We start from the raw sequence: 144,179 nt of genomic DNA, 5'->3' as shown, positions 1-144,179 counted from the left end.
GCTGCGGGATGAGCCACCTTGTTTTGCTTTGAAAAACCCCGCTTTGGGATAAAAAATTTAAACTATGTCTTTAGAATATTTCACTAACAAGTTGAGAATTACAAGCACACTCAATGGCTAATGAAACAAACGAAAGAAAAAAAAGTCATAGTTTAAGTCGTTTAAACAATAGAGTTTTCTGATCTGATTTATGACATTATTTTTTCGAAGAGTGCCCCTGGGGTATTTTTTATGAAAAAATATAGAACACCCAAAATTCAATATACATTTTCGGAGACCTATGAATTGTAGTACAGAAAACGTCTTCCTATTCAGCGGCGAACGCGAAAATGGCAGTGATATTTTTTATGAAATTTCGGCAACTAAATTCTTTTTGTTTTATTTTCGAACTTTTTCCAACAAGTTTCTAAGATTTTTTGCATTGTTAAATTTACAAAATTCATGGAAGTATTTTCTTAAAACATTGAGAATAAAACTGAAGGAATTTAGTTGCCGAAATTTCATTCAAATTATTACTGCCATCCTCGCGTCCGATGCAGTATAGGTATATATGTATTTTATTTATATACATATGCACATATATTCTCTGACATGCACCTCTTGAGGATAAACGTAAAAAGAACTTTTTGATGATTCTGTGGTTTTGAATTATTTGTTAGGTATTTGAAATGATGATTGACTTACTGAATGCACCCATGGTGCATTGATTGACTGAAATTATGTGCGTATATAAAGGTGATTGTATGTACAAAACGACGCACAGTCAAAAGAAAGCACAAAGCTTTATTATCGGAGAGATTGCGGTAACAAAGCAAATGTTTATAACACACAAATATTCATTTGTATACAATTTGTTTAAATTTAATTTTATTTATTTGTAAATTTGTCAACGAAATCAAACAAAAGAATGGCGAAAAATTTCAGGTGGGTTATTTGCCGAAATATATAAAAATAAAGCTTTGTGATTTATTTGCAAAATTTTGAAATGAAGTTATGTTTTGTTTGTTTGCATTATGTAAAATATTTCACTTGAGCTCACAAATGTTTATTCAACTGAGCTCTTAAATAAATTTGATTTCTTGTAATTCCCAATCACTAAGAGAAATCATCGGCCTAAACACCCGCGCTGTTAGTTCCGCTTACTCCAAACTGGAAAAAGAAGCGGTAAAGATGGGTTTGATGGTGAATGAGGACAAAACGAAGTACCTGCTGTCATTGAGCAAAGAGTCATAATTTCGTAATAGTAAAAGACTTCGTTTATTTGGGAACCAGCATCAACACTAGCAACAACATCAGCACTGAAATCCAGCTAAGAATCAATCTCGCCAATAAATGGTACTTTGGACTAGGTAGGCAATTGAAAAGTAAAGTCCTCTCTCGGCGAATGAAAATCATACTCTACAAGTCAGTTATCGTACCCGTCCTGCTATAAGGGGCAGAAGCATGGACCATGACAACAGCAGATGAAGCGGCTTTGGGAGTGTTCGAGAGAAAAGTTCTTCGAAAGATTTATGGGCCTCTACGCGTTGGCGATGGCGAGTACCGCAGAAGATTTAATGATGAGCTGTACGAGCTATACGCAGACATCAACATAGTCCAGCGAATTAAAATGCAGCGGCTGCGCTGGCTAGGTCAAATTATGCGAATGAATGATGATGCTCCGGCCAAGAGAGTGTTTCTATCGGAAACGGCATATGGAAGCACTCCGTTGGAAGGACCAGGTGGAAAACGATTTAAACTCCCTTGGCGTGACTAATTGGCGCCGGTTGGCGGAGCGACTGGCGCGCCTTGTTGGACGGTCATAACCCTTTAGACGGTTAAGCGCCAATTAAGTAAGTAAGTAAGAGAAAACAAAATATTAAATAACGAATAACCGTATCAAATACATATGGCAGGGGAGAAAGCATCGAAAACCCCAAAGACAGTGTGAGAATTTAACCAGCGCTAAAACTTCTACCGTTTTAGTACAATTTCTCCGCCGTACTACCGCTAAGTATTTCGTGGGGAGGTGGGTTAAGTACTAAGCTCTACGTCCGTTCTGTTCTGTTTGAAGGCAATCTCTCGGAGCCTTTCCCTGTTAATCATGGTGTTCGCCAAAGCTGCCTCTTAATCCCAGTTCTATTTGCTTTGTACTTAAATGACCTAAATTACTATTTGTGCGGGGGTGTCAGGGTTAATAACATTAAAATGATGGTGCTTATGTACGCAGATGATCTGGCCTTACTTGTGGAATAACCTGAACAGGTACAGGAAATGATAAACTCCCTTTACAACTATTACAGTTAATGGGCACTAAATGTCAACTTGAACAAGTCAAAAATCATGGTATTGAGGAAAGGTGGTAGAGCCCCCGGTACATGGAAATGTATCTGCGGTAGCGAGGTTATTGAAGTAGTTAACGAATACAAATACTTAGGTGCGCTTCTCACTTGTCAACTATCTTTTAACAAACATTTGGACTCAAAGCTAGTGGATGGTAATAATTCAACATGGCTGAGTTATATTAATAACCCTCGCATCTGTTTGTCGCAGAAAATAAAAATCTTCGACGCTGCTTCCAAGTCCATGGTTATGTTTTATGGCGCGCAGGTGTGGGGTGCTAACAAATTCGACCAAGTTGGGAACTTCTAAGATTTTTCGTAAAGAAACTGGTCTTACTTCTCTCTAACACGCCAAAATACATGTTTCATCTGGAAACAGGCTTGCAGCCCCTATATTTACATACGCGTCGCCAGCACATGCTCTATATCGCTCGTTGCTTTAGCCTATCAGTATAATACAAATAGGTTCCCCGAAATGGTTCGGAAGTCTACTACCCACGACCTTTACCCGGCCCTAGTGCCGTTGGAGGGCTTTTATTTCACTAATGATTAAATCTAAACGCAAGAATCTATAAAAACATATCGTCTCCACTTTGCACAGTATGTAACTTGCAGGAGCCTGAAGACGTTTTTCACCTTTTTGGCACATGCCCGATGTATAACAACATTCGTTTCCTTTACTCTGGTGAAAGAACTTTAGATATGGCCAAGGTGGTTGCCAGTTTAAATGGATTTAACTTCGAGGCTTTGGCCAAGTTTCTCGGGGATAGCTTTAAAATTAGGGACTTATTATTAAATGAATTTTTTTAGCTCGATAGTATTTTATTTAACAAGTGGTGCGACACACAACATACTCTGTTATTGTCGCTAGTATCTACCTTAATTTATTTATTTAAGTGTTTCGATGTTCGCAAAAGCATAAGTCATACTCTGTATCTGATTTTTTCGCAAAAATAAATATATACTACTAGTACAGCGGTTGGAGTCACGAGTACTTTCTCAGTGGCACGGCGATAGGCGTTGAATGAGCTGGTGCTAAAACCCTTATACGTATGTATGCGCCAGTTTATTTCCGCCCTTGCTAACTGATTTCGTTCATGTCTTGAGCGGTAAAAACAAAGGAAACGTTACTTAAACGTTACTCCAAACCCAATATGTATATGTGATTAATTTATTTATAATTTTTTTAATTCTCTAATAACCCTGTTGTTCTAGCAGTAGCAAGATACCAATACGACAAGCACTTTCTCATTTCCCTATTACCATTACTCTTTATCAAGCCTCTTGGGTGAATATTTCTCAACATATTTAGTTTACAACGTGAGCGATATTGGAAAATGGTACACCCTAAAGTCCGCAGTGTATGCCTCTAAAATGGGTATAATAATTCTAGTGCCAAGTGGCTGATCTGCGGAACTACAGGGAATATATAAACTTACCTGCGTGTGCTTATGGTGCTTCTTTATTGCTATGGTATTGAAAAGTGCATCGCATTGATTCAGGTTCACTGTTGGGATGCGCGTGCTTTTTTTTTTATTTTTTATCAATAAAAATTCCAGTTCTTCCGTGTGATATTGAGCGTTGAATCCTATTTTAAACAATAAGAAAGTAAAGCATTAAGTGCAGTTTTGCATAATATACCTACAATTTGAAACTTTGTTGGCGGATAATACATTAAACTGAGAATTTTTAGTTTTTTAAATTTTATTAGGTAGACTGAACAAGCGGATCTCTTAGCCCGCATCGGTACAACTGAACCGGATGAAGATGGCTGTAGGGATTTCGGGATCCCGCTGGCCACCTGTGGATTGCTCCTCCATAGCTGGGACTCGAATCAGCTCAGCAAACGTTGGTCGGATACCACGTCTTGCAGGGTAGCAAGATTTTTCTGGCCAAAAGTGGATGGCAGGAGGTCTGCTGAAATAATTGGGTTCACTAAGGCTCACCTATCAATGGTCATTGGGGTTTTGACAGGGCACTGTCCCATGGGTATCCGTGCAGTACGTCTCAATATACTGGAAACTCCATCCTGCTGCAGCTGTATGGAGGATGATGATCACTTTATGCTTGATTGTCCAGCTTTTGCCAGAACTAGGCGAAAGTACTTCGGTCGCGACTCATTTGGATATCCCGAAGATATATCCAAAGTTGAGATCGGTATCATTCGGAGCTTTATCCTTAACCTATCCTATCCTAGGTAGACTGAATGAGTGTGAAGAATGTACATGGGGACATTTGGTTTCTACCTACTTGCGCAAGGAACTTAGGCATATGTTTAGGACTACGTATGAATGTAGGCCTTAGGTAGGAAACTAACGAGGTTAAAAGCCCTTATCAACAGTTTAAAAGAAAATTATCATGTATCTGAAGACAACTTATGTTTCATCCTCAATGATTTTCAAAGATATATTATTCCTACTTTTAATAAACGATGGACAGAAGCTTCACGAAAGAAGGATAAATTTTTAGTGAAAAACAATAATTGGTTAGAATCGGAATATTCAGTAACTTTGCCGAACACTGAGGACGTTGCAACCGACTCCACACCATCTACTTCTTCTGGAAAACGTAGGAGATCGTGCGTATCTTATCCAGATTTGTCAGAATCCAGTAAAAGAAGAAATAAAAAGATAACAAAAAAATTTTAAGGACTACCTTTATATAAATGGACCAAAAAATAGAAAAGCAATTTTTCCTTTCATACAGACAAAGTCTTGTTGAATTTTGACCAAAAAACTTTAACAACAGCTCCTGTAAAAGAATTTTGGGATTTAAAAATATAAAGGTGGAGTGCAATCTTTCAATTTAAGACAAACCATATACTTGGGATTAACTAATTAATTATTTAAAATTTAAACACACCATTCCGTTCTTGTCTCTTCGCGCGACTGGACGTCCAGTGTCATCCTCAACTCAACGTCGATTTTTTCAGACCTTTTTGCGTTGAGTTGAAAATCAAAATAGGCCTTAGGGTTGGCTTCTGTGCTTCCCTCGGGCTTTTTGGCGGAGTTAGGAGATGCAGTGCCTCCCTGACCAGGAGTTAGGGCGGTTTATGCACTCCTAATAGGAATCAGTTACATTGAAAAAATGGCGTGGTGCCAATAAAAAACCTAACCTTAAATTTATACATACATACATAAACTAACGGAATATCTGGCGTGACGCCATAAAAATCTAACTAAATACATATATATACCCAAGTACAACCTGGCGCTATACGGATACATAAAAATTCGTCCCATCATCAATACTCACAAAACGAGTATTCAAAGCTGGAAAAAAAAAAAATTTAAACACGCGCTCTACCTTTATAATTTTAAATCCCAAAATTCTTTTACAACAGCTATTGTTAAAGTTTTTTAGTCAGAATTCAACAAACTATGTCTGTATTAAAGGAAAAATTGGTTTTTTATTTTTGGTCCATTTATATAAAGGTAGTCCTAAAAAATTTTTGTATCATCTTTATATTTTTAATTTTTTAGTAATGCCTGCCAAAAGGCAATTGCAACTTTGATTAGTAATTTAAGTAATTCCTAAGTGAAAATTCTTATCTTTATTTATTTGTTCAAAATAGCAAGATTTAATAGAATTAGTGGAATTTTCGCTGACAACACTGGCGAAAACAACAGAATTCCACTTCGCATCATAACAAGAGAATTCCACCTCGTTTGTCAGCTACTTAATTTGCACAGCTGAAAATCGTGGTGAAATTCGCATACGCCTGAAAGTCTAAAAGAATCGTGGTTAAAGTCGCATACGCCTAAAAGTTTGCAAGGACGTGCATTGAGTTGGGCCTTCAACGAGTTTTAATTCTACAACGCCTGCAACAATCAGGAGGCTAGTCATGAAGGTATGGCCTAATCTTCTAAACAGTTCGACTTGTGCGTTACGTAGTTCAAATTTTTTGATCAAGCATTGCACTGTCACAAAGTTTTAAACTATATTTCAGGTTTCAAGTCTCTAGATGTCCAGGAAGTTAGTTAAAAGTCGATTACAAGATTACCAATTTAAAATTAGTTTTCACAATATCTCGATCCATGCGCTACCTAGCGGAATTTTTATGATAAAATATTGCATTGTCACCGGTTTCTGACTTACGGCCCAAGTTTCATGTCTCTAGCTCATCGGGAAGTTACTCGAAAATCGATCGCAAGATTCGCCCCGTTTTTAAAGGACTTGCAGTTATCTTGACTAGTGCGCCACCTAGCGCAACTTTATTTTCTATAAGTTGTATTTTCATCAGACCTCGAACTAAGTGCCAAGTTTCAAATCTCTAGGTAACCGAGAAGTTAGTTAAAAATGGATTGAAAGATTCCCAAATTAAAACTGGTTTTCTTACTATCTCGATCCGCGTGCCACCTAGCGAATTTTTTTTGATCAAATGTTGCATTGTCTCCGGGTTCTGAACCGCGGCCCAAGCTTCAAAACTCTAGCTCACCGGCAAGTTACTCAAAAATCGATCGCAAGATGCCCCTCGTTTTACAGGGATTTATAGTTATCTCAATTAGTACGCCACCTAGCGGAACTGTGTTTTCTATAAATTGTATTGTCGCCGGGTCTCGAACTATGTTCGAAGCTATAAGTCTCTAGGCAACCGGGAAGTTAGTTAAAAATGGGCTGAAAAATTCCCAAATTAAAATTATTTTTCCTAATATCTCGATCCATGCGCCACCTAGCTGAATTTTTTTGATATAATATTGCATTCTCGCAGGGTTCTGACTTACGCCTCAAGCTTCATATCTCCAGCTCACCGGGAAGTTACTCAAAAATCGATTGCAAAATGTCCTGCGTTTTTTCAGGGATTTTCGTTTATCTCGATTAGTCTGCCACATGGCGGCATTTTGTTTTCCACGAGTTGTAGTGCCATCGACTCCCAAACTATGTGCCAAGTTTCAAGTCTCTGGATCACGGAGAAGTTAGGTAAAAATCGATTGCAAAATTTCCATTTTAAAATTAATTTTCTGTATATCGCGATCCGTGCGCCACATAGCGAATTTTTTTCACTTGCATTGTAATGTCTCTGAGATCTAAACTATGTCCTAAGTATCAAGTGTCTAGCTCAACGGGAAGTTACCGAAAAAGACTTTTCCGTGGGTCAAAAATTCGTATGGAAATGAGGGGAAAAACATGAAAACGACTTAAGATAAAGGTAAAAAATACAAAGCTACTTAATCAATATGGATTTGAATACATCTATAATGCATATCTTCAAGGGTTACGTTCGATAGCAGAAGGAACAGAAGCTAAACTTGTGGAAACATTAAGGTTTGCTGACAGTGAAAATAAGACCTTATTCTCGAGTCTCATAGAAGACGCATGGCAGACAAAAATGTTAACGGATAAAGAAGCATTGAGCGTATCTATTTACTTGGATTAAAAGATGCACAAGATTGGAAGATGCACAAGAATCTCGTAATAAGGATTATGAAAAATTTCGTCTACATCCTGCTAGACAATGATCAAGATCCGCTACAAATGAGGACGTCTTTCACACTCTTCTTTATACTTCAGAACCCTACATAACCAGCATTAAAAAACTATATATTAACAAGTAAGGAAGGCTAAGTTCGGGTGTAACCGAAAATTACATACTCAGCTAAGAGCTTTGGAGACAAAATAAGTGAAAATTACCATGTATGAAAATGAACCTAGGGTAACCCTGGAATGTGTTTGTATAACATGGGTATCAAATGTAAGGTATTAAAGAGTATTTTAAAAGGGAGTGGGCCATAGTTCTATAGGTGGACGCCATTTCGAGATATCGCCATAAAGGTGGACGAGGGGCGACTCTAGAATGTGTTTGTACGATATGGATATCAAATTAAAGGTACTAATGAGGGTTTTAAAAGGGAGTAGTCCTCAGTTTTGTATGTGAAGGCGTTTTCGAGATTTCGACCAAAATGTGGACCAGGGTGACCCAGAACATCATCTGTTGGGTATCGCTAATTTATTTGTATATATAATACCACGATACTGTTCCTGCCAAGATTCCAAGAGCTTTTGATTTCGCCCTGCAGAACTTTTTCAATTTCTTCTACTTAATATGGTAGATGTGACACCCATTTTACAAAGTTTTCTCCATAGTTATGTTTTGCGTCAATAAACTAATCCAATTACCATGTTTCATCTGTTTTTTTATATTTGGTACAAAATTATAGCATTTTCTTAATTTTTCGTAATTTTCGATATCGAAAAAGTGGGAGTGGTCATAGTCCGATTTCGGCCATTTTTTATACCAAGATAAAGTGACTTCAGATAAGTACGTGAACTAAGTTTAGTAAAGATATATCGATTTTTGCTTAAGTTATCGTGTTAAGAGCCGAGCGAAAGGACAGACGGTCGACTGTGTATAAAAACTGGGCGAGACTTCAACCGATTTCGCCCATTTTCACAGAAAACAGTTATCGTCATAAAATCTAAGCCCCTACCAAATTTCACAAGGATCGGTAAATTTTTGTTTGACTTATGGCATTAAAAGTATTATAGACAAATTAATTGAAAAAGGGCGGCGCTACGCCCATATTTAAATTTTCTTTTATTTTTGTATTATGTTGCAGGAGTTGAATTTTGACATAATTTACTTATATACTGTAAAGATATTAAATTTTTTACTAAAATTTTAATTAACAAAAAAAAATTTTTAAAAAGTGGGCGTGTTCGTTACCCGATTTTTCTAATTTTTATTTAGCACATATATAGTAATAGGAGTAACGTTTCTGCCAAATTTCATCATGATATCTTCAACGACTGCCAAATTACAGCTTGCAAAACTTTGAAATTACCTTTTTCTAAAAAGTGGGCGGTGCCTCGCCCATTGTTCAAAAATTTACTAATTTTCTATTCTGCTTTATAAGATTAACCCACCTACCAAGTTTCATCGCTTTATCCGTTTTTGGTAATGAATTATCGCACTTTTTCCGTTTTGCGAAATTTTCGATATCGAAAAAGTGGGCGTGGTTATGGTCCGATTTCGTTCATTTTAAATAGATATTTGAGATGAGCGCCCAGGAACCTATATACAAAATTTCATCAAGAAACCTCAAAATTTGCTCAAGTTATCGTGATTACGGACGGACGGACGGACATGGCTAAATGAATTTCTTTTTTCGCCCAGATCATTTTGATATATAGAAGTCCATATCTATCTCGATTAGTTTATGCCGTTACGGATTCGCGTTATGCGAACAAAATTAATATACTCTGTGAGCTCTGTTCAGCTGAGTATAAAAACGTGAAGAGACTTGATGAATACACCTTAGATCTTTTGAAAATGAACGAATTAATTTTAGACCCCGAAGTTCATCAAGTATAAATATTATTATGTTATATATATGTGCAATAACAATAGTAAACATTACAATTAAATAATTAATATGTGTTCAATTGCAATCACCATTTTTTGTGTTTTTATTATTTAAATTGATTTGTATTTTGATGTCCGTACTCTTTGATATTTGGTTTTTGTAGGCAATAAAATAATAGTATTCATTGTTAAAAAATAAATATTGGATATTTTTGATAATTTTGAATTTCTTTTATTTTTAAAGGTATGGTTTTAAATTAAATCATAATATATCACATTATATTTGAAGCCATATATCCTATTCTATATTTTTGCAAAATTTTAGAACATAATATTCAGAAATAAAAAACTTATTGATTTTTAATCAGAAACAGGCCTTTATTTTCCATAGTGCGTTGCCTGGTCGCAGCTTTTCGAGGTCTCTTGGTCACTGCATAATGTATGCAATGGCTTCGCACGCCCCTGTCTAATTTTCATGACTCTCGGAGCCTGTGGTCTTCTCCTTAGAAATCATCAGTGCTTCATTTTCCAGTATATCGACCGAAAACATTACAGCCATTACTAAGCTGCTACTTCAGATATCTTTATAAAAGCGATACAGAGTACGTGGCTGCAAGTAGCTGACGCCGTCTTTGTTTTGCATTATTATTGATAAAGACGTTACTGGTTTTTGATGCTTTCTCATCATGATATTCCAGATGAATTTTGAATGATTGTCTTTCATAGGTATGTATGTACTTTATTATTGTTGGTAGCGTTTCTATGTGATGGTTTTTGCTTTTTTAGTGACTTACTCTACCTCCTTTCTGCTTGATATAAGCACTGCATGTTTTTTGATCCACAAGTTGAAATCTGTGTTGCTTGAGCCACGATTTTGTTGTCTTGGGTGCTTGGCTGTTACTAGCAATGTTGTAATACTCCTCCATTCATACATAATGCTCCATAGCAGTGCTTTTTGAAGGTGAAACGTAAGGCTGCCGTCTGGAGGGGCAGTTTATATTGCCACGAAAGTCGATGGTTTACCCTAATAAGATAGAAATGTTTGATTGGAATATAGGTTAATTAAATACGTTATAGTTCTTCTTGCTAAACGACTATCTCTGAATGCCATGATGATGCATATTTTAGCAAGAAACCCTTTTTTTGATAATTCAACAAAAATAAAATTGCGGATTAAATAGTCAATCTTGAATACCACAAGTACGTATAAATAAATATTCTCCTCAGCATCCTACGTTACTATTGTGTTCATAAATCAGTCACAAAATAAGGCAACAAAATCGCAAAACAATTTCACAAAAATGCTCATTGTCTTTACTAACGAAAAGTTGCCCAAAAGACAAACAATAACAAAGCAACTACACCAGAGACACCAATAAAGTAAACAACAGATCAGAGGCACGTAATCGGGATGCAATAACATTAAAAATGCATGCACAAGTCGTCAGCAATGACAACAATTGACAAACAAAGAAAAACAAAAAATAAAAACAGAAACATTTACACATTAGGACGTTTAAAAAAAAAATTGGTTTTTCACCAGTTATTCTTAGCTTGGGTGAACGTCTTTCCTCACGGCTTGGGGGCATCCAGTGGTATGCTGTATGGATGAATATAGAATAGAAATAAAGAGTGTAAAAGTAGTAAGTATGTGCGATAGAATACAAACTGGGGAACATAAAATGTAAGTTTAAATTTAGTTCACTCCTTTCATACATTAGGTGGATCGTTCATGAAGAAAACTCTGAAATAGGGCATTCTTCAACCGAATATTGAGACAGAAAGTTTTCGAAGCCAATTTTGAATTCGAATTTTATTGAAAACTATTATCAGATAGTGCGTTTTCGAGCTGGCAGCTGATATAGGATAATATTCAACTCAGCTGTTTACTTGTTGCCTATAAAATATAAAACTATTTGCTTTCGATCAATAGACGCAAAATTGTGGGCGCGAGAAGGAATAAGGCAAGTAAAATATTGAGCTTAATGACTGAAAAGTGAAAGACTCAATTTTTTGAGTAAAAAGAAAACAGTTTGTTTTTATAGCAAGCTAGCCACCTTTAACCTCAAAGTTCTAGTCTAAGCAATTTCTCGGTTTTCATGCACGAGGCTCATACTTACTTATGACGTTTTCTTTTCTGGAAAAAATGTTGCCTACATGTTGCATTCTTAAATTCGAACTTTTAAACTAGATCATCCAGCGTTCTGCAAAAAGGCTCAATTTGTAGGGAATAGTGCCACTTTTTCTATTCAGTGCGAAATATTTTGTGAAAGGAATATACAAACTTACGAGAGAGCTGAGAAAAACCATACAGGCTAACATTATTTCCAAAAAAGCAAACGCTATTAGTTTTAGAACAGGAAAGCTGATATATAATAACTTTGAAAGTTTTCTAGGTACACTTTGATGCGAAACTTTGAGCCCTTTTTGAAAAGGAAACAAAAATACTTCTTTCTGAAACGGTCTAATTGTAAATATACCAGCAGCTGATGGAAGCAGCAACTGTAAAATCAAAAGGTGCATAATGCCAATCACAATATCCCGAACAGTGGCTGATGGCAATGAAAAAGAAAACAAACATAAAGATAATAAACCACAATAACAAAACCAACAATGAGACATCATTCCGACCATTTAAAACTGTAACTTTGACAATGGCGCCCAGGAAATACCCAATAAGCCACTTAAAGCCGAAAGTTAACCAAACGAATGGGTTGGTGGAATGAAGCTCCTTAGATCCATGGTAGACAACTATGTACTAGGTATGCCATAGCTGTTTCTAACAACAATAAACCAAATGTATGTACTTAGCACCCGCACGAACGAATGCTTGGTAAGAATTAGAAAAAAGAAGAAGAGAAAGAAAAAAAGGTAGGTTGACTTTACTTTATCAGTGGAATTAAGTGTCACGCTTGTAGTCGTCTAAAGGTTGGAGTAAATCTTTGTATTGGCGCTGGCTGGAAGGTTTGAAGGCCGTGGCAGATTGCATGCTGTGAAATTTCTCACAAAGCACGTCGTATGCGGCAACGCATTGACACGGTGAACGTGAAAGTTTTAATAAAGCAAAAAAATTAAAAAAAAAAAATCAGCTAAAAACAGTAACGGTATCAATTCTAAGAAAATATAAATTAATTTTAGCCAAGTAAATACACCGATAAGGTGTAAAGAATTAAATAATGGAGGGGAGTGAAATACCGACCAATAAGTAACGAAATGAAAAAAACATCACAATACCGAACAGCTTGTTAAGTGTTTGGGTACTGCGGAAGAGATGTAAAAGATAGAAGATTGTAATGAAATTAAGATGAAGCACGAAGAAAGCTTTATCACCTTACACAAATAATGCGCAACATGCAATTGATAATAAATGTGCAGATGGCGTTTATTGTATGCCGGCATAAAATAAAGATTAACAAGTACCTTTTTGCCAAGTAACAAAAAAAAAAGTAGAAACACTCTACTCGAGAGGTTCTTCCAACTCTGCTATGTCTCGTTACTATAAACGATATTCTAGCGAAACTCCACACAAATATTTTGAAGATTGTGGCGTACGCTGACGATGTGGCGATCCAGATTTCGGGTTGTTTTTGTTGTTGTAGCGATAAGGAAACTCCACGAAGGCCATCTCGGGAACAATTTGTTATGACCACATGCGACCTTCTAGGCCATATCACCCTCCCACCCCAACATCCACGAGGAGTTCGGGGTGCCAGACAAAACTAAGTTGGAGGGTCAAGGGATGTAGACTTAGGCTGTTCACGAGGAAGTACAAACCACGCAATTTCCATTACCAAAGTTTAACGGCCAGAAATTAATCTTATCAAGTAGTGCCAAATATCTGGGACTAACAATCAACTTTTAATTCAACTAGAGGAACATATAAGGAAGGCCTGTATAGCTGTCTACATCTGCAAGGAAATGTTACGCCGACGATTCCAAAATGGATTGCGGCGAAGGAGCTTGTGTCTTCTCTGAGCAATTTAAGGTTTCGTAGTCATTCCATCCTTTCGGCTAGACTTGTATCTTTCAAGCGGAAAGTCTTGTGTCCAGAGATCACCTATCCGTAAGCTCAAATAGCCAAGCAGCACTGATGGCGCTTAACTCTCCCATTACTTCGTCTAAGGCCGTCAGCAACTGCATGCAACCAACTTTGCTATCATCACACTAATATGGATTCCTGGTCACATGCACATTGAGGGCACCGAGAAGGCAGACGACATTGCGAAGGAAGTGGCATTGTCTAATGCTATGGAGGCGGTCGAGATGTGTCAGCCACTCACATCAATTAAAAGTAACATATGTTATTAGCAGTTTAAAAGAAACCGATACCATAGCAGGAGAACACAGAACCTGCTAAATAGGTCAAAAAGAAATCTCTAGGACCAATGTGTCATCCTCACCTACGCGTGGCAAATCCTGATTCTTTAGCAGGCGAGGCTCGCATTTTTTTTTTTTTTTTGTTCAGTACTATTCTGGGACCAATTAGGGAGTATGTTAGGGAACATTTCTTGTTTGTTTGCACGACTATTTCGAGACTTTAGAATTATAGAATTTAGTAACGCTCCCTTGCTTAGTAAAAATTAGTGATCCCGGAGAATGAGGCTTTACGCCTACTCTTTAGTCTTATGTTTATAGTTCAATTTGCATTCTTAAAAAAATTTTGTGATTAGATATTTGTTTTATAGCAACAACATTACTTACATGCATTACATTTCTACAGCCACCAGCAGCCAAACAAAGTTGCAATGGCAAAAAGACAAATGAGATACCTTAGATTGCATCAAAAACAAAAGAAACCCAGACAAAACGAGTTTTTCGAAAACCGTGGCTCAATGGTAGAGAAGGAAGCATTTATAAATAACGTAATTAGTTATAGGGACAATACAGCAAAATGTTACGCTATGGTACACTTACCACTTACCGGTTGCTGTGCCGCCAGTAGCACTTACTTAGCTGTTGCACGTTGCACATTGATGACGTCTTCGGCAGAGAATATAAAAACAAACAAAAAAACAACTACGCACAATATAAACTTGCTACACGAAGACAAAAGTTACTGCAACAATCAAATGAAGATTTAACGGGGGAAAATAAACTAGTTTGGTGTGGACACATTGCAACGCTGCATGCTACCAGTAAGCAAGGCTGAATGGCAACCGCAAAATTTAATAACTTCCAGTGTTGGCCAACTTCATTTTCATATTCAGATAAAGTAACAGCACCTACAACGACAATAACAACATTGAATGCATAGCAACTGACGTCTACTAAAATTGACCACAACTATACAACAACTAAGTCAATACAACGATATCAACCACAAATGGGTGAACCAAGCATAAAGCCGGTCAACTGCAAAAGTGTGCAAGTTTTCTATAACGAAAACTTTCAAAATTCTATAATGTCGCAAGCGATAAATGCAATACTCCTCGTTATGTAAATGACAAGTTGTAAACAAGAAAAAAAAATTAAGAAGTACTATGAAAGAGTAGAGAAGTTATGACATAACAAAAAGTTGGCTTGGCTTAAAAAAGCTGCAGTTCCAGAAAAAAGTAAACGCCCCGAAAGGAAAAGCAGTGAATAAAGTAGGCTAAGCCATCATAGATAGATGGGTCTTAAATAGCCAAATAATTTAGGCAGCCCGCCTATTATCCTTTTCCGGCTATAAATATAATGCCAATCTTCAAGTGGCTGTATACGCCCATCATGTGCACAGGACCCGGTTGATTTTAACCTTAAACTTATTTGAACCAATAAATGCAAGGTCGGGCCCTTCCGTTTATTTACCAAAGTGATCCCAAGTTACTCACCGAAGGAGGGGGTTGGATAAACTAAGAGTTTCAACGTGGTCACATCAAATTTTAAGCAAAATGGTCGGGTTATAAACTTAATGGTGCTATTTTCCGGAACGTATCTGATCTGTACCCGGAAAAACACTGTCACAATCGATTACACTCCCCATAAACTTCAGGTATGGGGATTACCGTGACAAAAAGAAGAAGTACGTCAGGAGATCCCAAATCACCTCGGTCGATCCACAGTTCAACCCGGAGCTTTAAAAGCTGCTTTTCGAGTAGTTGCAATACTTGCTTATCGTGCTCGGTTTTCACACCGGTTATCACGCCCCAGGAAATTCAACGCCAAAGTGTGCCAAGAAAAGCTTCTTAGTGAAAATTCATCTGCCTTACAGATGCCGTTATTTTTATTTCAATAGCGCAGTATCCCTCACTAGGGTAGGCATCTTTTTCAGGGTGTGAGGACTTAGCCGAACTTCGCAGCGCCCAACTATGTGGTGAGCCGGATTTAGCAAAAACACAACGGGTTTGCACCTACGCTGTTTAGACTCATAGAATGTTATGCGGACTATGCATGTTGGATGACTTGCCGCCAGGAGGAATGGTCTACTATAATTCAAACGAGCTTTTCCCATACCGGCGCGCTTTGTGAAGCAACGAAGTAACCACTTTTGCAATCTTGAATTCTAACTTTTGAACAAGGTCCCCTGGCGCTTTATAAAATGGCTTCATATTTAGGTAATGGTGCCCCTTTTCATATTCTGTGGAAAATATTTTGTGAAAGAAACGCACTAACTTACTAGAGAAATAGAGTGCGTTAGGGGGCTTAGAATATACCCGCAGTAGGTATGTGTGTCGTAAAAGGCGACTAAAATACCAAATTGATTCAAGGGGTTTTGTAGCGCAACCCTCTTAAGGGGTTGCTAGCCCAATATATAGCTTCTCCAACCCAATTGTCAACCTCACCTACCCGTGGCGAATCCTGTTTCATTAACAGCCGAGGCACTGGCAACCCCGAACTACTGATGGATCTAGGGTGGGCAGGATGGCCAAGAAGGTTGCATGTGGTCATACCAAATCGTTGCCGAGATGGTTGGGATAGTACCTTTATGGTTCTTGTTAACGGGAACGTATCCGGCAAAGGACCATCATCATCGGTAACACTCCCCAAGGTCTTCGGGGAGTATCCTGTTCGCTACGACAACAACAAAAGCAGGGCGACATAATTTTCAGAAAAGACAACGCTGATAGACCGCTGTCCTTGTCGGACAAGCAGGAACAACTCAAACTCGTATGTCTCTAAGGAGGAGAGAGGAAGAAGAGAGACGACCGCCAAGGAAAAAATAAGCGCTACAAGTGATGCATCAGACACGAGGAGTAAAAGTAGCGCAAAATCAACGACCTCCGTGCTGGAATGGTACGCGTAATCGAACGAAGAATTGGCCAACGCTTAGAGCCAACGGTTGAACCAACAGACCTGGAGAGTGAGTACCTGGAATGGTCCCGTGAGGTGGAAAATAAGGTCGAATGCTGTTCAGTAGTTTTGCAGCGAGAAACTTCCTCTACTGTAATCGGTATCAGAAGGAAGAAGCTTCGAGCGGCAGAATGAAGGCGAAACGTTCGACGGAAGGCATAGAGAACGATGTATCAGGGCCGTGAGGCATGCAAGTCGTATTTGCAAGACAAGTATGTGTCCAGCTTATGGACAAAGGGATCCTAATTGTTAGGTATTAATTACCTCTGAAGCAACAACGTCAAAAGCTGCGACTCAGAAAAAGGCTGTTTCCGAGAAGTTGATTACAAGGCTATCAAAAATCATCAATAAAACAGAAATATTTTTACAATTGCGTCCCTCCATTATATTGTATTCTTTGAAAGCTCTCCTGCCTTAACAGTCTTGCCTTCATGAAAGCTCTCAAAAAGGGTTTTCCCAAAAAATTTTAATCTGTCTCAACTGTGTGCAGGATCAGATTTTTGCCAATATGTCCGCTGTATTGCGAACGCATCCTCTGTTTAAACTTGGGGTGTTCTTATTTTACAGGCTCGATTTTAACTGTGAGTTTCCCATTGGATAGACTCTTAGTTTTCAAAGTGTATTTTTGCAAGCAGATCAAATATCCTGTTCCTCTATCAGAGAATAAGCAAGAAAGCTGTGAGTAGGAATATTGGCAAAAAAGCTTTGGTTATAACTATTTTCAACTTGATCGATAGTCAGGCCGTGATGAAATCACTTAGCGCCATTTTGTGCAATTTTAAACTTGCAACAACAAAAACGATTTAAAAAAATATGAAACATATGTATGTCGTCGTCATAGTTTCTCTACCAAGCATCGTTACGAACTTGCATGACTCAATCGAAAGTAAAAGTGATCCCAATGCAAAAGCATGCGAACCTCGAGGCAGACAGGTAAATTTAAAATTATTGCCGCACATCAATATTGATGATCTTTTATGCAACCACAAAAAAAATTCCCAAACTGCAGTTTGGAGTAAAGATTTCAAGAAATGGTATGTATATATTAAAGCCATAAACTGCGGTCCTAAAATGCCAATGGTACATATGTAGCTAAATTTAACTTAACAAACCTGCTATATTTCATTATTCGATTGTGACTTAACACTTGAAAACCAATGGAAAAGAGCCGAAAAAAAAACAAAAATCGAAACTATCGTCATTATCGTAAGTCGGAATTTTTTCACCCAATTGTTAAACTGGTTCTCTATCACGCATTCACTTACTCAAATTTAAAAACACGTTCACTTCCCATTCCGCGCATCCTTCATAATTTCGTGTTATAGCGCATGCGTGCGCATTGTCAGCCGGCCAGTGATAAATGAAAATTGCGAGAAATTTGCATGTTACGTAGGAAATATGTTTGTACACTTATATGTTAAGTGAAATATTTCACCTTTTCAGAGAAAAAATGTTGCAAAACTAGTTATGGATATTGCGCGCTTACTCATCTTTTTTACCCCATTACTCCATTCGATTGTAAAATTTAATTTTCATATTGTTGGCATTATTATTGTTGTAATGTTTTATTGTTTTTATTATGTTTTTGCTGTTTTATTTGATAGCTCACGTTTCACCTTAAGCATTGAGGAGCGAAAAGCCTCATTTGCGATGCCTCTTCGCACAGTGGTATGGAATTAAAATACAAATGTGTAAAATTATAGTTTGAGAAATTCGGTACAGCTTTAATTGTGTGAAGTACTCTTGCTAAGGCAGAGGACTTTTTGCTGGTAGTTTTCTTATGCAGAAAACTCTGAAATTTCGCCTACCACAGCTACTGTTGATGTTATTCTCATGATTCTAGAACCAGAAAATTTCCCTCTACCTTACGCTCTCGTACTCCCTTTGCTCTACTGTGAGTTTGCTTTTAAATTTGTATTAATTTCGAATGTTTAATTTTCAGTTTTGAATTTCGATTGAACTTTGAATTTTAAGTTTTTAATTTCAAACTTTGAATTATGAATTTTAAATTGTGGCTTTTGATTTTTGAAATTAAAATTTTGTATATTAAATTTTGAAGTTTGTATTTTGAATTAATTATTATTATTATTATTTTTTATTTTGGGCTCTAAATTTTAAATTAAGAACTTCGAGGCTTGCATTTTGACTTGACTTTGAATTTGAGTTTTACATTTTTTAATTTTGAATTTTGGCCTTCAAATTTTAAATTAAGAACTTTGCGGCTTGAATTTTGAAATTGTATGCTCAGTTGAGCAGAGCTCTCAGAGTATATTAACTTTGTTCGCATAACGGTAATCCGTAACGGCATAAACTAATCGAGATAGATATAGACTTCTATATATCAAAGCAAGTAAGGAGGCTAAGTTCGGGTGTAACCGAACATTACATACTCAGCTGAGAGCTTTGGAGACAAAATAAGGGAAAATCACCATTTAGCAAAATTAACCTAGGGAAACCCTGCAATATGTTTGTATGACATGGGTTTCAAATGGAAGGTATTAAAGAGTATTTTAAAAGGGAGTGGGCCATAGTTCTATAGGTGGACGCCTTTTCGGGATATCGCCATAAAGGTGAACCAGAGGTGACACTAGAATGTGTTTGTACGATATGGGTATCAAATGAAAGGTGTTAATGAGTATTTTAAAAGGGAGTGGGCCTTAGTTCTATAGGTGGACGCCTTTTCGAGATATCGCCATAAAGGTAGACCAGAGGTGACACTAGAATGTGTTTGTACGATATGGGTATCAAATGAAAGGTGTTAACGAGTATTTTAAAAGGGAGTGAGCCATAGTTCTATAAGTGGACGCCTTTTCGAGATATCGCCATAAAAGTGGACCAGCGGTAACACTAGAAAGTGTTTGAACGATATGGGTATCAAATGAAAGGCGTTAATGAGTATTTTAAAAGGGAGTGGGCCTTAGTTCTATAGATGGACGCCTTTTCGAGATATCGCAAATAAGGATGGACTAGGGGTGGCTCTAGAATGTGTTTGTACGATTTGGGTATCAAATTAAAAGTATTAATGAGGGTTTTAAAAGGGAGTGGTGGTAGTTGTATATGTGAAGACGTTTTCCAGATATCGACCAAAATGTGGACCAGGGTGACCCAGAAAATCATCTGTCGGGTACCGCTAATTCATTTGTATATGTAATACCACGGACAGTATTCCTGCCAAGAGACAAAAAAAAAAAAAAAAAAAACATTCGAAGGGCGTGAGATTTCGCCCTGCAGAACTTTTGTCATTTTCTTCTACTTAATATGGTAGGTGTCACACCCATTTTACAAAGTTTTTTCTAAAGTTATATTTTGCGTCAATAAACCAATCCAATTACCATGTTTCATCCCTTTATTCGTATTTGGTATAGAATTATGGCATTTTTTTTTTCATTTTTCGTAATTTTCGATATCGGAAAAGTGGGCGTGGTCATAGTCGGATTTCGGCCATATTTTATACCAAGATAAAGTGACTTCAGATAAGTACGTGAACTAAGTTTAGTAAAGATATATCGATTTTTGCTCAAGTTATCGTGTTAAGGGCCGAGCGGAAGGACAGACGGACGACTGTGTATAAAAACTGGCCGTGGCTTTAACCGATTTCACCTATTTTCACAGATAACAATTAGCGTCATAAAGTCTATGCCTATACCAAAACTCAAAAGGATTGGTAAATTTTTGTTCCATTTATGGCATTTAAAGTATTCTAGACGAATTAAATGAAAAAGGGCGGAGCCACGTCCATTTTAAAATTTTCTTTTAGTTTTGTATTTTGATGCACCATATCATTACTAGAGTTGAATGCTGACCTAATTTACTTATATACTGTAAAGATATTGAATTTTTTGTTAAAATTTTTTTAAAAATGGGCGTGTTCGTAATCCGATTTTACTAATTTTTCGTTAGCACACATATAGTAACAGGAGTAACGTTCCTGTAAAATTTCATCATTGATATCTTCAACGACTGCCAAATTACAGTTTGCAAAACTTTGAAATTACCTTCTTTTAAAAGTGGGCGGTGCCACACCTGTTGTCCCAAATTTTACTAGTTTTCTCGTCTGTCCGTCCGCCTGTAAACACGATAACTTGAGTAAATTTTGAGGTATCTTGATAAAATTTGGTATGTAAGTTCCTGGGTACCCATATCAGATCGCTATTTAAAATGAACGATATCGGACTATAACCACGCCCACTTTTTCGATATCGAAAATTTCGAAAAACCGAAAAAGTGCGATAATTCATTACCAACGACAGCTAAAGCGATGAAACTTGGTAGGTGAGTTAAATTTATGACGGAGAATAGAAAACAAGTAAAATTTGGGAAATGGGCGCGGCACCGCCCACTTTTAAAAGAAGGTAATTTCAAAGCTTTGCAAGCTGTAATTTGGCGGTCGTTGAAGATATCATAATGAAATTTGGTAGGGGCATAGATTTTATGACGCTAACTGTTTTCTGTGAAAATGGGTGAAATCGGGGAAGCCACGCACAGTTTTTATACACAGTCGTCCGTCTGTCCTTCCGCTCGGCCGTTAACACGGTAACTTGAGCACAAATCGATATATCTTTACTTTAAACTTAGTTCACGTACTTATATGCACTCACTTTATATTGGCATAAAAAATTGCGCCAATCCGACTATGACCACGTCCACTTTCTCGATATCGAAAATTACGAAAAATGAAAAAAAAAAATGCCATAATTCTACCAAATATGAAAAAAGAGATGAAACATGGTATTTGGATTGGTTTATTGACGCAAAATATAACTTTAGAAAAAACTTTGTAAAATGGGTGTGACACCTACCATATTAAGTAGAAGAAAATGACAAAAGTTCTGCAGGGCGAAATCAAACGCCCTTGGAATCTTGGCAGGAATACTATTCGTTGTATGACATATATAAATAAATTAGCGGTACCCGACAGATGATGTTCTGGGTCACCATGGTCCACATTTTGGTCGATATATCGAAAACGCCTTCACATATACAAATAAAGGCCACTCCCTTTTAAAACCCTCATTAATACCTTTAATTTGATACCCGTATCGTACAAACACATTCTAGAGTCCCCCCTGTTCCACCCTTATGGCGATGCCTCAAAACGGCGTCCACCTATAGAACTAAGGCCCACTACGTTTTAGATAATCATTAGCACCTTTCATTTGATACCCATATCGTACAAACACATTCCAGTGTCACCTCTGGTCCACTTTCATGGCGATACCTCGAAAAGGCGTCCACCTATAGCACTAAGGCCCACTCCCTTTTAAAATACTCATTAACACCTTTCATTTGATACACATGTCATACAAACACATTCCAGGGTTACCCTGGTGATTTTCCCTTATTTTGTCTCCAAAGCTCTCAACTGAATATGTAATGTTCGGTTACATCCGAACTTAGCCTTCCTTACATGTTAATTTTTAATTTTGAAGGTTGAGTTTTGTACATATGTTAATTTTAAATTTAGAATTTGAGTTTTAAAATTTTTAATTTTTAATTTTGGGCTTCAAATTTTAAATTAAGAATTTTGGGGCTTGAATCTTGACTTTTTAATTTTAATTTTTGAAGTTATAATTTTGTACATATGTGAATTTTAAATTTTTAATTTGAGTTTTAAATATTTAAATTTAGATTTTCAAGTTTGAGTTTGTACCTTGAAGTGTGAATCTTGAGTTTTGAAAGTTGAACTTTGAATTTCTGATTCCGATTTTTGAATTTATAATTTTGAGTTTTGAATTTAAACTTAATTAATTTTGAATTTTCAGTTATAAGCTTTAAATTTTGATTTTTGAATTTTTAATTTTGTGTTTTAATTTTTGAGTATTGAGAATTTTTAATTTAGCGGTCTGAATTATGAGTTTTGACATTTTAGTTTTGAACTTTACATTGTGTATTTTAAATTTTGATTTTTGAAATTTAAATTTTGTATTTTAAATCATTAATACTATATTTTAAATTTCGGTATTTGAATTTTAAGTTTTGATTTTTGAATTTTGAGTTTTGTTTTTTTCAATTTTGAGGCTTGTTTTTGAATTTTGATTTTCGAATCTATAATTTTTATTTTCAAATATTTAGTTTTGAATTTTAAATCCTGGGAATTTCGCATATTGAATTATCGAAATTCAAAACGCAAGATTCGAAGTTTAAATTTAAAAATTCAAGATTTATAATTCCAAATTCAAATTTTTAGTTTTGAATTTTTAATTCTTAGTTTTGGATTTTTGCATTTTGAAGCATCAGAAATAAAAATTAAAATTTCTACGTTCAAAAAAACTCAATATTTCGTTTACTTTTAAAAAATGTTTGTCAAATTCGACCACTGTAACATGCTCAGAGTCAAGTTATTGTCGACCACATTTCGACATTTTGACTGCAGTGCAATATTGCATGTAACAACCAATGGCAAAAACAACAACATGAACACCAAACGGCAGGAAACGCCATTGCTAGTTGCCAGTACTCGCGCGATGTCACTGTCATGAACGACAGGTAAGCGACGGCGCTACCTTGTAGCATTTTTGCTCCCAAAGAGTGCCCTCTCTCATCATGCTTTATGTTCAACCACACATGCATACATACATACATTCATATCGTTAGCTCATCAAAATGCGGGACCACAAAATATTCATTCGTTTCTTTAAGTGTTACGGCTCGACAGACTGTGTGACTGTTTTGACAAACTGACTGACTGATTATTTGGCCAACGGCATCATGGGTTAAAAATTCGTAAGTATAAAGCTTGTTAGTGTTAGTGTTTTGTCTGGGTTTGGGGGTTTTATGATATGCTTGTTTTTTTTTATACTCAGCTGAGCGGAGCTCACAGAGTATATTAACTTTGTTTTCATAACGGTAATCCGTTACGGCATAAATTAATCGAGATAGATAAAGACTTCTATATATCAAAATGATCTGGGTGAAAAAAGAAATTCATTTAGCCATGTCCGTCCGTCCGTCCGTCTGCCTGTAAAGACGATAACTAGAGCAAATTTTCAGGTATCTTGATGAAATTTGTATGTATGTTCCTGGGCGCTCATCTCAGATCGCTATTTAAAATGAACGGAATCGGACTACAACCACGCCCACTTTTTCGATATCGAAAATTTCGCAAAACCGAAAAAGTGCGATAATTCATTACCAAAGACGGATAAAGCGATGAAACTTGGTAGGTGCGTTGACCGTATGACGCAAAATAGAAAATTAAAACAATTTTGGACAATGGGCGTGGCACCGCCCACTTTTAAAAGAAGGTAACTTAAAAGTTTTGCAAGCTTTAATTTGGCACTCGTTGAAGATATCAAGATGAAATTTGGCAGGCACATTACCCCTATTACTATATGTGTGCTAAATAAAAATTAGCGAAATCGGATGACGAACAAGCCCACTTTAGAAAAAAAAAAATTTTAAGTCAAATTTTAACAAAAAATTGAATATATTTACAGGATAAATGTAAATTATGTCAACATTCGACTCCAGTAATGATATGGTGCAACAAAATACAAAGGTAAAAGAAAATTTCAAAATGGGCGTAACTCCGCTCTTTTTCATTTAATTCGTCTTGAATACTTTTAATGCCATAAATCGAACAAACATTTCCCAATCCTTTTGAAATTTGGTTGGGACATAGATTCTATGACGATAACTGTCTTCTGTGAAAATGCGAAATCGGTTGAAGCCACGCCCAGTTTTTATACACAGTCGACCGTCTGTCCTTCCGCTCGGACGTTAACACGATAACTTGAGAAAAAATCGATATATCTTTACTAAACTCAGTTCACGTACTTATCTGAACTCACTTTATCTTGGTATAAAATATGGCCGAAATCCGATTATGACCACGCCCACTTTTCCGATATCGAAAATTAAGAAAAATGAAAAAAATGTCATAATTCTGTACCAAATATGAAAAAAGAGATGAAACATGGTAATTGGATTGGTTTATTGACGCAAAATATAACCTTAGAAAAAACTTTGTAAAATGGAAGTATTAAGTAGAACAATATGAAAAAGTTCTGCAGGGCGGTACCCGACAGAAGATGTTCTGGGTCACCCTGGTCCACATTTTGATCGATATCTCGAAAACGCCTTCACATATTAAACTAAGGGCTACTCCCTTTTAAAACCCTCATTAATACTTTTAATTTGATACCCATATCGCTCAAACACATTCTGCAGTCACCCCTGCTCCACCCTTATAGCGATGTCTCTAAAAGGCGTCCACCTATAGAACTAAGGCCCACTACGTTTTAAATAATCATTAACACCTTTCATTTTATACACATGTTATACAAACACATTCCAGGGTTACCCTAGGTTCATTTTGCTAAATGGTGATTTTCCCTTATTTTGTCTCCAAAGCTCTCAGCTGAGTATGTAATGTTCGGTTACACCCGAACTTAGCCTTCCTTACTTGTTTTTGTCAATTTATAAATTCATGACATCGGCTGTTGCGTCTGTTAGTTTTGTGTTGAATTTATTTTGCTGTTTGTTGTAATTTCGAATTTTCGAAGTTAGTCTCTAACACTTTCAGTTTCTTTGGAATTTTTGTATACAGCACTTTAAGATTTCAACGGGAGGGGGGTAAAAGAGTCGAAACTGAGGTTGAGCTCAAGTTGAAGTTGAGATAAGCAGTTGCCACACTGCTAACTAAGGTCTTAGAGATGCGCTGCGGCATGCTCGCAAACAAAAAATAAAAAAGGTAGCAACGAAATTTGTGATCTTCTGTAACTCTAGCGCACATCGATCTGTAGCTTGCTTTTCTGGTAGCGTCTGACTTCTCTCGCTTATATTAGCAACTGATATCAACATTGGGCAGCATTTTTAATTTGAAAGTGAAAAGCAACGGTCGTCGGTAACTGAAGTACACTCGTCCAACGAGTAGACGAGAAATAGTCACTACTTGGTATTAGGTCACTGGTGGAGCGGCACCTCCAGGAAGTAATGGAAAACTGAAAATAAAAATCTGTTGAATAAAAAAAAATGTTTATATGAAAATCCGAAAATCGTGCCGAAATTGTGACTTACAATTTTTTTTTTTTTAAATACCAAAAATATATTCATAAATTTCGTGTAGAGTAGAAGCAATTATACGGGAAATTTAACTGATTAAGTCGTTTGTTTATATCGCGCATACGTTTCCGTTTTACGTTTCTGTTATCGTGTAAAACTAAATTGTTTCGCTTTTGTGCAATAACAGCGACTGATTATTACCGACGGAAGTTGTTAGTCCTGTCAAAAAAAAAAAAAAACAAACAAACAGTAAAGGATATATACTTCTGCTAAAACAACAAGCTCAAGAACCACATATCCAAACATTACAACGAAAACACTTTTCGTGCCAAATTACAAAGAAGAAGACAACAAAATCAACCACAAATGGTAGGCATAAAAAAAATTATTTTCATTTCCTTTTGTCACAACAAAACTCATGCATAAATGATACAAATATTCAGCTAAATACTTAAAAGAGACAAGCGAAAATCAATGTTGAATAATGGATCAATCTAATACATATATCAGTGATACCTAAAAGACCTAAATAAAGCAGGAAGTTTGAAATATTGCTCTTCTAATGAAAATTTTGTATACAAATCTTTGAAAGGATGCAGCTGTCAATCAAGTAATGTTTGTCAATCGAAGTTGATGCGTTAGCATATATGTGTGTAAACTGCGAATGAGTGTGTGAATGTGTTTTATCTCTTGACTATCACTCTGAACAAGATTATGTTGACTATTGCCATATACATCAGTGAACACAAAGATAGCAGTGGATATTTTTACCAAATTTCGTCAAATAAATTCTTCTTCATTAATTACGACAATTTAAGAAAAACTTGTATAGAAAAAACATTATTAATGTCGTTATTTAAACGCTATCATTGTGAATTCATACAAGTGAAAAACTTTTCTATTCCTTCATTGTCATACTTACCTGTCAAATAATAGCTGACAGGGAGAATGGCTGTCGTGAATGGCCAAAGGATGCAAGAGAGGTTTGGTTTTTTGCTCGCGGTTATTTAATTGAAGTGCTATAAATTGACCATTTGTGTTTCATATCAGCTTTTCTTTTAAATGTGTATACAGAAAATCAAACTACATATTAATATTGATTTCTAAAATCCAGTTACTTAATAGCTAAAATCTGAGCAACCAGTTAAGCACATGTTTTAAAATATGTAAAACATGCGATATATCAGTCGTCTACAAAAATTTTTAAAAAAACACTATTGAGCAAATGATTTAAGTAATCGAACAGCGACTGAAGTGGTGATGGAGGCTGTTTACTATTGTGATTGTTTTTTTTAAACATTCGTCGCTTGTATGGATTCACAATGAATGCTATGTAGACCAATCTCAAAACGTTTTCGAAAATATTGGAGAATTTAAAAAAGTTCTACGAAATTTTCAAATTTTCTTTGTAAACTTTTCTAATTTTTTTTTAGAATGCAGAATTTAGCGAATTTTCGATTTTTTTCGAAACCTTGTTGATATTGGTTTGCATTGTTTTCAGTTACGAATTCACGAAAGCTTTATATACAATTATCGAAAATAACAATAACAAAAAATAACAATAGAAAAAAAATAATTGACGAAATTCTATAAAAATACCACTGCTTTTTTCGTACTCGCTACTTTACGTATGTGATTGTGTGTTTTGTTCAACGCGACTCCACTCAAGGACTCTGCTTGGCGAAAATAGCTACAAATTTAGTTAGTAAAAGAATGAATGTTTGTAACAATATAACAGCGAAATGTGTGGACTAATCAAAACGGTTGATTTAAGCTCAAAGAAAAAATAATAAAAAATCAAATTTTACATCCCATGTGTAATAAATGCTTTTTTTAAAATAAATTTGTACTGGGTGCAGTATTTACAAGTGAAAATTTAAAAATATATGAATGGGTTGGATCGCGCAGTATTTGTTAGTCAATTTAGATAACTCCCATGACCGAAAACACTTCTACAAAACCTATACGCATTACAAGAACATATTTGAGGAATTAAGTCAACTATATCTCTCATTCAATTGTCTGCTAAGAACAACTATGAGCATTTAAATTGAAGATGACAGGGAGATGCACATATATCCATATTCGGTGGAATGACCCCAAGCTTTTTCTTTCCCGCATTTGAGATCCTTTTATCTAAACGCGGGTATTCCGATATAGCGAAGGCATCTCGTTTAATCTGAACCTTAGGCACTGCAGGATATTTATAATTGTGTTCGGTTCTCAAAATAGTCTGCTATAAGGTAGGATCACATATTTCTTAGTATGAGTGACTATTTTGTTTGGTATTACTTTTTGAATTCTGAGAACCGGTGTACTTGCACGTAGATATTTGACATTGCATTGAAAGATACGCTGGTCATTCCTCTTGCCATCCCTTTGTCCTTGTTTTCTGCCAGAAAATGAAAGTCCTTAGTCTTCTGCCGAGTTAAGGTGTTCACAATAATAGCTTCCTGGACGAAATATATTTATCCATTCGCAATACATTTATTAGCTAGCAAATGTTTTGGTAAAGCTCGTAGTAATGGGATATTGGGAAAAACAAAATACATATATTCCGCAAAACATTTCTTTCGAAATTTTTTTCCGATCTTCTTTCGATCCCATGCATGGATCCAGGTCATTCATCAGAACTTATAGGATGATATTCCTCATATCAATTGATCGCAAGAGTGACTCCCTTTTGAATTTCCATGCTTACATTGTTTTCACTGTCAACTCTGGCTCCCGAATCAAAGAGGTCCTTCAGAATACGCTGAATGTTTCTCTGATATCATCAGCATATGCCAGCACTTACATGCTCTGGAATTTTATTGCTCAGCATCAGACTAAAGGGAGAAGTATGGTAAGGGGTCACTTTGTCTTAACAAAACATCTGCCTTGGAATCACGTATCATAAGTACAAATTAATTTTTAGTTTTTTATTTTAAAACTAAATTATCTGATAACGCCCATCGCTGACACAAACACCTTATTCGGTCCTACACAGCCAAGTACTGAACAACATTTCCATTGAAAACAACAAAAATTAAATAAAACATTTAGGTAAACAAAAATACATCCAAAATTTGTTACATGAAAAAATATAAGTATGCCAATTTTGATCAGGGAAAACAAAGCAACTGCAACATAAACCAACAATGAAAAATCTGCGGCAAAATCGAAGGACTGACATAAATTTGAAGTTTTATAGTGAAACATTTGCAGTACTAAGTCAACATCTAGAATTTTTACGCAAAGCCAAAATAGAAAACCTTACAATGAACTTATTACTTGAATGTATGTTTATTAGGGTGTTCGATTATTCGACTATTTCCAAAAACGGGTTTTCCGATTATTCGAAAAATGTGAATTAGAAAAAAACCGGTTTTAAATTCTCAAACCTGGGGAAAACCGGAAAACCGATTTTTTAGTACTTGTCCAAAATAATAAAATTTCCGTTCAGCTAAAAATAAAAGGTTAACATACCAATAGGTTCATCGTTTATTAAAAACAAAGTCTAATAGAATTATAAACAAAAGTATATTAAGTCTTATTTCATTTCACAGTATAATATTCAGTTATGGTAACAAAAATTCCTCATATGTGAAGACTTAACTTATTGCGATTAAAGTAATATTTTAAAAATAAAATACAGTTTAAATGTTTCGGGCTCAATCTATTCTTTTCTAGTGGACTTATTGTCAGTAATGCGTTATACAATTTTTCAATGCTTTCTGTCTGTTTCTGTTCTGGCAAAATATACAAAATCGTCCAAAATACCTTTGCACTAAATCGCTAACTGATTTGGGTTTTGAACATAGCGAATGGTCTTATCCAACTCACTCTTTAAATCACTTTCTGAATCCCTGAAAACACTTCACTCTGTACTGGAATCAGATGTGTCAACTTGATTCTCCACAAAGAAACGATCATACAGTGCTACAGTGTATTTTTTTGTTTCACTTTAGGAAGCGTAATCTAAAAAATAATCATGAACGGGAATTTGGCCAGTGTTTAAGTACAAAATCAATGTTTGGAGAACTTTAATTCGGCGTTCCATCAATCGGTTTTGTAAGCATTTTAGCCAATCTGCAGACAACATGACTTACGATTTTGAAACGTTATTATACAAAAATTTAAATATCCTTTCTGCTTCAACTAATATTACGGACGTTTTTGACAATCATAAAATGGAGACTTCCTAAGGCTTTAGAAGGTTGTTGAGATCTGTTATTATTTCAACGTCATGTTCACTGAAGGGTTTAAGGATTAAATCCAAAAGAGTGTGATTGACACATTCATAAAGCTTCAAAAATTTAATTTTCCTTCTGCTTTATTTTCCAACAAACGTATTGCAAAAACAGCTGTTCTTCTGTGCTACCATACAAACACATAAGCTCATACATATGTATATTTTGGTTGCCGGTTCAAGAAAAACAAGATGATAATACAGTGATCCAGATCTCGATAAATATTTAACATGTTGCCGTATTTCGATAATGTTACAAATTTGCATTCGCTAACAAAGGTTTTTAATAAGACATCGATTTTTATCGACAAGTAATCGGTTTGTGATTGAAAGCATATGAAATTATTATCGAAAATTTATCGATTATTCATCGAAAAGTTATTGATATGTTATCAAGATGTTAGCGATTTGCTAGCCCTTTGTTATTTGATCAAAAAGTTATCGCTTTGCTATCGAAATTTATAGATTTGTTATCAAAAAATTATCGATTTTCTAAAAAAAATGTATCGTTTTATTATCGAAAAGTTATCGGATTATCGAAATTGTGTCGATTATTAGAGTTACCAAATAGTGCTAGCAGTCAGTTATCGATTTGATATCGAGATGTAGCTATTACTTAACGAAAGGTTAACGATTTCTTTATATTTGTTCACGGCGGTTCATCAGTTTGTTATAAAGCCAATACCGATAGAACCACGATATAAAATCGGCGACATATCTGTAGCCCGTCCATAAAAGGATATAAGAAACTTATAAGAAGCCGACGATGAACCGGCGATAAGAAATCGATATCAAACCGATAATAGTAATACATTTTTTTCGCTTTTTTTCTTAAATAAATAAAATTTGCTTACGCACATCATTTCAAGAACGAATTTCCTTTAGTGAATGACAAAAATCATTGAAAGATTGTCTTACAACTTTTCTCACTTCAGCTTACGGCCTATCTTGCTGGGTATTAAAATCAAATACATACAAGCATTTTATATATATACAAAAATTGGCGTTCATGTAAACAAGTACAAGTATTTGAATTTCTGTTGAAAATGGCGAGAAAACAATTTTCCGATTATTAAATTTGGTTTACTTTTTTTTTTTGTATTTACTTGCGCTGCTTTTGTTAAATTTAGTGGAAAACTTCCACTTCTTTTTTTTTCTAGGTATGTACCTTATATGCAAATCTCTATGTTGATTTGTTTTTAAATAAGTATATGAGTATATTTTTTTTTGTTCTTTATGCAATTTTACGTACGGTCCATTACGTAAACAAACGAATTGTTTTGTTAAGCTGTGGTCAGAAAGAAATGGTAAAAATGTTTCCCACAACATTGTTATCGAAGCTTTGTTTTTATTTACGCGTATTTGTATGCGAAATTTTGTGGTGCAAATTTTTGCTTTGAATGCGGAATGTTCATTGGATCACAGTGTAGGGAAGTAGGGAAGTCAATAACTAGTGATACCAATTCCTGGATCTTAACTGGACCTTTAGTACGAAATTAGCACTAGTCCGATTGTAACTAAATTTCTTTATTCCAAAAATAGATGGTAGCTTAAAGAAGCTTCGACTTTGGTATGTCTTCTTACCCCATATTTAGAAGCCTTTCCGGACTTAAACCCTAAATCATATATTTGGCGATAGATCCAGCATAGCACATTTAAACAATGACAAAACAATTTACACTTTAATCAATTCATATCAAACATGTCTAAGTCCTGCAGTGAGCAAATTAGGGCAATCCGAAATATGATTGATTGATTCACTAATAATATATCCTTTCTTACCAACTTTCCAATCCGAGTAATGTGCGCTCCACTTTTACATTTTTACTTCTCATAAATATTTTTGCAATTTCTATGTCAAAATTTAGAAATCAAAGTTTAGAAGGAATATGTCCTTATATAAGTAAACATTTTTCGCTGATTTGTGGCCATTTATATAAAGGAAGTGCTTAAATTTTTTTAATTTTTTTTATACTCAGTTGAGCAGAGCTCACAGAGTATATTAACTTTGATTGGATAACGGTTGGTTGTAGAGGTATAAAGGAATCGGGATAGATATAGACTTCCATATATCAAAATAATCAGGATCGAAAAAAAATTTGATTGAGCCATGTCCGTCCGTCCGTCCGTCCGTTAACACGATAACTTGAGAAAATTTTGAGGTATCTTGATGAAATTTGGTATGTATGTTCCTGAGCACTCATCTCAGATCGCTATTTAAAATGAACAATATCGTACTATAACCACGCCCACTTTTTCGATATCGAAAATTTAGAAAAACCGAAAAAGTGCGATAATTCATTACCAAAGACGGATAAAGCGATGAAACTTGGTAGGTGAGTTGAACTTATGCCGTAGAATAGAAAATTAGTAAAATTTTGGACAATGGGAGTGGCACTTTTAAAAGAATGTAATTTAAAGTTTTGCAAGCTGTAATTTGGCAGTCGTTGAAGATATCATGATGAAATTTGGCAGGAACGTTACTCCTATTACTATATGTATGCTTAATAAAAATTAGCAAAATCGGAGAACTACCACGCCCACTTTAAAAAAAAATTTTTTTTTAAGTCAAATTTTAACAAAAAATTTAATATCTTTACAGTATATAAGTAAATTATGTCAACATTCAACTCCAGTAATAATATGGTGCAACAAAATGCCAAAATAAAAGAAAATTTCAAAATGGGCGTGGCTCCGCCCTTTTTCATTTAATTTGTCTAGGATACTTTTAATGCCATAAGTCGAACAAAAATATACCAATCCTTGTGAAATTTGGTAGGAGCATAGATTCTGGGACGATAATTTATTTCTGTGAAAAAGGGCGAAATCGGTTGAAGCCACGGCCAGTTTTTATACACAGTCGACCGTCCGTCCTTCCGCTCGGCCGTTAACACGATAACTTGAGCAACAATCGATATATCTTTACTAAACTCAGTTCACGTAATCATCTGAACTCACTTTGTATTGGTATAAAAAATGGCCGAAATCCCACTATGACCACGCCCACTTTTTGGATATCGAAAATTACCACAAACGATAAAAATGCGATTGTTGCGGGGGGAATTTTGCACCCGTGTCGTGGGGCGCGTTCGCACGCAAATGAAAGAAATAAAAAGGGAGAGTTAATATCGAGTAATCACAATTTATTATTGTTTATTTATAAAATATAAAGGAAGGTATTAGCGACGAGCTACGATATGTGTTTATAAAAATGAAACTCTCACAAACTAATTATTTCACAATATAAATAGCAATTCCGATTTAACATGCAGTAGTGCAGAAAGAAATTAAAAAGGAAGTGCAAATAGTTAAGATATAAGAAGTTTACGCTTGGCAATTCACAGCGTAGAATTATAATTTTATTAATTCAAATGACAAATGAGCGCAATTATGATGCGGAAAAGCTATATATATCTATTAAATCACCAATTCACTGTTCACTTGGAAAATTCACATTTATGCAAATTATTAATTTTCAAATATTAATTACAATGGAATTCGCACTTAGTAAAAAATGGAAAATGTGTGAAAATGGTTGGTTTATACTAGAAAGAAAAATTTAAAAACGAAAAAGGTCCGCACCACCTGCCGATAGCCAACTTTCGTCGAGTTTTTTCCCTTTGAAGTTAGCGCTCGGCAGGGGTGCGCCGTTACCGGTAAATAATAATATTGCCAAAAAATGTGCATTAGGGTGGTAGCGAATATTTAGGCTGGTGGCCTAAACAGCCATAATCCTATACCAAATACGAAAAAAGGAATGAAACATGGTATTTGGATTGGTTTATTGACGCAAAATATAACTTTAGAAAAAAACTTTGTAAAATGGGTGTGACACCTACCATATTAAGTAGAATGAAATGAAAAAGTTCTGCAGGGCGAAATAAAAACACTTGAAATCTTGGCAGGAATACTGTTCTTGGTATTATATATATAAATAAATTAGCGGTATCCAACAGGTGATGTTCTCTGTCAACCTGGTCCACATTTTGGTCGATATCTGGAAAACGCTTTCACATATACAACTACCACCACTCCCTTTTAAAGGCCTCATTAATACCTTTAATTTGATACTAGAGTCACCCCTGGTCCACCTTTATGCCGATATCTCGAAAAGGCGACCACCTATACAACTACCACCACTCCCTTTTAAAACCCTCATTAATACCTTTAATTTGATACCGATATCGTACAAACACATTCTATAGTCAGCCCTGGTCCACCTTTATGGCGATATCTCGAAAAGGCGTCCACCTATAGAACTATGGCCCACTCCCTCATAAAATACTCTTTAATACCTTTCATTTGATAAACATGTCATACAAACACATTCCAGGGTTACCCTCGGTTCATTTTCCTACATGCTGATTTTCCCTTATTTTGTCACCATAGCTCTCAACTGAGCATGTAATGTACGGTTACACCCGAACTTAACCTTCCTCACTTGTTTTTTTTTTTTTAAATACGTAATTCCATTTTTTTTTTTTTTCTTCAACAAATTCAGTCTCCATTATTTGCACACCAATTTCATAGATTCATACTAAATATTTTGTTATTTCAGTTTCTTTTAACTGAGTTTTATGTTAGTTTTTCTTCTTTATTTTGCAATTAGTTACCCGTGATAAAATACAAATTGCAGTTTACAGCTTAAGATTCCTTGCCATAGACTTAATATTGTGATTGTGTATGTGCAATAGGGTGCCTCGTTTTGAGGCTAAAAGATTCTTGTTGGGCCTGTCAGATAGTCCAGTTACGTTTTTGGGGCAATAACTCTTAGTTTTGACGTTTAAAAAAATCTCTTACGCATACAGGTTTAGGTCGTTCAAGGCTTCCTTTTTTCATATAAGCTAAGAAATTTTATCCTTAATTTTAAATCAGTCATCGTTTTAAGCAATTTTTCAAACTATTTTGTATTATTTACTAATTTTATTCTTCTTTTATTTATTTCTAATTTTATTTGATAAAAATTTTAAATCTAGTTGACCAATAAGTCTTAAATTTCAAAATATCTAGTCTAAAAGCAAAACCAAAAAGTTTAAAATATCTACAAAATTCTACTTGTGTACAGTTCTTGCTTAATAACAAACCCAGAAAATTTATTAAATCTTAAAATAAAAACATGTCAACGTTTCGGATTTTAAAACAAAACGAACAAGTTTAAATTACTGCTGAAAGTCTTAAAATACAAAATTTATTTTGTGAAAAGTTCTACAAGTCATTGTTCTTTTTTAAGAACATTTTATCAGACATAAGTACATATGTCACCACCCTGTATCGAAGAATGTCGAATCAAAACCTTATGATGGACAACGCAATTTTAATGTTTTTTTTTGCTGCTTTGGTGTACTTCTGTAAATTTTAATCCAAATTTGGCCATATATGTATGTTGTATAATGCTTTTTTCTTTTCTTTGTTTTTTTAATTTCATTTTTGAATTGGCTGGAAAAAAAAAATTGCGATATGTGCAGAGTGAAAGGTCAAGTGCGTCAGGGGCACTCTGTATACTTGGAAAAAGAAAAGAAACCATTATGGCTGTCCAATAATGGAATTCAGATGCATTTTACATCTTAAAAAATTACTACCTTCAAATTGTCTCCGAGTGGCAAGCATTTTAAGAATGATGAAAGTTGCTTTCCATAAAACTCATATTACAACATTTACTCCGATATTTTTTCTAATTCATTCAAATCAATTAACATTTTTTCCCCCCGTTTAAACTTTAAATTGCAATTAAAGCCAGATTGTGCGAATGCCCATTAAGTTTTTATTACCTTGTATCGGTGCGATTTTTTTTAACTATTCTTTACTTACTTACTACTTTGCACAACTTTCTTAGGTCAATGAACAGCTGTCGGCAAGTGTAAACATTTCAAGTGATTAAGCAAATGCAAAACTAAACAAGTAAAGGTGTCTAAGTTCGGTTGTAACCGAACATTACATATATACTCAGCGTGAGATTCAATTGTGCATTTCATTTCATATAAATTACTTTTCTACATAACACGTGGCACCGCCCGTTTAAAAAAAGTCTCTCTTCTTCTCCTCTTACAATAAAACTTGATAAATGAAATATCATTGATTCAAAACTATTTTTTGCTAAGTTATAGCTTATTATTCTAGTCTACGACCCTTTTAGACTTGGTTTGTATCTAAGTTGCCGTTGGTATTTAACCGGTCCCGTCCATTTTTACTAGAAATATTTTCTGCTATTAGGAAAATATGTGTACACAATTTCATTGCGATACGTTAATTTTTCTTCGAGTTATGGCTCCCGAAACATAGAATTATAAAAGGGGAGTTGCCACACCCATTTTCAAAATTTTAGTGTTTTCCAATTAGTAAAATTCTATTGATACAAAGCTCTTTTCGCAAAGATATAGTTTATGTATTATTTTCCTCCAGGACCCTTTTAAAATCTTTTAAATAAAAGTGGGCGTGGTTCTTAACCGATTTCATAAATTTTTTTTCAAAGCATTCTTTATAGTAAAGACAACCTCTATGCCGAATTTTGTTACGATAGGTTTAACGATTTTTGATTTATGATTAATAATATTTGTAAAATTGATTTTATCACAAGTAGGCTGCGCCACGCCCATTTTAAAAAATGTTTTCATATTTTTATCAAGAGTCTTAATATCAGTCCACATGTCAATTTTCAACCTTCTAGGTGTATTATTTACTAAATAATCAGGTTTTTTGTGTTTTCCAAAATATTATATATATAAAAAGTGGGCGTGGTTATCAATCGATTTCGCTCATTTTCAATATCAATCTATTCTCGGTCCAGATAAGCTCATGTAAAAAATTTGGTGAAGATATCTCAATATTTACTCAAGTTATCGTGTTAACGGACGGACGGACGGATATGGATCAATCAAATTTTTTTTCGACACTGATGATTTTCATATATAGACTTCCACTATATCTATGTCGATTCCTTTATAACTGCACAACCAACCATTGTCCAATCAAAGTTAATATACTCTGCGTGCAAAGCACGTAGATACTGCTATTGTAGTATTTGTGAGCAAAGTCCATTTACCGGAAAAGAAATACTGACTCGCTGTGATGGTCTGCACAGCAAACTGAGATATTGACTGCATAATAAAGCTATTCAGCTATGACTCATGGATGTATTGACTGAATAAATGCTTTGGCGCTCTTCGCTACGCAGACTAACTTTTTTTGGCTATGTAAGAGTAGCTTATCTGCCATTACGTTTTTCTGTCTGCTTGCGTTTCCGTTTCCTGTCACGAAGTATCATGGAAAAAAATTTAAGTATATTTTTGCGCAATTTACTCATTCCAAAGGCGGACTGGTGCGAACATTTATACGTACAGCAGCGAGTACGAAAATATCAGTAGCATTTTCTTTTATTTTAAAGGTAGGTGTGTACATATAATGGCTTCGACCCAGATCCCCCCAAGTAGCTAATGAAAAGCCGTTTTTATGCCACTGAACTTACTTAGTGCTATATCGGATATGTACAACAACCAGCCCGAGTTGTTTATAAAATCAAGAATATTTGAAATCTCTTTTTCCAATAATCTACCCACACTTTCCAAAAACCTAAAACGTTGTCTTGCTAGACCCGGGAATTTGCATAAGAAATGCTTAACAATTCCATTTGCAATTACGACTTTAGAACTTCTGCAGTGGTCATGATGCGGAATGCCCCTCTTTTCCGCATGTGTATCTAAAGTCCAATGAGCGGTGTAACCCGCTATAAGTTTATGGTTGCCCACCCAAGGTTTACCCAGTAGAATCCATTTCCTTCTTTCATTGAAGTCTTCCTTGTTCATGTAAAAATTCCCAATTTCCACCTTGACTACTCCCAGGATTATGCCTACTTCGACGCTGGTTTTCACTCATCTCCTCCCGCTGTGTCAGCTGATCAGCCATCTCATTTCCTTTGATTCTTCTATATCCCGGAACTTAGATAACAAATACTTTCAGAGTGTCGGTTAACGCAGTTATAAGTTGATTGCATGCCTCTACTACTTTGAACTTGTGTAAGATGCAGCTAGCACCTTATTACTGCTTGCCTGGAAGAAAGGGTAGGTACTTTTCCAGTTATATTCGGAGCCCCAAGTGATTTGGACGCATGCTACATTGCGAGGACTTCTGCTTGAAACCTTCTACAGTTTGAATGACGTGAAAATCTCAACGGAAAATGAATAGATTCAGCCCTCTAACCTGAGTCCATTATCTTTTAAAAATTTCGTCAATTACGTTCTTCTTTTTTTTCGATGATAAAATAAAAAAATTGTATAAGTTCTCAATTTCAAATATGCAAATTAATCTCAAAGGCGGGTTTTTAATAAAATCTTAAGATTCTATAAAATTTAAAGAAAATTTCGTACTTTGTATTTATATTTTTCTAAGGCCCAGTTTTTCAGTACAAGTTCAACTCAGTTTGTCAGTTAAACTACGCTTAAACTTATTCTGCAGTTTTTCAGTCTACTTTGTTATGGAATCGCATTTACTATGGAAGCAGTAAGGAAGGCGGTCGGCATGATGTGTTGGTGCACAGTGGCTAGTCATTGTCGGCTGGGGCGGGTCCTTGCCAACCTTACTGTTCCTGCGCCATAAACAGAAAAAAAAGTTCCTATCATGCCTATCAAAACTAGCTGTCAAAAAGCGCAGAGACCGACTCAAAACGCTTATAATTCAAATTAAAACGACATCCGGTCGAACCGGATGCCACGGACAAACCGTTAGACATTCCAAAATTCAAAAATTCAAAAAAAAACTGACGCAAAAAAAATACCGAACCGGACATGACCGGTTACTACTCTGAAATCAAATAATAACAAAAAAGCTGAAAAAGTAAAACAAAAGAAGGGAAATAAACAAAAGGGCCGAATATATATAGGGGGCGCCGCGGGTGGTGTTGCGACGCCCGGTGCTTTTCCCACCCTCAATAACCATGGCCACCGACGCACCTGTATTTCGGTGGCCCCTTACCTGTGTGCCCTAAGTGCCTCCTAAATAAAATTGAATGCCAGCATTCCCATTTCAATTACAAAATTTATTTATAATTCATCTTTTTTTTTTTGTTTCGCTATTAACTACATTAACAACAACAAAAAAATAATAATATATAGTACGGGTGGAATTAGGCAAAATGAAAATTGAATATATATATAATCATGAATAAATAAATTAACAAGGAAAAATTTCCAAATTCTTATTTGGTGGTACGTACTATTAAATGTTTCTTAGTAGTATTGTTTATTTAAATTTCAGGCTTATAATAACTGTGGCATTAGGATGCAACAAGGCTTAGTTGTACTATGAATTCCTCTTCATATACGTACATACGTAACTTGGAAAAGGAAAAAAGAATATAAATACGTGGGGAGGTTCGGATGTAAAAATGAAATTTGTGCAGCAGGCCTACTCACATTCAAGTTTATCGCAATCCCTAATTAAATCCCGCTCCAAAAACAATGCGAACGCTCAAATGCCGGTCAATTATTTTGGTTAGATATAAGGTATGGTATATAAAAAGAAATTCAGACATAGGTACATAGTACATTTGTATGCATACCTAGATATGAACAAACAAGCACATAACTAATTTAAACTAATACTTATGACCCCTTTTTTTTTTTCTTATTGATTTGGTTCTGTGGGTCATGCACTTCACCTTTCATTAGTTATGTCTTTGATTATTTAAAAGAGAAAATGTTATTGCTAATAAAATTTGAAGTTTCCTATTTGCAACTGCATACTTTGTATGCACATTTTTCAGCTATCTATACTCAAATACATGTAGCTTTATTTTGGCTTCTGTTGCGTTTTTCTTTTTGATCGTGCATAGTGCTAAGAATGCAGCAGCAAGTTAAATGAATGTATATTTAATATGTATATAAAAAAAATGAAAATAATTGGGCCAACATTCTGTTATTTGTATGCGTTATTTAATGTCTTCACTTGTGTTAATTTGCATGAACATTCTTACATATCAATGCAACATTTATGTACAAGTATGTATGTGTGTGCATATCTTTCTTTTTGAGTATATGCAACGTACATCAATTAATTTCATTATTATGTAATTGGTAGTTATGTTTTCCTTTGTTGGTTTTATAAATCCTTTAAAAGTCCCTTACAGGTACATATTTGTATGTATGATTCTTTGTAATAGTGCTTGTCTTAGCTGAGTATCAATACTTCATAAAATATATACACATATGTACATAGGCGCATACTAAAACATTGTTCGATTCGTTATCTGAAAAACTTTTTGCTATGTTTTGTTTATGCGTCTTTTTTTTTTTAAATATTGCCGCTTTGGCGTTCTTTATGTCGACTCATGTGTATGCGTCATTATATGTGATTAATGCTTAATTTGTAATTTTGTTACATAACTAAATAACTAGTTTCTAACTACGTTGGCAGCGACTCACCCGGTATGCTGGTACCTAGTTAGCCGGTAAGAGGCTGTAGTGTGGGCTTCTGCCGGCGTGCTTCCTGATGATGTCGTTGTTCTTGTTGTTGCTGGTGAGGTGTTTGCGCTGTTGTTGCCGCAGGGCTGTAGTTGTTGTCGAATCTGGTAGTTGTCGGCGCTATTGTTGCAGCACTGTAATTGCGGCCCTGCTGTTGTTGTTGTAACTGGTGGCTTCTGTAAGTCTGGTGGTGGTTGCGCGTGTGTTTGGCGGAGTCCCGTGGTAGTTGCGCTCGTGGTTGGCGCGGTCGAAGGGGGTAGCGCCCTTTTGCGGTGATAGAGCGTGAATTTTGCGCTTGTGGTGGTAGCGCGCCAGTGCTTTGGTGGCAGTTGTTGGTGCTTTGTGGTAGCATGCGGCCTTAGCGCGCGGTAGTGGTGCTGTTGGTGGCGGTTGGTGGCGCTTGAGGTTCCCGATTTTTAAGTGTGGTGGAAAACCCTTTTTTTTTCTTTCTATTGTTGTTGTTGCCTCTCGACTTTCGCAAATTTTACTACACCACCCAAATTCACGTTGTTTAATATTCTCAAATTGAGCGCATGTACAGTATTTAAAATTTCCTGTTCTGGTTGCTGCTCTCCAGCCTTAGTGCATTTAAATTCATATTTCGACGAAACTATTAGCACTTTTGGCGTAAGGAATTTAGGTGCGTTGAGCTGATGGCAGTTTCACGTTTAGATATGGTTTTGTTTTTCAACCTCGATGCAAACATCTACGCCCATAGTTATTTCCACGTTGCTCATTCGCTTGTATTACCTTGGTTGTGCAAGCTAATCTCACCAGTTATAGCCGCCTGCCCACCACTCGCGACGCAACCGATCCCAACGCTAGTGGCAACCAAAATTTTTTCCAACTTCAAAAAATAAGGTTAGGATCTTCCAACCAATTTTTTTTTTTTTTCTTTTCCCGTCCTCGTATCTATCTGCCGGAAACTCAATCTTAAAAAGGGAAGCTTTTTTCGTAGTGATGGCCGGTCTGTCTTTTTTACGGTTTTCGATATTTTTTTATTGCCACTTTCGCCACATCGCTAGGTGTGTTTGCGTGAACACTCTCCCAAGTGGATCATGGCCGTAGACCGCAGCAGCAGACCGTAACAAACCTGCTTCGCTTTGAAGACCTGACGATGAAGCGAACAGGAAACCGGATCCTCTGTGGGAAGCTACTGCCAGGGATCTCCGACGACAAGCAACGTGGGGCACGACTCACCCCTGAGATAAGAGTCTCAAAGTCCTACTACGAAGCTAGTCGGGCAACATAGGTCCATCAAAAAAAGTTAAGTCAAATTTGGGAATTAATTCTGTTTCCTAGTTTAAAAGGGCTTTGCGGCAATTAGACATTTGTTATGGAGAACTCGTCAAAACTCCGAAAGGTTTTAGTGGTTATCGCCCCCACAAAAGGCCTGACAAAAAAAAAGTATAGACATTTTGATATGGAGAACTCGTCCAAACTCCGAAAGGCTAGTCCCACCTAAGCGTGGACTGCCGGGGTGTTCACGGTCCTCGGTGAGTACGCGTGTGAACATCCCATGAGGTCAGTGCTCGGGGAGAATACTGGGCGAGATGTCCCCGACCGCCAAAACGCCCGGACAAAAAAAAAAGGTCCAATTGGTGGGTATATATGAAAAAAAATCAAATTGTAATTTAGCAAGGAGACGTTTGCTGGTTCATTGTGGACGAATGTCCGAAGCGTGAAAGCGACCTATCAATTTCCAGTTTAGGTCCTCGAGATCATACAATGCGTTGCCTATTTTTCGAAGCACGCGACACTTCAGGTATTTGGGTAGGAATTTGGCATTAATGCCCTGTTTGAAATTACTTAAGGCAAAGTTTCTCCGAAAAACTTCCTGACCTTCCTTATAGTTGACTTGTCTAGAGCGCTTGTTATAGGTGGTTACTCCCCTATCCTTGGCCTGATATAAATTTCTACGGATCTGCTCACGAATATTAGTCAACTTGTCAGCTCGGCTTACTACCGTAACCTGGTCTTCTCGAAGGCTGCCGAGTTTCCCTAAAATGTTGTACGTTGAGGCATGCTGGACCATATTTTGGCCATATAATGCAAAGTATGGAGAACACTGAATCGCCGTATGAAAATCACTTCTCAAAACTGATAAAATTTCGGGTATATGCTTATCCCAATTAGTGTGGTCAGGTTTATCCTTCAGGAAAATCCTAATCTTAGAAACAATTTCTCTATTGACGCGTTCGGATGCGTTCGCTTGGGGAGAATATAGCCCCGTCCTCACGTGCGTCACCCCGTAATTTACTAAAAATTGGTTCATTTCCTTCGAGGCAAACTGTTTACCATTGTCACTGTGAATAAACTCAGGGACCCCTACAGCCGGAAAAATTTCTGACGCGAAGTAATTTATAACGTTAACAGTGGTAGCTCTCTGCATGGGCTTTAGCCAAACGTATTTTGAAAAATGGTCTAGTACTATGAAAAGAAATTGATTTCGCCGTTTAGATCTCGGATACGGCCCTAGAAAGTCGCAATACAACCGCTGAAATGGCCTTTCGGATTCAAAGGTACTCCCTATAGGTGGTCTCGACTGCTGATTGGTGGGTTTTACCGTTTTGCAGGTGTCACAACGCTGGACGTAGTCCCTGACGTCCTTAGCCTGCTGCGGCCAGAAGTACTTCTGCCTAACACGTTCTAAGGTTTTCTGCCATCCGCCATGGTAACTCCGGTTAGCGTCATGTGCTAATCTCACTGCTTCCTCAGTCAACCCTTTTGGCAACCATAAACGCCACAGCGAGTCTTCTTCCCCTTCCAACCCCTTACGAAACTTAACTCTTTTGAAGATTACACCGTCTACCACTCGTAAATCCGGAAGTGATTCCTCGTTTTCGGTGACGGTCCGAATTAAGTCTAAATATTCGTTGCTGCAAAATTCGGGAGAGACTAAATCTATTTCTCCGGACGTGGTAGTGAAAGTTAACTCGTCAACATCAAAACGCGACAGCGCGTCTGGTACTACATTCAGGGTGCCCTTACGATGTTCCATTCTAAAATCGTATCTTTGCAGTAAGAGTGACCATCTCGCCAACCTCCCGCTCAAGTCTTTTTGTGTCATCAACTACTTGAGACTGGAGTGGTCTGTAACAATCCGAAAAGGTAATCCTTCGACATAGGGTCGGAAACGCTTCATGCTAATTATGGCTGCAAGACATTCCAGCTCGGTTACTGTATAATTGCGTTGAGCATTATTCAGCTTTTTCGACACGAAAGCGATTGGATGCTCAGCGCCATCATCATCGACCTGAAACAATACTCCGCCAACACCTATTTTGGAAGCGTCACATTGTATCACGAATTCCCTTGAAAAGTCTGGTTGGGCCAAAACAGGGGGGGAACTCAAAGCTACTTTTAGCTTTTCGAAGGCCTCTATAGCTTCAGAGGTAAGCTTGAACGGGCCTGCTGACTTACGGAGACAGTCGGTCAAGGGACCTGCCAAGTCAGCAAAATTGGTAATAAACGCCCTGTACCAATTCGCCATGCCCACAAACCTACGCACTTGCCGAGGGGATTTAGGGATCGGGAAGTTTTGTATTGCTTCTACTTTTCCCGGATCCACTTTCAGACACCCGCTGCCTATCAAGTATCCTAAGTAGCGTATTTCCTTCTGACAAAATTTACTTTTCTCGACGTTTATTGTCAGACCTGCGTCTCTCAAACAGTTGGCCACTTCCGCCAGCAATTTCAGGTGGTCTTCAAAATTTGTACTACATACCATTAGATCATCTAGGTAGACGAAGACGTTCTCTCGCAGACGCGAAGGGATCGCCTTGTCCATCAGCCTACTCATAGTCTCCGGTCCATTGCACAGACCAAATGGCATCACCTTGAAGTGGTACAGAGGCCTCCCCGGAACTGCGAATGCTGTTTTTTCCTTAGAGGACTCTGTCAATTTGATCTGGAAGAACGCGTCCTTCAGATCAATGCCACTAATAAAATGCGTATCTTTTAGTCTGCTCAATAAGCCGTTGATATGGGGCAGGGGGTACGTGTCCTTCTTAGTCACCGCGTTGACCTTCCTCGAATCTATGCACAGCCTAACTTTACCTGGTTTCCGGACCAGTACTACAGGACTACACCACGGGGAGTTGGATTCTTCGATAACTCCTAACTGTAGTAACCTGTCTAGTTCTCTAAAAGCTTCGGCTTGCCTCGGCGGCGAAAGAGGAAAATGCTTGCTTTTTATAGGCACAGCATCACCGGTGTCGATGTGATGCTCCACTAATTTAGTTTGCCCTAGGCCTAACTTCTCGTACGAAGGAAACGTCTCGATGACTTTTCGCAATTCTGATTTCTGGTCTGGTGACAATTCATGGAGGTTCGGTTCCTCTTCCTTTTCAAGCCTAGTCTCTAAACACTCTACGGTTGGGAATATTTCGGGAGCTAACGCAAATGCTCTCCAAAAATCTACCCCGAAGTATGCTTCTTGGAGCAATGAGGGAACAAGGTAAAAACGAATAACCTTTGTGATATTTTTAAAAGTGACCGGTAGAGATACTGAGCCTAAAATTTTTTGCTTGTTGCCGCCCGCGGTATATACGAACGCATGTAAGGGCTGATATTCGAAGCCGTTATCCTCTAGGAATTCTACTCCATTTTTCCCTAAGATGGAGACGTTGGCTCCCGAGTCTAACAACCCTACAAGAAAACTATTTTTAATTCTAGCCTTTACTAAAGGCCTTTCGTCCTCTGTAAGCGTTAACGTGGTGGCTTGCAGCAGTCTACGCTCCTGTACTCTCCTGTGGTATCTCTTCCTACATTTCAAAATATTTTCCGATACCGGGTAGTGTTCAAAAATGGTATATCTTATGTGTTCGTACCTATGTTCCCTTTCTTCTAGGTCTGGTGAAAGTTGCGTCTGGCAAGCGACATCCCTATGCTGGCGTCGCAGAATTCTAATCGGCTCGCTCATCGCGGATGAAGACGTTTGACTCTCGGCTTCAGAACTATTCGAACTGTCTGTACTGTCAGGGTATGTTATTATTACTTTTGAGGGCTCTTCTGCCAGGGTACTACTGCACCTCGGAAGCTCACCACCTCCATGCAGAGATTCGCCCTCTGGTTCAGCGCAAGGGACGACGCCTCGAGCACTGGCTGATGTGGGAGCTATGAAGCCGAACGAGGTTCCCCCGCCTTCTCGCTCGGGTACTGGTTTCCCTGCCTGCGATGGTCCCTAGGGCATTTAGGGGTGAATACACCCTTATACCCACATTTAAAACAAAAAGGACTTTTTATGGGTTCCTCACAATATATATAGGAGTGCCCCATTCCCTGGCAATTCCAGCATTGGATTCCCGAGTAGTCCGGTCTTCTGCTGCGTCTATATTCCAGCGCCTCTATCTGCGGATCTATCTCGCCGTCCTCACCTTCCTTCTTCATGTCCGGGGTTGTCACGCGTGCCTCGCTTACATGCCGTCCTGGGTAATTGGCTCCCAGCAGCTTGCTCTCTTTCAGCACTTGTTCACCCCTGCGTGCTACATCGCGTAGATCATGGAGGGTCCTTACGTCCGCATTAAAAAGCATTAGCTTAAGGCTACTGTTGACGTTCCTTTTTATTATGTCAATCAGTAGAAGCTCTGACATCGGCTCCCTTAAGCGCGCGTTTAAGGAGATTATGTCCGCGTGAAACACGCCATAACACTCACTTGCCTTTTGCTTCCGCATGGAGATCTCCATCATGATCTCGTGGTCCGTTTTCAAAGTGCCAAATTCTCTTTTTAACGAGTAGCACAAAAAGGCATATGTCGCATTTGGGTTTTGTTTAGTGAACAGCCAGTACCATTCTTCGGCTCGTCCCGAAAGGAATAAGTGGAAACTGGCCATTATTTGTTCGTCAGGGCATTGTGTGCGCTCACACAAGGTGTTCAATTTGAAGAGGAAATCGGCTACGCTCCCAGTGCCGTCGAATGCGATTTTCCACTCCTGCGGTTTTACTGCTATGCTGCTTAGAGTCGGGTACATTGGAGGTACTCCCGATGGCAATGGGTTCCGGTCCATCCTACTTGCGTTCCTGTGTTGCTGGTTTGCTTGCTGCGTGGATTCGATAGCGGCGTTGAGCTGGGCCATGTTGGCTCTAATTGAGCCCATCTCTCTCCGCATTTCCTCCTGCGAAGCCTGGAACAGTTGGTGTAGCACGTCCACCCACGAGCCTCCACGAGTGGCTTCGTCCTGCATTCCTAAGGTCCGATCGCTTGTAGCGTCTCCGAAATTTCCCATCTCCTGGTTTGGTGGTAAAGCACCAGCTCCTTCGGGTGCGTAGATCGCCGCATTGGGCATTAGCCCCGAGATATCGTGCGCGTTCACGTGACTGGTGCTTACAGGTCCGTCCAGTTTCTCGCGAGGGCCATTCAGGTCCGAGCCGATGTTTAATAACGCTGGGTCTCCGTATTGTCCGCCCACTGGGGTGTGCACCACCAAGGGACGCCTGGCCTGAGAGAAGGCCCCTCTATTTTTATTACCCCGTTTCTGGTTTCCCCGGTAATTCCCTGCACTCCCAAACGGGGTATTCCGGCCCGGTTCGAACGACTGGTCGCGCGACATGTTCAAAAAAAAATTGGTCCAGCAAAAAAAAACTTATGCCCGTAAGGCGCTTAGTGATACAAAAAAGGTTTATGTATGTAAATTTATTTTTTTTAAAAAAAATGAAACTTCCAAAAGCTGGAAAAAGAAGCGATTAAATACTTTGGATATAAGTCGGAAATCAATGGGAATGCTGACATCCCCCCTTCCGAAGGCACTCGGGATACAGGCTAATAAAAAAACATAAATCCATTCATACTTGCCCCTAGTGCTCCCAACCGCAGTGCGAGGGGGTCTTAAGGCCCCCTCCGAGACTGGTTGGGGCCACTAGGGTCACTCCAAACACACGGGTTGGTCTCAACACGCCCAGCCGCAACGCAGGGGCAGTCTCCAGGGGCTTGCCCCTAGGACTGGTTGGGGGTGTTGAGGCCTCCCGTCCATCCTTGCTGGACACCCCTCCTGCCTCCGCCGCAATGGGTGGAGCGGTTTCGGAACCGCTCCTCCAGACTGGTGGGACAGGAAGGAGTGCCACTCTGAATCCCAGCTCAACCCTTCACAGTCCAGGTGGTATTCTAGACTACCACCTGGGGCGTGGGATGAGCTGGGGCTCTTTTTCCACATACATACACGCACTCACACTGACGACACAAAATTCGGCAAATAAACTAAAAAAACTATTTTACAAAGAAAAAACCCAATTTAGCGGACAAAATTATTCCAACGCCGACTGCGGACAACATTCCGGTAACAAAAAAAAACCCCAATTACAAAAAAAACTAAGTGCGTTCAGCACTGCCTCATTGGGTGAAAATAAAAAAAAATTCCGGAGACTTGACGTAAAGTCTCGTGGCTCCCTCCGCTACTGCCCCCGATGACCAGCCCGGACAACCTGATCCGTCTAACCATCCCACCGCAACGTAGGTGGCAGCTCCGTGGCTGCTCACTCGGACTGGTGGGATGGTCAACCTCACAGGTTGACCCGACTGACCCTCGCGGTCAGCGCTTCAGGCCCCACGTTGGGCGCCATCTGTTATGGAATTGCATTTACTATGGAAGCAGTAAGGAAGGCGGTCGGCATGATGTGTTGGTGCACAGTGGCTAGTCATTGTCGGCTGGGGCGGGTCCTTGCCAACCTTATTGTTCCTGCGCCATAAACAGAAAAAAAAGTTCCTATCATGCCTATCAAAACTAGCTGTCAAAAAGCGCAGAGACCGACTCAAAACGCTTATAATTCAAATTAAAACGACATCCGGTCGAACCGGATGCCACGGACAAACCGTTAGACATTCCAAAATTCAAAAATTCAAAAAAAAACTGACGCAAAAAAAAATACCGAACCGGACATGACCGGTTACTACTCTGAAATCAAATAATAACAAAAAAGCTGAAAAAGTAAAACAAAAGAAGGGAAATAAACAAAAGGGCCGAATATATATAGGGGGCGCCGCGGGTGGTGTTGCGACGCCCGGTGCTTTTCCCACCCTCAATAACCATGGCCACCGACGCACCTGTATTTCTGTGGCCCCTTACCTGTGTGCCCTAAGTGCCTCCTAAATAAAATTGAATGCCAGCATTCCCATTTCAATTACAAAATTTATTTATAATTCATCTTTTTTTTTTTGTTTCGCTATTAACTACATTAACAACAACAAAAAAAAATAATATATAGTACGGGTGGAATTAGGCAAAATGAAAATTGTATATATATATAATCATGAATAAATAAATTAACAAGGAAAAATTTCCAAATTCTTATTTGGTGGTACGTACTATTAAATGTTTCTTAGTAGTATTGTTTATTTAAATTTCAGGCTTATAATAACTGTGGCATTAGGATGCAACAAGGCTTAGTTGTACTATGAATTCCTCTTCATATACGTACATACGTAACTTGGAAAAGGAAAAAAGGATATAAATACGTGGGGGGGTTCGGATGTAAAAATGAAATTTGTGCAGCAGGCCTACTCACATTCAAGTTTATCGCAATCCCTAATTAAATCCCGCTCCAAAAACAATGCGAACGCTCAAATGCCGGTCAATTATTTTGGTTAGATATAAGGTATGGTATATAAAAAGAAATTCAGACATAGGTACATAGTACATTTGTATGCATACCTAGATATGAACAAACAAGCACATAACTAATTTAAACTAATACTTATGACCCCTTTTTTTTTTTCTTATTGATTTGGTTCTGTGGGTCATGCACTTCACCTTTCATTAGTTATGTCTTTGATTATTTAAAAGAGAAAATGTTATTGCTAATAAAATTTGAAGTTTCCTATTTGCAACTGCATACTTTGTATGCACATTTTTCAGCTATCTATACTCAAATACATGTAGCTTTATTTTGGCTTCTGTTGCGTTTTTCTTTTTGATCGTGCATAGTGCTAAGAATGCAGCAGCAAGTTAAATGAATGTATATTTAATATGTATATAAAAAAAATGAAAATAATTGGGCCAACATTCTGTTATTTGTATGCGTTATTTAATGTCTTCACTTGTGTTAATTTGCATGAACATTCTTACATATCAATGCAACATTTATGTACAAGTATGTATGTGTGTGCATATCTTTCTTTTTGAGTATATGCAACGTACATCAATTAATTTCATTATTATGTAATTGGTAGTTATGTTTTCCTTTGTTGGTTTTATAAATCCTTTAAAAGTCCCTTACAGGTACATATTTGTATGTATGATTCTTTGTAATAGTGCTTGTCTTAGCTGAGTATCAATACTTCATAAAATATATACACATATGTACATAGGCGCATACTAAAACATTGTTCGATTCGTTATCTGAAAAACTTTTTGCTATGTTTTGTTTATGCGTCTTTTTTTTTTTAAATATTGCCGCTTTGGCGTTCTTTATGTCGACTCATGTGTATGCGTCATTATATGTGATTAATGCTTAATTTGTAATTTTGTTACATAACTAAATAACTAGTTTCTAACTACGTTGGCAGCGACTCACCCGGTATGCTGGTACCTAGTTAGCCGGTAAGAGGCTGTAGTGTGGGCTTCTGCCGGCGTGCTTCCTGATGATGTCGTTGTTCTTGTTGTTGCTGGTGAGGTGTTTGCGCTGTTGTTGCCGCAGGGCTGTAGTTGTTGTCGAATCTGGTAGTTGTCGGCGCTATTGTTGCAGCACTGTAATTGCGGCCCTGCTGTTGTTGTTGTAACTGGTGGCTTCTGTAAGTCTGGTGGTGGTTGCGCGTGTGTTTGGCGGAGTCCCGTGGTAGTTGCGCTCGTGGTTGGCGCGGTCGAAGGGGGTAGCGCCCTTTTGCGGTGATAGAGCGTGAATTTTGCGCTTGTGGTGGTAGCGCGCCAGTGCTTTGGTGGCAGTTGTTGGTGCTTTGTGGTAGCATGCGGCCTTAGCGCGCGGTAGTGGTGCTGTTGGTGGCGGTTGGTGGCGCTTGAGGTTCCCGATTTTTAAGTGTGGTGGAAAACCCTTTTTTTTTCTTTCTATTGTTGTTGTTGCCTCTCGACTTTCGCAAATTTTACTACACCACCCAAATTCACGTTGTTTAATATTCTCAAATTGAGCGCATGTACAGTATTTAAAATTTCCTGTTCTGGTTGCTGCTCTCCAGCCTTAGTGCATTTAAATTCATATTTCGACGAAACTATTAGCACTTTTGGCGTAAGGAATTTAGGTGCGTTGAGCTGATGGCAGTTTCACGTTTAGATATGGTTTTGTTTTTCAACCTCGATGCAAACATCTACGCCCATAGTTATTTCCACGTTGCTCATTCGCTTGTATTACCTTGGTTGTGCAAGCTAATCTCACCAGTTATAGCCGCCTGCCCACCACTCGCGACGCAACCGATCCCAACGCTAGTGGCAACCAAAATTTTTTCCAACTTCAAAAAATAAGGTTAGGATCTTCCAACCAATTTTTTTTTTTTTTCTTTTCCCGTCCTCGTATCTATCTGCCGGAAACTCAATCTTAAAAAGGGAAGCTTTTTTCGTAGTGATGGCCGGTCTGTCTTTTTTCCGGTTTTCGATATTTTTTTATTGCCACTTTCGCCACATCGCTAGGTGTGTTTGCGTGAACACTCTCCCAAGTGGATCATGGCCGTAGACCGCAGCAGCAGACCGTAATAACTTTAACTGAAGTTTAAGCTAAGCTTAAGCGGCCGATCTGCCAGGTTTAAACTAGTTAACCTATTAGTTATTTGCGATCGTACGAAATGGCGTCGAATATACCCAACAAGCATTTAGGCTTGAGTACCATTAGAGCTCATGTTGATAACTAGACATACTTCTAAAACCTCAGGAGTTGTTTCGAAACGGTGGCTCACCTCGAGAATCATAGCGTACCCAGCAAAAGAGGGAACTTTTTATAAAGCAAAATATGCTATTACTTAAGTTGAAAAAATGTAATTAACAATGTGTGGTTCTCTAACTGGACTCAAATGATGTTGATTTATGATCTTCGGTGCGGTATGCGGAGCACGCTACCATCACACCACGGCGGCCGCCTATATAATTTATTCTTGATTAATTACGCTTCGTTAGTGCATCAGCCAGGTGTTTATTTCTCACAATAAACAGCTGGTGGTTTTGGTGATACCTCCTTGGAGATCTTTTTCAACTCCACCTCAACTCGATATATAATGTAAGATATCAACTGGAGAAATGGGTTGAATATTCATTTGAGAACTGTACATTTCTCAAAATTTCTCGACATTAGTATATTAATTGTAAAATATTAATGACGTTGGAGATCAACTGGAAAACTTTGAATTTTACAAAATTTCTCAAAGGTTGTATAGTAATTGGATAATGAAGCTGGATATCAACTCGAGAACTATCTGGTTTAAGAATAATTAAATAATGATGTTGGATATCACTTTCGGAACTAGATATATGTTTCGCCGGAGAATTTTTTTCCATGTTTGTTGGGGAAACAAAATTCAGCTGTTGACGTATCTACAAATTATCTAGATAATAAAAAAAAAACCAATGTTGCCGCACAAAACAGCATACCCCAAAGGCGGCGTTAAACTGCGACTGAAAAACTGCTCAGTAGTTTAACTGGAGTTTAAATTTGACTAGAGTTTAAGCAGGCTTAGTTTAAGCTTAGCTTAACCAACCACTGATAAACCGGACCTTAGTTTTTTTTTATTACGCAATTTTAAGCTCAATCAATTTTAGTCTATCAAGGTACAAGTTAAAAGACACATAGAATTGGTATTGATTTTGAAAATTTTTTGTTTTCCTTCTACTAGATAAACAGAAACATCATCAGGGTGACAAAATCCAGGCCTCGAAGGGCAGGCATGTTCTTTCACTCGTGTGTGATCGCATCTTAAGAAGTGTGTTTTTATAAAGGGGTTCAGGAAGGCCCCTTCATGCAAACTTCGACTTCGACTTCTACACTTAAGAAGTGGTCCCGAGTGTTTTGCATTGAAGTGCAGAAAGATTTCCGGTACCCCGCCTTTGCTAGCCATGCCGCTTTCTTGTATTGCTTGAGCGCATCGCTGTATGACTTTCCGATTTGTTTAGGCTATTCAAAGGAGTATGATATTTGTTGTAAACTCTTAAGTTTCAAACAGTGACATTGAAGATGGCACAACGGCGAAACCGATTTTGCTCCAAACTAAATTTGACAAGTTATTAAGGAAAATTGTTTCAATATTTGTCATCTTAAGTCTCTAGCTGTTTCAAAAATTTTACGATAACGTAGTACAAAGTACGTAATATGTCATGATGAATTCCCCTCTTTAAAATAATGCATCCATGCCTCGGATATCAATACAAAAATTTTAAATTTGTGACATCTAAAAAAAAAAATCATCCCTTGAGGACTCTCATGAAACCTCGGGTTTTGGAAGACAACTACTTCCTTTGGGCTAGTTTTTATTATTTTATTATATTTTTAAAGAAAATAGGGGCGTTAAGGAGGTTAAGGTATTTCATTTTGCAGTGAAATCTGTCAGTTAGGGGTAATAAGCCTAAGTAATAGGCTCAGAACAGAAGTAAACAACGCGTTTAATGCTTGAACCAAGAAAAAACTGATTACTTGATTTCCTGAATATCCGTCGTTGCGCTAAAGCGATATGTACGTGAACGCCGGATAGTTTCCCGAAGCTCTACAAAGCTCTAGAGTGACTATTGCTTAAGAGCAGGTATCACAAAAACTGAAACTGTGGCTGTGTTGGTAGTGGTAGGGTTTAGTCGTTGATTAATGAGTAAATAGGAAGGACGTATGCACGCATGTTTGTATTTCATAAGACGGTTGCGAATCACAAACACATCTAGAGGCTTATTAAGGAAATTAACAATATATCTGAAAGTTCAAGTCCTTTCAATAACGTTATTTTTTTTACTCAAACGCCAATACTATTACAAATTTCTTTCTTTTAGTAAGTAAGTTCAGGGTTAATAACATTAGTGTGGTCATAACTCTCCAAACACTTTAAGCATAATAAAATGCAAGACGAGTTCAATAAACAGCTCCCAAAAAGTTTAATTAATTTTGTTATGCATCAAAAATTCATTACTTGTTCGCTACAACAAAAGAAAAAAAAAAAAAACAATAATAAAACGTCAGTTTGTATATGTGGTATTTTCGGCATCTCTCCAATACTGGTTTCTGATACTCACGTACATATATATCTAATAAGTTGTTGTAATACATACTTCAATGACTGGCAATAACCATTACATATTATAGTGATAATAAAACGATAAAAAACAACAACTAAAACAACAATAATTCATAAGCAGCCAAATATTGAGGCAATAACACACAATATTGAAAACGATGTAGAAAAAGAGATGAATACGCTGCTTTGAGCAATAAATACAGCTTAAGAGGCAGCAAATTGATTGTGAGCAAAAGATCACAATTTCCTGAAAGCTCATTAATGAAATCTTTGTTGGGGAAAATATCATAGAGTACATAAAACAAAGCAAAATATCAATAATAGTACATAAATATTTGCAGATAACTTAAATGAAAAAAGTTCATTAAATATTAGAAGCAATATAAATATACTTCCTTGTACATACGTACGTGTGCATTGATATAGAAAATGGGCCATAACTACTTTATTCTCGAATGTTCATAAAAATTGGCTATAAATAATTTTTTAAATATATTTTTGTTTACTAGAAAAAATATATATGATTCCATTGATGTAACTGAAATTATAGCATATCCAATGTCCTGATGGTAAGTTAGTAAAATTGACCTGGCCGGTCAGTTAAGACCTCACATAGAGTGTATGTGAAACGAAACCAGTACAACCGTTAACCGTTTCTTCCTTCAGCTTGCGCTTCCTACATACTTATGCTGTTATTGACGAGACCTAACTTATAAGCATGTGACATGTGACGCCAGAAGGCAGTGTCCAGTTAGTATGCTCATCATGAACATCTTCTCTCTTCAGATATATAAGCAACTTTGTTATTCTAGCCGCGTAGGATATGACATACGTGATAAGCGCAGAACACGTGAACAGAATGTGTACTATCTTTCCAACCTGCAACCCGCACTTCTTACTTTATTGATAACTTTGTTGGTCATAATACGTTTCAGCACCCAGCTTTATTCCCCGGTTTTCCTGCTTAGTCAATAATGTGCAACTCTTGCCTTCTTTTTATCACAGCCAATTTTATTAGGATGCATACGGTAGAAACTTCGAGGCATGCACCTTTTTATTTTCATCGATTCTAGTATGCCGGGCGACCCAATAAATTTAGATGAATGTTTCTCCCTATCCACTACATTACACCCAGCTGACAGCTTGTAGGATCTGTTTAATTCTGAATCAGCGAAGCATGCCGCAGGCCCCAACTTTTTTATTAGTTTGAAAGCACCGATAGTCGCGTGTATCATCTCGTCCGCTTTTTGAGCACCCTTGCACTAATTTACCACTATTGTGGCTCTTAGATCCACATCGAAATGCACGTCGGGAATCGGTCAGCCTGTTCGCCAAATATATTATGATACTAGACTACTACGCCGTATAGTATGCACTTTCTCCTTGGAAACAGCAGAAGTCGTGGAAAGGGATCGATCTAGTGCCGTTTCGATAGTTATAAGTGTTTGTGTCATTCTGCAATCTCAAGTTTCTTACTCTTTATACTGCTTGCTGTATAAAGGGTTTCTCACAGCAAAAGAGTCTCCAAGTGTTCTCAATGCAGAACGGTACTGTGGAAGGGCTCTCTTACTTCCCCTGAACCGTACCTTTCTCCACTCTTTTTATCTGATTACACGCACCTGGTGTTGCATTACGAGACGCTTTGAATATCCGCTAATTTTGCTCTCCGAGCCCGATGATTAGCCTGAAGTGCATTTGTCTTCTCTCTCTCTCTTGGGGCTCTCTATTTCTTGTTATCAACACTAGCTGTAGCGAAGGTTCCATTGAAATAAAGCCGGGTACACACTCTTACTACAAATCATCCAATAGACACCGTTCTTGGTCACCGATTCTCACAGCCCTCCTATGAGGCAGAACAGCGTAGCTGGAATGCCCTCAAACTCTCAATCACATAGTCGGGAACTATGATTGGGAAATTTTTATTTTATTTAACTTTTTTTCACGTTTTCTACAAATGTACATAGACTAACAGTAACATGAAGGTTAAGATAACGGTACAGAATTTGGATAATTGTGTTTGCATAAAAAAGTTATTTTACCAAAAGGATTACTATTACATACAAAAATTTTTTCAATATCTGGTCCTTAATTAATACTTTATTTCTTTCTTACATTTATTTGTTTTCCTTCCACTTTTATTAAATATTTTTCTTTTGTTTTGATATTCATAGGCAGCACAATGAATTTAATATATATCCCCTAAGGAATTTCGAAAAATATTGAGCTTAATTGAACAAATTTCCTTCTAAAAATATATATCAAATTAATCTCATAGTTTAGCTTAGCTACAGCACAAGGCCACTTCAGTTCTCAAAAATATTACACAACAATGTCGAACATATCGAACTCTTCCATCTATTGGCACAATTTCATTCTACGAAGCAGAAAGTTTTCAAGCCATATTCTAAATTAAATTATTTTCGGTTGTGTATATAAATAAACATTTTTAATCTACTAATTAGCCAACACGTGCATATCTCCTGTTGAATACAAATGAACTACATATTTGAATTTGCATATAAAGCAAAGCTTTATCGAATTTTCTAACATTTTGGCAGTGAACTTTTTGAATTTAGTGCTATGTAGAACACATATTGAAATCAAAATCGCACACGTATACAATCAAAAATGAATTTGGTTCAAATTAAAATTGACTTTTTCTCACATTTGTTGTATTGTCTTTTTTAATATACGCCCACCCACACATTATTGGTATAAGGACTATGCGCAATTTTCGCCTATTTTTGCTTGAGAAAAATCATTATCTTAAATTTTTATATAAAAATTTGTACAAATATGTAATAAAGTCAATATAAACTACATTTCAAGATTTTATGCAAAATTAGCAAAACTCGAATTCCAAATACGAATCTTTGGCAAAACTTTAGATTTTTCACTAAAAATTTTTGGGGTATCTATGCAGTTTTGTCGCTCATTGAATTCTTCCATATAAAAAAAATACTTTCAAAAGTTTCTATAAAAAAATTAAAAACACAGCTGAAAAAAAAAAATTGCCAAAAATTTGAAAATTTTTAGGGGATTAAGATCAACACCTTCTTTTACTTAATTTCAATATGCTAATGATTTAAAAATTTTACCTGTCCAAAAATTTAATTGTATACATTTAAAAACTGAGCCTCGCTTTCCCCCTTCTTCCTCTTTACTATTTATGACTACTTTATCCTCCATTTTTCTTATAATTCTTGTCCATCTCTTGTTCCACTTATCTCTCTTCCACTCTCCTTCCCACGGCCAAATTCACTCCAACCCTCACTCCCGCTCTCACTCCTATTACCACTCCCATTCCCACTTGCAATCTCACTGCCACTTCACCATTCAGTCCCATCCCCGCTCTCACTACCAAACCCACTCCAACTCTCCAACTTACTTCCGCTCCCACTTCCATTTCAACTCGCACTTCCACTTATAACCCAACTCCCACTCCCACTCTCGCTGCAGCCCCACCCATATATATGTAAATGAAGGTTTACAAAGCTTATCATTCGCAACGAAGAAGAACTTTACAAAAACAAATCTACATGACACACAAATTAATATTGAGACAAAATGTCTCAATTGTGTTGTTAGTGTAGAAATGAGAAAAACTGAATTAAGCATGAAAACAAATACCAGCAGGATAGCCTAGTGGTTAAAGGCAACTACAGTTTCACCATGTGATTCACGGTTCGAATCCCGGTGAAACCTTTGATAGCATTACAAAATTGCCTGATGATGATTACGTTGGCGGTTTTCGAACGGTTCCATCGCAATATGTCAGTAAATGTTTCTTTCTTTACAGTTTCTCTTAGAAAACATAATAATTGAAATTCAATTATTATAAGCCGGTGTAAACGAAATCTGTAAAGTAAATTGAGAATACCTTCTTCAAATAATGGCCGTTATAAGGCGAATTTATTTTCCCTGAGAGAGAGCGTGAGTTTTTTCAAAAAAATTTTGTTCTTAATCATCCCTGAACCATAACGTGGTCTTAACTGGGAATCAAATCATCACTTTCCGCCTTATAGAAATAGACTTCTTCTCATTAGTTTTCCAACTTTAAATTATAGAAGAATATTACTCGGGGTAATGTTCCTACATAAACAGTTTTTCCGAGAGATAGACTCCTCTGATCTTGTGAGCAGACTGATTTTTTCTTTTCCTACGAGAACTTTGAGACACTATGTACTCTTTCATTTACCCATTCTCCGGCGTAATTTTCCCAAATATAGCCCTCTTCGCAATTGGTGCTCGCACTATAATGAACTGTACAACTGTATTAGTTTCGAGTATTCGGTTGCTGCTATCCGTAAGTAAATACTCTCACGTCTGGCAAGATATTTCTCAACGATTTTTAAATAATATGTCAAATTTTTATTTCAATAATATTTTAATTTATGTATTAATTAAAATTGAACTTAATTAATTTGGTTGTTTATTATTTTAGTTTCTATTTTAAATTATGTTTTTGCACTTACATTTTTTTTTCCTTGTTATTTTTATTGTATCTTGTATCCGTGTGCCCCTTATTGTGGATAAAACAAGTGTGATATCTTGTCCGCCAATTGCCTGACAGGATGTTCAAGATGGCTACTTTTTGGCGTTTTGGCAGAGTTTTGACAGGATGTTCAATATGGCGGCACCTACGGTCGCCTATCTTCAGCGGGTGATAGAAAGAGATACAGGATGAGAGCACGATAGTCACTTTGAAAATCAGGTGATCCATTCTATATGCAATTTGGACTTCTATGCAGAAGTTATCACACTTGTCTTATCCAAAATGGTGTCTGTGTTCACTTAATAAAAATTAAAAATAAAATTAATAAAATCAAATAACGAACGAATTAAAATAAAATTTTAGAAATCAGTCAAGCCGTTTTCAGTTATACTTTAAATTGCTTTTCTTAAGCAAAGCCAGGTGAAAACTGCAAAAAGTCATTTGCGAATAATTTTTTCTGCGAACGTGATTTATTTGCTCTATATTTTCAAGGTTAATTAAATATTTTGAAATTTAATTTACTGAGTAAATGAGTACTTCACAATTGATCATTAAACGTAAACATAATGTGGCCAATTTTACACTGCAACGACCTAGGCCAAGATCGCCTACTTCAGGTCGAAGTAACCCTGCAGCGTACTCCACGGCAGACCTACCAGAGAGGATTTTCCAAAAAAATATGGGAACTTCTTATGAGATTATGCATTTGCTACTACATAGTAGCAGCTCTGATGCTGCTCTGGCTCTAAACATTAACAGAGCACAGAACAGAGCTGTAGCTTAAAAAATTTATAGCATTCCTTATGCTCTGCTATGAGCTGTGTCGTGTTTTAGACCGGAGAAAATAGCTGAATAAAAACTCCAAACGAAATGCTATTGAGAGCGAAAGCGAGTGAGTGCGTATTGCTATTTGCTACGCTCACAAATTTGACGTAGCTCGTAATGAGTATAAGAAATGCTATCACTTTTTATTGCTCCGGCTCTGCTCAGTGCTGTTTTCATGTTCAGAGCTGGAGCAATAGCAAAAAAAACTAAAGAGTATTTTGGAATTTTGTATGACTGCTTATAGCTTTATGATTTGGAACTCCTCATCTAAGAAAATATTTAGCTTGTTAATCTATTTTGTAACGCCAAAAGCAGTGAACTGTTAAAAAAAATTCACAATAAAAGAAACAAAAAAGAAAAAACTTTTTCAACAAAGCTCGTAACCACAAGTTCAATGCAGAGATAGAGTAATAAAAATGAAAATAAATTGTAGTCAGGACTCAGGACTTTGTTTACATACTTTATTTAACACTTGCAAGTGAGTGAAAGTTTTTTTATTTGTCTATTGGTTACTTAGGTGTCTCTTTGACGCATGACACAACAGTTGAAATTGACATGCTGTTGACCCATGTTAATGATGATGAAACTTTATTCAAATAAATGCAAATTATTTGTTCGGAAGTATGAATAAAGTAAAGCAGTTTGCTGTTTTCGTGAATTTGCTAATCTTACGCAATGAACGTTCTTGCTATTGTTAAGGAAAAATTTCAAACAAATATTTGACTTGTTTTTCATATTTATTTATTTGTTTAGTCTGCAGATTAATTAAATTTTAAAGACAAATTTTACAATAATATTTAAATATGAGCAGAATGCAAATGATCAAGTTGAAAGTTGACATCAGATTCTTGTTTCGCGACCCCCACAATATTTCTAATAAGTAATTTGGTCATTATTATTGAGGAATTATATTTTTTTCGATCACTTTTTACTAAAAAATGGGACTTTTTTCGAGATGTCTTACTTTAGACAGCTTTTTTTAGGTTAAAAAACTTTATTTTTTAAAACAGCTAACGGCATAAAAACTACACTTCTTGACGAATTTTTTCGTGTGCCAAACAAATCTTTTTCCCCAAAATTCTAATGGGCAGGAGGGTGGCTGATTTGACAAAGAATTCCCCATATGTAAATGGATTACGCGTACGATGTTTTCAGTTTACAAAACTGTTTTGCTTCCGTCGCAAAGTATAGCACGATTACAATGAAATTATATTGTAACCAATTTACTGCAAATCCTCTTATTTCCAACCTTCTGCTAAGTTCGAAACACTAAACTGTTGAATAAATAACACCGCTATTCAATAATGTAAAATGGCCTTTATTAAAGTACTTTCAAAAATAACACTGCTACTGCTCGACAGATGGAATGCTTAAATCAAACTGATTGTCGTGCCTCTACTGTTGCCGCCTTTTATACACTCTGGTGTCCTCCTTGCATATTTCTATGCTTTTCTATTCTAGGACTTACTAGTTAGTTATCAGCTACGTTCATAGCTTCTCATATGCGCTTATATACGTGAGTAAATTATTGCCTTCTTTTGTGAGCATCTCAGATAAGATATATGCACGTATTTGGGCGTCTCTTCTCCACTGCTCGTATGGACATATGAGTAGACAAAATGATTGATTTATTGATGTGCATACAAGTCACTGCTTAGCATCGGCTTAGAGATGATAGTGTCCCTTAGTGTTGCTAATATTCGTCACAATATATTTTAATAACATGTCATTACAGATCGAACATTCCTTAAAGTTTAGAAAATCCGCCCACTAATTCCCATATAACTGGAACGTGCATATATGTATATATAGTGGTTAGTGAAAATTAGAAGCAGTTTGATCAATTAAGAAGTGCAGATCAATTAAGTTTTGCACAGGGAAAAATCTGAAACTTCAACTAAATCGAACCGCGCCCTTGGTCATATGGTCATATAGACATTTTCATAAAACAAATTATGCCCTGCGAAGTTACCAAACGCCTCCCGTTAGTTTGACTTTTATAGCGTTGCTAGTTTTCGAGATATGACATTTTGAACGAAGATCACTCATACGCCTACTTTGGGCAATATCTTCAGGTCATAGGGCAAGCCGGTTCCCAAACGTACACAAATAGGGTTTTAACATGGAGTTGTTTCTAAACCATAAGTTCCGATATAGGTTTCTCTGAGGGCATACACTCCACTTAAAAATACCGCTATACACTTTTTGTTTTTCAAATAACGCTGTTGCCAGCCGAATTTCGCATTATTTAACTTTCCCTTAAAATTTGAAATGCAAACATTAAATTTGAGTTGCTAGGTAATTATCTGTTTGCCTTTTAAGCTTAATTTCTCTGCTCACTCGCCTACCCACATACGCCTACCGAATTAAATAGCAGCTATGTATTTGTTGCTATTTCTCATTTACCACTGATCGTGCGAATAAATACCGTACACACATAAATTTGCCTTAATTGGGCGCTTCCAGTTCACACAAGTTTTTGCATTTTAAACGATTGTCAAGCCCCCTGAGCTCTAGTAGATCGCAACGTACAACTACATATATATATGTGCAAGCATATGTATGTACAATGAGGTAATTTTTGTTGGCGCGATTTTTTTTTTTTCCGCATGCGTTTAGGCCAGCGAAGCTGTTGTGGCGCATGCGTGACTTAATTTCAATAATTGACCTTACTTATTCGTGCGAGATCCAAGTTTTTTTTTTTTTTACTTTTTTTAGTGCGTATAATCAGCGATTACACGCTTCGCAATCTGCTTTATATACGGATATATGAAAACGTTTAATATGTTTATAAACCTATAACTAGAAGCTGCTGGCAAATTGCTTTATTACGCCAATTTGGGTGAATACTCGATAATAATGTGACTGGAAGGAGAAAATTGAGGAAATTAATTCGCATAATCTAATGCGGGTTATGGGGGCTTAGAATATACGGATGACAACTATTTTTTGTGATGACGACAACGGCAATCGTTCAACGGAATTTGGTTTTAAATACCATGATTTCAGGATCTGTACGTGGAATGTCCGAACTGTTTTAGGAGAAGGTACCGATGCCCGGCTGTTTCGATTAATTGATGTCGTGCCGTACAGAAAGCACGATGCACGGCACCGCATAAGAATGATGGAATCTTGCGATATCTAGAGTAAGTTGGGTAAATATGGACCACCCTTACCTTTTTCGTAAATAAAAACCAATATTCAAAGCTATTCAATTCACTTTTTATTTTGAAATTTTTCGAAAATATTGCGAATTCAGTGTGCAATAAGAAATAGTAAATCAAATAAAATATATAAAAGATATTATTAAAAAACGTAAGACGCTTCAATTTTAGCCATACCAAAAATGTGCGGATAATATGGACCATCACGTGTTAAATATGGACTACGGTGGTTCATATTAAAATGAGTTTAGGAACAGCAAAATTCGCAAATGAAATATTCTTTTTCGTTTCCTGAACAAAGTTCATGTGCCACATTGCGCATACAACACATTGTATCCACGCTTCTCCTCCTTTGTCTTCCGAAAATAAACATAAACAATAGATACATTTGCCATCTTCTTGGTTGGATCTATCAGGGCTAAGATCTGGTGAATCAGTCAAGATTAAATTGCCGCTTTCTGATGAAGAGGTTTCTTCCACATGTTGGACTTTCTTCTAAAAAATACGTTTAAAGTAGATAAACATTGTTTTAGTTAAAAATTGTCTACACATAAGTACCATGTTTATTAAAATATTTCGCTTTTTATTGTATTTTGCAGATTTTCCTTCGTGATATGTTTTTCGCCATTAATTTTGTTCAAAGATTCTTCCACTTTGAGTTTTCATGTACGCTCGACCAAATAATTCAGTAATGTCATATTGAGTCAATGCATGATTTATAAACCAACACCTGATTTCCTCGGTCAAATATTTTTCAAAGGGGTTGAATTTGGTGGCTTGAGTGGAGAGGAATCAAGAGAATTCGCACCTGATTTTTTCTAGCTAGCTCTATGATTTCAATGTTTCTTGTATGACTTGCATGGCCATCTAAAACTAGTCATACCGGAGATGATTCAGAAAGTTTAACTACTGAGAGGAAATTCTTGAACCATTTGGTGAATAAATTAGTTTGAACCCATCCAGAGGAATGATTAGCATGTATGGATCCAGGAGGTGTTCCTTTCATTAGAAGTGGATTGTCTTTTTTTCGGGGAAAATGTACATGGGTGGTATGAACGATCCACCTGCATTCATACAGCTGAGGCAAGGGCACGAATTTGCTTCCTGCCTTTCAGAGCCAAGTTCATCAACATTATAAATATTATTGGGGGAAAATTTATATGTTTCCATCTCCCTTTGGTCGAGCTACAGATGTACTGGTTGGTTGACGGAACGATAAAGACGAGTGACGTCTAAAAACAAACGCAACCAATCTCTTCCTGCTGTTTCCTTCGCTATGGAAAAAGGGTTTGGTAAATTGTTTTTTAGCGCCACTTGAAAAGCTAGTGATCTTATGTCATTGCTCGCTAGACCGAACAATTTCGCCTCCATGACTAATATATATTCCACAAGATAATCTTCAAGTTCTGGAGGCAAAACTGGTTTTCTTCCTAGCTTAGCTGCCGAAACTTCATCCATGATCAGCAAATAGACGGCGCAATGTGGTTTTAGGTACATTATATTCTTCAGACGCCTTCAGGAACCCCATCTTCTTCATTTTTACAGCCGAGATTGTCTTAGTCATGTTCTCCTTGCTCCACATCTGTCGTTTTTTGGAATCTTGAGTCGGATTTGAAGTCATTTTAATCCTTCAAAAGAAAAGAAATTACGTTACTCATCTTAATAAACATTTTTTCAAATATGGCCTACTGGTCCATATTATCAACATCGTGATGGGCCACATTGTCCGCACTAAGTAATTTTCCAAACTTTTATATTTTTCTACAGATTACGAGTTGTTAATTAAAATTTAATTCCACTTCCAGATATATATATTTATTCACTACACTTTTAACACGATAACACATATATTTCAATTAAAATTAAAGAGAAAAAACTTACGAAAATGCACGAAAAAAGTCGTAAGTTATCTCGAAAAAAATATTTTCTAATGTATCGCGCACATCTGTGTCACTACACTGATTACACAATACTGAGTGGCGCTATGACGAAAAATGTACGAAATGAAGGCACAACGTGGCTTCTTGGAATTGCGGTTTAGAGCATACTAATGTGGGCCATAATATACGCATGGGCCATATTTACCAAACTTACTCTACTACAGTTTTCATGTGAACAAACGCGTTAATTGGAACCCAAGGTAATGGTTTCGTGGCGGGAAAGAAACTTCGCCGCCAAGCACTATCGTTCACGGCTGCGATACGCTTTAAAACGAAGCTTTTCAATATCTTATTTATGTGCACATACGTCCGTATAGCCGATGCGGACCGAAAGCATAAGGGCACCTTCTATGAGAAACTAGAAAATGCATATAATTACTGCTCCCGCCATGACATAAAATCATACTGGGCGGCTTTTACGCCAAGGGTCTTTGGTCTCACATTCGGAAAATTTAGCCCCAACAATGTGACATTAACCTCACCCTACACCAACCTAAGGTTGTCTTTCGATTGAAGAACATGAAACCAAATCAATTACTTCGTGATCGACGGCAGACATAGTTCCAGTGTGCAGACATAGTTAGGTGTGCAATCTCCGTGGTCCAAATATCGACTCGGCTCTGTGCAGTCGAAAAGTTGCTCACAAAACAGACAGCTCATGATTATTCCACTCGTCTCTCACACCTGCTTACAACCTGATAATGTGACCGAGAAATCGGGCATAATTTTCTTACATTACGTACCGCCACATAAGTTTCTAGCGATTCCGGATGAGTAAAGAGGACAAGATCCACAAGAAAAGCGATCCCGCAAAGTCAACGAACTGATTGCTTTGATTGATTCAGTGCGGCTTCAGATCTGGTAAATCTACTATAGACTAAATTCCCACGATCTTGGAGAATACCCACAATTAAAGAATCGACGCTCACCATATTTGTATGGACTTAGAAATAGGCAAGCGACTGTTGACGGATATAAATTCGTTGTGTTAGGTTCAACTGGCAGGTCCATGAGGGCCTCACATAGACTGAATGAGTCCGTAGTGTAGCCAGAAGTTTGTTTTAAGGAGCAAACTGAAAAACCCTATCAAAAACTAGGACCTATGTTATAAAATAACTCCGTCCTCTTGGCAAATACTTGAAGCTTCTTAGGACTTAAGCCACTTGCTGCTTCTAGATCTGATAACTGTATCACTCCTAATAGCTGGAGTCTTAGCCTGGCAAGCGCAGGGCATGAGCACAGAACGTGCTCGATACTTTCTTCCTCCAACCCGCACTTCCCACATCTGATATCACTGACCAAGCCTAATGTAAAGAATGTGACGCCACAAGGCAGTGTCCAATCAGAATACCCGTCATGAGTCGACAGTCCTCTCTTTTTAATGATAGAAGCAACTTTGTTAGTCTAAGGTTGTTAGACTTATACATAATCTCCGACACTTTACAGCCATGCGCTTGAACCCACACCTTTCCCGCTTGGTCATATCACCTCTCGGTCATGTGCACCTCTCGCCTTCGCCTAATATTGCCCAGTGTAATTGGGACGTCTACGGAGCAAGCTTCAAGGGATGCGCCATTTTTACCTAGTTCATCAGCTTTTTCATTTCCATCTATTCCCATATGGCCTGGGACCCAATATAGATGTATGCTTCTCCCTGTCCCGATTCTCTCCAAAGACTGCTTACACTCTAACACGCATTTAGATGCTGTGCTATGCGAGATTATTGCCTTAATTGCTGCTTGAATGCCAATATAATGCATCGTCCGCCATTTGAGCACCCTTTCGACAACCGTCCACCTCTATTGGGGCCTTAAGATCTCCCTCGAAGGCCCAATAGGGAATCAGGTAGCCTGTTCGTCTTGTGATTGATGACGCTGTACTACTATGGCCGTATGGTCGGCGATCAAGTTACCCCGAGGCATCGACCCTGGTTGCAGTTGTTAACGCTATGTTCTTTGCTACCAGGTCTGCAAGTGGTATGTGCAGAATGGCATACAGTGAAGCCGTCGGAGTTGTTTTCAGGGCTCCCGTAATGCTAAGTATTGATAGTCTACATACCCCCTCCAATTTTTTTTAGGTAGGTTGTTTTTTGTGTGGATTTCCACCCAACATAAACTCCATAGTATAGAATAGGGCATACAATCGCTGTATAAACCCAATGAGAAAGAGAGGGCGATAAGCCCCACTTACACCCCAGCATTCTTTTACATGCATAAAGTGCCGTTGAGGCCTCCTTCACCCTCTCCTCCACGTTGAGCTTCCGTGACAGCTTACTGTATAGGATGATTCCTAGATATTTTGTGCAAGGTTTCTCTTGAAGGGTCACCCCTCCTAACTTAGGCCTGGTCCAATTTGGGACATTGTACCTCTTTGTAAACAAGACCACTTGCGTATTAAACAAGTAAAATTCGGGCAGAAATTACTCTTTTTAACGACATGTTAGTACGAAGCTTATTGTTTTCGAATTAATAATAACCATAAAATAGTCAAATGTGCCATAAATTCCATGGATCTCACAATAAAATTCATAACTTATTTTCTATAAGAACCATACCTCATAATAACAAGGAAGTAATTTTACGAAAAAGTCAAACAATAAAAATATTTAATTGCGAAATATTACATCACGTAAAACCATTTGAAAATATTCTCGCAAATTAAATCAAAGAAGAGAAATATGGCAAGAACATGAAGGAAATAAAATCTTAATACAAGCAAAATTCAATCAGCCCCGAAACTGCACGTAAACACATAAAAGGCAGAAATTATTGCTCATTAACATTACAACAACGCAAAAGTATTTAAATTCCTACTTGTAGTTAAGTATTTATGAGTGGCATACAGTAGATTTAAAATAATTTTTTTGTGGAAGTGAATTTGCAAAACTCAAAGCACCAAACAAATAATGGGAAAACAATAAAATGGAATTTTTTGGCTTTGGACACAAACTGAGTATAAACCAAACAGAATTGCATAACTATGAACCAAAAAATATGAGCTATGCGAAATGAAAGTGATTGCCAAAGCAGATACAAAAGGGTGTGAGTAGCCGGATATATATATGATAACGCAATTTAAGTTTGTTCATAAAGCATTGATGCATGGGCTACTATCATAACCACTACAATAAGCGCCCCCACTTTATACCATTCAACGCCACGTTACCTCAGTCACTATCACAGACAATAACAAAATGAACAATACTTACGCCGAAGTCGCACAGCTTGACACTTACGCCCCGATTCTAGTGTGGTAACAACATTCTTTACCACGGTAACGAAATCATGTGGAAACTTTTACACCCTTTTGGTATTCTATCCGCGAAAGTAGCCGGATAATTTTTTACCCACAAAAGTAGGTGGTTACATCGAAATAACCAAACAACAGCTGTTGTTTAGAAAAACGCAAAACTGAAAAATAAAGAATTGTAAGCGCAAATAAGTAAAGATAATAGTAAAATAGTTTTGCCTCTTGCTATATATTATATATTTGTTTACATTATGTACTTTCACAGAATAAATTACAATATAACTACGTAAAATCTTATGCATGTATGTACATATATACACATCGTTTCGTTTATTTGTTAACCTCGTATCTACGAGTGACACATTTTCGGTAAAGCCATGGCGGAACCATACAAGGTGACTGCATGGTGACATACCTACAAACATAAATAAAAATTCCATGTACTTTGTTTTTGTAAATTCGATGGACGAATGTCAAAATCTGACTGCGCCGGAAGTTGATGTATCAAATCAAATAAAAAAGTTTCTATTCAGCTGTCGCATGCTGCCATTTTGTATCGTTCCGCCATGGATAAAGCGAAGAAAACCAACTTTTAAATTTCGCCACAGACATTGGTGAGTTTTTCGATGATGACAGCGTTACCACTTTGGCCAGAATCGCGAATAAAAGAACTGGAAACGATTTTCGGTTACATAATGTTCTGGGGACTATTTTACCGGTAACGCTCAGAATCGGCCCGTTAAGCGCTCAATAAAGACAATGTCATAATCAGCGAAATACACAACTTTCACCACAAAAAATTCACGAATTGTATATTTGTATGTACATTAGGGCAGTCACAGAAAAAATAATCGAAAAATTGCTATATATTTGAATGGGCCTGAATTACCGAAGGTACTGGCTTCAAGTCCCGGTAAAAGTGACATTAAAATAGTTTGAGATACAATTTTTCCAAGCGGCGTTGCCCCCCGTCTGTGATTTGGCAAATAGTATGAGTATGCCTTGAAAAGCTTTTCAGTGAAAATTCATTTTCTTTGCATATGGTGTTTGTGGCTGTTTTCCAGGGCCGTGATGGCAACAAATAATTAAAACCTGGCAAATTGCAGCACAGAAAACTGTTGGCAGCCATAAATATGAAAATTTAGTATGAATAGCATAAAAAAATTTCGAAAAGTTAGTATGAATAGCATAAAAAAAAATATCAGCCCAGAAATTCAACAAAAAATCGGCCTTGCTAAACAAATGCTAGTTTTGAATAAGTGGGCAGTAAAAAGCTCTATCGGCAGCTGAAAATCGGGCTCTAAAACGAATTACTTGCTCCCGTCTGTGCAGAAGAATAAACGATGGCAGCATCGTTGCAAATACTTGTACTCCATTGGCTGAACTACTGGACAGGTGAGGAGTGATTAAACAAAACGCCATACTTCCATAAAGAATTCCATATGAAAATACGGTGTTTTGTTTAAGCTATGTCATTATATATAATAACTGGCGAAGCGTTGTTGTTGTTGTCGTAGCGATAAGGACACTCCCCGAAGGCCTTGGGAGTGTTATCGATGTTGATGGTCCTTTGCCGGATACAGACCCGGTACGTGTTCCGGTACCAATCTCTAACATCTCGGGAACGATTTGATATGACCACATGCGACCTTCTAGGCCAAAACGGCCCCACCCCCTAGATCCATGAGGAGTTCGGGGTTGCTAAAGCTCCGGCTGTTAACGAAACAGGATTCGCCACGGATAGGTAAGGTTAACAATTGTGTTGGAGAAGCTGTATATTGCGCTGGCAACCCCTTGAAAGGGTTGCGCTACACAACCACTTGAAACAATTTGGTATTTTTGTCGCCTCTTACGGTATGTCTGTCGTAACACGGGGATATTCTAACCCCCTAACCCGCTGGGGTACTGGCGAAGCATTGCTCACTTCTTTGCAATTAAGTTATATATAACAAGTAAAGGTGTCTTAAGTTAGGGTGTAACCGAACATTATATACTCAGCGTGAGCTTAAATTGTACATTTCATTTCAGATAAATTACTTTTAAAAAAAATGTGTCCCCATTTCCTCTTACAATAACACTTGATAAGTGAAATACCATTGATTCAGAACTATTTTTTGCTAAGTTATAGCTTATTATTTTAGTCTACGACCTTTCTGAAATTATTTTATATCTAAGTTGCCGTGTTCTTTAACCGATCACGTCAATTTTTACTAGAAATATTTTCTATTATAGGGAAAATTTGTGTACCCAATTTTATTACGATCCGTTAATTTTCTTCGAGTTATGGCTCCCGAAACATAGAAAGTTGCTTAGTCATATAAGGGGCGGTGTCACGCCCATTTTTTAAAATTTGAAGTTTTTCCAATTTACTGTTGTAAATACACTTGGGAAATGAAATACCATTGATATAGAGCTCTTTTTTGCAAAATCATAGCTTATTTTATTCATCCACGACTCTTTTATATAAAAGTGGGCGTGCTCTTTAACAGATTTCGTTAATCTTTCTTCAAAGTATTCCTTATAGTAAAGGCAACCTCTTTGCCGAATTTTGTTACGATAGGTTTAACGATTTTTGATTTATGATTAATAATATTTTTAAAATTGATTTTATCACAAGTGGGCGGTGCCACGCCCATTTAAAAATATTTTTTTTCAGATTTTTTCAGATCAGTCCACATGTCAAATTTCAACATTCTAGATGTATTATTTATTAAATAATCAGGTATTTTGTGTTTTCCAAAATGTTATATATATAAAAAGGGGGCGTGATTATCAACCGATTTCGTACATTTTCGGTATCAATCTATTCTGGGTTCAGATAATATTGTGTACCAAATTTGGTGAAGATATCTCAATATTTACTCAAGTGATCGTGTTAACGGACGGACAGACTTGGCTCAATCAATTTTTTTTTCGATACTGATGATTTTGATTTATATATATATCGATTTCTTTATAACTGTACAACAAACCGTTATCCAATCAAATTTAGTATACTCTGTGTGCAAAGCACGCTGAGTATACAAATAATTTTCAAGTAATCCAAGCCATTTTTTAGTATTTCTCTTAGCTGATTTCTCACTAACTGCCTCTTTTTCCATCTTACTGTTTTTTTTTTTCTCCTTCCTCGTACGCCTTCACTCTCTTTCGATCTTTCCCTCGCCTTTTCTTCCTCTACCTCTTTCTTTTTATTTAAGTGACCCATTACTTCCACATCCTCCTTTTCTACAGTAAACCTTTTCTTTTCTATTATCCTACGTCTGGCTTTCGCTTTCACTCTTCTATATATCCTTAACTTCACCATAATTGTCCCCTTTAGTAGCCATTGGAGAATAGGCATAGCACAACCTATATTAAGACGAAGAAAATCTAAATATTTTACAAGCCGTAAAACTCAAGCTGTTAAAGATGTCGTAGATTAATTACGCACATGGACTGTTCTTGCCATTATACCTTCATCTTATGAAAACTAATAAAATCTGTTTATGACCACGACCACTTTCAAAAAAAAAAATCGATATCAAAATTTCGAAAACTAGAAAAAAAGGACAAATACCACTATGAAGTGATGAAACTTGATCTGTTTATTATTTTCGTTTTTAAGAAACTGGTCTGATATTATTATGCCCGGTGCAAATAAAACAAGTTTTTTCATCTTGCAAATGTCTCGGGCCTCCGACGATTCTAAAAAAAACTTTGGGAAACGTTGGGCTGCAAGGTGGAACATATTTTAATTTATTCGCTCACCACATAATGAGATCTGACCACGCTCAGTAAATCATCATGTAGGAAAATGAGCCTAGGGTAACCCTGGAATGTGTTTGTATGACATGGGTATCAAATGGAATGTATTAACGAGTATTTTAAAAGGGAGTGGCCATAGTTCTATAGGTGGACGCCATTTCGGGATATCGCCATAAAGCTGGACCAGGGGTGACTCTAGAATGTGTTTGTACGATATGGGTATCAAATGAAAGGTGCTAATGAGTATTTTAAAAGGGAGTAATCCTTAGTTCTATAGATGGACGCCTTTTCGAGATATCGAATTTGGACCAGGGGTGACTCCAGAATGCGTTTATACGATATGGGTATCAAATTAAAGGTATTAATGGGGGTTTTAAAAGGGAGTGGCCCCTAGTTGTATATGTGAAGGCGTTTTTGAGATATCGACCAAAATGTGGACCAGGGTGTTACAGAACATCATTTATCGGGTACCGATAATTTATTTATATATGTAATACCACGAACAGTATACCTACTAAGATTCCGTGGGCTTTTGATTTCGCCCTGCAGAACTTTTTCATTTTCTTCTACTTAATATGGTAGGTGTCACACCCATTTTACAAAGTTTTTTTTCTGAAGTTATATTTTGCGTCAATAAACCAATCCAATTACCATGTTTCATCCCTCTTTTCGTATTTGGTATAGAATTATGGCATTTATTTCGTTTTTCGAAATTTTCGATATCGAAAAAGTGGGCGTATTCATAGTCGGATTTCGCCCATTCTTATTACCAAGATAAAGTGAGTTCAGATAAGTACGTGAACTAAATTTAGTAAAGATATATCAATTTGTGCTCAAGTTATCGTGTTAACGGCCGAGCGGAAGTACAGACGGTTATCTGTGTATAAAAACTGGGCGTGGTTTCAACCGATTTCGCCCATTTTCATAGACTTATGGCATTAAAAGTTTTCTAGAAAAATTAAATGAAAAAGGGCGGAGCCAGACCCATTTTGAAATTTTCTTTTATTTTTGTATTTTGTTGCACCATGTCATTACTGGAGTTGAATGTTGATATAATTTACTTATATACTGAAAAGTTATTCAATTTTTTGTTAAAATTTGATAACAATTTTTTTTTTTAAGTGGGCGTGTTGTGTTCTTCATCCGATTTTGCTAATTTTTATTTAGCACGCATATAGTAATAAGAGTAAAGTCCCTGCTAAATTTCATCATGATATCTTCAACGACTGCCAAATTACAGCTTTCAAAACTTTTAAATTACCTTCTTTTAAAAGTGGGCGGTGCCCATTGTCCAAAATTTTACTAATTTTCTATTCTGCGTCATAATTTCAACTCACCTACCAAGCTTCATCGCTTTATCTGTCTTTGGTAATGAATTATCGCATTTATCGAAAAAGTGGGCGTGGTTATAGTCCGATATCGTTCATTTTAAATAGCGATCTGAGATGAGTGCCCAGGAACCTACATACTCAAGTTATAGTGCTAACGGACAGACGGACGGACATGGCTTAATCAAATTTTGTTTCGATACTGATGAATTTGATATATGGAAGTCTATATCTATCTCGGTTCCTTTATACCCGTACAACCTACCACGACGTCTACCAAATTTCATCATTATTTCAAAGAAAGCAAGCACTTTAATGTAGACATATATGTATTGAAAATTATACATGCATATAACAAAGATCAACGTATGCAAAATTATGCGAAAGCAACAATACAGTTGTGATGATGATGATAAATATGTAAATGAGCTATAAAATGTGGCACGAAAATGAGTGGCACCCACAACATGGCATAAAGTGCAGATGTAGTAACAATGCCCAAGTTTGTTTTTGTTGTTGTTGTTGTTAATAAAAATCATTCAATGTCAGCGTGTAATAATACTGTCATTGCTGTTGCTACTATGTACGAATAATACTCATATAACTGTTAATGTCACGACGTTTGAATAGTGAGAAGTTTTAAAACAAATGCATTCGAAGTGCAAATGTCATGCAACAAATGAATTTGAGGGAGAAATGAGAATATTAAGATGCAAATACTCGCATTGTACAGTAAAAGCGTAGAGATTTACAACTGAGAAATGAAGAGCAGAAACCCAGAAACCACAACAAACGTCAAGCACGAAATGTTTTTACATACAATTTTTGTTGTTGGTGAAGTTAATTTGTTTGACTTTGACTATGACTTTATTGTCAGTCATATCGTAATTGGCTTGGGAAGGAGATTCAAAGAAAATCACGATTGATAAGCTTTTGGTCTAAAATGTATAAAGGAAAAACCAGATCAGATAAAAGTATTTTATTGTTCTTCAAAATACGGAAATCGCACAAAAATAACTACGAGTTTTTCAAAAAATGTGTATTTAAAGTACTTCTATCATCAGAACGCCAACGCAAGTTTTGCTCTTGTATATGTATACATATTTTTTTTTTATTTTTGGTATACGGATTGGAGAGGGAGGGGATTAAAGAAAGAGAAAAAGAAATTAAAAGGGAATGAGGTTTAAAGGGAAAAATATTTATATACAGAACAAAAATAACGGTAAAAATTATAATTGGAATAGGAATAGGAAAGGCAATAGGAAGTAGAAGAATAGAATAGGAAAAGGAATAAGTATAGTAAAGCAATAGGATTGGGAATAAAAATAAGAGTAGCCATAGAAATAGGAAAAATAATGGGAATAGGAGAATAAGAACAGGAATGGGAATAGGAATAGAAATAGAAACGGGAATAATAGGAATAGAATGGGAATAGGAATGGGAATAGGAAAAGGAATAGGAATAGGAATAGAAATAAATATGAGAAGAAGAATTAGAATAGGAATGGGGGTAGAAAAAGAAAAAGGAATAAGAATAGGGATGGGAAGAGGAAGAGAAATAGGAAAAGGATTTGGAATAGGTATAAGAATTTGAATAGGTTATGGAAAAAAAAACAGGAATAGGAATAAGAATAGGAATTGAATGAGAAATGGAAGAAAAAATTAGTAAAATAAGTATAGAAATAGGAAACGGAATAGGATTGGGAATAAAAATAGGAGTAGGAACAGGAGTAGGGAAAAGAATAGGAAGAGGAGAGTAAGAAAGGAATGGGAATAGGAATAAAAATACAAATAGGAATAGAAGTAGGAAGAAGAATAGGAATAGGGGAATTGGAATGAGAATAGGAGTAGGAAAAGGAAAAAGAGTAGGAATTTAAATAGGAATAAGAACAGGAATTGGAATTGGAATTTTAAAATGATTAGGGATAAGAATAGGAATTTGAATATGAATGGGAATAGGAATAGGAATTGGGACAAGAATAGGAATAGAAATAGGAATAAGGATTGGAATAGGAATAGTAACAAGAATTAGAATAAGAATAAGAATAGCAATGGTAGTAGGAAAAGAAAAACGAATAAGAATAGGAATACGAAAATGATTTGAAATAGGAATTCGAGTTTCAATAGCTTTAGGAAAAGAATCGGCATATTAATTAATATAGAAATAGAAATATGAAAATAATAGGAATATGAGTAATAACAGGAATTGAATGAGAAATAGGAAAAGAAATAGGAATAGGAACAGGAAAAGGAATAAGAATAGGAATAGGAATAGTAAATGGGGAATGGGAATACCAATAAGAATAGGAACAGTAATAGCAAAAGGAATAGGAATAGGAAGAGTGATAGGAATAGGAATAGGGATGGGAATAAGAATGGAAACAGGAATAGTATAAGGATGATATATGAATAGGAAGAGAAATAAAAATAAGAGGAATGAGAATAGAAATAGGAATGGGAATAATAAGCATATGGTTAGGAATAGGAACGGAAATAGGAAAAGGAATATTATTAGGAGTAGGAATACCCTGCAGATAAACGGGAGACCGTTGCGAAGATTCACACTTGTATTAACATCGCTGAAGTCCCAGCTACATTTATTTCAATTATTTTTTATCATAGGCGGCAACTATTTCAGAATCTCTGACGACTGAATAAACGCGTTCAAAAGATCTGCAAACTGGGACAGCTGCCATTTCGTAGGAGATCAAAATGCAAAAGTGTCAGTTGAAAGCACCGCGAGGGGACAACAATAGAACTAGTACCGCCTCGCAATGAGATAGTGCTACGCTAGTTCGGAACAGGTTCGCTGCAGGGAAGGAATAGGTATAGGAATAGAAGTATTAATATGAATATATGGAGGCGGATGTAGAACTGAATAAAAATCAAGGGACACAGAAAAATAAAGTGTTATTGGAAGAGAAAGAAGAATATTCAGGGAAGATAAATTGAAATAATAATGAAAGTAATTCAGTTTAATTTTTTTAATCGGAATAAAGACATTGAAAATGATTAAGTTTACGTAAGTACCTGCCATTTTTTGATGACCAACGCTCAAGACTCGATTATCTTGATCTAGGTTGATAATACGAGTGGACAGACCAACACGTTGTTGGAGTTGGAGGTCTATCTTAAACCTCAGTTAGAGGGAGCTAGAGAGATGGATAAATAATAATCGCACTAAAAGTTTTTATGTGTAGACAGATCAATTAATGACATTAACCAATGTCTGAAGGGTGTGCCTTTTAAAAGTAGTACGCACTTCCATATCATATGTCGATCACAAGATTGTGAGCTTTAACATGTAATATTTACTGTTTGTACCGTTTTCCGTACAGAGATTATGGTGTCAGACATATGATGGCTTGAAATGAGTATTTGCCATTCACCATTAATTCCAGTTCACTCTGAAATTTTTGATAGATTTATTTTCACCACTTAGCAAAAAAACGTGTACCTAAATCTGGGATTTTCAGGCCCAGTTCGGCACTGTTAGTATCATTTCGCCGTGTAGGCCATAGGCGATTGTGGCCGCTGCGTAACAAACCACGCCAGTTTTACCTAATTTGCGGATTGAAAGTATGTATTGAGGGAGATCAAATCTTCCTCAACCTGGCTTTCCCCACTCAGTTCAGGTCTCTCCCTTACTATGCTTTCAAATACGAGGATATTTTGTGATTCGATAAGTTTTCAGAGACATTCGCTCAATAAATTGTCTCGAAATCATTTCCGATGTAGTTTACCAGAAAAAGTGACATAAAAAGAGACCTAATAATGATACCCGTGAAACTTAACATCAAAATACTTAAGAAAATGTATCTCCTTGTCATTGATTTGACAAAAAAATAAATGTAAGAACTACCCACCACAAATTGGAAGAGATGCCCGGTTTTAAGCTCTTGGGCCATACCGTCAATAGTGTCTCTGATAATATAATATAGAAAAATATATGAGTGTGTTTATCTATGCCCACACCATGCATAATTTGTTGCAATATTTTATACCAAGTATGTTTGTATGTATATGGATAAATATAAAACTGTGCCACCAAAACTATGTGGGTGGCTAAAAGGCGTTGCTATTCGAAGCGACGTACAGGTGCTGCCAAGCAAAAGCAAAAATGTAATAAAGCTAACCATGTCACTGGGATTTTAAATTTGTTGGCAAAATAAAGACGCGTAGCCAATTGCTGTCATTGCAAACTGGCATTTCACCAACTAAAACAACATACATATATACAATATATATAAGTTGTTGAAAATTTAATAAAATCAATGGGGCGCAACATTCAAACACCCACCAGTCGGCAGTTAATGCCAAAAGCCAGCCGCAAACATTGTGGTTGACAGCAAATAAGAACAAAAAAAAAAAAACTTCCACACAGCGAGTGACAGAAAATGCGTTGCTCATTTGACAATCAACACAAGCAGTTGGGAAATAAATATGGCCGCTTCAAATGGCACATCAAAAAGTCACTCTTATCAACAGAACTGCGGGCATGACAACAAAAACAACAAAAAAATGCTGTACTGGTTGCTGTTTGTAGTGGATGATTTCACCCTATTTTCACTCAATTGACTGATTATTCTCTCAGGCGAAATGTTCTTCTCACGGACGACCTATCTGTTTAAACCATCGCACTTTGCTCGGCCGGTAGACTTGGAAAAAGTCAACCAAACCAAATTTAAACCAGTAATTTATATCGTTAATACCGGGGTTTGAAATTTTTGCTACTCTTTGGTTTTAGTTGCTTTTGCGGCTGTGCAATATTCAATTTAATAATCAAATTCTATGGCATATTCAGTTTGCTGTGCTATTTGTCAACTTGGGTTTGCAGTTAAAAAAGATATGGATGTGGAACTCAATGTTTAATCCCGATACCGCAGAACTTGACACTTTAAATGTCGGTTCCAAATAGAAATGTCAGCTGCAAAAGGTAATAATTTAAAAATGCCCATGATAGATAGGATCAAATCAAATTTTCCTTACGACGTACCCATTTCAATCCGTAATAATTCAAACCATTTCAGGACGCTTAAAAATTTATTTGTTATGCATATTGGCATCAAAACGTTAATGGGATGTTCCATTGTCACGGTTGGCACAATTGTACGCAATATCCTATTTTTGTTGAAGCATTCTGATAAGTCCAGTTGGGGATTTCTGGTTCTAATAGACAGGCTGAGACACTTAACATTCAGTTATAACTGTTATGTAAAAAAAAAACTAGAGATTTCGAATAAGCACGAATAACAACCTATACCCAAGAAGAGAGTATGAACTTCCTCAGTGAGATATTTTATTTTGAATTTTTTTGGGTCTGTCACAGTGACTATTTCTCGATAGAATATTTTTGGGGTCATGCAGACACTATTTCCAGAATAATTTTGAAAGAGTTACCGGATTGTTCGGGGATAGTTTTGGGATAATTTCAAGATATTTCCGTCGTAATTTGAGGAGAGAGTTTTTTCAATTGGAAAAAAATTTTTCTAACTAAGTTTGTCCCTCGCTAATTAATTGGTAAACACTCCAAGTGTTTTTCTGCCATGTAAGGCTTTTCTGTGAAAACTCATCTGCTTTGCAGAGGCCGTTCGGGTCGACTTACAACATATAGCTCCCGTCTATCCAATTTGTCGGACAATTTAAAAGGTACACGACGTAAATTTTAACAGATCTTCGGCCTAAATCTTACCGGACGTATATCGCGTCTTGTAATTACTAATTTTTATTTTTTTATCAGGATCGTTTGGAGGTTCTTTGTTACGAACTTATTATCAGCCTGTTATTCAAAAATTTTGTTACCGAGGAGTTATCGGTATATGAAAGATGTATTTTTGACGTATTCTCGGTTAGTTATCGAGAAGTTTCCCGAATTATTATTGAAGAAATAGGTTTTGCTATCGATAACCTATAGATTTGTTATCAAAAATATTATGATTTTTCTATCGATCGCTGAACGTTTTTTACAATTGCTGGCTTTAGAGCTTCGCTGGTTGTGGGCAGTCTTGAGCGCGTCACTCTGCTCATTAAACGTTGGTTCGGGGAGAGCAGACTTTCATTACGTGGAGTATTTCTGTAGTTTAAAAGCGCTAAATGTATTTCGGATTTACCCTTGTAACATTTTTTCAGCAAATTTTTTGCAACTTGTACGTAACGCTCTGCCAAGCCATTCGAGCGTGGATAATGTGGACTGGATGTGTGGTGTTCGATCTCCCATAACCTAATGAACTCGGCGAATTGCCTTGATGAGAACTGCGGTCCATTGTCGGATTCCAGTATTGCCGGTATTCCGTGTGTTGCAAACCAGTTCTTTAATGTGCTTATCACCTCTGCGGATGTTGCGTGACTTAGTTTTGCGAAGTCTAGATAGCCGGAGTAACTGTCTACTACTAGTAGGTAGGTGTTGTCGTGAAATGTGAAAAGGTCTGTCGCAACGATTTCCCATGGGAGTGTTGGAATTTTCTTCATCAATAATGGGTCCTTTGCATTCCATGACTGATGTGACTGACAGATGCTGCAATGTTCGATGAAGTCTTGTATATCCTTTTGCATGCCAATCCAGAATACGACTGCCCGGCCACGATTTAAGCAGCGTTGTATGCCTAAGTGTCCTTCATGAATGTTGCGTATTATATCTTTCTGCATCGATTTCAGTATAATTATTTTCATTCCTTTTCTAACGATTTTGTCTTCCACGGTCAGCTCCTCGCGAAAGTTCCAGTACGGTCGCACTGATTGACTTTCGTCCTTAATGGATGATGGCCAGCCGGAGGTTATGAAGTGAATTAATGATTGCAGTTCTGCGTCTTTGGAAGTTTCTATAATTAGCTTTCTGACGGTTGCTGGTGTTGCTTGTGAAATCACTAAAACTTCAACATCATCTCCTGGTTCGTTATTTTCAACATTTTTGCAATCTCTGCTTAGTGCGTCTGCTAATTTTATCTCAGCACCCTTCCTGTATATTATCTTTGGATCATATGGAATAACGTTGAGTACGTGTATGGGTTTTTTGAATATAACTTCGAGCGGTTTGTGATCTGTCTAAAAAGTGATTTTTTTCCATATATATATTGATGAAATTTTTCGCAAGCAAATCGGATCGCCGTTGCTTCTTTTTCGATTTGAGCATACCTTTCTTGTGTTTCAGTTAGTGCTTTTGATGCGTACGCTACTGGTTGGCAGTTTTGAAGTAGTGCTGCGCCTATACTAGATTTGCTGGCGTCCACTTGAAGTGTCACATCTAGATTTGGGTCATAGAATTTAAGTACGGGAATTGAGGCTATCGATTTTTTTAATTTCTCAAATGCTTTTTCGTGTTCAATAGTCCAACACCATGCTACATTTTTTTGAAGTAGCTTACGAAAGGGCGAAGTTATTTCTGAGAGGTTTTTTATAAATTTTCCAAGGTATGTGGCCATTCCAATTATTCTTTGTAGTTGTTTTTGGTTTTTAGGTGTTTTTAAATTTTCTATAGCTTTTGTCTTTTCTGGATCCGGTGAAACGCCGGAGCTGGAAAGAATATGCCCTAAAAACTTAACTGCGTTGACGTTGAATTTGCATTTTTCCTTGTTTAATTTAAGACCGGATGTTTGCAATATGTCGAGTACCTTTTTTGTGTGTTTTTGCAGCTCGTTCTTCGATTTAGCATAATCGAGGAAGTCATCCATTGAAACTTCTGTGTTTTCACAATTTTCGAGAAGGTTTGACATTAAAGATTGATACTACATATACATATGTATGTGCGTAGGTATATACGTAACAAGATTAGATTACATTAGACTAGATTAGATAAACCTAGATTAGATTAGATTAAATTAGATTTAAATCAATTATTAAATTAGATTAGATTAGATTAGATTAGATAAGATTAATTTAGATTAGATTAAATTAGATTAGTTAAGAGTAGATTAGATTAGAATAGATCAGATTAGATTAGACTGGATTAGATTATATTAGATTAGATATATTAGAATAAATTAGATTAGATCAAATTAGATGAGATTAGATTAGATTAGATTAGAACATATTAGATTAGTTTAGATTATATTAGATTAGATTAGATTAGATTAGATCAGATTATATTATATTAGAATAGATTATAGTATATTAAATTAGATTAGGTTAGATTACCTTAAATTAGAGTGAACAAGATAAGATAAGATTAGATTAGATTAGAGTAGACTAAATTAGATTAGATTAGATTACCTTAACTTAGAGTGAATAAGATAAGATTAGAGTAGATTAGATTAGATTAAATTAGATTAGATTAGATTAGATTAGATTAGATTAGATTAGATTAGATTAGATTAGATTATATTAATTTGATTCAATTAGATTACAATGAATTAGATTAGATTTGAATCAATTAGATTAGATAAGATTAAATTAGAAGATTATATTTGTATAGAATAAAAGATATTAGATTAGATTAGATTATTATTAGATTAGATTAGATTAAATTAGATTTGATTAGATTAGATTAGATTAGATTTGATTAGAATAGATTATATTAGATTAAATTAGAGTATATTAAATTAGATTAGGTTAGATTACCTTAAATTAGAGTGAACAAGATAAGATAAGATTAGATTAGATTAGAGTAGATTAAATTAGATTAGGTTAGATTACCTTAAATTAGAGTGAATAAGATAAGATTAGAGCAGATTAGATTAAATTAGATTAGATTACTTTATATAGCTTGAATAAGATAAGATTAAATTAGATCCGACTTGTTTGTACCTAATTTTCTTTCAAAGCAAAGAGTAAAATTGTAACTTAAATCAGAACCATTAATGATTAATGAAAGAAATGTAAGACATTCTGAAAAATGATACAAAATATTTGTATTAAAGCAATCTTAAAATAAATTTATTAAACATGTACAAAAATGTGTGGGGTGAGGGCCCAAGATTCCGCATGGAGTCTGCATGGTTTTTCTAAAGATCTCGTAGTATCTCTTTCTCTGCCCCATCACTGGTTATAAAACTTTAACATATAATCCGTGGATTCCGATATCCAAGCCTGTCGCTAGTACGTTCTGTGTAAGTATGTACATATGTATATAAAACGCAGTATATTGCGCCCAGAGCTAGCAACCACCACTAGCATCAACGTATTTCTATTTTTGGTATAAAATGTCAATGGACGAAAAATGTTCAGTGAAAGTGCGCTCGTGTTATTTTCTAATTTTTAGTTTTAGCTTTAAATTTCATGTTTGTGTGTGTTAAAGTTCATACAAGCCTATTTTGTGTGTAATGAAATTCCAAAACGGCCTCATAAGCACGCCGAAAATTCATTGCAACGCTACATAGTCTTATTTGTATGTGGGCACCAGTAGTTTTATATGAGTTGTTTGCAGCTGATTTTAGAAAATTTAAATAACTTTCTATTCAAATTAATTAGATTGTAATTAATCAGTGATGTCATTAAACAACGTAATTGAGTTTGAGTTTGGCTTTGAAGCAGTCAGTGTAGCGCACCAGCTCATTCACTGAATGGTTGAGTCGGCAGGGCAGTTTTAAATAAATATAAAAACAAGTAAGGAAGGTTAAGTTCGGGTGTAACCGAACATTACATACTCAGTTGAGAGCCATGGTGACAACATAAGGGAAAATAACCATGTAGGAAAATGAACCGAGGGAAACCCTGGAATGTGTTTGTATGACATGTGTATCAAATGAAAGGCATTAAAGAGTATTTTATGAAGGAGTGGGCCATAGTTCTATAGGTGGACGCCGTTTAGGGATATCGCCATAAAGGTGGATCAGGGGTGACCCTAGAATTTGTTTGTACAATATGGGTATCAAAAGAAAGGTGTTAATGAGTATTTTAAAAGGGAGTAATCCTTAGTTCCATAGGTGGAAGCCGTTTCGAGGTATCGCCACAAAGGTGGACCAGGAGTGACCCTAGAATTTGTTCGTACAAAATGGGTATCAAAAGAAAGGTGTTAATGAGTATTTTAAAAGGGAGTGATACTTAGTTCCACAGCTGGACGCCGTTTCGAGATATCGCCATAAAGGTGGTCCAGGTGTGACCCTAGAATTTGTTTGTACGATATGGGTATCAAATTAAAGGTATTAATGAGGGTTTTAAAAGAGAGTGGTGGTAGTTGTATAGGTGGCAGCCTTTTCGAGATATCGCCATAAAGGTGGACCAGGGGTGACTCTAGAATGCGTTTGTACGATATGGGTATCAAATGAAAGGTGTTAATGAGTATTTTAAAAGGGAGTAATCCTTAGTTCCATATGTGGACGCCGTTTCGAGATATCGCCATAAAGGTGGACCAGGGGTGACCCTAGGATTTGTTTGTACAATATGGGTATCAAATTAAAGGTATTAATGAGGGTTTTAAAAGGGAGTGGTGGTAGTTGTACAGGTGGTCGCCTTTTCGAGATATCGCCATAAATGTGGACCAGGGGTGACTCTAGAATGCGTTTGTACGATATGGGCATCAAATGAAAGGTGTTCATGAGTATTTTAGAAGGGAGTGGGCCTTAGTTCTATAGGTGGACGCCGTTTCGAAATATCGCAATAAAGGTGGACCAGGGGTGACTCTAGAATGTGTTTGTACGATATGGGTATCAAATTAAAGGTATTAATGAGGGTTTTAAAAGGGAGTGGTGGTTGTTGTATATGTGAAGGCGTTTTCCAGATATCGACCAAAATGTGGACCAGGGTGACCCAGAACATCATCTGTTGGATACCGCTAATTTATTTATATATATAATACCTGCCAAGATTTTAAGGGTTTTTTATTTCGCCCTGCAGAACTTTTTCATTTTCTTCTACTTAATATGGTAGGTGTCACAACCATTTTATAAAGTTTTTTCTAGCAGTGTCTGGCAAGCGCTCCGATTGTATTTCTGCCATGAAAAGCTCTCAGTGAAAACTCATCTGCCTTGCAGATGCCGTTCGGAGTCGGCATAAAACATGTAGGTCCCGTCCGGCCAATTTGTAGGGAAAAATCAAGAGGAGCACGACGCAAATTGGAAGAGAAGCTCGGCCTTAGATCTCTTCGGAGGTTATCGCGCCTTACATTTATTTATTTTTTTTTTTAAACCAATCCAATTATCTCACCATGTTTCATCCCTTTTTTCGTATTTGGTATAGAATTATGGCATTTTTTTCATTTTTCGTAATTTTCGATATCGAAAAAGTGGGCGTGGTCATTGTCGGATTTCGTTCATTTTTCATACCAAGATAAAGTGAGTTCAAGTAAGTACGTAAACTAAGTTCATTAAAGATATGTCGATTTTTCCTCAAGTTATCGTGTTAAAGGCCATGCGGAAGGACAGACGAAAGACTGTGTATAAAAACTGGGCGTGGCATAAACCGATTTTGCCCGTTTTTACAGAAAACAGTTAATATCATAAAATCTATGCCCCTATTAAATTTCAAAAGGATTGGTTAATTTTTGTTCGACTTATGGCGTTAAAAGTATCCTAGACAAATTAAATGAAAAAGGGCGGAGCCACGCCCATTTTGAAATTTTCTTTTATTTTTGTATTTTGTTGCACCATATCATTACTGGAGTTGAATGGTGACATATTTTACATATATACTGTAAAGATATTAAATTTTTTGTTAAAATTTTACTTAAAAAAAATTTTTTTTTAAAGTGGGCGTGGTCCTTCTCCGATTTTGCTAATTTTTATTAGGCGTACATATAGTAATAGGAGTAACGTCCCTGCCAAATTTCATCATGATATCTTCAACGACTGACAAATTACAGCTTGCAAAATTTTAAATTACCTTTTAAAAGTGGGTGGTGCCACACCCATTGTCCAAAATTTTACTAATTTTCTATTCTGCGTCATAAATTCAACTCATCTACCAAGTTTCGTCGCTTTGTCTGTCTTTGGTAATGAATTCTCGCACTTTTCGGTTTTTCGAAATTTTCGATATCGAAAAAGTGGGCGTGGTTATAGTCCCATATTGTTCATTTTAAATAGCGATCTGAGATGAGTGCTCAGGAACCTACATACCAAATTTCATCAATATACCTCAAAATTTACTCAAGTTATCGTGTTAACGGACGGACGGACGGACGGACGGACATGGCTCAATCAATTTTTGTTTCGATCCTGATTATTTTGATATATGGAAGTCTATATCTATCTCGATTCCTTTATATATGTACAACCAACCATTATCCAATCAACTTAATATACTCTGTGAGCTCTGTTCAACTGAGTATAAAAAAAATTTAATTTGAAATCACTAAGTACGTAGATATATACATATGTAGCATGAGCTATTCCAAAGAAGTTAAGCAGACATTTTAAAAAAGTACCTACTAAAATTTTGTACAATATTGTAACGAATTTACTGCAAATGCTCTTATTTGCAATCTACTGCCAACGTTCGTATCGCTAAACTGTTGAATAAATAACTCCAATTTGTAATAATGCAAAATGGCCTTTATTAAAGTACTTCACAATAACAAACTGTGCAACGAATAGCTTGCTGAATAACCACACTGATTGATAGCTCAATGAAACTCTACTACTCAAAATAACACTGCTATTGCTCGCTAGATATCGTCTTAATCAAACTGCTTGACAACTCAAATCAAACTGAATTCCATTTTACTCGCTTGTGCCGCTTTTATAGTTTACGCTGCATACATCTAGGCTCTTCTATTTCCAGAACTTACCAACTATTTCGAGTGTTTATAGTTCTCATATAGTTTCTACTTGTTTACAATTTTCTACTTTTCAGCGTCTCTCAGATGTATGTGAGTTTGTAGTTTACAGTCTCTCGCACACACATAGGCGTATAAGTAAATGTATCTGTGTGTGACATCTCTCGGCTGCCTTATATATGTGTATACATGATTTGATTATTGACGTAAACATCGCTTAGCATCGCCTTAGTGATGGTATAGCTTAGGGATGCTAATATCCGTGACACTGCCCTCCACCTAAGTCTGATCGTCCCGATCAGACAAATCTCTCGATCTAAACGCTGCTAGCATCGCCAAATGTACCACTCTTCTACTCCGTGGTTTCTCAATGCTTTGTATGCGGTAGATGGTATCACTGATCTTCTTCACAACCTTGTACGGGCCTTCCCAACTGCACCGAAATTTGGATGGAACACCTTTCCGCCGGTGAGGGTTGTATAACAGTACCAAATCTCCCGCCAAGAAACGTTTCGAATTATTTTCCTTGCCGTACCTGTGTTTCATCTTACTACTCATTATCCTGGATCGTTCCCTCGCACTCTGTTGCTTGACCAATGAAGAACTACTTCGCAGAGCTTGCGCTGGACGGATTTCCTTTGCATAATCAGTATCGTTCCGACGCTTCACAACAGTAGTGTGCCTTGGCTTGAAACCACCCTTGCATTCTTTCTTCGTTTCAGTACGTCCGTTAGGGCTTTTCAATGCCAGTGTTTCTCTCACAGGTACCTTCGGTTTTGATTTGTTTGGCCCATTTGTTCCATCAACCTTTACCTTTGAATTTCGTGGCCTTCGTCGAGTCTTCTCCACCAGTACCCGATTACTGCTGAACCCTTTTTCCAAACTAAAGTTAAGTGGCACATCTTGGTTCTCATAACACATCACCCTTCTCTGCATATCGATCTTGATGTCATGGTCAACCAAGAAATCCACTCCCAATATAACTTCATCAACAATCTCCGCCACAACAAATTTGTGTAGAACCATGACCTTCCCAATCAATACTTCACATATCACTTCTCCCTGAACTTGGTTATACTCGCCAGTGACCGTACGCAACTTTGCTCCAGGTAACGGTTTTACTCTCCTGTTGACCAAGTCAGATCGGATCAAGGAATGAGATGCGCCCGTATCTACAGTCAGTACTCGTTCTTTGCCATCCACATTCCCTCTGACGGTAAGACTGCTTGATTTCCTTCCAATTTGCGACACAGATATCACAGGGCATTCAATAGCTGGATCTAGCTCTCTACCTCTTACTCGCTCTTGCTCATCTCCTCCAGCTTTGCATTTACGGCCACCCACATTGTTGGAACTATTAAGACCAAGATCGCAATGACGTGCTATGTGACCGGGCTTCCCGCATTTGAAGCATTTGATAACTTTTTCACTTCGCTTTTGCGATCCTTTCAGTGCCTCCAATATTGCGTCTACCCACTCTGGCCTTTCTACTTCCACACGGCGTGCTTTGAAAACTGGCTTACACAGAAGCGACGCCGTTTCCTGAATCAGAGCTTGTGACACCGTTTCTGCGAATGTTTGCTTTAGGTTCGCGTATGTGGCTCGCTTCGTTTCGACGTCCCGTATGCCATTTATAAAGCTCTGATTCTTCACTCTTTCCGTGTATTCCACGGGTGCATCCGCATTTGCAAGATGAGCCAATCTTTCAATGTCCGAAGCAAACTCCTGCAAAGTCTCGTTAGCTTTTTGGTAGCGGTTTTGCAATTCTATTTGAAATATCTGTTTCCTGTGTTCGCTTCCGTATCGCCGTTCTACAGCAGCCATCAATGCGTCATAACTGTTCCGTTCGTACTCTGGAATAGTCTGTAAGATTTCCGCGGCAGGCCTTTTCAGTGCCACGAACAGAGCTGCAACTTTATCTTCAGCATTCCATTGGTTCACTGCTGCGGTCTTCTCAAACTGTAGCTTAAAGACCTGAAAAGGAACAGAACCGTCAAAGGATGGTGTCTTTACCTTTGGATTACTCGTTGAAACTGCTGGGCGATTTAGTTGCAACTGCTCGATACGTCCTCTCAAAGCATCCACCTCGGCCTCGATTTTTTCTTCAAACTGTAAAATTTTTTTATCTTGCGCCTCCAACTTCGAGGAAATTCGTCCTTCTTGCTCTTCCAGTTGAGCAGAGATCTGCGATGATATCTGTGCTGAAATTTGCGCCGACATTTCGGATATCCGTGTTTCTTGTGCTTCTATCTTCGATGTTATTTCTGACGACATTTCTGCAATATGTGTCTCCTGTGATTCCATCTTGGATGCCATATATGTTTTCTGTTCTTCCAGTTGAGTTTCCATCTTGGATGTTATACGTGTCTCCTGTGATTCCATCTTGGATGCCATATATGTTTTCTGTTCTTCCAGTTGAGTTTCCATCTTGGATGTTATACGTGTCTCCTGTGATTCCAGTTGAGATGCCATTGTCGATGTTTGAGCAGATATTGCAGCCAAAATCATGTTCAAGTCTGTGCTCGTAACTGTCTGCGTAACTGTCTCTTCCATTTTTGTTATTTCCTCGCCATCAAGATGAAAGTCATACTCTTCCACGTCAATTCCTTCTACTTCCATTGCCTCCCGTAGCCGTGCCTGAAGTTCAAGTTTAACGCCGCTTGTATTCAATCCACGGCTCTCCAACTCCCTCTTCAGTTGCTGGATCTTCAATTCACTGAACTTTGCCATGTCCTTGTTGTCCTCTGGAATTTATTCAACAATTCCTCTTCTGACACCAATTGTAACGAATTTACTGCAAATGCTCTTATTTGCAATCTACTGCCAACGTTCGTATCGCTAAACTGTTGAATAAATAACTCCAATTTGTAATAATGCAAAATGGCCTTTATTAAAGTACTTCACAATAACAAACTGTGCAACGAATAGCTTGCTGAATAACCACACTGATTGATAGCTCAATGAAACTCTACTACTCAAAATAACACTGCTATTGCTCGCTAGATATCGTCTTAATCAAACTGCTTGACAACTCAAATCAAACTGAATTCCATTTTACTCGCTTGTGCCGCTTTTATAGTTTACGCTGCATACATCTAGGCTCTTCTATTTCCAGAACTTACCAACTATTTCGAGTGTTTATAGTTCTCATATAGTTTCTACTTGTTTACAATTTTCTACTTTTCAGCGTCTCTCAGATGTATGTGAGTTTGTAGTTTACAGTCTCTCGCACACACATAGGCGTATAAGTAAATGTATCTGTGTGTGACATATCTCGGCTGCCTTATATATGTGTATACATGATTTGATTATTGACGTAAACATCGCTTAGCATCGCCTTAGTGATGGTATAGCTTAGGGATGCTAATATCCGTGACAATATATATTATTTAAATATTATTAAATGAATGCTCAAAAATAAAAAAAATAAAATAAAAATTCAGTAAAGTCCCTACGAAAATTGGTTGACAGCTCTTAAGGAGCAATCCTTATATACTAACGAGATTTAGTACATATGCATATGAATTTCCAAAAAATTGTTAACTAATCATCACTACATAGTATAAAACAAAGTTGCCTTTTCTGTCCCTTTGAATGCTTAAAACTTTAAAACTACGTAACGGATTTTGATGCGTTTTTTTAGTAGATAGGGTGATTGAAGAGGAAGGTTTATGTGTATAATAACATCCATTAAACAGTGGATAAATACTATTATTTTTGAAGTCCCTAATCTGTATATATATGTAAAAGAAAGTGGTGTTAGTTACACTATTTATAACTCAAGAAAGGATAAGCCGATTTGGTTGAAAATTGGTGGAGAGGTAGCTTGGGACAAGGAGACAGATACAGGATACTTTTTATCCTGTTCTGGCTAGGGCCTTGAGATCAAAACGTGGACCTGATTAATCCTTGGATGTGTTTGTACAATATGGGTATCAAATGGAAGCTGTTAATGAGTACTTTGATACGGTGTATCTTTCATACACCTGGATGACTGGGGTCTTGAGATATAGGCCAAAACGTGGACCCAGATACCCCTAGAATGTGTGTGTAATATGGATATCAAATGAAAGCTGTTGCTGAGGGCTTTAAATTAATTTTCATTGTGATATTCGATTTAGTCGCATCAACCTGGCAAAATTGATAAATATGCATGCGAAGCCGAAATAAAGACATAAATTAATAATACCCACATACCTACTTACATACGTCCTATTCGATTTGCCTGAAATTTGGTATATAAATTTGCCTATATTAGTATTTACGATCCTTTTTTCCGGGAAGTATACCAGAGACGGACTGGGACTGGGATTAGGACTAGGACCGGTACTGAGACTCGGAGTGGGACTGGGCTCGAAATGGGACTGGAACAAAATACATACCACTCTCTGGGACTGGCAATAAAGGATGAAGAAGAACTTGAGAGAAGAGAAAAGAGGGAAGGAGAAGGAGACTGAGAAATAGATAGAATGAGACGAAGATATAGATAGATGAAACGAAAAAGACGGAGCAAAAGGATTAAGAAAAAGTGAAAAGTGTTAGACGGAAAAAGCTTATTAAAATGTATGCAGATAAACCAAATTTAGGGCACAACAACGACTGCCGGGTCTGCTAGTTAAAAATAATTCTTAATAAGGTGGCCCTCTTGAGTTACTTCATATTTAATACTAGCAGGGTACCCGTCGTTGTTCGGGATGCGTATTTATATTAAAGTGGCCCTTATTTTTTTTTAAATAACGATATCTTAAGTCTTTAACTTAACAAATTTTAAAACATTTCTGCTAACCTAAATCACGAAACCATGTGCAGGCTCCGTTTATATAAAACAATATTTATTTTCCCACATTATCCCTCCTCCCCTTTTATTGCTTGGTCCATCCCACTTACTTTACTCTGTGCCTTTTTCTGGCGATCCCGTTCTTCTTATCTCGTGCTCAACCTCTTTTCGGTATTTTCTTCACTCTTCCCCCACATTTCTATTACCATATCTTATTTTCAGTTCTTTTGTCTAAGCTTACCGCTAAAGCATGCAATAAAATCAGTAAATATTGCTTCAATCGGTTAAAAGTTATAAGCCGTAACTTAAATACATATATGGATATACACACACACATTCAAAATATAAAACAGAAAATACTTACAGACCCTGTTGATATACCAGAGAATAAAAGAAAGTTTTTTTTATATATGGGTACATACATGTTTATTTCGCTTGCAACATCGTTGAGTTTGACAAAAAAAAACTACGTACACATTTTTAAAATTGTTAGTTTTTACAAATTAGAATAAATAATAATTTTTTTTTGAGTGAATAATTTTAAAAGAATTCATTTTGATAGCTTTTTACGACTTTCTAATTTTTAATTGTTGCATACATTAAGGCGAATTATATAAAACTGTTATAGAATAACTTATGCGCATACATAGACATATATAGCATTATGATTGTTATAAAAGTGAATGCCTACATACTTAGCACGCATAAAACAAAATTATTCCAAGCTCTTCAGTGCGAATGTATGTGTATGTGTGGAGAGTTAACTTGTAATACAAAATTTAACATTTTTAATGCTTATTTAAAAAAAGAATTGTTTTATAATGCTTCCTTATAAACAACGTTTGATGTGGAATTGTTAGGAACATAGACGATTAATTTGTCTGCTTCACTAACACGTGAGAGCGCCACGTAAAGCTGGCCATGAGAAAATCAACTGACAGTCAGATCAACGCCCACAACACTCATCGTCTGGCCTTGTGCTTTGTTGATTGTCATATCATAGCAAAGGCTCACCGGGAATTGAACATGTTTAAATCTAAAGGGAAAGTTGTTTGGTATAAGGGGGATACGTGGTATAAAGACTCTCTCTCCTCTGCCACTGCCTGTCAAAATGTCTGCTTCAATTATATTTTGTTTTAGAGAAACAACTTTAAGCCTCGTTCCATTGCACAATTTTGGTGGGCTTTGGTTACGCAACAGAATAATTGGTGCGCCGATGTTCAAGATAATTTTATGGGATGGAAGTCCAGGTGCACTAAGGCTATTTAAAAACTCCACAGGGAAATTTGTTGAGTCATCTTGCTCCAAAAATCTGTTGATTGAAAAGTATTCGACCTCCTCTCCCTGAATATCGTTGAGTATATACGAATTGATTTTCAAAACCTGGTCATTTCGTGGCATCAAGATAGCCCTCTCGCAAAGCCAAAAGTTATCATGACAGACTCCTAGATCATTATAAACAGTAGAAATAAGTTCTTGCAAAGAATGTACGGTACCGCACAAATTATCGGGCAGTGTAGTTTTGCCCTCTTCTTCGGGGTATGTACCATTTCCAATCTTTAGTAAAGTTTCGGAGAAGTTCTGCGCATTTATGTTGCCTCCGATTCGAGCGCGCATATTTTCAGTTAAATGCATTCTTTTAATGTTACACCATAAATATGAGCTTTTCAAACACGCTCGTATTTCATCTGCTCTTGTACCGCGTGGCATGACCGGTAGTATATGCCGAAAATCTCCAAAAAAGAGAAAAGTAACACCACCCATAACTTGGTCATTTTGGCGTATATCCCTCAGCGTTCTGTCCACAGCTTCTACGGCTGTCCGGTTCGCCATGGTGCATTCATCCCATATTACCAACACACAGGTCACTCGCCCGAATACCAGCTGGTAATGTCAATACCTTAGAGCCCAATTACATACAACTTTGAGAACTTTGACAGAAGTTGCGCTCCCATTGCTATCACACGGTCCTGTCAAAAAAAGTTTGTGGAACGTAAGGTTGAGAAAAATTTTGAGCCATGAGCAAAAAACGAAGAGCTCATCTGTCAAAGTTGCACAAAGTTGTATGTATTTCGGCCATAACACGTAAAACTTGGAAGGATCCACTTCCATACAAAGTTGCTCTACGTTCCACGAACTTTGTATGGAAATGACAACTCCAAAGTATGTAATTATGTAATTGAGCCATTAGTTACTGGTAAAATTGCTTGGGGTTCAAAAAAACGTTTCTTCAGATGAGGCTACCAAAATTGAACTACATCATCCGAATGCACCTCCCAAATAGCAATAGGTTGAGTTTACCAATATGTAATTAAAAATATTCAGGGTATTCGTTTAAAGTCGTATATGCCTCGAAAAGCTCATATAATAGTGTAAACCTCGCATATATTTCTGTGGCAACAAATCATAACAACTTAAGTCGAGTTACGAAATTATACCAGTTGAAATTTCCTCCATCGATTTTTTAACAGAAAACTGCTTCATAACTTAGCCAAACGTATTAGATTTAATGGTCTAGAAACCAAATAATATAAAACCGATCAAAGTTCTACAAAACTAAGCTTTTTTGTTACTAAAAACCGGCAGAAGAAATTCTGATTGGTCTAATTTCTTAACTTGACTTAAGTTGTTATGATTTGCTGCCACAGATTTATTTATTTAAACGAATACATTAATTGATTAACAATAAAAATTAAAGGAAAAACAATTTGTACTCACCAGTTTAGAATTCACTTAGAACAATACAACTGCACAACACAAAATACAACTGCACAACAGAACTTCTTCAAACAACTAAAATTTATGTCCAGCTAAAATTTATAAAACCTCAAAAAATCAAAGAAGAAAATCACAGCTACTTTGATGAAATTTTTTCCATGAAAACTGGTAATAACGCTTGTCAACAGAACTTTGCGCCACCTGTCAGCGAATAGATAAATCGAATTGCACCAAAAAGTTTCAGTCCCTGATTAACGCGTGTAAAAGGTTAAAAATCTTAGCTAAAAGTATTTCATGTTGTAGGTAAATTTATAGATTTTGGAGCAAATACATTTTTACCGATAACTCAGTTATCGATTAATTTATCGAAATATCACAAAATTCAAATGAAACCTGTGACCTTCCTCTATTGTTTGATGCCCATATTGTACGCATATTTAGAGGTTTTAGGTAACCTCAGTTTAACCGATTATCGTAATATGGCAGCGTGAAATATTTTTTTTTGGTACGCCACTGTATCTATTTATGAATTTGATTTTTAATTTATATGAAATTGAAAAAAAACTTTGCAAAGGCATTCTTTGATATTTGTTTGGAAACTAAGTGCATTTTCCTTCATTTTTCAAAAAAAAAAAATCGTTAAAAGTAGCTTAATTATAGCTTAAACAACTATATTTTTTTGTTTCTCACGCGATTTTAATGAAATAAGTTCTAGACTCCCTTCTGGATTACAGGCCATCCATCTGTAAAAGTCTCATAAAAATACATTTGTTAGTTTCCGAGATTATCGGTATCATACAGACAAACAGACAAACCGACAAACAGACAAACAGAAAAAAGTGGTGCCGATGGATTCCACGACATTCCAAACGTCAAGTACACTAATTTTGTTTTTTTTTCAGAAATCTTGGATGTACATACACGATTTTCTAGAGATTTATTATAGTATAGATTATAATATTCAATTCTGTGTATATCTGCTGTGTCACAATGTTGCCACCTGTTAGAATTAATATTTGAGAGTTACTTGTATGGGTATGAGTCAGTAGGTATTGTAGCCAGTCCAAAAAAAAAAAATCATAAAGAGTAGCTGTCTAAAGTTGCCACCTAATATTAACGTACATATATATTCTTGTTTATCTCCTGCTATCTTGGAAACGACTTTGCCTATTTCGATAAAGTTTTTATTATCGATATTAGAGAAAAATTGCAAAGTATACAAACGGCGATGGTTACTAGGACATGTTTCTCAATTTTACTTCTTCATAAGCTAGCTTCTCGGAAGCTACATTGCATAAAGAATTAGTATGTACCTAAAATGATGAATAAAAGGAATAGCAACAAAGTCAATATTTAGAGACCAATTGCAAAGCGAGCAGCGGGGCATTCATATGGCTGAGTGGTTAAAGGCATCTGCCTTTACATTGGTATGAATGTTCGAGATTCGAGTTCAATACTCAGCTCCCGAGAAGCTAGCTGATGAAGAAGTGAAATTGAGAAACATGTCCTAGTAACCATGGCATTTGTAAACTTTACAATTTTTCTCTAATATCAATAAAAAAAACAATTGTATAAAGCAATATGAGCAAGTCTCGCTAACTAGATACAGATGATAAAGCTTTTAGTACAAATAATACGCTACATTCCAAGTTCTCTTACTAAGGCGTTGCACTTTGGATGTTTTTTTTTTTTTTTTTTTGATGTTCCTACAAGGTTGCAAGTTGCTTCCAATTTTTATATTTCTTAAAAGCGAATATTGTAAAATGAGTATCAAAGAATGGTATTTTAAGCCGTATTTCGGTAGAAATAGTTCTAAAATGGGTTTTCACCTACAAACACAAAAAAAAAACAAACTAACCTAAATTAAGAAAAACATCTCTAAACAAATTTTTTTTAGATTGGGCACAATTTAAGTTGAATGAGCATGTGTTTCTTTCTAATTTTTGTATAAAACTTTTTATTAATTTGGGGAAAAAGTATTCTTCATTATTTTTCAATCAGGAATACTTGATTGAATATTTTTCAGAATATTTTCATGTACGAGTTAGCTTAGCTAATAAGAGCACTCGACTGTAAAATTGAGCATGTTTACTAAAAATGGGCTGCCGTTACAGCTACAAAATATAATGTTTTTAAACGGTTTTATTTAGCTTGACTTGTTGAAAGAAAACTTAAATATTGAACGTGTAAAATACGCTTTCTCAACATGTACTTATTATTGTCAGATGTCACATGTAAACACAGCCAACATTGCTATGAATAAAGTTTCATCTCTTCCGTTTTAACTTGTAACCAAGAATACACGCTTTTTGCTAGAAGTCTCTGCCAGAGCAGTTACCACGCTAACAGGTTATGGGCCTTTGCTACGCAAGTTGATTCTAGGCCATCCTTCTATTTATTCGGTTGAAAAAGTTCTGGCGCGTTATTTTAATTCGAGAAAAAAATGATGTCGAACGTATTTTCTGTGTCCGTAGAGCGACTTCGAGGTCGTGAGAACTTTGACGTCCGGAAAAGCCAGGCGAAATCATATTTGGTGATCAAGGGCCACTGGAAAATGGTCGAAAAAGGTTTGCCTGGGAGTGCAACAGACGCCGATCGTGATGCTAATGAAAAACCATTGGCTGAAATCACGATGTTGGTCGAACCAAATAATTTTGGACATTTTGCCGATAAACATACAGCAAAAGACGCGTGGGATGCACTCATGGAAGCCTATGAAGACAAAGGTTTGACGCGAAAGGTTGAACTCTTAAAACAGTTGGTACAACTCAAGCTGTCGGATTGTGAATCTATGCAAATGTATGTAAATTCAATGATTATGACTGCTTTTAAGGTTAGAAACGCAGGTCTGAAAATCGATGACGAGCTGACTGCATCGCTTATGCTAGCAGGCCTGCCTAATGAGTTTCAAGCACTAGTACTTGCCGTTGAAAACTCAAAGAAAACGCTGACTGTAGACGCTGTGAAAAATCTGCTTCTGCAAGATGCCAAATTTGATGCAAAGCAAGGTGTTGAAAATGCCTTGTACACCAAATCGAAAACATTTGCAAAAATTCGCTGTCATTCGTGTAAACAATTAGGACACATAAGCCGAAACTGCCGTAAGAAAACAGCAAGGGACGAAAAATCAAAACAAAACACTCAAAAAAGTCAAGTTTTGTTTGCTTCATCGCTTTATGCGAATATTCGCAATAATGAAGACTGGTATGTAAACTCCGGATGTTCTCAACATATGGTAAAAAGTAAAGAATTGATGACAAATCAGAAAAGTGTAAAAAACAAGAGTGTTGTTGTAGCGAATAATAGCAAAATTGCTGTTGAATGCACAGGCGATGTGCAGATTTCGTTACCTGTTAAAAATCAGAATACGAAGGCAACCATAAAGAATGCTGAATATGTTCCTAGCCTGTGTGCAAATTTGTTATCAGTGATCCAGTTGACAGACAACGGGAAAGAGGTTAGGTTTAAAGGTAATGGATGTGAAATATTCGACGAAAATAAACAGTTGATTGCAAGTGCAAACAAAACAAATGGTTTGTACCGTCTGAACTGCGCACCAAGCAATAGTATAGCAATGACCGTGAAAAACTACGACCTTTGGCATAGGCGATTGGGACATGTTTGCCGCGAAAGTGTCACAGCTATCCAAAATGCTTCTGATGGTATCAAAATTTCGTCGGGTGAAGGCAGCAAATGTGTGGTCTGTATAAAAGGCAAACAGACGCGAACATCGCACAACGAAAAAGGGAGGCATGCTACACAGCTGTTAGAGCTAATACACAGTGACATAATGGGACCACTAAATGTGCCTTCATTCTCTGGTGCGCGCTATTTGTTAACGTTTGTAGATTACTATTCCAGGAAAGTGTTTGCTACCCCAATTAAGTCGAAAGCCGAAGCTTTCAGAGAATTCGTTAAGTTCAAAACTTTAGCTGAAAATCAATGCTCGCAAACTATAAAAGTCCTTCGGACAGACAACGGGCGTGAGTATGTTAACGAAAAATTTAGTAAATTTCTTACAGAAAATGGCATTATCCACCAAAAAACAACACCCTACACACCGGAACAGAATGGCGTTGCCGAAAGGCTCAATCGAACTATCACTGAAAGAGTCAGATGCATGCTCCTCGATGCAAATTTGGAAGACAGATTCTGGGCTGAGGATCGGCATCCTGAGGATCGGCATACTGCAGCGTATCTATTGAACCGTACGCCGTGCAGAGGCAACGATGTTAGTCCAGAAGAGTTGTGGTCCGGTCAGAGACCAAACTTGAAGCACATCAAGATTTTTGGATGTAAGGCAATGGCTCACATAGCCAAAGAAAAGCGCAGTAAGTTACAAGCTAAATCACGAGAATGTATTTTGGTTGGCTACAGTACTGAATCAAAGGCATACCGGCTGTACGACCCTGTAACGAAAAATATTATAATCAGTTGTGATGTGGTCTTTCTTGAAAATCAAACTAATAATAGTCCACATACTGCAGTTGGAAAGTCAAATATTGTTAATTTGTGGCTTCCTGAAACAACTCCGATTGCCAATTCAGGGATGGGAAATGTAGAAGAATTGCCAACAGAATACGATAGCCGAGCAACTATGGACGACAGCAACCAATCACAAAATGATGGCGACTCCACTGTTGAATTTTTATCAACTGACAGCGATGATACGTTTGTCCCAGAACATGATATTACCGCTGAGGTCTATGAACAAATCCGGCGTTCCGAGCGATTAGAGAATGCACCACGACCAAATTACAACTTCTGCGCTACTGGGTATGTAACATCAGATCCAAACACTCTGGAAGAAGCGATGGCAAGCCATGAGCGTGATCTTTGGCAAGCAGCAATGCGTGAGGAAATGGAATCACATAAGATCAACGGCACCTGGAATTTGTCCGAGCTACCTGTTGGTAAGAAAGCTATCCCATCAAAATGGGTATTTAAGACAAAAGGAAATTGCGATGGAAACCCTGTGCGCCATAAAGCCAGGCTTGTGGTTAAAGGTTTCAACCAAAAGCAGGGCGTTGATTACGACGAGACTTTCGCGCCAGTTGCGCGATATACCTCGATTAGGTTTTTACTCGCCTTAGCAGTCAAATATGTTCTGATCGTCTATCAGATGGATGCTGTAACTGCCTTTTTGAATGGCGATCTTGAGCAAGAGATATTCATGATTCAGCCGAGTGGCTTTGATGATGGCTCAGGTCGTGTGTGCAAGCTGCAAAAATCGCTATATGGTCTGAAGCAGTCCAGTCGCGTTTGGAACATAAAGCTGAATTCAACTCTAGTAAATTTCGGTTTGCAGCGCAGTAATGTCGACCAATGCGTGTACTTTCTCATTTCTGACAACAAAATGCTGTTTGTTGCAGTCTACGTGGATGATGTCATCCTCTTAGCTAACGATACAGAACTGCTTAACAAACTTAGAGACACGCTTTCTAAAACCTTCAAAATGAAGGATCTGGGTATAGCATCGTCAGTTTTGGGTATCCGTATTACTCAAAATGTGAAAGAAGGAGTAATGAAGATCGACCAGTCCCGCTATATTGCCGATGTAATTCGACGCTTCGGCATGGACGAGTGCAATCCGGTAAGCACACCCCTCGACGTCAACCAAAAGCTATCCGAAGAGATGTGCCCAACTAATGGCGACGACAAAAAGGAGATGGCTAGTGTGCCATACATGCAAGCCATTGGATGTCTGCTGTTTGCAGCTCAAGTCACCCGACCTGATATATGCTACGCCGTTAACTTGCTTAGTCGATACAGTACAAATCCAGGGAAGGCTCATTGGACTGCAGTAAAGAGGGTACTACGCTACCTCAAAGGAACTCTCGACAAGGGTTTAGTATACAAAAGGAGTTCGGATGACATAATTGGTTTTTGCGACGCCGACTGGGCAAATGACGTAAGTAACCGCCGCTCAACAACTGGGTATGTTTTTTTATTTCAGAATGCAGCAATTTCTTGGGCTACCAAAAGGCAGCGTACGATAGCTTTGTCAACCACTGAGGCTGAATTAATGTCAATGGTGGCTGCGGTTCAAGAGTCAATCTGGCTTAAGCGTTTAGAAATGGAGTTAGTGCACAGAGCTTCTAAAACAATGACCTTGTTTTGCGACAACAAAAGCGCTATACATATAGCTGAAAACAACTCGTATTCAAGCCGGACAAAACATGTCGATATCAAATCAAAGTTTATCCATGAAAAACTTAAAGATGGGCAAATAACTCTACAATACATTGGAACGGACAAAATGCTAGTCGATATATTTACAAAAGCATTGTTTGCTCCAAAACTAAAACAATTTTCAAATGAATTTGGATTAATGTAATTTTTCATCTTAGCATAAGCAAAATCCTTTATATATTTTTAGATTGCACAACGTTGCCTAAACTGATTTCGATGTATGGTAAAACGTACTTATTATATATTGTTTAAAAACTTGAATTGCGCTTGAATGAAATGTAATATTTAATTTAGGGAAGGTGTTGAAAGAAAACTTAAATATTGAACGTGTAAAATACGCTTTCTCAACATGTACTTATTATTGTCAGATGCCACATGTAAACACAGCCAACATTGCCATGAATAAAGTTTCATCTCTTCCGTTTTAACTTGTAACCAAGAATACACGCTTTTTGCTAGAAGTCTCTGCCAGAGCAGTTACCACGCTAACATGACTTAGTATTGACGTTGTGAACGAATTTTGTAATTGAAATTTAAGTAACTTCCCGATAAGCTACAAGCTTGAAACTTGGAATATAGTTCAGAACCCGATGACGATGCAATAATAAGAAACAAATCGCCGCTAGGTGGCGCAAGGATCGAGATATTCGCAAAAATCGTATTTGTGGTCCGATTTGTCTCATATTTGGAACACATAATACAAAAAAGAATACAAATCGACCTATGAAAAAAATCGCAGCTAGGTGGCGCATGGATCGAGATATTCACAAAAATCGTATTTGTGGCCCGATCTGGCTCATGTTTGGAACACATTATGCATATAAGAATAGAAAGCGACCTATGAAAAAAAATCGCCGCTAGGCGGCGCAAGGATCGAGATATTTACAAAAATCGTATTTGTGGTCCGATTTGGCTCATATTTGGAACACATAATACATACAAGAATAGAAAGCGACCTATGTAAAAAAATCGCCGCTAGGTGGCGCAAGGATCGAGATATTTACAAAAATCGTATTTGTGATCCGATTTGGCTCATATTTGGAACACATAATACATGCAAGAATAAAAAGCGACTTATGAAAAAAAATCGCTGGTAGGTGGCGCAAGGATCGAGACATTCACAAAAATCGTATTTGTGGTCCGATTTGGCTCATGTTTGGAACACATAATACATATAAGAATAGAAAGCGACCTATGCTGCCTGATTTGGCTCATATTTGGAACAAATATTGCTTGCAGTCCGGTAGAAGTGATATCAAAATATTTTGGAGTTGGAGGAGGGACAAGCATACGTGGCGCAGAGTCGAGTAAAGTCTTTGGAAGGATTGTGTATTGAGGAACTAGGTTGTAACAAATTGTCAGGAAATACTCTTTGTAATAATGAGTCACTAAATGAACTAAATAATATGATAAATAATAGGCAATTAAATAAAGACCAAAAACTTGAAAATAAAATAATTAAAAAAAAATTTTAAGTCAAACGGTTTCATTGAAAACAATACTTACATGAAGTAATAATAATAGGAAAAGCTAGAAAATAATTAGGTAGGTCTTAGGTACTAGTCATCATACACCTCATCAATCTAGAGCGTTGATCAGACAATTAAATAAAAGCGTTGGGCGCGTGAAATTTCTATTGATAGCCATAAGTAAACCAAACTGAAACTTAATCAGGTTATGCTACGCCTCACATTTTTAGAAATTTCACCGATACCAAATAAAAAAAAACACAAAATATGCTCAATCAAAATTTTATTGGGTAGAGCTGCCGTCTACTCTTATTATATATTTTAACATAATCAAGAAACAGACCCAGCAGCCGTGGTTTTGCTACAACTTTTGTTTGTCATCATTATTTTTAAGAAATTGTTCTCCCTTACTCCCCCCTCCCGGCAACTTCATCTTATACCTCACGCCCCTTACCGTTTGCTCGCTTTTACCTCTTCCGTTTTTTTCTTTCTCTTCCGATCTTTCAATGTCCACATATCTCTATCTAGCTTCCTCTACGTGTTTTTACAACGCTCGCTCTATCCCTATTAATATCGTTCGATCTCTTTCTCTGTATATTAATTTCCTTCCCTGCATACACACATGGGTAGGTATGCTAGAGAATGCTATGCTTCTTCACGATTTGATCTCATTCATTGTGTGAGGAGGAGAAATGCTCCCGTCTTTGACTAAATGACTCACAGCGAACAACCACACAATGTGTGGTAAAAGGAATCAACCAAATAACAATCCCCCTTTTTTGATTTCTCTACTTCCATCTTGAAAATAACCCTTCCACAAAGGTTAGCTTTAATATTCAATAAAGCGTTTTGAAATCTTTCCAACACCTTGTTACCTTTTTGCCTATCCCTATTTCCTGCTGTTTTATTTGTTCACAGATATTTTCAAGTCCACAGTTGATCTGCTATTTATTATATGAAATTCAACTAATACACATACATTTAACTTCTTAATACATTTTTTCATTTCTTCTCATTTCTCACAGACGATTCTACGAAAAATATCGCTCACAGCCTTACTTGCCATTTACCTCACAATTTGCGAAGCTGTTGTTGTCAATTCACGACGAGAGAACTTCAACACATATGGGCCTCCACCACGACCAGCACCCCAATATGGGCCGCCACCACAACAGCACCAACCACATCGTGAATATGGCGTACCACAACAAATACCATTCCGTGAGTATGGGCCACCGGCGCTTAAATATGGACCGCCAAAGTTTATCAGCGGTGGTGGAGGAGGAGGTGGCAGCAGTAGCAATAGCATAAAAAGTGGTTTCAATGAGCAAATAAAAGCATATTTTGGAGTACCAAAACCGTTTTATGGTCCACCACATATTCAACATAAACCAGCAGCTAATTATGGTCAGCCACAGCCACAATACGGTCCACCTCCACGACCAGCCCCTCAGTACGGGCCACCTCCACCAAAACCAGCACCACAATACGGTCCACCACCACCAAAACCAGCACCCCAATATGGGCCGCCGCCACGTCCCAGCTATGGTCCACCACCACAGTCACTACCCTTAACACAGCCTGCACCCCTCTTTAAGCCAGAACATTCGCCAGCTAGCTCTTATGGACCACCGCCATCAGGCCCACTTAATTTTGCACCCAAACCTGTTTATGGTCCACCAAAACAGTCATACGGACCACCACCATTACCATTAGGCATTACAGGTCCGGGTTCAGTGCCTGCCAATTTCAATAAAGGCCAAGAGACCACGATTATATTGACAAGTGGGGGCGGTTCATCCGGCGGTCATCAACATGGCGGTCACGGTGGTGGCGGTGGCTTTCATGGTGGTGGTAGCTTTAATGGCGGACCAGTGAAGCAGGTACAAATTCAGATCGATGCTACGGGTCACACGCATAGCGTAAGCGGTTCTCAAGCACCATTCCACACGTCATGCGATGGCTGGAAACCCATACCTTCACCTGCAGGCATATATGTAGAAGGCAACAATATCGAAACACAATCCGGTTACAGTCAAGTCGCCCAAGGTAGCTTTGGCACACAGTATAGTGGCAGTAGTGGTGGTAGTTCCTTAGGTAGCTCTGGTGGTGGCGGCAGCATTATCGATGGCCTGACCGATGAACAACTTGTCGCTGTAGCATTACAATCGGGTAGCTTTGATACACATATACGTGGACCTGATCGTCCACCATCCGGTCAAGGTGGTGATTACAGGCAGCAGAGTTTTAACTCTATTGATTCGGATGTACTGCAGGTGAGTAGCATAACTTTTTTTTTTTTAGGGATAGCAAGTTATTGTCATTGGTAACGCCAATGTAACAGATGTTCCCCAAAAAATTCTTTATAACACCGGCTACCAAAAATATTTATTGACCCTTTCATTTCGGTTTTTCCTATTTGTCTTGATATTTTTAATTTCTAAAACAGAGATTACACAGGTAAATAAAAGTTTCGAAGCAAAAATAACCTGGAGGAAAAACTTTTTTCTGGGGGAAATAAATAATTAAAAAAATAACTGTTATTTTACAAGTGAAATAAAAAACTCAAAAAATAACTATTATTTTCCATGCGAAAAAAAATCTTTACAAAATGACTGTTTTCCCATTCGAAATTAGAAACTTAAAAAATAAAAATTTTTTTCAAGCGAAGTAAAAACTCCAAAAATTATTATTAGAAATAACTTTTATTTTCCCAGCGAAAAATTAAGAAACGCTAAGCTTTGTTTTTCCTTTCTCACCTCTATAGATTGCGCTTGGCCTAGGCGATGATTCGTACAGTAAACCACCATCAGATTCTTATGCGCCTGGCTCCATACATGCACAAAAGCACCACAACAGCTTTGGCGGTGTTGACGATGGATTAGTACCACCACCTCAAGGCGACCTCAACAACCAGGGTCCACCGCCGTCAGTAGATAGCTATGGACCACCACCCAGTGGAAACTATTTACCGCCACCGCCGCACGGAAACTACGGACCACCGCAACACGCAGCACCAGGTGATAACTATGGTCCTCCTCCACCTCCAGTACAACAGTCAGCTAATGTGATTATACAAGAACAACATTCATCCGCTGCTTCCTCATCCTCATCCTCTTCACAAGCTGGTCTGCATTATGGCACACAATCTGGTAATGTTTTAAACATTCCCACACACGGCGCATCACAACCCAGCCGTCCAGTTACATATCGTCCACCCGTGCCTCAGGGTCTTTTAGAATCGATTGGTGCTGTTGTGCAACACCAAGACAAATTTGGTATAAAACCTCCAACGCAGCCACCTACTTATATTCCACCAGCTGCAAAGGAGATAGCAGAAAATGGACTAAGTAATATTGGCTCAGAGTATGGTCCACCACCACCACCACTACCGGCACCAGCACCAGCAGCGCAATTGAATGTACCACTCGGTGTAATTGAGCAGCAATTGCCACAATATCAACCGCCGCAAGCTTTCGTACAGGTAAATCAACAACAACATTACAAAGCACAAAATATACAACACTCTCACCAACAGCAACAACAAAAGTTTCATCAGTCACAGTTTCAATATTTACCACCTTTGCAGGAACAACGCGATAATACAATAAACCAATATGGACCACCGTTGGCACCACCACCACCACCACCACAGCACCAGCAGCAATATTTGCCGCCACAACAACAACAGTCAGCTGCATTCCAGCTCCCACCTCCACCACCGCCATCGCAAGAATACCTACCACCTCCAGTTAACACCGGCCCAGTGACTTTCCAGCAACATAATGGTGCTACCTCTAGCGCACATTTCGAAAATGCTTACGCATCATCACAACATAGCGAACAATTCATACACACACAAGCGTCAGCACTGCAGCAGGAACCACGTTACACACAAGTGCATAATTGCGGCCAAGGACCAAATCTTGTTACGGCCAACTATCAATTACAAAGTCAAAACCAATATCAACACCAACAACAACAACAACAGCAACAGTACTACCAACAACAACAGTTCCAACAACAACATAACCAAGAGCAGCAGCAGTACGCGGCAGCGTCAAACTCAATATCTAGTAATTCGGCTAATGCCTACAATGCCATCTCGCAAAGCATTCCTGTAGCCGAAAGGCATACACAATTTATCGAGCAACAACCCACCGATAGCTATGGATTGCCACCGTCTGGTAATAGCATCGATTATGATGGTTACGCTTCACAAAAGTCATCAGTTGCCGCTCTACCAGATGGCACCAATCCACAAGATCTCCCCGGACTCGATGGTCTCAATTTGGTTTCAGCACAAAAATCCGAGTCCATTCAACTATCGCCTGAGCAGGTCAATGGTGCAGCGCACCACCAACATTCACAGTCTTTTGAGCTGGACATAACCGGTAATGGCGCAAAGTCGCAACAGGCACTACAGTCGGCTCATCATGAGGAGATACTATCAGAAGGTTTACTGCAGTCAATTTTAACAGCTATTGAAAAACCGCAATCCAAAGGCCTCCAACATCAACATGCCATGCAAGTGGTGTCCAATCAACAAAACGATCTCTACGGCCATGACGCGCAAAGTCGCTCTGATATAGATATACACGAAGATGCCACAATGGACGATGAAAATGAACCCGAAGTGGAAGAATCTAATAAAGTAGAGATGCAAGTGGATGCCGATGGCGAGGAAGTGGCGACGGTGCAAGAGTTCAAGCCAATAGTTCCAGAAGAAGTGGATGACCAAGATCAAGCGAAGCATTAGCAGCAAGCAAAAAGATAGGCAGAACGTCGGTTGTTGAAAACGAGTCACAAAATGGTTGTTGTAATAACAGGGTTTTAGTATGTACATATATATAAAAAAATCTATAAGCGATGCTAGTTAAAATTTATGTAAATCGATGTCAAATACTAAATAATTTATTTTTTTAAAGCTTACAGCAAATACGCAACCTCTATATGTGTAGTGTTGCCATTAGATTTTAAACGCTATTTTAACGCACATTTTTTGTAGTTTTTTTTTTTTTTTTGTATAAAAGTGCGTTCTTCACATGTCTCATATTTCACCAATTATGCATTATTTAATTTTCATTAAAGTTGCCATATATTGTTGTAAATAAAATTTGGCCTCTGTGCAGCGAAACTTTATCAAGTACTTGCACTTTATTTAAGTAACGACGTATGGCGAAAAAATGCGAGTTTCACTTCATTAAATAAATATTAAATAAATTACTTTTAATTATTTATGAAATAAATTTAGATGTAAATTATAAATTATAGTTTTAAAACGATATTTGTAATTATTTATTTATGTATAATAAACAAAATCGAAAAAAAATTATTACAGGGGTTCTTTTCAGTTTCTCTTAAACACATAACAATTGAATATTCAATTATTATAAGCCAGTGTTAAGCTCATGAATTCTTAAATATGGAGTTTTTGGAATGAAGTTGAAAAAAATTCTGAAAATAAGTCCAAGAGACGAGGTAAGGTGCACACAGCAGCATTTCAATCAAGTTGAAAAAAATTGAACTGTTTCTTGCGACAGAGTCGCCCTAAAATTTTCATAAAACAGACATCGTACAGATCATTTTTGCTGAACATAGTCCAGCACGTCTGAGTTATATTTTATAGGCACTTTAAGTTACGGGGGTGACAAGGAGTCTTTCATCAAGTTGTAAAAAATGTGGAGGTTATACCACTTTGGTATTGTAGAGAATATTGTACAAAGCTCTAAGCTAACACTTCAACTCTCCACGATTAGAACTTCGCTTAACCGCTGAAGCAAATTTTGGTTGTTTCGTAACACGTCACGTCAGCACCAAGGCAGGTAAAGTATCCCTCCACCTTGCCATTCCCAACTCATTGGGAGTGTCCACCTCCCTCTGGATCCAAACTGCAGTGTCTACTGAAATACTTTCTTGGCCGAAGCGTCTTTGTCCATTCGCATAACATGACTTAGCCCAAGTAACCTTTAAGTTTTTATTCGCTACACTATCGTCATATCTGTATAAAGCTATTACAGCTCATCATTATAACTCCTTGGATACTCACCGGCGGCATTACCGGCAGGACCATACATCTTCTGGAAAACTTTTTTCTGAAGCACTTCAAGAGCCATCTTATCAGGACAAATATGATGGACGACTTGTAGCGCTTAAGTTCTTTTCGTTGAGAGAGGACTTTACTTTTCATTTGCCTACTCACTCCAAAGCAGCAAGAGTTATTCTCCGTTTGATTTCGAAGCTGGCATTCGTTTTGCATATTACATCAACTTCCGAGAAGTATTGAAAGAATGAATGGTGGAATTTCCAAATGTTAGTATGCAATCTTATTTATTTTATAAAGAAAATGTTTCTAAGGAGCCAAAGCTTAAACTCAACAATAATAAAATATTTATGGCCGACCTTGCGACCAGTTTAACTTTTACACGCAACTTAAAAGTAAACAAGCACGCTGGACTATGCGTTTTTTTTATAAAAAATTTTCGATAAAATGTCAGCTCTCAATATTTCTGTTGTAAAATTTATGTTGTACAGTGTTATTTGGGAAGAAAGCTCCATAACACTTATTGATTACTGCGAAAGCAAATGCATATTTATGAAATTTTTTACTCAAAAAAGCAATAAAAAATGTATTTATGTACTGGTATATTAAATATGATTTGCCATGGTTGGAAAATCTCTTAAAGTATATACATACATACACCTATTCCTGGGTTGTAAAATGTGCTGCTTCTTTCAAAGCATGTACTGACGTTCTTCAAGTCTAAATCTTGGGTCTCATAATAAAAGTGCCCTCTGTAAAATATTTTTTCATAAGCAACCTTAAATTTTGAAATGGAAGTTTACGTAGATCGCATGTATGAGTTTACTAGGAATAATAGACACTGTGTGGACATCATACTACTATGGTGTGGTTTAAGGTGCAAACGGGGAAGGCTCACAATGGAGGCCTAAACCGACGTTACAACTTTCAGTTACAGTAATACTTTCACTTATGATACGTTGGACCTTGAAAATTTTTCTTCTGATTTAATTAGGGACCGTATCGTGTTTTAAACCTTTTTCAAACCTCTATAGCTCATATGATATGATAGGCGATTCAGATTAATAAGATATTTGGGATAGGTGAAATGCGTGGAAATCGTTTTCGATACGTGATCGTAAAACATGATACGGCACCAGATGAAAGTTTTGCTATCATATGGAGTATAAGGTACTTTTTAACAAATTTTTTACACAATATGATCTGCTAAAATTTTAAACAAATTTTATTCGTTCCAAAGACTTGATGATTACTGTAAAAGTTAAAAAAAAATCTCTTGTAATGGAATCATGAATAAAAACTATTCTCAACCTTCAAAATTTTTAAATGTTAAGAAACTGAATATCACAATATTTTTTTACATAACAATTCTGAATATTAATAATGGTCCTTAACACATAATACTTGCCTTTTATCCACCTCAAGGTGCAGACATTTTCGCCCTCTTCTGCCAGATTTCCAGACTCTTAAGATAAATAAACAACTTTAGCATAAAACACGGTTCCAAATTGTATATGGAATTTGAAGTACTTCGAGGCTAAACGACGTATGTAGACTTTCGAACATGGTATTACATATGTAAGTAGTAGCGCTATACTGTTGCATGTATTTAGGCGCAATTTGGCGATTACTTACAGTGATGTCCATAATATTCTTACTATAAGACTTGCATACAGTAGTACTCATATTTTTAATCTGCTATGGAATCGTAACATACGATAACGGATCGAAAACGGTTTTCACACAAGCGTTAAAAATAATGCTATCCAACTATTTAAAAAAAATAATAATATATTATGGATTTTGTGAGTATGCATTATCCCTAGTTCACATATTTCATTAATCCAATGGACCATTTCGGAACTAAAGTTATAGAAAGTTTCACTATATTAATTCTCTTATTTTGTTTATTATACCTTTCATGAAAATGAAATGGTATATTAATTTCGTCACGAAACCGAAAATTGTAAGTCCTTAAAGGAAAATAGATAGACCCACCATTAAGTATACCGAAATAATCAGGTTGAAGAGCTGAGTTGATTTAGCCATGTCCGTCTGTCCGTCTGTCCGTCTGTCTGTTTGTATGCAAACTAGTCCCTCAATTTTTGAGATATTTTGATAAAATTTGGTGAGCGGGTGTATTTGGGTGTCCGATTAGACATTTGTCGGAACCGACCGGATCGGACCACTATACCATATATCCTCCATACAACCGATTTTTCAGAAAAAGAGGATTTTTGTAATATCTTACCCAATTTAACAGATTGAAGCTTCAAACTTCACCATATACTTTCGTATATTGCACATATTGTTGCCTGAAAAAATTTATGAGATCGGTCGTATATATAGTATATATCCCCCACAACCGATTGTTCAGATAAAGAACTTTTCGTAATTACTGCCCTATTTTAAGAGCTAGAGGCTTCAAATTTCAACGAATGCTTACATATATAGCATATATTGTTGTCTGAAAAAATCATAAAGATCGGTGGTATATGTAGTATATATCTCATACAACCGATTGTTCAGGTAAGAAACTTTGCGCATTTTCTGCCCCATTTTAACAGCTATAAGCTTCAAATTTCACCGATTGCTTACGTATATAGTATGTATTGTTTTATCAAAAAATCATAGAGATCGGTGGTATATATATTATATACTTCATATAAACTGTAATTTTTGCCCCTTTTTTACGGCTAGAACCTTCAAAATTCATCAAATTTCATCAAATAGTTACGTTTACGTCATATATTTTTGAAATACGTGATTCGTAGTCATAGTTTTTACACGCAGACCACAAAAAACCTGAAACTTTGCATCCTCACACAAATTACCTACCTGTTTTTTATTTTATATTTATCTTAAAAATCGTTAAGGTATGTAGATCTGTTCACTATATATTTCTTATCTTATACATCCGATTATTCGGAGATTACGAACGGGATAAGATTATTGTTCAGCCCCATTCATGAAAGGTATGAAGTCTTCGGCACAGCCGAATACAGTCCCGTTCTTACTTTTTTTTGTTGATTTTGAAAAAAACTTCAACGAATTGTGTAACTGAAACTAGGCAAACCAATCCCGAAAACATTTTCGAAAAATTCGAATTTTCGAGAATTGTCTCATATTTTCCTTCATCAAAAATTGAAATGTGCGCACTTCTTACGGAAGAAAATCTAATCTTCGAAAAAAGATTGTCAAGAACTAATGCGCATTTCGAGACACTTTTAACCTGCACTTTGTAGGATTAAAATTTATAGGGCTACAATACTGCATACTAAAAAAATTCTGAAAATTCTAAGCAAAAAATGTTAAGTTTCCTGCAGATTTTTATACTTTTCTCGTATACTTTCGAAAAAAATTTTGAGACGGGTATGTAAAGTTTCAGTTAAAAAATTCATTGAAGTATTTTCTAAAAATATACGAAAAAAATAAACAAAAGAAGATATTAACTGATAAATTATTAATAACCGGGAAGTGCTCTTTTGCTTAATGGATGAAAACATTTTTTAAGTAATATTTTATTTATTAAACCTTTTGAGAAAAGTTGTTGATTTTAAAAACAGTGCAGTTCACAAAAAAAATAGGCAACAACAATTGCGTAACCTTTATCACATACAAACATACATAAGGAAGCGGTCGGAATAAAATTGCATTTGGCCTTGATGTGGCTTTGGTCGAGAGTGTTTGTCAGCAAATCGATCATGCAGGAGTGCAGTTTCCAATCCCACTTCCGGGAGAAAAGCGTTTGAAGAGATTTACAAGGTATATTCGAAGCAGCTGTCGCCCTCTCCGTCCTGATGCCGCGTTTTATCATTTTTCCCCAAAATATTCATTAAAATAATTAACAAAACTTGATAATAATTTTCACGATTATTTTTATAAGCATATTTAAAAATAAAAATTATAAGATTTTATAATAATTTTCACTGTTGCATTCATTATTTTAAAGACAATTTGTCTTTTTTATGCTGTGACAATATCTGTTTTTTTTCACAAAATTAACAACATATACTTCTGTTTCTTTCGCGGTAAAAAATAAACAGAACATTGTAAACAGTTTAAGCGAAAAAATACAAAAAATCCGCGTCTGAAAAACGATTACAAAACTTTATGCTGAAAAGTGTGCGCTCGTATAAAATACTGAAATAAATATGAATGCGACGCCACAGAATTGGTCGCAGTTTTAAAATCAAGAACAAAATTCTGTCAAATAAACAAAAAACAAACGAAATGTTGCCCACGAAACGCATGGTATTGCGATAAAAAGAGAAAATGAAATAAAAAACATATGAATGCATAATAATAACTAAAAGCATAACAATTCTCGAAAAAATACGAAAACAAAAATTGCAAAAATCTGCAGCAGCCACAGTGTTGCAGTAAATGCCGCCCATAAAAAGACAAAAAAAGCAAAACTAAGAGCGACGTTGATAGTGTTACCGTTTAGTTTTGTTTATAAAATATCGTTGTGTTGGTGTTGCCTATTTTTCCAGTCATTCACACAAATAAAGCTGGCAGGCGTCAACGCAAATGAATGAAAAAAAAAACGAAAATGTTTTGTTATTATAAACATTTTTTTCTCTATTAAAAAAAAAAAAAAAAATAAAAGACAGCAGTATAACAAAAGAAGGCATACGCAATGTTTGTAAACACCAAAAGCGCTGTAAAGCTGCACGGTCAAAACTTGAGTTCATTTTTTAAACCTAGCAAAGATTTAAAGCTTTTTATACTTCTTTTAAAAACACCATATTAATTTTCGATGAAAAGTTTAAAACAAAAACCAAAAACTTTACCTCTACCGCGTTTCATACACTTGTTTGTTCTTAATTATAAACTATTAGAGAAGAGACCATATCTTAGTATATTTACGTTTAAATTTTAGTCCAGAAATTTGAAAAATATAATTTCCAATGATTGGTTTGAAATTAAAACTTAAAAGTCTTGGGTTAAATTTTAGCACAGGGAGGTTGTTTACACATAAATTCAAACAGAAAACTTTCAACTGCCGATCCTGCGGCTTAAAAAATGGACTATTTTTGGTCTAAAATTTAAACTGCAATATTTTATTTCTAGTTTTTAGTGGTTTAAAATATAAACTCAAGGGTTTGAAAAGCAAACAGAAATGTTTTAGTTTTGGTATTTTTTGGTTTTACATTTAAAAAATTAAATTTTGAATTTAAACCGAAATTTTTAAATATTTGCGTTTCTTGGTTTGAAAAATGAAAATTTTCTGGACTAAAATTTAGACCAAAAAGGTTTCAGTTCACAACAGGCCTTATGATTATCGTTTCAAACTTTGCAAGGTCTGCATTTAAAACTAAATTAAGCTTGGCCATATATGTAGACCAAAAAGTTTAGGTTTTAACAAAATTTTCAACCGTGTGTTGGTATGCGAACAAATTGCAAAAATAAAATATGCACAGTATAGAGCTGTTGAAAATATATGTAAACAAAATTTAAGTAAAACAACTAAGGACGGGACTGTCTGCGGCTGTGCCGCAGGCTTCATACCTTTCATGAATGTGGCTCAATAATAATATTAGATATCCCATTCGTAATATCCATATAATCGGCTGTATAAGATAAGAAATATATAGTGAACAAATGTACATCCATAAGCGATTTTTAAGATAAATATAAAATAAAACAAGTAAGGAAGGCTAAGTTCGGGTGTAACCAAACATTACATACTCAGTTGAGAGCTGTGGAGACAAAGTAAGGGAAAATCACCATGTTGCAAAAAGAATCTAGGGTAACCCTGGAATATGTTTGTATGACATGTGTATCAAATGGAAGGTATTAAATAGTATTTTAAGAGAAAGTGGGCCATAGTTCCATAGATGGACACCATTTAGGGATATCGCCATAAAGGCGGACCAGGCCTGACTCTAGAATTTGTTTGTACGATATTGGTATTAAATGAAATGGGTTAATGATAATTTTAAAAGGGAGTGGCCTAAGTTCTATAGGTGGACGCCTTTTCGAGATATCGCCATAAAGGTGGACCAGGGGTGACTCTAGAATTTGTTTTGTACGATACGGCTATCAACTGAAAGGTATTAATGAGTATTTTAAAAGGGCGTGGGTCTCAGTTCTATAGATGGAAGCCTTTTCGAGATATCGCCATAAAGATGGACCAGGGGTGACTCCAGAATTTTTTTGTACGATGTGAGTATCAAATGAAAGGTGTTAATGAGTATTTTAAGAGGGCGTGGGCCTTAGTTCTATATGTGGACGCCTTTTCGAGATATCGCCATAAAGGTGGACCAGGGGTGACTCTAGAATTTGTTTGTACTATATGGGTATCAAATGAAAGGTGTTAATGAGTATTTTAAAAGGGAGTGGACCTTAGCTCTATAGGTGGACGCCTTTTCGGAATATCGTTATAAAAGTGGACCAGGGTTGACTCTAGAATGCGTTTGTACAATATGGGTATCAAATGAAAGGTGTTAATGAGTATTTTAAAAGGGAGTGGGCCATACTTCTACAGGTGGATGCCTTTTCGAGATATCGCCATAAAGGTGGGCTAGGGGTGACTCTAGAATTTTTTTGTACGATATGGGTATCAAATGAAAGGTGTTAATGAGTATTTTAAAAAGGAGTGGACCTTAGTTCTATATGTGAACGCCTCTTCGAGATATCGCCTTAAACGTGGACCAGGGGTGACTCTAGAATGTGTTTGTACGATAGGGGTATCAAATTAAAGGTATTAGTGAGGGTTTTAAAAGGGAGTGGCCCTTAGTTGCATACTTATGTGAAAGTGTTTTCGAGATATCGACCAAAATGTGGACCAGGGTGATCCAGAACATCGTCTGTCGGGTACCGCTAATTTATTTATATATGTAATACCACAAAGAGTATTCCTTCCAAGATTCCAAGGGCTTTTGATTTCGCCCTGCAAAACTATTTCATTTTCTTCTACTTAATATGGTAGGTGTCACACCCATTTTACCAAGTTTTTTTCTAGAGTTATATTTTGCGTCAACAGGCCAATACAATTACCATGTTTCTTCCCTTTTTTCGTATTTGGTATATAATTATGGCATTTCTTTCATTTTTCGTAATTTTCGATATCGAAAAAGTGGGCGTGGTCATAGTCGGATTTTGGCCATTTTTTACACCAATACAAAGTGAGTTCAGATAAGTACGTGAATTGAGTTTAGTAAAGATATATCGATTTTTGCTCAAGTTATCGTGTTAACGGCCAAGCGGAAGGACAGACGGTGGACTGTGTATAAAAACTGGGCGTGGCATCAACCGATTTCGCCCATTTCCACAAAAAACAGTTATCGTCTTAGAATCTAAGCCTCTACCAAATTTCACAAGGATTGGTAAATTTTTGTTCGACTTATGGCATTAAAAGTATCCTAGACAAATTAAATGAAAAAGGGCGGAGCCACGCCCATTTTGAAATTTTCTTTTATTTTTGTATTTTGTTGCAACATATCATTACTGGAGTTGAATGTTGACATAATTTACTTATATACTGTAAAGATATTAACTTTTCTTTTAAAATTTGAATTAAAAAAATTTTTTTTAAAAAGTGGGCGTGGTCTTTCTCCGATTTTGCTAATTTTTATTATGCAGACATGTAGTAACAAGAGTAACGTGCCTGCCAAATGTCATTATGATATCTTCAACGACTGCCTAATTACAGCTTGCAAAACTTCTAAATTACCGTCTTTTAAAAGTGGGCGGTGCCACGCCCATTTTCCAAACTTATACTAGTTTTCTATTCTTCGTCATAAGTTCAACTCACCTACCAAGTTTCATCGCTTAATCCGTATTTGGTAATGAATTATCGCACTTTTTCCATTTTTCGAAATTTTCGATATCGAAAAAGTGGGCGTGGTTATTGTCCGATATCGTTCATTTTAAACAGCGATCTGAGATGAGTGCCCAGGAACCTACATACCAAATTTCATCAAGATGCCTCAAAATTTACTCAACTTATCGTGTTAAAGGGCAGACGGACGGACGGACATGGCTCAATCGAATTTTTTTCGATACTGATGATTTTGATATATGGAAGTCTATATCTATCTCGATTCCTTTATACCTGTACAACCAACCGTTATCCAATCAAAGTTAATATACTCTGTGAGCTCTGCTCAACTGAGTATAAAAATAGGTAGGTACTTTGTGTGAGGATGCAAAGTTTCACGTTTTTTGTGGTCTGCATGTAAAAGCTATGACAACGAATCACGTATTTCAACAATATATGATGTAAATGTAAATTTGATGAAATTTGAAGCTTCTAGCCGTAAAAAACGGGCAAAAATGACAGTTTATATAGGGTACATAATATATATACCACCGATCTCTATGATTTTTTCAGACAACAATCTATGCTATATACATAAGCATTCGTTGAAATTTGAAACTTCTAGCTGTTAAAATGGGGCAGCAATTACGAAAAGTTTCTTATCTGAACAATCGGTTGTGGGGAATATATACTATATATACGACCGATCTCATCCATTTTTTCAGACAACAATATGTGCAATATTCGAAAGCATATGGTGAAGTTTGAAGCTTCAATCTAATAAATTGAGGAAGATATGACATAGTCCTCTTTTTCTCAAAATTCGGTTGTATGGGGGATATATGCTATAGTGGTCCTATCCGTCCGGTTCCGACAAATGTCTAATCGGACACCTAAATGCACCCGCTTACCAAATTTTATCAAGATATCTCAAAAATTGAGGGACTAGCTTGCATACAAACAGACAGACGGACAAACGGGCATCGCTAAATCAACTCTGCTCTTCATCCTGATTATTTCGATATACTTAATGGTGGGTCTATCTATTTTCCTTTAAGGTCGTACAATTTTGGGATTCGTAAAGATGTTAATATACCATTTCATTTTCACGAAAATTATAAAAACAGAGAGAATAGTGTATAAAAGTATATGCAAGAAAAATAAACAGACTGAAAAGTGTAAAATTAGCAATGGCCGTACAAATGTAAATGTAATTTGTCCTAAGGACATGAGCTAAAACAAATACATTGTATACATTCCGGCGTTACGCCACTCAATTTTTACTGACCATTGTTTTTGTGTAGGGCATGTTGAAAATGTTGTTAGAAGAAAAGAAAAAGGGAAAATTTGTCGTTAGCAGTAAATGTTTTAGTTTTATCAGGGAATTGTTTGATATTTTACTGTGTAAACCTAGGAGAATTTAAGCCTGACTAATTTACTAGCAGCATTAAGAATTAGCTCATGGAAATGTTGGCTGAGCTTCATAGATTTAGAATTACGGGTGTTTTTTTATTTCAACACTAGAGTACACGGCTTACTTTTTTTTGGCTGAAAATTTAGTTGCCTACTTTCAAAAAGTAAGCCTCATTTCCCTTTTCAGTTTGTATCCCATTCTGTTCTTCCCTATCTTCCATTTTTCTTCTTATCTTGTTACATTTACCTCTCTCTGACTCCCCAACTTTTTCCCACTCTTACCCCGACCCCCACTCCTAATCCTACTACCACTCATACTCCCAACTCCCGTCCGATTTCTCTATCTTTGCTTTTATAAACCACTACGAAACTTTTCCTTCTCTTTCATTTATATATATAATGTAATAAAAAAACAAGTAAGGAAGTTTAAGTTGGGGTGTAACCGAACATTACATACTCAGTTGAGAGCTATGGCGACAACATAAGGGAAAATAACCATGTCGGAAAATGAACCGAGGGAATCCCTGGAATGTGTTTGTATGACATGTGTATCAAATGAAAGGCATTAAAGAGTATTTTATGAGGGAGTGGGCCATAGTTCTTTAGGTGGACGCCATTTGGGGATATCGCCATAAAGGTGGATCAGTGTTGACTCTAGAATTTGTTTGTACGATATGGGTATCAAATTAAAGGTATTAATGAGGGTTTTAAAAGGGAGTGGTGGTAGTTGTATAGGTGGTCGCCTTTTCGAGATATCGCCATAAAGGTGGACCAGGGGTGACTCTAGAATGCGTTTGTACAATATGGGTATCAAACGAAAGGTGTTAATGAGTATTTTAAAAGGGAGTGGGCCTTAGTTCTTTAGGTGGACGCCGTTTCGAAATATCGCCATAAAGGTGGACCAGGGGTGACTCTAGAAAGTGTTTGTACGATATGGGTATCAAATTAAAGATATTAATGAGGGTTTTAAAAGGGAGTGGTGGTAGTTGTATAGGTGGTCGCCTTTTCGAGATATCGCCATAAAGGTGGACCAGGGGTGACTCTAGAATGCGTTTGTACAATATGGTTATCAAACGAAAGGTGTTAATGAGTATTTTAAAAGGGAGTGGGCCTTAGTTCTTTAGGTGGACGCCGTTTCGAAATATCGCCATAAAGCTGGACCAAGGGTACTCTAGAAAGTGTTTGTAGGATATGGGTATCAAAATAAAGGTATTAATGAGGGTTTTAAAAGGGATTGGTGGTAGTTGTATAGGTGGTCGCCTTTTCGAGATATCGCCATAAAGGTGGACCAGGGGTGACTCTAGAATGCGTTTGTACAATACGGGTATCAAACGAAAGGTGTTAATGAGTATTTTAAAAGGGAGTGGGCCTTAGCTCTATAGGTGGACGCCTTTTCGATGTATCGCAATAAAGGTGGACCAGGGGTGACTCTAGACTTTGTTTGTACGGTATGGGTATCAAATGAAAGGTGTTAATGAATATTTTTAAAAGGGAGTGGGCCTGCGTTCTACAGGTGGTCGCGTTTTCGAGATATCGTCATAAAGGTGGACCAGGGGTGATCCTGGAATATGTTTGTACGATATGGGTATCAAATGAAAAGGCGTCCACCTATAGAACTAAGGCCCACTCCCTTTTAAATAATCAATAACACCTTTCATTTGATATCCATATCGTACAAACGAATTCTAGAGTCACCCCTGGTCCATCTTTATGGCCATATCTCGAAAAGAAGTCCTCTTATATAACTAAGGCCCACTGCTTTTAAAGTACTCATTAGCACCTTTCGTTTGATACCCATATCGTACAACCACATTCTAGAGTCACCCCTGGTCCACCTTTATGGCGATATCCCGAAATTTCTTCTATCTATAGAACTATGGCCACTCCATTTTAAAATGCTCTTTAATACCTTCCATTTGATATCCTTGTCATACAAACACATTCCAGGGTTACTCTAGATTCATTTTCCTGCATGGTGATTTTCCCCTATTTTGTCTCCAAAGCTCTCAGCTGAGTATGTAATGTTCGGTTACACCCGAACTTAGCCTTCCTTACTTGTTAAAATTAGTCCACTCGATCTTAATTTATAAAGTAACCAACAGATTTTGTGTTCGTTTCTTAAAGATATAACAATTCGAAAGTCTAAACCTAAATAATAAACTTCAAACAAATCGCACGGTGAATAATATTTATTACAACACCTCAGATTCTGGCATATTTTGCGGAAAAAATGTTTTTCAAATAATAAGCTCGTCAAGGAAATAACCCTGTACTAAATTTCAAGTAAATCGAATAAAAAATTAGTTGTTTCACAGTAGATTATCGCCTGGTCTTCTTTCCAGATGTTAAGCTTGTTTGAAGAGGAACGCCTGTACAAAATTTCAAGAAAATCGCAACATACATCATTTTTGTTTTCTTAGAATAAGTTTACCATAATGAAAAACTTCTAAATACCGTTCTTTTTCAAATAGGAATTTCAAAAACAAATTACCCTGTAGGGAAATCATATGTATAAAAATACAAGAGTTGAGGAAATGTGATTTGTGACGTATGCCAAGCTATAAATTTGGTAAACAAGTACCATTAGCCAAGGTTAGTATATAGGATCCATTTTTCGATTGACCTGTTCGAAAAATAGTACTTATAGCTGGAAAGAGGGAGGAGTAAGTGAAGTCGAGAGTGAAAGTAAGGGTAGGGATGAGGGTCCAGTGCGTAAATCTGGTGTGGGAGATCAGGGCAGAGAAAGTGAGAAAGAGCAGGTTGAAGAAGAGCCAATAGCTATAGGTTGAGCAAAAGAAGTAAAAAGGAGATAGAAAGGTAGATGGATGGGGTAGAACAGGAAGTAGGAAGAGGAAGGGGAGAGATTGTAAGCTATGCAACTTCTTGAAATTACCTATTTTAAAACAAAGTAAGGACGGGACTCATACGTCTCATGAGTGTAGAAGAACAATAATTTGATCTACATAATTTATTTGAGTACATGCTTTCAAAACGCTTGCAAAATTTTCTTAATACTAACTCCAAGTATCTAATATATAGTTAAACTAGGGGTAGTAAGATAAAATCGGATACAAAACATGGATCTGGCAAAGTCTAGACCAAAAGTAATACAAATTTTGTTGAATTTCAATTTCACATTCAGAAAATTACAATTCATATTCAGAAAATCCATTTCATATTCAGAAAATTACCATTCATATTCAGGAAATTAAAAATGATATTCAGAAAACTCCAGTTAATATTCAGAAGTTCCATTTCTTATTCAGAAATCTACAACTCATATATACGGAAAGTTGCAATTGGTATTCAGAAAATTGAAATTGATATTCAGAAAGTTACATTTCATATTCAGAAAACTTTTAATGTGCCTTTTTATATCTAACATTTCTAATTATCAATTTGCGCATTTTTTCTCAAATTTTTAGAAAGTGAAAAATTTCAAAATAATATCTGAAATACGGAGTAAAAAGAAAAAAATGTCTGATATTAAAAAAAAAAATTGTACAAGCTCTTTTCAGAAATATTGACAGCTACGGGGCTGGCAATACTTTCCATCCAGTTTTTCAAACCAATTTTTCTCAGTTGACAGGGATTGATATCTGTTTTCTTCAATGAATGTAGGACGCAAAAGAAAAAAAACAAAGTCAAACTTGTGCTATTTTTAATTTAGTAAAATAATTCGAGCAAATCATTGAAGCTCCAATAAAAAGTATCGTGGTATTTAATTGTAGAATAACATTGCTTAAATTGGACTAGCACTTTTAATTAACTCAACTCTTTTTGATTAGTCTGTATTTTCATCTTAATATCATGCAAACATGTACTAACAAACAATAGGCCAAAGTAAATGCATTACTGAATTTTGATGGAATTACATACTTAAGGACATTTTGAACACACTGTTAACTAGTTCAGTCATAGTTGGTTCTGTAATTGTCGCTGCTATTCCGCTCTGCATCCAATCATCATCAGTTCTGTCATATTCATTAAAATTTTAGTGCAAAGCTGTCGCTTTTTGTGTATTTACATATGAAGATAAAACAAGTATCAACTTAAAGTTTCATTTAACTAAGAAGTAAATAAGTTTAAAAGTAAAATGAAAACTTTTAATAGAGCACATAGCTCTTAGCATAGTAATATTTTTAAAACAAAATTTACGTGAAATTCATTTTGGCTATTCAATGCAGAAAATTCTATTTGACATTGGCTTGAATTATAGCTGAGTTGTTAGCTATTAGAACAGAAGGCAAAATGTTTTGTCGCCCAAATCAGTTACCAAGATTTAAAGAATAGCCAAAATGAACGTAAAAACACATGTATGTACGTTCGATATTGATTTGTCACACTAGGGTATCTGATATTTTTTCTAAGTAGATAAATGCATGAAACGCACGTTGGTCTGAACGAGGGTGCTAGAGTTGCTTACAGTACCGTAGATGGATGACGGATGTCTAAAAGCCGGTAAAAAGACGTAAACACTGACATCACCGACGAATACCCCAGATCAATAGTGCTAGTTTCTGGAACGTACCCGATCAATATGTGGCAAAGGGCCATTTTAATCGCTAATACTTCCCAAAACCTTAGGGGAGTCTCGTTAAAGCTGGAAGTCGTAGAATATTAATGGGAAGAAGGAGAAGAGGAATATGAAGTAGAAGAAAACTGCAATAACTGGGCATTATAGAAACGAAAAAGGAAAGTTAAAAAGGAAAAGGGAAAATGGTAAACGGAAAGAAAATTGAAAAATAAAATAAAAAGGAAACAGAAAAGAAAAAATAAAAAGAGTAGGGAAATGAAAGTAGCAAGGAAAACTAAAACAAAAATTGGAAAAGGAAAATATAATAAAAAGAAAAAAAAAGAGGAGAACAAAAAGGAAATATAAAAAGAAACACAAAAAAAAAGAAAAAAAAATAAAGTAAAGAGAAAATAAAAAAAAGAAGATTAAAGAGAAGTGAAAAAAGGAAATAAAAATAAAGAGAAAAACAAAAAGGAAGAAGGTGAAAAAATAAGGGAAAAACAAAAAAAATTAATCATACAAAAAAAAGTAAGGAAAAACTAAAAACAAATAAAACAATAAAAATAAAAATAAAAGGAAAATTTTATGAAAAGAAAAAAGAAAATAAGAGAGGAAATAAATATAAATAACAGGAGAAGCAAATTTAAGAAAAAAGTTAAAGTAATTGTAAAAGCAAACGACGAAAAGAAAGGTAAACAAAGAAATAAATACAGAAAAAGGAAAAGGGAAAAATAGAAAAGAAAAGAAAAGAAAATAAAAGAAAAGAAAAGAAAAGAAAAGAAAAGAAAAGAAAAGAAAGGAAAAGAAAAGAAAAGAACAGAAAAGAAAAGAAAAGAAAAGAAAAGTAAGGAAAAGAAAAGAAAAGAACAGAAAAGAAAAGAAAAAAAGAAAAGAAAAGAAAAGAAAAGAAAATAAACAAAAAGAAAAGGAAATAAAATAAAATAAAATAAAATAAAATAAAATAAAATAAAATAAAATAAAGAGAAATATACGAAGAAAAAATGAGAAACAAAAACAAATAGAAGTAGGAAAGAAAACAAAAATGGCGAAAAAAGGGAGAAAAGCAAAATAAAGAAAAAAAATGTAAAAAAGCAAAATGAAAAGAGTTTTAAATATAAATAGAACAAATTAAGTAGTATAAGTTCAGGTGTAACCGAACATTATATACTCAGCGTGAGCTTCAATTGTACATTTCATTTCAGATAAATTACTTTTCTACATAGCACGTGGCACCGTCCGTTTAAAAAAAAAAATGTCTCCCCATTTCCTCTTACAGTAAAACTTTATAAGTGAAATATCATTGATTCAAATCTACTTTTTGCTAAGTTATACCTTATTATTCTAGTATACGACCCTTTTAAACTTGTTTTATATCTAAGTTGCCGTGGTCTTTAGCCGATTTCGTCCATTTTTACTAGAAATATTTTCTGCTATAGGGAAAATTTGTGTACCCAATTTTATTACGATATGTTAATTTTTCTTCAAGTTATGGCTACCGAAACATAGAAAAGTGCTTATTCATAAAAGGGGCGGTGCCCCGCCTATTTTTTAAATTTGAAGTTTTTCCTATTTATTGTTATAAATCCACTTTGGAAATGAAATACCATTGATATAAAGCTCTTTTTTGCAAAGATATAGCTTATTTTATTCGTCCATGACCCTTTTAAAAATCTTTTATATAAAAGTCCGCGTTGTCCTTAACCGACTTCGTAAATTTTTCTTCACAGCATTCCTTATAGTAAAGGCAACCTCTCTGCCGAATTTTGTTCCGATAGGTTAATAATATTTTTAAAATTTATTTTATCACAAGTGGGCGGTGTGACGCCCGTTTTGAAAAATGTTTTCAAATTTTTATGACGAATCTCAATATCAAATTTCAACATTCTGTGTGTATTATTTACTAAATTATCGTGTTTTTGTGTTTTCCAAAATGTTATATATATAAAAAGTGGGCGTGGATTTCGCTCATTTTCAATGCTAATCTATTCTGAGTCCAGATAAGCTCGTGTACCAAATTTGGTGAAGATATCTCAATATTTACTCAAGTTATCATGTTAAAGGGCAGACGGACGGACGGACTTGGCTCAATCAAATTTTATTTCGATACGGATGATTTTGATATATAGAAGTCTATACCTATCTCGATTCCATAATACCTGTACAACTAACCGTTATCCAAACAAAGTTAATATACTCTATGTGCAAAACATGCTGAGTATTAAAAGGGAACTGAAAAGCAAGGCATTCAGAACACGAAAAAGGAAAAGAGTTAAAGGAAATAAAGGAAGTTAAAAATGAAAATAAAAATAAAATAGTAAATAAAAACGAAAACGAAAAAAAAATCTAAAATTAAAATTAATAAGATAAAAATAAAAATGAAAAAACAAGAAAGAAAATAAAAATATAAATATAAATAAAAACAAGTAAGGCAGGCTAAGTTCGGCTGTAACCGAACATTACATACTCAGCTGAGAGCTTTGGAGACAAAATATGGGAACATCACCACGTAGAAAAATGAACCTAAAGTAACCCTGGAATGCGTTTGTATGACACGGGTATCAAATGGAAGGTATAAAAGAGTATTTTAAAGGGGAGTGGCCATAAATCAATAGGTGGACTCCATTTCGGGATATCGCCACAAAGGTGGACCAGGGGTGACTCCAGAATATATTTGTACGATGTGGGTATCAAATGAAAGGTGTTAAAGAGTATTTTAAAAGCGAGTGGGCCTTATTTCGAGATATCACCATAAAGGTGGACCCGGGGTGACTCTATAATGTGTTTGTACGATATGGGTATCAAATTAAAGGTATTAAGGGGGGGTTTAAAATGGCCCTTAGTTGTATATGGGAAGGCGTTTTCGAGATATCGACCAAATGTTGACCAGGGTGACCAAGAGCATCACCGGTCGGGTACCGCTATTCTATTTATATATGCCATACCATGAACAGTATTCCTGCCAAGATTCCAAGGGCTTTTGATTTCACCCTGCAGAACTTTTTCTTTTCCTTCTACTTAATATGGTAGGTGTCACACCCATTTTACAAAGTTGTTTCCAAAGTTATATTTTGCGTCAATAAACCAATCCAATTATGGTGTTTCATCCCTTTTTTCGTATTTGGGATAGAATTATGGCATTTTTTTAATTTTTCGTAATTTTCGAAAAAGTGGGCGTGGTCAGAGTCGGATTTCGGCCATTTTTTATACCAAGATAAAATGAGTTCAGATAAGTACGTGAACTAAGTTTAGTAAAGATATATCGATTTTTGCTCAAGTTATCGTGTTAACGGCCGAGCGGAAGGACAGACGGTCGACTGTGTATAAAAACAGGGCGTGGCTCCAACCGTTTTCGCCCAATTTCACTGACAACAGTTATCGTCATAGAATCTATGCCTCTACCAAATTTCACAAGGATTGGTAAATTTGTAAATTTTTGTTCGTCTTATGGCATTAAAAGTATTCTAGACCAATTAAATGAAAAAGGGCGGAGCTACGACCATTTTGAAATTTTCTTTAATTTTTGTATTTTGTTCCATATCATTACTGGAGTTGAATGTTAACATAATTTACTTATATATTGTAAAAATATTCAATTTTTTGTTAAAATTTGACTTTTAAATATATTTTTGTTTAAAGTGGGCGTGTTCTTTATCCGCTTTTACTAAGTTTTATTTAGCACACATATAGTAATAGGAGTAACATTTCTGCCAAACTTCATCATGATATCTTCAAGCACTGCCAAATTACAGCTGGCAAACCTTTTAAATTTCCTTCTTTTAAAAGTGGGCGGTGCCACGCCCATTGTCCAAACTTTTACTGATTTTCTGTTCTTCGTCATAAGGTCAACCCAACTATCATGTTTCATCGCTTTATCCGTCTTTGGTAATGAATTTTCGCACTTTTTCGGTTTTTCGAAATTTCCATATCGTGGCGTGGTTATATTCCGATATCATTCATTTTAAAAAACGATCTGAGACGAGTGCCCAGGAACACACATACCAAATTTCATCAAGATACCTCAAAATTTACTCAAGTTGTCGTGTTGACGGACAGACGGACGGACGGACGGACTTGGCTCAATCAAATTTTTTTTCGATACTGATGATTTTGATATATGGAAGTCTATATCTATCTCGATTCCTTTATACCTGTACAACCAACCGTTATCCAATCAAAGTTAATATACTCTGTGTGCAATCCACGCTGAGTATAATAACAAAAAAGAAGCAGAAGCAGAAACAGGAAAGTAAAAAGAAGTAGAATTGAAAAATTAAAAATAAAACAAAAGAGAAAGGTGAAAAGAAAAGAAAAGAAAAGAGAAGCAAAAAAGTGTACAAAATAAATAGAAATAAAAGTAAAAAGAAAGAGGTCATGAAAAAGAAGAAACAAAAACCAAATGAAAAAGAGCAAGTATTAGCCACTCAATATTGATAGTTTGTCAGATCTAAATTTTAAAGTCGAAAGAATATATACCCGAATGTCATATATGTATATATAGATATATCTGTACGCCAGAGATCGATGTTGCATACAAAAACAAAACACTGAATCATCGGTGACACAATGAAGCAAATATATCACGAAAGCTACAAAAACAATATCGCTTAGCTTTACCTTGTTGCCACATGCATCAATTCAAATGGCAACTTAGGTACAAACGTACACATATACATAAGTAACACGTGCATATGAATATGTTAGCACTTATGTATGTAGGAAATTGTATCTTTAGCACGCTAATGCTATTTACATGTCCGCAAGGTAGTTTCCATATACACAAAATTGCATATACATATAAATTCTAATACATTTTCATAGTGGACAAGTGAACGAGAGGGGAGCTACGATGACAATTTATTTGCCACATTTCTGCCGGTGCGAATTGAAGCGTCTCATGTGGTGTAACCGCAAAATGTTGCAAGTGTTACAAGAAATAGCCGTTTATTTACAAACCTCTCAAGGCTACATACAACACATACACACATATGGGTGAGCATACGTTGTCAATAGGGGCATAGTGCGCCAAGAGGATCTGTACTCTTCATACTGTCCTCAAATGGCATTAAAGCTTAGGGTTCCCTTTTTTGTTGTTCTTGTGCATTTTGTAGCAACTTAAGCTATTGAAAGGGTGCAATGAAACTGTCACTGAAAACAGCAAGTTCCTTAAGTTGTTGTTTTTATTATTGAATTTAGTGCAAGCTAATATGTTGCAAGTGCAAATGTAAATAGCCAGCCAAAGAAAATTCAAAGATTTATTATCTGGCAAAAGTACCCAACAAATGGCGAACTTAGAACAACAATGGCAGACACCCAAATACATACAAAAATACATCTAATATATAAATCACGTGTACACATAAGGACATACATAAATGAATTGAACTTGCCAATACCGTTGCACAAGCACTTAAAATACTTCCGAACTTCGGCAATATTACGGATATGTGGGCAGTCGTAGTTTTGATTATACTCAGCTGAGCAGAGCTCACAGAGTATATTAATTTTGTTCGCATAACGGTAATCCGTGACGGCATAAACTAATCGAGATAGATATAGACTTCTATATTTCAAAATGATCTGGGCGAAAAGAGAAATTCATTTAACCATGTCCGTCCGTCCGTGCGTCTGTCCGTTAACACGATAACTTGAGCAAATTTTGAGGTATCTTGATGAAATTTGGTATGTAGGTTCCTGGGCACTCATGTCAGGCCGTTATTTAAAACGAAAGAAATCGGACCATAACCACGCCCACTTTTTCGATATCGAAAATTACGAAGAATTAAAAAAATTCTATAATATGAAAAGAGAGATGAAACATGGTAATTGGATTGGTTTATTGACGCAAAATATAACTTTAGAAAAAACTTTGCAAAATGGGTGTGACACCTACCATATTAAGTAGAAGAAAATGAAAAAGTTCTGCAGGGTGAAATCAAAAGCCCTTGGAATCTTGGCAGGAATACTGTTCGTGGTATTACATATATAAGTAAATTAGCGGTACCCGACAGATGATGTTCTGGGTCACCCTGGTCCACATTTTGGTCGATATCTCGAAAACGCCTTCACATATACAACTAAGGGCCACTCCCTTTTAAAATACTCATTATCACCTTTCATTTGATACCCATATCGTACGAACGCATTCTAGAGTCACCCCTGGTGCAACTTTATGGCGATATCCCAAAATGGCGTCCACCTATAGAACTATGGCCTACTCCCTTTTAAAATACTCTTTAATACCTTCCATTTAATACCCATGTCATACAAGCACTTTCCAGGGTTACCCTAGGTTCATTTTCCGACATGGTAATTTCCCTTATTTTGTCTCCAAAGCTCTCATATGAGTATGTAATATTCGATTACACCCGAACTTAGCCTTCCTTACTTGTTTTTTTGATAAAATTACTAACCATTTCGTTACATCGTTGCAATGTGCTTTCCTTAACCCTCAATTTACTTCGCCCTCACTAGCTTTTGCAACTTGTATTCCGTTGTTGCCAATGAAGATTCATTAATATGCGCATTTAAATGGTGCACCGCTAGCGCTCGGAAGTGCTGCCAACCTAAGGCTAAGCGGATGAGTGACTGAATGCCGTATTGTTGCTGACGCTGCAATCAAACAAAGTGGAAAATGCACGTTCGTCGTAAGTACATTGGCACACGCAAAGTGTAACAGAAAAAAAACTTATTCTATTCTCCGTTACCATGACTTCAATTTAAGAGCTCAAATTACATTTCCTATCAGACATACTCGCTTATGTATATATATGCACAAGTGTTGACTATAAGCTTTGTTTGGAGTATTCCACGAATGGTACAGAATAAATTGTTCGAATTTTTTCGAAAAACTATAACTTTTTCAAAATAAAGTTTATCATTTTCTGCCAAAATGTTAAGTGCAATAATGTTGTGTGATATAAGCCTAAAAAAATAAAGACCAGATTTTGAAGAATGTATCTGTATATGTGTGTGAAAATACAAAATAAGCATATGGGACAGACTAGATTTCGTGGTTACAACGAGTCAAGTGAAATATAATATTTGAAAAAATCAAAAATCTCATTTGGTTGTATTTGTGTCAAGGTTGTTTGGAATAAAAATAATTTTTTTTTTGTTTTAGGTTAAAAATTTTATTATCCCTGATGATTTTTCTTAAGTTCCGAATTGGACTCAGCCCATACCTGAAGGGGACATAGTACAAGAAAAGTACACCACCAAATATTTAGGAATTATATGCACTAGATAGTTGCCGTAAAAATTGCATGACAGAGCAAAGAAAGCCTTCGTGGCACTGCAAGAAAATGCGTTGCATGACGCCCAAACTCTGTCGTTGTGTATTCACGGCAATTGAAAAATCCATACTCTACTATGGGTTCCTCGTTTAGTGGACAGCGACACATAAAGTGCGTTTACCAAAAAACTGTGGGGGTATGCAAAGTATCAATGATTAACATAACGGGCGTGCATGCCATTCTGTACATCCTACCTGCAGACCCTATGGCCAAAAATATAGCGCTAGCAACTGCGACAAATCTAAAGGCCTCGGCGCAGCTTGAGTGCAGGCCATAGCAGTGTAGGGCCATAAAATATAAGCGAACGGACTACATGGTTCAATTCCTGAGCTTAGAAAGAGATCTTTGGGCAGAAATGACAAAACATACTATACACGTACATACTGTTGGTTCCAAATTAACGGAAGTAGACTTGCAGAAAATACACCCGCAGCGCTTGCCAAACACTGCCGAGGGGCGACCCCGCTTAGAAAAATTTTCTTCTAATTGAAAAACCTTATTTCTAAAATTTTGATGCTGCTTTACCCGGGGTGTGAACCCAGGGCATACGGTGTGGTAGGCGGAGCACGCTACCATCACACCACGGTGGCCGCCGATGGACATATTATGCAACACAAATAAATGTTTACAATTCTTCTTAAGAACACATAAGCTACTTATGCAAATGTAAATTAGTACAGTTTCGAGTTCAGCGATTATGCACTTGCTAATAACTTCTCTATTAGTTTACGTAGAAGGATACTTGTTGGACACAAATATGTAGCTTTAATTCGCGAACACCATACCAATATTAACTCAAATTCTTCTTAAGTCGACTTAAGCGGTTATTGCATTAGGCCACAGATATTTAAATACATACACACATATTTATAGTCAGGTGGCAAGCAGGGCAATCATCTCACGCAGAACTTCATCAAGAAGTGTCCTGGAGTGCAAAGCAGCATTGGGGAGACTTTGCTTCGAGTTGGCAAAGGGTGGTGCAGCACTTTAGGTATCTACATTAAAAGACAAGTTCGTTAAAACTGGACAGAAGTTGATTATCCAATTAGGCCATGTCAGAAGCTTCAGATGTTGGAAGTGTGTCCTGCGCTTGCGAAACCGAGTTACCAGACCTCAAGAAAATAATTAACCTAGGTCCTTATGATATATTTAAAATATACTGGCGATGAGAAATAATAAGTAAAGCAATTCGAAAATCGGCGAACATTTTCTGTTTTTCGTGGAATGCTCGGTATGCCTTTGTATGTGAAACAAGAATTATACATCAAATGGGTGGAAGTTTGCTATGCTACTAAACTGACAATTGCAGCAACTATTGTTGCATGTTGCACATAGCCAAATTATTTGAGGTTTTGTCTAACAAAGAAATTCGGTAAAACTATTAGATATAAATTCGATTTGTAACGTGGCAAATTGCTAACTGAGCAAAATAACCCAATAAAGAGCAGAACAAAAATTCTAAAATGATGGAGAAAATGCGAATTCTCAATTTGATTTACAGCACAGTTCATAATTTGCTCTTAAAATTTTTTTTATCAAAATCTTCCCAAACGTGCATTTTCAGCTTGAAACGTGTATAGTGTCCTTTTCGACTTCCAAACACATTTGAGATGAGTTTGAATATGATATTTCTTAAGTAGCGACCAAGGTAAGTTCTCAAATGGAAAAATTTCTTATTCTCAAAGTCACCTCAAACATGAGCGAAATGTAATGAAATCGAACGCACTTCACAACACTTATTCAGTTTTTGCTCAAATTTATGCTAACGTTTGAGAAGAGTTTGAAACAAGGTATAGTATCAAATGATGAATAAAGCTGCATAGCAAATATTTTCTCTAACTTTGAAGAATTTAAGTTTTGTTGCTTATTGGGATGTGTAAAAAAACATCAGTAAAGCACGTTGTTAAAGGCAAAAAGAAAACTCCAATTTTAAATAAATGCGATTCATTTTCCCTCGCTTAACAGTGACCAATCAATTGGCTGCCTAGTTCATGTTGGATTCGTGATAATGATGGAAACAATGTTCGATTTTGTGACACATATCAATAGAAAAGACAAATCGAACTCCAGCACAAAGCATGTTGAACTGCTTCCTGAAAAAAAAAAGATATACATTTTAAAGCTAACATCATCCATGTCGAGGTTGAAAGCAGGATCGACTTAAAGCTCCTGTATATGCATAAACATCCACGTCCTTATAACGACTAAACAATACCAATGCTTTGGAAAGGAAGTTAATGGCAGTATTCACTTAAAAGCTTTTCATGGCAGAAAGAGCCTAGGGGCTACCCTGTTTAGAAAATTTTCCAATTTGAAAAACTTGTTTCTAAATTTTTAATCTTGGGTGTGGTAAGCGAAACAGGCTTCTCCCTCACAATGGATTAAAACGCGTTCGCGCTCAGTTCTAAACTCATAAAAAATAATAGGAAGTTAAAAGTTAGTGCGGGATAAGGTAAACATACGTGTTCACCCAAAATTTGAGATACAGACTTATACTTTTAAGCCGCGCACTCGATAATAATAATAATACTTAAAATATATTATTATTTTCATGAAAATCTTGACATACTCATATTTATCATTTGAGTGAAATTTGATTTTTATCCGCGATCGTACAACACGATACGAGCCCAGTTCTCTCAGCGAAAAAAATGTTATTGTATGTTTTTAGCATGACTGCAACTATTCGGGTGGGCTGTTTGCGAAAATTCTAGACCCTGGAAAAGAAAAAAATAATTCAGCTGAGCAGTTAATAAGCAGAACAATCTGAGGAATGAAAAATTAGTTTTAATTTAACACGTTGAGGTTGAAGTACAAGATACCTTTGTATTGTAAAGTTCTTTTACCATAGCAGTACTAAATAAAAAACATTTTGATATATGGAATATTAGAGTTTATCTATTTGATAGTTATGTGATTCGAACCGATACATCAAGTAAATAATCAAGAAGGGGCCGCCGTTGTGTGATGGTAGCGTGCTCCGCTTACCACGCCAAAGGTCCCGCGTTCACGCCCCGGGCAAAGCAACATCAAAATTTTAGAAACATGTTCTTTCAATTAAAAAAAAATTTTCTAAGCGGGGTCGCCCCTCGCCAGAGTTTGGCAAACACTCCGTATGTATATATGCCACGAAAACCTTCTCAGTGAAAACTGATCTGTCTTGTAGATGCCGTTTGGAGTCGGCTTGAAACAAGTAGGTCCCGTCCCGCCAATTTGTAAGAAAAATTAAAAAGAGCACGACGCAAATTGGAAAACAAGCTCGGCCAAAAATCTCTTCGGAGGTTATCGCGTCTTTATTTTTAATTTTTTTATTTTAATCGATAAATCAATAAAGTTCATAACAAAAAGTAGAGCGCAGTAACCAATCGCGAAAATGATTAGTTTCTGCCCCACTGGCTTTCAATTATGGAGGTCAACAATAGTCACATGATGTGCACACCTGCCGGCAGTAAGACATTTATCTTGCAAATGATGTTAGCAATGCAAATATTATTCTCGACCACTCACGATCTCATAAAGCAACTGGGATCATTATGAATAAGTCTCCATTCGGAAAGTATTATTTCGGTCTGATATACATTGTTTTAATAGTCTTGTGATAGCTAAACATTCTGAAAAACTAATTAAAATTTCTACTCTTAAGAGAAAGACATTTTTGTAAAGGAAACGGCGAAATATTAAAAGTGGATAAAGATAAGTGTGAGAACCCAGCAAAATGTGTTCAATTCCTATTCAACAAGCAGTCTCAACCTTCATCCTGTCCAACAAAGAGCAGGTAAAGCAACGATCGGAAATAAATTTCTCAAACAAATTTTCATACACATACGCTCCGTACGCAGAATGCAGCAAATTTACAATGCAAAGTGCTAAAAATCGTTTGTGTACGCTTTTTTCTGTTATACGAGCAATAATGCAGCACAAATTGATTTCTTATTCTGAACATATACCTAGTTATATACACAGATACTTTAAAAGCTTCTAACAAAGAAATCATTCACACTCGTTTATATATTTTTTTTGCAATGCTGTACACTGTGAAACATAACGATTTTTTCAGACCAATTAAGTACTAACAATTTACCCACTGCATGCGATACACACATTCAAACACCCATTTCTTTAACAAGGTAGCACAAAAAACTTAAAAAACAACTTTAACGGTACTTGTATTAAACGAGTAGAAGTTAATTGAATGTGAGCTGCTGTGACGATGCGCATCATATAGGAGAAGCAATCAAAAGTAACTGCACTCGGTGATTGATATGCAAGCAATGACTCTTCCTATACACTTGTGTGTATGTTTATTATGTATGTATGTATATATCTCAGGTAATAGCTAGTGCATGCAGGTATGCTTAGCTATGTACATACCTCTATATTTGAATTGTAGCTGTGACAATTTCTTTCTGTGGACTGTTTTTTTTGTTGTTTTTTTCACCATTTTTGCAACGTTTGATCTACTATGGTGCCACAAAACAAATGATAGCCGTAAGTTGTATGTAACGCCTGACGCATTGGAATTACCGGTCAACGCACTCACTCCACTACAAGAACACACCTGTACATTTGTGCATTTGTCTTTGGCAGAGTGATATTATTTTTGAACTAAAATGAGAAGGTATGTATGGATTGGTCGTAAGAAATCGGTCATTATAGATACACCACTATATTCTACGCACGTGAAAATGATGCCAGCACGCAGTCGATGATTGAATAATATTCCTCCATCCGACTATGACGGAGTAACAATAGCGATAACCAGATTAAAAAATAATTTAAAAAATTTTAGTTAAACGGTTTTATTGAAAACAATACTTACATGAAGGAATAATAATACTAAAAGCTAGAAAATAATTCAGTAGGTCCTAGGTACTAGTCATCACACTCCTCATCAATCTAGGGCGTTGATCAGCCAATTAAATAAAAGCGTTGGGTGTGTGAAATTTCTAAATATGTGAGGCATAGCATAACCTGATTAAGGTTTAGTTGGTCTTAAGTATAAATGACTCAATAGAAATTTGAAGCGACTCACGCTTTTATTTAATTGTCTGATCAACACCCTAGATTGATAAGGAGTGTGATGACTAGTACCTACCTAATTATTTTCTAGCTTTTGGTATTATTAGTACTTCAAGTATTTTTTTCAATAAAACCGTTCAACTTAAAATTTGTTTTAAATTATTTTATTTTCAAGTTTTTTGTCTTTATTTAATTGCGTATTATTTCTCATTATATTTAGTTCATTTAGGGACTCATTATTACAAGGACTATTTCCTGACAATTTGTTACAATCTAAGTCCTCAATACATAATCCTTTCAAAGACTTTACTCAACTCTGCGCCACGTATGCTTATCCTTCCTCTAATTCCAAAATATTTAGATGTCACTTCTGCCGGACTGTATGTAATACTTGGTCCAAATACGAGCCAAATCGGACATCATAGGTCGCTTTCTATTCCTGTATCTATTATGTTTTCCAAGAATGAGCCAAATCGGACCACAAATACGATTTTTGTGAATATCTCGATCCTTGCTCCTCCTATCGGAGTTTTTTTCCTATTATTGCATTGTAATCGGGTTCTGAACTATATTCCAAATTTCAAGCTTGTAGCTTATCGGGAAGTTACTTAAGCTTCCATTACAAAATTCGTTCACAACAGCCGTGCATGCGGCCGTGCGGCCTGCCTGTCAAGTCAAGCTAAATAAAACCGTTTAAAAACAACAAGGCCCCGACCGCTTATGGATTGCCTGCGGAGTTCTTATGGCGCATACATCAGCTCCTTTGCAGAATATGGTCGTAGGAGTGCATGCCCGACGATTGAAGTCAAAATGTTCTTTGCCGAGTCCACAAGTCGTGAATCGGTTGATTGAAACTTATTGTTGCGGATTCAGACCTAGTAAACCAGATTTTCACTATGCGCAACCCCGTAAAGAATTATTTACACATATAGTCTTCGTCGCTTTTAAAGCTTAAAGACCAAAGGAGTTTCCGCTACGTCTGAATTGGTTCTCCCTCAAAATGGCTATGTAAAATAACGTTGATTGACACCATTAGCTCAGTGAGAACTATGAAGGATTTCTCCATGCTATTTGGTATTTTTAGTACCCAGTTCTGCTTTATTGGCCATGAGGATGGTGATGATTTCGAATTGAAACACGCTCGCATACTCCATAAGGTACATGGTTTAGATACCATGGGTCTCCAGAAATTGATTGCTCTTTCGTATGAGAATACAATTGCACCATCGAATGCAGACCCGTGATCTAAACATTTGCGGCAGTGTTTCAGAGTTTACCACAAGTTAATCCGGACGTGAAAATTTATAGTTCAAATTCCTAAGTTAGCTCCCCATTTTTCCGTATCTTCCTTATTTTGTAACAAAGAAGTTCTTAAAATAGATTCAGCTCCTCCAGACCAAGAATACTTAGTCACGTTCGGTCCTTTGAAGTTCTTCTTCTTCTAAAAACTGGAAATATTTGCACAAAAGTTTTTTTAGATACGCATTGAATAGTGGAATCACGTGAGATATTAACCATCACTGACACCATGCACCAGATTTTTAACTGTCGATCTCAAAGGCTTTATCGAGTTTGTTTTAAGCCAAGTCTGTCGTTAGAGGCGATTAACATCTGCAGGGCCGGAACAATAGCGCTAGCACCAGAAGGTGCTAGTATCGGAACATTCCTTGTTCATATCAAGCAAACGACCGCCTATGACTTAAAGATATCCTATTCTGAAGATATCAGCCTTTTTAAAGCTAGAACATATTTTGGTCGTTGGTACTGCAGCAATTACTTTAAACTACGCTTGTTGGAACGCCTATAGTAAAATTTCTAACAAAAAAAATAATCGTTTAAATAATGCTTTAAATATTCTATTGATGTGTTAACATTTTTGCTCACGGTATGAGAGAATCTAAAATGAAAGTGTAAGTTTATCGAATACTAATCGAAAGGTTATCGATATGTTATAAAATAAGACGGAGTTATTTTATAACATAGGTCCTGGTTTATGATAGGGTTTTCAGTTTGGTCGTTAAAACAAACTTCTGGTAACACTACGGATTTATTCAGTTTATGTGAGGTCCTCATGGACCGGCCAGTTCAACCTAACCTAACCTATATTCCAGAATCGTATGTAAGAATTTCTGCATATAAAGCATTCATCACACTCCCAGCCATTAGCTTCCGTTTGCACGTAGAAACCAAACCAAATACAACAGCAACATTGATTAATAGCCCAATAGTAAACCAACAGCAACGAAATTCGATGCCCAATAGAATTTCCGTTTTTTTTTTTTTTTTTGGAATGTAGAAATTTCCTTTCACTACCTTTAGCATGCACTACAATTATTGTTGCTTTGGAGTAAGCAAATGGTTAGTGAAATTGACACAAATGGCAGAAACATGCAACTAACGCTTGCAACAATGGTGCAATATGTACATACAAGGACGTAGGAAAGTGGGTGGGATGCCCACGCGATATCCGGTTACAATGTACATACAAACGTATATGCACATATAAAAAAAGTATATAGTACAGATGCAAAGATGCTTTACATGCACACTCACACATCCACACACATATGTATGTACATGGAGGTACCAATACCCGTGTGTATGTAATGTCAACCATCTTGTGTTACAAGCGGATATCGTAGTTGAAACAAATAAAATCATAAAAAAAAATTATATCTATAAAATGAATGATATTAAATAGCTTTGGCGTTCATTGCTGATTAATCGCAGTCGTATCATATGACCAAAAGCCGACGGCAGCGGCAACAAAAACATTGACACTAAAGCTATGTTACGTGCTCGAGTCCGTCAAATAACCGGATATGGGCTATCACGTGCGCATATTGACGTTTTAGAATGTAGTTTTGTGGTAACAATGAAATTTGCAATGCAGAAATGCGCTTAGAAGCACACATGCAAACTTGAATTCATATACATGAAGTTACGGATGAAGGGACGTACAAACAAAAATATATAAGTTGAAGGGGTTACTTCGAAATTATTAATTGGTGCTTAACCGTAAGAGCTTCGCAGGAAGTCGCACCACTATTCTGATATCTGCGTAAATCTCTATATTCCATTATTAGACCTCTTTGAGTACTCGCCATCAGTTATACGTACAAAGCAATAAATCTTCGGAAGAACTTTTATCTCGAACACTCCAAGGGCCATATCATTTTCTCACGACACCATTCGCGATTCAAGGTGCTGATAAGCGCAATTCAAAGCTTTATATCTACACAGCTTTTGCAATCCAATTGTCAACCTCACCTAAGCGAGAAGGGTTCTGTTCGTATCATATACATATATCATCATACATATACAGCAGGCGAGTCTCTGGCGACCCCAAGTTTCTTTTGAAAACATAGAGGGTTTAGTTTTCATATTCCCATCACTTCCCGAGATAGTCGGGCTAGTACCTTAATAGCGCTTGTTACCGGAACGTAAAATATCTATATCCAGAAAAGGATCACCAGTATCGACAACACTCCCCAAAACCTTCGTGGAGTGTCTCTATAACTATAAAAACCGCAACAGCAAATATACTCCAAGCCACACGTCGGGACAGGTATGATAAATGACTTTCGGAGAAAAATTTTTGTTCGTCGAAAAACGACTTTACTTGTCAGTTTTCTATTCAGTTCAAAGTAGCACTTGTTGACAGGATTAATTCTCCGTTTAAAATCTAAACTGACATTTTGTCCGCTATTAAGGCTTCCAGAGCGACAAAATCATTAACATTTTCAAATTTATATAGATTCTTTTTTTGCCGACAGTAACTACTTTGTGTCGTCCTTGTTTACCAAATATACCCACTAATATGAATATCATCAGCATACTTTAACAGCTGGAAGCTCTTATAAGAGAGATAGCACCATCGTGGCTTAGATTTGTTGTTGACTATCTTCTAGAGCACTTGGTTCAATAAATTGCATGAAAGGGAGTCGCCCTATCTGAAGCCTTGTTTGCTTTCGAATGGCTCGGTTTAGTCCTCCCTCCAATCATAACGGAACAGGTGGTGTTGCTCAACGTTATTTTGAAAAGCTTTGTAAGGAGCTTTAAAACAGACATAGTAGCATGTAAGAAACTGAAGGATGCATTGGAGGTAGTAAGTGTCGATACTCTTATCGTAAGTATTCCCATGTGATATGGTGCAGTCTGTTTATTGACTCTGGGCTTAATCTTTTGCGCATCCCGCTAAAATAATCTTAACGGAAAACAAGACAGATTTGCGCGATTGGTAGGACCACGTTTGTGTATTCAAGTTACTCTTAGTTTCCAATTTGGAGGCATGCACTCAAAGGTATTTGGCAAAAAAAAATGAAGCACATTCTTGAGAACCTCTTCGCCTAAGTGTTTGAACAGCTCGGCGTATAGCTCTTCGTTACGCGGCCGTTTTTTCATTCTTTAGCGTGGATATCGTAATATTCGCTTCGTCATAGTCGAGTTTCGGGACGCATTTTCCGATATCAGCTATTAAGTTATAGCTGCCATCTTTTCCCTCACTAGCAGGAAGAACTGTTCTCTCCATAAATGAAGTGCTGTTTAACCAGGCTTCATTATCATTCCCTAAGTAATATGCGCCGCATTTGATACCTTCCGGCGACCCTTGGAAGTTTTGGTAAGATTTTCGAACACTATTAACAACAAGCAGCATGTGATGGCACAAGCATGCTTAACGTTTTTTTTTTTTTCTTAACAGGCGAATCTCGTCTTTTGTTCCTTAACTTTAACGTTCCAATACACCAAAAGCTTGTGTGCCTATATGCAGCGTGGCACTGTAACCTACATCGTTTTTTTCCAAGGCGGCACGACACTTCTCAACATAAAAATTTTTTTGCTTGCTGGTAACTTTTGGTGTCTTTGGGCTATGTATACTCGTTGAAATGTGTTTTAAATATATTTGTCACAACTTGGAGGACTTGGGGCCCCAACCCCACTTGTTTGCTCCATTGTGCATATGTACATTTATTTATAAAATCAAAAAAGGTACACGATACCATAAAAGTCAATCATCGGCGTTGCACAAAACCGCCACACGCAACGAAGAACGGATTCATCATTGAATACGCACGAATGCATTTTCCGCAAAATTTAACTGACAAAACGGACAATCACAATAAAGCGTTTTAACTGTAAAGGAAGTTGAGTGTGTGGAGAAACTTTGTGTATACATGTATTTCGAGGAAATATGTAAAATGAGAGCTATTAAGAATGAATTGTATTGAAACCTGTATTGCTTCAACTGTCAGCAAATCTATTTTTCAGTAAAGTTGTGGTGTAGTGAAAGCGTGCTCCGCCTACCACACCGAAGAGCCTGTAGGGTAAAACAGAATCAAAATAAAATAATTTTAAAAAAAAATTTTAGTTAAACGGTTTTATTGAAAACAATAATTACATGAAGTAATAATAATACTAAAAGCTAGAAAATAATTAGGTAGGTCTTAGGTACTAGTCATCACACTCATAATCAATATATGGCGTTGATCAGACAATTAAATAAAAGCGTTGGGCGTGTGGAATTTCTAAATGTGAAGCGTAGCATAATCTGATTAAGGTTCATTTGGTCATATATATGACTATCAATAGAAATTTGACGCGTTCAACGCTTTTATTTAATTGTCTGATCAACTCCCTAGATTGGTGAGGAGTGTGATGACTAGTACCTAAGACCTACCTAATTATTTTATAGCTTTTAGTATTATTATTATTTCATATAAGTATTGTTTTCAATAAAACCGTTTAACTTAAAAATTTGTTTAAATTATTTTATTTTCAAGTTTTTAGTCTTTATTTAATTGCCTATTGTTTCTCATTCTATTAAGTTCATTTAGTGCAGGGGCGTAGCGACGGGGGGTTCAAACCCGCCCCCTTGCCTCAGAATCGTTTGATTTTTTTGGTCGTTACAATTCAAATATTTGATGTTTTTATGTCTATGTTAATAAATTTCTTTATAATTCTGCACTTATTTACTTTGTTGGTGATATTATATTTTTAATATGCAAGCATATGTATGCACGAAGAGAACACTTATATATTTTAATCATATTCTGTTTCACAATAATTTAGCAATTTATTAAATATACAAATGCATATGTTAACTTTAACTATAATTACATAAAGAAGTTTCCTTGTAAATTTGCCTAACGACCATGTACATACATATCAGAGAACAGCAAAAATCGAACACAACAGCGTTCGTTTACATTCGGCAACATGATCGTGTTCAATGATCCAACTTGCTTAAATGAACATAATCGACATTGATTTAAAATCAATCTACTTATTGCATGCGTGAATATAATCAATTCAGGCGTTTGCTCGTTTGCCTCAACAGCAATTATATTCATCGTTGAAAAGGCAAATATGAAAACTCCATGCGTCTGAATATTTGCACGATTCTTCTGCCCTTACATCACGGCGACAACCTACATATAAAAGAAAATGTACCAGACATGAAATCCCTATTATTTAGCTTAGAAAAAGTGCTCAAACAAACGCGGACGATCACTACCATATACAAATTTTTATCCCATTTCTAGACTCAGCAATTCAGAATTTGGAATGACGATTCAACATTTTAAAATGTAAAAAACACATTAGTGTTTTTTCCGTGTAGATATGACTTTTTAAATAAAATTTTTTTCTATTCGATCAATTTCTTTCTTTTGAATTTTATATACGTATACTTTAGATCTCATGTATAGGCTCAAAAAGCATGAATTCTACCTGAAAGGGTACCCCCGAATTTTTCGACATCGAAAAAGTGGGCGTGGTTATAGTCCGATTTCGTTCTTTTTAAATAGTGATATGAGATGAGTGCCCAGAGACTTACATACAAAATTTCATTATGATACCTAAAAATTTACTAAAGTCATCGTGTTTACGGACAGACGGACGGACGGACATGCTAAATGAATTTCTTTTTTCACCCAGATCATTTTGATACATAGAAGTCTATATCTATTTCGATTAGTTTATGTCGTTACGGGGTACCGTTATGCGAAGAAAATTAATATACTCTGTGAGCTCTGCTCAGCTGAGTATAAATATTAGGGACAGTCCTAGAATGTGGTTTAACAATATAGGTATCAAGTGAAAGTTATTAGCAAGGTTTTTATGCGATTGTACTTAGTGTAATAACATCTTTCTGGCGGTGTATTTATCTAATAAGAATCGCAAGTGATAGCTGGGTCGATATATTTCTGAACATCGTATTTTTACATCTCTCTCAATATACATATGTATAATATATAAAAAATCTACAGACGTGTACACATTAAGATATTTAAAACTGTATGAGAAACTGCCTAGAAGATTTTATTTTTATTATATATAAAAATATCAGTGGTATTCCTAAATTAGTTCCTTCGCTTTCTTATACACGAATAATATCCTGTATTAATGCATTTGGAAGTTCATTTTGAGAACGAGCAGCGAGTGCATTTGGATATCGAAAACGGAATAGAAAAGTGCAGGAAATACTAGGCGCAATTTGAGGTTATATTTATTTACACAAAAAATACTGCGCTAAAGTCCGCGCATATAAAATCTTACTAAATGAAGATAATGCGAAGCAAAGTATTTAACAAACGAAGAAGGACACAATTTCAGTTGAATGCTGTTACAAATATGAATGCATCATACAAATACCTAGCAGGCGAGGCTCTGTCGACCCCAAGTTCCTAATGAAACTAGGGGGTGCGGAGGACCAGATGGCCTTGAAGGTTTAATGCGGTCATATTAATCGTTTCCGAGATGGCCGGGCTAGTACCTAAATGCTGCTTTGTTACCGGATCGTACCGGATCTATATCCGGCAAAGGACCATCAACACCGATAACACTCCCCAAAGCTTCCGTGGAATGTCTTCGTCGTTAATACAAGAAAAACAACATTTAAAAGTTGAAGCAGATCTACGAATTCTCTAATCTTTTGTAGTTTTTTCAGTATATCAAAGGTAAAATAATCATTTACGGCGAAGAAGTCAATCGAAATTTAATCACACGTTATGTCCTTCCAAAGAAAATTGTCCCAACTGTCACCCGTCAAGTAAGCTGCTATTTTTTCTTTACTAAATGTGCAAGACAAGTAAAGGGACAAACTAGATCTTAGTTTTTTATTAAAATGTTTTAAGGGATTACTTTGGTACGTCTGAATTACGTTGTCCCGCCCTGCCTTCTCAGGAAATGGTTATATGTGTTTCATGAAATTTACGCACTTTAGCTTTGTGTTATGTTAGCTTTTTATTCGTCTTTGAGTGATAAAATTTCAAAACTTTTATAATTATTATTTAAAGAGAATTGCTTACAAATCTGCATGTTTCATCTAAATGTCTGGATTTCACTACTTCATCAGGTGGCTTTTCGGAAGCTCAGTTTCGAACTCGAAATCTCCCACATGCATTTTTATTCTGGCGGTAACACAGATCAACTATCAACAGAGTCATATGAATGTCCCACTGCACGCTTTGGAAATTGTCTCTTAGCATTGCCATTTCTGTTCTTATTACTTTCATACACAACCGGGTACATGTGTTTACTCTTTGTTTTTAATGCAAATTATGTGGAATATTTTCAGGTGCGTTCAACAGAACTTAGTACCATTGATTTTAAGCAGTGCATTTTTAGCAACGCTTCCTATTTGGTTATTGTATAAAAATTAATAACATATATTTAACTAGCGAACCAGGCTCTAGGGATTTCGATATTTTTTTCCCGGGCCATGGACCAATGACCAAAGATATCAAAGTGGAAAAAAATCATATAAAATATCATGCATATTAGAGACTTGTATTCCTCTTTGAATTCATATTTTACTTCAATTTAAAATGTAGCATTGCAATCTCTTTGAATAACTATTTCAATTTAAACCGCTTAATGAAGTAAAAACAACATAGTAACGAGATAAAATGTATAACCACAAATAAGGAGATATTAAAGGAGAGATTAATAAACAACAAAGCTATCAACATGAAAGCAATACAAACAAGTAAGGACGGGACTATCTTCGGCTGTGCCGAAGTCTTCATACCTTTCATGAATGGGGCTGAACAATAATCTTATCCCGTTCGTAATCTCCAAATAATCGGATGTATAAGATAAGAAATATATAGTGAACAGATGTACATACCTAAACGATTTTTAAGATAAATATAAAATAAAAAATGACAAAAAACCCCCTTATCTGAACGATCGGTTGTATGGGATACATATTATATATAGCGCCGATCGAAATGATTTTTACAGGAAATCATATATGATATATTAAAATATATATCACCAAGTTTCACGTTTTTATATTGGAAACTAAGGGAGAAATGGCCAAAAAAATTTCTATCTTAACAATCGGTTGTATGGGATATATACTATATATAGCACCGATAAAAGTGATTTTTTTCAGGAAATCTTCTATGATATATTAGAATAAATATCGCCAAGTTTAACGTTTTTATATTGGAAATTAAGGGAGAAATTGCCAAAAATCTTTCTATCTGAATGATCGGTTGTATGGGATATATATTATATATAGTTCCGATCGAAACGATTTTTTCATGAAATCTTCTACGATATAGTAGAATAAATATCACCAAGTTTAACGTTTTTATATTGGAAATTAAGGGAGAAATTGCCAAAAATCTTTCTATCTGAACGATCGGTTGTATGGGATATATACTATATATAGCACCGATCAAAGTGATTTTTTCAGAAAATCTTCTATGATATATTAAAATATATATCACCGAGTTTCACGTTTATACTTTCTAAATTGCGGCAGGAATGACCAAAATCGTCTTATCTGAACGATCGGTTGTATGGGAGATATTTGTTATAGTGGTCCGATCCTACCGGATCCGACAAATGTCTAATATAATACAAAAATTCATCCTTGTGCCAAATTTCATCGAGATATCTCAAAATTTGAGGGACTAGTTTGCGTTCAAACAGACAGACGGACGGACAGACGTACATGGCTATATCAACTCAGTTCGTCGCCCTGATCAATTCGGTATACTTAATGGTAGAAGTCTATCTTCTATATTTCTCAACACTACAAACATCGGACCAAAGTTAATATACCATTTCATTTTCACGAAAGGTATAAAAACTGAAAAATGAGCATTCACTTTCAGTCGATGTGGGCAAATGCAGAGAATAACCAATTCACTTTGGTTAGCTCCACCACAAAGTCCAATAAAGAAGCTTTTATAAATAGAAGTTCCAAAAATATAACGCTGGGCTACAGATGAGGTGAATAGAAAAGTTGCGGCAAGTAGGAATGAACTGGTAACACAGCTATGAGTGTTTTTTGTTGGCATATGTAGAATGATTAGAATCTCATCAATACTTATGTCGGTAAGATGCAGAGAAGGAGTGAGGAGGCAATTGAGGGCAGAAGGAACGATCAATTGATGAAGTGGGATTGTTGGTTTAGTGGTGATTCGTTAGTGAATTCGTTATTTGAGGTTAAATGGAAAATAATATTCGGGTTGGGCAGCCACACTATCAATTCCCCATACACACTATCAATATAAATGTGCTTTCGCTTGTGCAGTATCGCATGTGCTAAGCTGATTCTAGCTAACATCCTGATATGTTCGAAAAAGTTTGTATTTTAAAGAGCATCCACTCAAGGAAAAAACTCAAACATTCATACTGAATTGTGGTCAATCACAAATTTTTTTTATTCTTTGAATTGAGATTAAAAGTTGTAGTTATTTCGTATTACCTGGTGTGGCTTCTGACTGAGTATTGAATAGAACCAAAAATGCAGCTTGTTATTTTCTAGGATAGCATGTTAAATCTCGTTTATTTTTGCTATTTTTCATCTTGTTTTCTGTTAGTTTTGAGAAATAGTTTGAATATCTGAAAAACTAATTGCTTTGCTGGTGATGTGAAGCGTGTTGGTAGGTCTAAAAATTAAAGAAACCATCTACTGATACTTTGAATAAATAACGAGATCACACACCCTTTGGAAATACTAATATTACTTTACTTTGTGACTCCATCACGCTCCAACATATAGGTGGATTTTTTGCGACATCTGGAACACGAATAGACACCCTGCAGTAAAAACTAGAAACAGTCACGCATAACGTCCATTTCGCTTTACAGGTTCATCGACTACAACAAAACTGGTCTTAATCGGATGCAGAGCGAGACAGTTGACAACAACACTTGTATTAACGGTGCTTAACTCTAAGTTGTATGTATTTAAATTAATTAATCAAAGGCACCGGCTATTTCAGAATCACTTAGGAAAGCACAATATTAAAAAAGTTAGTTAAAAAAACTGCAATCGGGCAGAATTGGAACTAGCGCCATCACTATATGCGTTAGTTCCGCGCTACTTCGGAACTAGGCGGCTGTCTGTATAGCAATAATCTGGAAATCTGTAAGAGCTTTCTGACTACTTTTTTTTTATAAAGAAAGGGGGTTCCACACCCTCTGGGAGCAGCAATCTTTAAACTTTTATTAAAACGACACAAGTTTCTCAGTGAAAATGCATCTCCTTCCCCCGATTTGTAGGGCAAATTAAAAAGATCACGACAGGAGTTAGAGGAGAACTTTAGGCTTATTTCCTCGGAGGTAAATCAAGCAAAGTATATATTTATTTGTAAGTATTTTGGTCTAAGGAAATTTGGTATATCGGTTATATACAGAGAGATGTGAGTAAATTTGGAAAAGTGAACGGAGCCCCTACCATCGGAGCTCTTTTCGGAGAATTAAGCGATGATTTGGGTACGCTTTCCTGACCATTTCGAGAGTCATGTTGGAATTATCTCGGTGTGGTTTCGGAATTTTTTGGGATAATATATAAATGATTTCAAGGTAGTTTTCGAGCCGATTTCGTAGCTATTTCGG

General features: G+C 36.5%; 1 protein-coding gene across 5 annotated transcripts; it reads left to right on the top strand.

Moving 5' to 3' along the window:
• The first annotated feature begins 25,485 nt into the window (after positions 1-25,485).
• On the top strand, positions 25,486-105,601 carry LOC137251402 (uncharacterized). Of its 5 annotated transcripts, none has more exons than XM_067785888.1 (4): positions 25,486-25,585; positions 26,084-26,265; positions 101,292-102,542; positions 103,034-105,601. In XM_067785888.1, the coding sequence occupies exons 2-4, from the start codon at positions 26,263-26,265 to the stop codon at positions 105,023-105,025; spliced, it is 3,246 nt and encodes a 1,081-aa protein (XP_067641989.1). In that variant the 5' UTR covers positions 25,486-25,585; positions 26,084-26,262; the 3' UTR covers positions 105,026-105,601. The 5 variants fall into 5 exon arrangements, with proteins under 5 accessions (XP_067641989.1, XP_067641993.1, XP_067641992.1 ...); XM_067785892.1 differs by lacking the exon at positions 25,486-25,585 and having other exon boundaries at positions 25,711-26,265; positions 103,034-103,750; positions 103,856-105,601; XM_067785891.1 differs by lacking the exon at positions 25,486-25,585 and having other exon boundaries at positions 25,711-26,265; positions 103,034-103,750; positions 103,832-105,601.
• Positions 105,602-144,179: the final 38,578 nt, after the last annotated feature.

This window comes from Eurosta solidaginis, chromosome 4 (genome assembly GCF_040869045.1).
Source record: "Eurosta solidaginis isolate ZX-2024a chromosome 4, ASM4086904v1, whole genome shotgun sequence".
Taxonomy (NCBI): domain Eukaryota; kingdom Metazoa; phylum Arthropoda; class Insecta; order Diptera; family Tephritidae; genus Eurosta; species Eurosta solidaginis.
This window is presented reverse-complemented; position numbering and strand designations above follow the sequence as displayed.

Coding starts and splice junctions, on each gene's coding strand:
- LOC137251402 (XM_067785888.1), top strand. Junction 102,543..103,033: donor TTGATTCGGATGTACTGCAG/GTGAGTAGCATA, acceptor TCACCTCTATAG/ATTGCGCTTGGCCTAGGCGA.